At 36.5% G+C, this 144179-nt stretch overlaps 3 protein-coding genes and 2 long non-coding RNA genes across 8 annotated transcripts; 3 read left to right on the forward strand and 2 right to left on the reverse strand.

Moving 5' to 3' along the window:
• Positions 1-10325: 10325 nt before the first annotated feature.
• LOC131804895 (uncharacterized) lies at positions 10326-11207 on the forward strand. Its single transcript, XM_059128151.1, has one exon. It carries the CDS (start codon positions 10326-10328, stop codon positions 11205-11207), a length of 882 nt encoding a protein of 293 aa, XP_058984134.1.
• A 2973-nt stretch (positions 11208-14180) lies between these two features.
• LOC131804896 (uncharacterized) lies at positions 14181-15129 on the reverse strand. Its single transcript, XM_059128153.1, has 2 exons — positions 14254-15129; positions 14181-14204 (listed from the first exon to the last, which is right to left on the reverse strand). The coding sequence occupies exons 1-2, from the start codon at positions 15127-15129 to the stop codon at positions 14181-14183; spliced, it is 900 nt and encodes a 299-aa protein (XP_058984136.1).
• A 6943-nt stretch (positions 15130-22072) lies between these two features.
• LOC101898580 (guanine nucleotide-binding protein subunit alpha homolog) lies at positions 22073-59283 on the reverse strand. 3 transcript variants are annotated; one of them, XM_059128090.1, is made up of 8 exons: positions 59208-59283; positions 58993-59104; positions 58524-58906; positions 58327-58465; positions 58065-58270; positions 57873-58004; positions 22893-23032; positions 22073-22832 (listed from the first exon to the last, which is right to left on the reverse strand). In XM_059128090.1, the coding sequence occupies exons 3-8, from the start codon at positions 58809-58811 to the stop codon at positions 22475-22477; spliced, it is 1263 nt and encodes a 420-aa protein (XP_058984073.1). In that variant the 5' UTR covers positions 58812-58906; positions 58993-59104; positions 59208-59283; the 3' UTR covers positions 22073-22474. The 3 variants fall into 3 exon arrangements, with proteins under 3 accessions (XP_058984073.1, XP_058984074.1, XP_011290945.1); XM_059128091.1 differs by having other exon boundaries at positions 58993-59121; positions 59208-59225; XM_011292643.3 differs by lacking the exon at positions 58993-59104 and having other exon boundaries at positions 59208-59272.
• A 37596-nt stretch (positions 59284-96879) lies between these two features.
• On the forward strand, positions 96880-97704 carry LOC131805010 (uncharacterized). Of its 2 annotated transcripts, none has more exons than XR_009343463.1 (3): positions 96880-97099; positions 97162-97361; positions 97419-97704. It is a non-coding gene; the product is annotated as an uncharacterized LOC131805010 (long non-coding RNA). The 2 variants fall into 2 exon arrangements; XR_009343462.1 differs by having other exon boundaries at positions 96890-97099; positions 97202-97361.
• Positions 97705-134161: 36457 nt separating this feature from the next.
• LOC131804993 (uncharacterized) lies at positions 134162-135695 on the forward strand. Its single transcript, XR_009343451.1, has 2 exons — positions 134162-135090; positions 135193-135695. It is a non-coding gene; the product is annotated as an uncharacterized LOC131804993 (long non-coding RNA).
• The last annotated feature ends 8484 nt before the right edge of the window (positions 135696-144179 follow it).

A 144179-nucleotide genomic window follows, 5' to 3' on the forward strand; every position in this document is an offset into this window, starting at 1 on the left:
AAAAAAAAAAAGTCAAAATGGAAAAATCATGCAAAATAAAACATTACTATTGTACATTTCAAAAGTCAAAATGTAAATGTTAACATATCACATTTTTACGCGATTTTTTGGATATTATCCTTTTCGGATAAGAGACAATTCCGAATTTGTATGAATCATTAAAATCAGTTCAGCGGTTCTTAAGGTATAACCGTAGTAACTAACACAACTTTCATTTATATACTATATATATAGATGTATAGATAGATTAAAAAGTATGCGTGGTCAGTTCCTCAGCCCCCAAACAAATACTTAGGGTTGGAGGGAAGGTCAACAGTATCTCGTGTAATAATTTTTAAACCAATATCTTGTTTATTTGGGAAATATAAGGATTTTAGATAAATCGAAATAGTGGGCGTAAAAGGAGGCGTGGTCAATATTTTTTTCTTTAAAAACCTAACTCGGGGTATGACAAACGTTTGTACAAAAAATTATGCAAATCGGTCCAGCCGTTTTTTATATATATAGATAAGATATTATTATGAAAAAAATCGGAATTTTTCATAAATTGTTTTTAAGAGAAACTTGTGTCAATAATATTGCCCGCACTGTATATTATCATTTAATATGTATATTTCGGTATTAACATATTTTTATACACACATGTAGATATGGAGGAATATGTATGAAAATTTTACTGTAAGAAATGAAAATAAATTATAAATTTTAGTGAGTAAAGTACTCACAAAGAACTCCTGGTGTGGAATTTCAGACAATTCAATTGAAAAATGTGGCTAAAATCATCAAAATACCGAATATCGGGGGTACCGTTGTATGGGGGCTATTCGATATCGTGGACCTATATAGATAATTCTTTTTCAGGGGATAAAGTACTCACAAGGAACTCCTTGTGTGGATTTTCAGACAATTCCGTTGAAAAATGTGAGTAAAATCATCAAAATACCGAATATTGGGGGGTACCTTTGTATGGGGGCTATACGATATCGTGGACCGATATAGCCCATCTTCGAGCTTGACCTGCCTGCAGACAAAAGAGATATCTGTGCAAAATTTTAGCTTCCTATCTCAATTCGTTTAGACTATAGCGTGATTACAAAAGACGGACGGACGGACAGGGCTAAATCGTCTTAGAATTTTACGCTGATCAAGAATATATATACTTTGTTGGGTCTAAAATGATTATTTCGATGAGTTACAAACGGAATGACGAACTTAATATACCCTCCATACTATGTATGGTGGAGGGTATAACAAGTTAAAAAGCAGCAGTTGAATACCCTCCACCATTTGGAACGAATTTGGAAATTTTCAAAAATGAAATCCGTTAAAAATTCTGTTAAAATTTTAAAAATATCGAATAAAGCCGTTACATTGGGGTCTCTACGACGTGAACCTACATATGCTTTGTTTGCCATAAGCCATTACCATATTCAAATTTAAAACTTGAAATAAACGGTGAATAATGAACTTAAAGCATCAAAATATCCTATATAGAGAGGTACCGTTATAACGGAGCTATACGAAGACCTGGACCTGCATAGACAATTTTCTGTCACAGGCTGTAGCATCCATTACGAACTTCAAATACGACATCTCAAACAATTTCGGTGAGTATTGTACCTAAAATCGTCAAAATACCGAATATAGGGAGGTACTGAACGAAGACCTGGACCTGCATACACAATTTTCTGTCACAGACTGTAGTTCCCATTACGAACTATAAATACGTAATTTGAAACTACTCCGGTGAATAATGTCGAAAAAATCATCAAAATACAGAATATCCGGAGGTACCGTTATTTGGGGCTATATGAAAACGTGGACCTGCGCAGACAATTTTCTGTCACAGGCTGTAGTATCCATTACGAACTTCAAATACCAAATTTGAAATAATTCCGGGAGGTACCGTTATATGGGGGCTATATGAAGACTTGGACCTGCACAGACAATTTTCTGTGCTAGGCTGTAGTATTCATTTTGAACTTCGGATACCAAATTTGAAACACTTCCGGTTGTTATTGTTGTTGTAGTAGTAGTACATGCATGTGTTTGCGTTTTGCTAATCTGGCTCCAGCTCCAGGTTTAGAAATTCGGCTACTTTAATGGGCTGTAGCCAGAGATCTTCTGGAGTGAGTTGGGTAGGTTTGGCTGTGTATTTTATAATTGCTAATAACCTACGTACGGGAAGGACTTTCGCCTCCTCATGTAGATGGTCCACTGGTGTCATGAGAAGGCACCCTGCCGCATAGCTGACCACAGATCGACCTATCGCGTTATAAGAGATCAACAAAGAGGTTCAAGGTTCGAGATAGTGGTTCAGCCTTTCACATATGTCATCGACCACCGGGCCTGACGCTATGATCGTACAATCATCCGCATACGTTACGATCTCTATCCAGGTTTCGGGCACTATGTGGGTGGCTAGCGACAAATTGAGAACTTTCGTTAAGTACTCGACTCCCGGCGTATCCAGCTGCTTCAACATTACCATTGAGATTCCGTCCGGGCCCAACGCTTTGGATGACTTAGCGTTACGGATGACATTTGCAACATAACCCATCGTAAACTGTGGTGGTTCCTCCTCGGCGGGAAGAGATCCTTTAGCAATCTTGGACTGTTTGACGACCATTTTCTTAAGTTGAAGCCGTGCTTTTTCAAAATTATTATCAATTCCTTTTGTGTCTCCATCGCTATGTTTAAGCTATCAGAACCACCGAGACCATCGTCCATATAAAAGTTCTCTTTTAGCATTTCTGAACCAAGGGGATAGCGATCCAAGTTGTCGTCTGCGATTTTCTGTAGACACTTTGTGGCAAGGTACGGTGCTGCACGAGTTCCATATGTAACAGTATTGAGCTTGTAATAGCTAACTGGGTGCGATGGATCTTCCCTCCAAATGATCAGTTGATATTTCTGATCATCGGGGTGAATTAAGATTTGTCTATACATTTTTTCAATGTCAGTTGTGAAGACAAACTTTGGTAATCGGAACCGTAGCAGGATAGAGAACAGTTCACTTTGCACAGTTAGTCCTGTGTACATTATGTCATTTAACGAATGACCCGATGACGTTTTCGCGGATGCATCAAATACCACCCTTAATTTTGCCGTGGTACTATCTGGTTTAAGCACACAGTGATGCGGAATGAAATATTTAGGGTTCGACACTATATTCACGTCAATTTTCTGCATGTGTCCTAGCATTTCATATTCCTGCATGAACTTGATGTATTGCATGCGGATATCATCCTTCTGAAGAAGCCGACGTTCAAGACTCATGAACCGGTTATACGCCATCGCATGAGATTTTCCCAATGTTGTTGGAGATTCTTGGAAAGGAAGACTAACAATGAATCGACCGTTCTGATCCGTCTGGACATGCTGATTATAATGAGACTCGCACCGGGTTTCCAGCGGAGACATTACCCTTTCTGTTGATGCTCCTTCTTCGAGTTTCCATAACTTCTCAATTGCTTGTGTCAGTGAAGTTTCACTATCGAAAATTGCACATGTTAGCGCTGCTGATGTGACGTTCGTTGATGATTGTTCTATTAAGCCGCCTACAATCCAGCCAAGCGCAGTATTCTGCAGAATAGGTTGATTATTATTCAGTTTTATTGTACCCGGTTGCATTAGGCTGAAGTAAAACTCCTCCCCGAGTAGGATGTCAATTTTTCCTTGAATATTAAAATTTGCATCCGCCAATTTAATGTTCGTTGGAATCTGCCAGTTAGATATGTCCAAATCGTGATTCGGTTGTGCAGGTATAATCGTTGGTAAAACAAATGCTTTCAAATAAGATTAAAATCCAGAATTGTTAGACAACATTTGCATGTTCACACGGTGATAAGCCTTCTTCTGAATTTTTCCAACTCCGTCAATAGACAAAGAGGTCTCTGTTGTTGCAATTGATAACCTTTTAATCAGCCGTTCTGTAACAATATTTTCTTGTGAACCGGAATCAAGCACAACTCTGAACTCGCCTGACATACCATTTGCAGCTTTTATGGTGACTCTCGCAGTGGCAAGAATAACGTTCTTCTGATCTTCTGCTGATGCCGAAGAAATTACAGCAGTATTGACTGGTGTATGATTGCTACTTGTGGTTGACATTTGATTTAAGCCTGTTGATGATGATTGAGATCTCCTTGATAAATGTAACAACGTATTGTGTTTATTATTACATTTCTTGCAAATACCAGATGTGCAGTGTTTCGCTATATGATCAGCCTTAAAACAGTTCACGCACATTTTATGTTGTTGTACCCATTGGAGTCTTTAAGATTCCGACATCGCCAAGAATTGCTTACACTGATAAAGACGATGTTGACCATTTTTGCATAGTTTGCAATTACTGTGATTCGCCATTGATGTTATGGACGAAACAGCTTTGCTTGAACCTTTGTGAGCAGTTGCCACTTTCCCAATCGATTCCATTGACTCAAACTGCAATTCCAAAAATGCAAAGAGTTCTTTCATGGAAGGGACCTCCTTCGGTCTTTTTAACGATTGCATAAATCGTATGTACAACGCATGATCCAACTTATTCGTAATCAATTGGATCAATAGCGCGTCCCACGACGAAGTGTCAATATCCAGGTTGTTCAGGGCCAGCATACATTCCCTCGTCGTATCATGCAAAGCTTTGATAGAAGCGGTTGATGAGGTTCCTGTTGGCTGGTTCAGAATACGTTCTACCAATGTTGAAACAAGAACCCGTTTGTTATTGTACCGTTCTTGGAGCATCATCCATGCAGTTGCGTAGTTGTCCTCTGTCAAGGCTAAGTGGCTTATGAGTTTTCCAGCTTCGCCCGACAAATTTGTTTTTAAGTACCACATCTTTTGGATATTAGGAAGATGCTGCTTGTCCACCATCTCAAGAAAGAGTTCATAGAACTGACGCCACTTCAGACAATCCCCATTGAATTGAGGGAATGTTACCTTTGGTAGTGGAAGTGAGCTGTGTGCTACCAAGTCAGTTCCCAATTGAGGTGTGCTTGTTATATTGCCACCGCATTTCTCTTTCAGTATTGCCAGCCTTATCAAGTTGCTTTGAACCGCATCTTCTAGGCTATCGTAGTTGTCTTGATTCAGCCCGATTCTCGAAGGATCCTCGACCTGTTGCCAAATTTCATCGTACAGGCCTGTAATTTGACTCCACAGCCCTTTAATCGACTCTTCTTTTATCACATAGACTTGTTTTGACTGTCCCGTTTCTATATTTTCCATACTCTGCAGAAGGCGACCGAGGGCTGTCATTCTCGCCTTTACCCTTCGGGCCAGTCCCTCAACTTGAGCCAACGCAGGTTCCTTAACCTGGGCTGATGCTTGGGGTTCTGAATCATTTTCTGGCGATCTTGTCTTTGCGGGTTTATCTGGATTGACCTTGGCAGACTTCAGCTTCTCCAACTCCGCCTTTATATAGTCCACTGTTGCATTGAACTTTTCGCCTATGGCCTGGTGCAGATTCTCCGATATACGCATCATCCTCTGCCAATGATGGATCTTTGCGGATCTGGTTTTCTGCCGATTCAAACGTCTGCCAAAGCTGCTCTAGCTCCTTACGCTTGCCAATGTAGAATTCCTCAGTTCTTCTTTCAAGCGGTGCCTTCCTAATTGTCGCTATGAATTTTTCGAAATTACTGCCCCTTACTTCTTGTTGGACTATAAGGACTTGAAGCGATGCCATTGTTGATATTTAAATTTTTTCCAAAGAAATTTGTGTACAAGATGCGTGTGTATCACGTCTGACAAAACCGGATATATGTTGCCGAGTCCTTTACCACTTGTGGGGCAGAAGGCTGTGTTTAACGACACGTATCACGATCAACCTCTTTTACCACTTGTGGGGTAAAAGAATGTGTGTAAACGAACGCGTATTACGATTCAAATCCTTTACCACTTGTGGGGTAAAAGGAGGTGTGTTAACGAACGCGTATTACGATCAAAATCCTTTACCACTTGTGGGGCAAAAGGATGTGTGTAAACGATCACGTCGGGATCACCAAAAAACGTTAATATAAATCGGACCTAGTGGGCTTCAGTTCAAACACATAAATTTGAACTGACACTTACAGTCCTCAAAATTCTCCTTACAAGCACATAAACTTGAAGGAAAGACGATGATTATTAAATAAATCCAAATTGGTTATGGTCGCTTTACAAAAGACAACTGATTAACTCTTTATTATTTTCATTCTTTTATACAAATAATTTCTTAACATAATTGATTACTTGCATAAAGTAAAACTAGGTCAAATATTATTAATACAAAGTGAATAAATGAAATTTTTAAATATTGAACCTTAATAAACGTGAATAAATGGCTTACATGAAAATGCTGAATTAACAAACTAGAATAAAGCTGTAAATACGTCACAACTAAACTACAACTTAAATAAAAATAGGTATGTAGAAACGTATGTGTTAACACATAGTGTCACCCAGTTTGATAAATGACTGGACTTGGCAGCGCGTCATTTCTCTTCGCTCAGACCATCTCCCGATAATCGTCTCCAAAAGCAGGTCGCCCGAGTGAACGCTGCACTTTCCTTAACCATGGGAAAGCTCACTGGCCAGAGTTCAGAGATTTAACCAACCGCCGCTTCAGAGAACTGACCAACCCTTCTGATGTTCGGATAACAGAAAGGATTTTCCGAAATATCATCAAAGCTACAGTCGCTCGCTATATACCTGCTGGTCGAATACCCGAGATAAGACCAAACTTCCCAGCAGAGGCAGCGGGATCAGTAAACGAGCGTGATGATCTCCGTCGTACCAACCCTACTAATCCTAGAATCAGTGATTTGACAGTGGAAGTCAACCGGTTGGTACAGGAGCATAAGAGGAAAAAGTGGCTAGACCATCTGAAGTGTTGCAACATTGGAACCGATATGAGTAAGCTGTGGGTAATGGTTAAGTCGCTCTGGAACTTGGATGACAGGACCTGGAAAAAAGGATGATAGGACCTCAGTCACTTTTAACGACGTAACGGTGACTGATCTTTTTTCCAGGTCCTGTCATCCAAGTTCCAGAGCGACTTAACCATTACCCACAGCTTACTCATATCGGTTCCAATGTTGCAACACTTCAGATGGTCTAGCCACTTTTTCCTCTTATGCTCCTGTACCAACCGGTTGACTTCCACTGTCAAATCACTGATTCTAGGATTAGTAGGGTTGGTACGACGGAGATCATCACGCTCGTTTACTGATCCCGCTGCCTCTGCAGGGAAGTTTGGTCTTATCTCGGGTATTCGACCAGCAGGTATATAGCGAGCGACTGTAGCTTTGATGATATTTCGGAAAATCCTTTCTGTTATCCGAACATCAGAAGGGTTGGTCAGTTCTCTGAAGCGGCGGTTGGTTAAATCTCTGAACTCTGGCCAGTGAGCTTTCCCATGGTTAAGGAAAGTGCAGCGTTCACTCGGGCGACCTGCTTTTGGAGACGATTATCGGGAGATGGTCTGAGCGAAGAGAAATGACGGGCTGCCAAGTCCAGTCATTTATCAAACTGGGTGACACTATGTGTTAACACATACGTATCTACATACCTATTTTTATTTAAGTTGTAGTTTAGTTGTGACGTATTTACAGCTTTATTCTAGTTTGTTAATTCAGCATTTTCATGTAAGCCATTTATTCACGTTTATTTAGGTTAAATATTTAAAAATTTCATTTATTCACTTTGTATTAATAATATTTGACCTAGTTTTACTTTATGCAAGTAATCAATTATGTTAAGAAATTATTTGTATAAAAGAATGAAAATAATAAAGAGTTAATCAGTTGTCTTTTGTAAAGCGACCATAACCAATTTGGATTTATTTAATAATCATCGTCTTTCCTTCAAGTTTATGTGCTTGTAAGGAGAATTTTAAGGACTGTAAGTGTCAGTTCAAATTTATGTGTTTGAACTGAAGCCCACTAGGTCCGATTTATATTAACGTTTTTGGTGATCCCGACGTGATCGTTTACACACATCCTTTTGCCCCACAAGTGGTAAAGGATTTTGATCGTAATACGCGTTCGTTAACACACCTCCTTTCACCCCACAAGTGGTAAAGGATTTGAATCGTAATACGCGTTCGTTTACACACATTCTTTTACCCCACAAGTGGTAAAAGAGGTTGATCGTGATACGTGTCGTTAAACACAGCCTTCTGCCCCACAAGTGGTAAAGGACTCGGCAACATATATCCGGTTTTGTCAGACGTGATACACACGCATCTTGTACACAAATTTCTTTGGAAAAAATTTAAATATCAACAATGGCATCGCTTCAAGACCTTATAGTCCAACAAGAAGTAAGGGGCAGTAATTTCGAAAAATTCATAGCGACAATTAGGAAGGCACCGCTTGAAAGAAGAACTGAGGAATTCTACATTGGCAAGCGTAAGGAGCTAGAGCAGCTTTGGCAGACGTTTGAATCGGCAGAAAACCAGATCCGCAAAGATCCATCATTGGCAGAGGATGATGCGTATATCGGAGAATCTGCACCAGGCCATAGGCGAAAAGTTCAATGCAACAGTGGACTATATAAAGGCGGAGTTGGAGAAGCTGAAGTCTGCCAAGGTCAATCCAGATAAACCCGCAAAGACAAGATCGCCAGAAAATGATTCAGAACCCCAAGCATCAGCCCAGGTTAAGGAACCTGCGTTGGCTCAAGTTGAGGGACTGGCCCGAAGGGTAAAGGCGAGAATGACAGCCCTCGGTCGCCTTCTGCAGAGTATGGAAAATATAGAAACGGGACAGTCAAAACAAGTCTATGTGATAAAAGAAGAGTCGATTAAAGGGCTGTGGAGTCAAATTACAGGCCTGTACGATGAAATTTGGCAACAGGTCGAGGATCCTTCGAGAATCGGGCTGAATCAAGACAACTACGATAGCCTAGAAGATGCGGTTCAAAGCAACTTGATAAGGCTGGCAATACTGAAAGAGAAATGCGGTGGCAATATAACAAGCACACCTCAATTGGGAACTGACTTGGTAGCACACAGCTCACTTCCACTACCAAAGGTAACATTCCCTCAATTCAATGGGGATTGTCTGAAGTGGCGTCAGTTCTATGAACTCTTTCTTGAGATGGTGGACAAGCAGCATCTTCCTAATATCCAAAAGATGTGGTACTTAAAAACAAATTTGTCGGGCGAAGCTGGAAAACTCATAAGCCACTTAGCCTTGACAGAGGACAACTACGCAACTGCATGGATGATGCTCCAAGAACGGTACAATAACAAACGGGTTCTTGTTTCAACATTGGTAGAACGTATTCTGAACCAGCCAACAGGAACCTCATCAACCGCTTCTATCAAAGCTTTGCATGATACGACGAGGGAATGTATGCTGGCCCTGAACAACCTGGATATTGACACTTCGTCGTGGGACGCGCTATTGATCCAATTGATTACGAATAAGTTGGATCATGCGTTGTACATACGATTTATGCAATCGTTAAAAAGACCGAAGGAGGTCCCTTCCATGAAAGAACTCTTTGCATTTTTGGAATTGCAGTTTGAGTCAATGGAATCGATTGGGAAAGTGGCAACTGCTCACAAAGGTTCAAGCAAAGCTGTTTCGTCCATAACATCAATGGCGAATCACAGTAATTGCAAACTATGCAAAAATGGTCAACATCGTCTTTATCAGTGTAAGCAATTCTTGGCGATGTCGGAATCTTAAAGACTCCAATGGGTACAACAACATAAAATGTGCGTGAACTGTTTTAAGGCTGATCATATAGCGAAACACTGCACATCTGGTATTTGCAAGAAATGTAATAATAAACACAATACGTTGTTACATTTATCAAGGAGATCTCAATCATCATCAACAGGCTTAAATCAAATGTCAACCACAAGTAGCAATCATACACCAGTCAATACTGCTGTAATTTCTTCGGCATCAGCAGAAGATCAGAAGAACGTTATTCTTGCCACTGCGAGAGTCACCATAAAAGCTGCAAATGGTATGTCAGGCGAGTTCAGAGTTGTGCTTGATTCCGGTTCACAAGAAAATATTGTTACAGAACGGCTGATTAAAAGGTTATCAATTGCAACAACAGAGACCTCTTTGTCTATTGACGGAGTTGGAAAAATTCAGAAGAAGGCTTATCACCGTGTGAACATGCAAATGTTGTCTAACAATTCTGGATTTTAATCTTATTTGAAAGCATTTGTTTTACCAACGATTATACCTGCACAACCGAATCACGATTTGGACATATCTAACTGGCAGATTCCAACGAACATTAAATTGGCGGATGCAAATTTTAATATTCAAGGAAAAATTGACATCCTACTCGGGGAGGAGTTTTACTTCAGCCTAATGCAACCGGGTACAATAAAACTGAATAATAATCAACCTATTCTGCAGAATACTGCGCTTGGCTGGATTGTAGGCGGCTTAATAGAACAATCATCAACGAACGTCACATCAGCAGCGCTAACATGTGCAATTTTCGATAGTGAAACTTCACTGACACAAGCAATTGAGAAGTTATGGAAACTCGAAGAAGGAGGATCAACGGAAAGGGTAATATCTCCGCTGGAAACCCGGTGCGAGTCTCATTATAATCAGCATGTCCAGACGGATCAGAACGGTCGATTCATTGTTAGTCTTCCTTTCCAAGAATCTCCAACAACATTGGGAAAATCTCATGCGATGGCGTATAACCGGTTCATGAGTCTTGAACGTCGGCTTCTTCAGAAGGATGATATCCGCATGCAATACATCAAGTTCATGCAGGAATATGAAATGCTAGGACACATGCAGAAAATTGACGTGAATATAGTGTCGAACCCTAAATATTTCATTCCGCATCACTGTGTGCTTAAACCAGATAGTACCACGGCAAAATTAAGGGTGGTATTTGATGCATCCGCGAAAACGTCATCGGGTCATTCGTTAAATGACTTAATGTACACAGGACCAACTGTGCAAAGTGAACTGTTCTCTATCCTGCTACGGTTCCGATTACCAAAGTTTGTCTTCACAACTGACATTGAAAAAATGTATAGACAAATCTTAATTCACCCCGATGATCAGAAATATCAACTGATCATTTGGAGGGAAGATCCATCGCACCCAGTTAGCTATTACAAGCTCAATACTGTTACATACGTGCAGCACCGTACCTTGCCACAAAGTTTCTACAGAAAATCGCAGACGACAACTTGGATCGCTATCCCCTTGGTTCAGAAATGCTAAAAGAGAACTTTTATATGGACGATGGTCTCGGTGGTGGTAGCTTAAACATAGCGATGGAGACACAAAAGGAATTGATAATCATTTTGTAAAAGCACGGCTTCAACTTAAGAAAATGGTCGTCAAACAGTCCAAGATTGCTAAAGGATATACCTTATAGTGATAGGGAAATCAATCTAGATTTTGATGAAAGCAAAACGATAAAGACTTTGGGACTATTTTGGATGCCTCAGGCCGACCGTTTTTGCGTGAAGGCAAATATTGATCATTGTCAAGTAATAACGAAACGATCAGTTACGTCTGAGCTAGCGAAACTCTTTGATCCACTTGGTCTGCTTGCACCAATTGTTGTAAAAGCAAAGATGTTTATCCAGCAGCTGTGGCAACTTGCATTAGGATGGGATGAACCATTGCCCGAAAAACTTTGTGCTACCTGGAAAACATTTCGAAGCGAGTTGGAAGGTCTCAACAATGTCAAAATACCACGACATGTATTCGGTGGGCAGATTCCGGCAAAGGTGCAATTACGTGTGTTTGCCGATGCGTCGGAGAAGGCGTTTGGCGCTGCTGTATACATTCGCTTTGTTACAAAGGATGGTCTCGTAGCTGTACGCCTGATCTGCGCTAAATCCAGAATTGCTCCGTTGAAACAGCAAACACTTCCTCGACTAGAGCTTAGTGCCGCAGTGGTAGCAGCTGAACTGGGTAATAGAGTAAGGATTGACTTAAAGCTTCAAAGTCACCCCATGTTTCTATGGACCGACTCGGAAATTGTCCTTGCCTGGATAAAATCCCAGTCAACCTTATATAAGACATTTGTGGCAAATAGGGTGTCAGTCATTCAAACATTGTCATTACCAGAGCAATGGAAGCACGTTCCGTCAAAGGAGAATCCTGCCGACATGCTTTCTCGAGGCCTGCAACCAGTAGACCTATATAAGAGTCGATTATGGTTTCATGGTCCAGTTTTTCTTCACGGAAAAGAGGAGTTGTGGCCTGCAAAGGTCTCAGCGGCCCAGAAGTAAGGCCCTTAACCCTGAGGAGTTAGATGACTCACTTTGGTTAATTACTCATGCTATACAATCGGCAGAATTCGCAACTGAAATAAAAGAGTTGAAAGCTGAGAAGCAAATTAGCAAACACAGCTGTCTATGCAGCCTGTCGCCGTACTTGGATGAAGACGGCGTCCTTCGCGTAGGTGGAAGATTGGAACATTCTATGCTTCAACCGGAGGCAAAACATCCAATAATATTGCCATATAACGGTCCATTAGTAAAATTGTTGTTTACCACGAATCATGAAGAAAACAAACATTGTGGACCTCAAGCGCTGTTAAACACAATAAGACAACGATTTTGGCCAATCAGAGGGGAAATAACTGCCAGATCAACGATTCAAAAATGTATAAGGTGCACCAGAGCACGACCCCAGCTGTATCAACAAATAATGGGACAGCTGCCAGCAACAAGAGTAACTCCCGCAAGGCCATTTATAAACTCTGGAGTTGACTATTGTGGGCCATTTTGGATACATTACAAAGTGAGGGGTAAGCGACCAACCAAGGCTTATGTAGCTGTCTTCTGCTGCTTTGCGACAAAGGCAGTTCACCTAGAACTTGTGTCTGATTTATCCACAGAAGCTTTTATTGGCGCACTTAAACGTTTCATTGCGCGGCGTGGACACTGCCAAAACATATATTGCGACAATGCTACGAACTTCGTTGGAGCCAAGAATAATTTAGCGGAGCTATCTGAAAATATATATTCGGATAAAGCGCAAGAATCAATTATTTCAACCTCAAACGCTAAAGGCATTCACTTTCATTTCATCCCACCAAGAGCACCGCATTTCGGAGGTTTATGGGAAGCAGCAGTGAAGTCCGCGAAACGCCTCTTGGTACGTAGCGTGTCAACGGAAAACCTAACACATGAGGAATTGAAACGATCATAATCGAGATAGAAGCAATCCTAAATTCCCGGCCGCTCACGCCTTTGTCAAACGATCCTGATTGTCTTGAAGCATTGACACCAGAACACTTTTTAATCGGGGAGGCTTTAACTGCACAAGTAGACAGCAGAGCAGAATCTGTTAAGACATCCAGCACATCTCATTGGAAGCTGCTCTCACATATCAAGCAGCAGTTCTGGAGAAGATGGTCGGATGAATACCTCCACGAACTGCAACAACGGAACAAATGGAGGAGAAAGATGAACAATCTTCGGAAAGGTGATATGGACATCATCAAGGAAGATAATTTACCACCGATGAAGTGGCCATTGGGAAGAATTCTCAATGTGTTCGCTGGTGACGATGGAGCTGTACGAGTTGCTGATGTGAAAACTTCAACTGGAGTATACAAACGGGCCATTCAGAGGCTGGCTCCACTGTTTCCAGAGGAGCATAGTGAATTATCCACAGACCAGACAACGCAGGGTGACATCGGCTCTTCTAGGCAAGAGGATTATGGGAAAGATACCATCACGAGGAAAAGAATGAAGATCGCAAATTGCCCCATAATGCTATCAGTAATATTAGCCTTGCTTCTAATGCCTGTGGTCCTATGCGACATGCTGAAAATAACGCAATTTCACAATGATCCGGGATTATATTTTGAAGGCTTGGGAACAGTGAAACTTAAAACGGCAGAATGGAAAATGTTGGTGTATTGCGATTTAACGCCTTTTGCATCAGAAATAAAGTCGCTTTCAACCGGTTTACAATCGCTGCAGCAGATGTGTCCTGTAATTCAGCAACACAAGATGTGTGACATGTTCGTGAGCAATCTCAAACACATTAAAAATGAACTACTACAGGATGATAAGATTTGTCTCCGCACCGCATACGATAGAAGATTCAACATCGACAGTAGTAGCGAAGATCCATCTATTTTGATGATGCAATTGGGTCCAAACTGTAGATCCAATAATCTTGTTGAGATTGCAATTGGCAGTTGAATGATTATTAAAGATATTGACTTCACAGGGGTTGGCGACTGCGTTCCTTCGGAGTTTGGACCGGAGTTGGACCTTATTGTTGGAACGGGTACTACCTTGAATAATTCAAAAAACTGTTGATTGACTAAGGGTATCTTGACCTCGAAGATGACTTCATGCTTTGTCACTGCACCCTTGACGCTCATAAGTTTATAGAGCTCAATCAAGTTCTCATCGTCCGTTGGTAAAGCATGCGAAATTGGAAGATTAGCCTTGATTATGTTACTTTCTTCTCTCAATTGATGAGGAGACAGTAAAAGTGGACTTATTTTGCCATTATGTGTATCTGTAAGTACACTAATGATTTCCGACTCTACTCTGTGCAGGTTCATTGCGGAGAATACCAGGTACGTTGACAAGAGTCCGACAAGCTGCGAGTTTTTTAACTGGGAAGACTCTTTAGCCACATCATTATTTAATTTCTCAACCATTTCTGAGATCTCTTGTATCTTTTGTTGATTGCCGATCTCATCTTGTTTTATGACATTAATGGTAGAGTCAACTATTGAAGTTTGGGCTTTCAACGGACTTGTCATGTGCTCGTGCTCGATTCTTGCCTTGCTAATGGTTTTAGACATTTCTTCCGCATAATCAGCATCAAGGACACCAAAAAGTGAACGCGCAATATTGCCGACTATATTGAATGGAGATCTTTTAAACCGTCTGTTGGTAAATAACTCCTTTTTCTGTAGTAGTTCATTTTTAATGTGTTTGAGATTGCTCACGAACATGTCACACATCTTGTGTTGCTGAATTACAGGACACATCTGCTGCAGCGATTGTAAACCGGTTGAAAGCGACTTTATTTCTGATGCAAAAGGCGTTAAATCGCAATACACCAACATTTTCCATTCTGCCGTGTTAAGTTTCACTGTTCCCAAGCCTTCAAAATATAATCCCGGATCATTGTGAAATTGCGTTATTTTCAGCATGTCGCATAGGACCACAAGCATTAGAAGCAAGGCTAATATTACTTATAGCATTATGGGGCAATTTGCGATCTTCATTCTTTTCCTCGGGATGGTATCTTTCCCATCTTCCTCTTGCCTAGAAGAGCCGATGTCACCCTGCGTTGTCTGGTCTGTGGATAATTCACTATGCTCCTCTGGAAACAGTGGAGCCAGCCTCTGAATGGCCCGTTTGTATACTCCAGTTGAAGTTTTCACATCAGCAACTCGTACAGCTCCATCGTCACCAGCGAACACATTGAGAATTCTTCCCAATGGCCACTTCATCGGTGGTAAATTATCTTCCTTGATGATGACCATATCACCTTTCCGAAGATTGTTCATCTTTCTCCTCCATTTGTTCCGTTGTTGCAGTTCGTGGAGGTATTCATCCGACCATCTCCTCCAGAACTGCTGCTTGATATGTGAGAGCAGCTTCCAATGAGATGTGCTGGATGTCTTAACAGATTCTGCTCTGCTGTCTACTTGTGCAGTTAAAGCCTCCCCGATTAAAAAGTGTTCTGGTGTCAATGCTTCAAGACAATCAGGATCGTTTGACAAAGGCGTGAGCGGCCGGGAATTTAGGATTGCTTCTATCTCGATTATGATCGTTTCAATTCCTCATGTGTTAGGTTTTCCGTTGACACGCTACGTACCAAGAGGCGTTTCGCGGACTTCACTGCTGCTTCCCATAAACCTCCGAAATGCGGTGCTCTTGGTGGTATGAAATGAATGTGAATGCCTTTAGCGTTTGAGGTTGAAATAATTGATTCTTGCAATTTATCCGAATATATATTTTCAGATAGCTCCGCTAAATTATTCATTCACGTTTAAGTGCGCCAATAAAAGCTTCTGTGGATAAATCAGACACAAGTTCTAGGTGAACTGCCTTTGTCGCAAAGCAGCAGAAGACAGCTACATAAGCCTTGGTTGGTCGCTTACCCCTCACTTTGTAATGTATCCAAAATGGCCCACGATAGTCAACTCCAGAGTTTATAAATGGCCTTGCGGGAGTTACTCTTGTTGCTGGCAGCTGTCCCATTATTTGTTGATAAAGCTGGGGTCGTGCTCTGGTGCACCTTATACATTTTTGAATCGTTGATCTGGCAGTTATTTTCCTTCTGATTGGCCAAAATCGTTGTCTTATTGTGTTTAACAGCGCTTGAGGTCCACAATGTTTGTTTTCTTCATGAATCGTCGTAAACAACAATTTTACTAATGAACCGTCAGTTCAAATTTATGTGTTTGAACTGAAGCCCTCTAGGTCCGATTTATATTAACACTATGTCTGGTGAACTGTGACACTGGTGAACTGTGACACTCTCCTCTTATTCGGGTGGGGCATCCTCGTTAACCGTGCAGAATGTGGAGCAGTCAATCTGCTCTGCCAGCGCTGATCCCCTCTGGTCATTACCTAGGGCGGAATTCCACAAATCATGGTGGGCATTGAAATCCCCTAGTACCAGGCGGTTATTGCCTACCAACCATGGGATAAAATCTGGCAAATAACGCGGTTCAAAGCTATTAATCGGCGGGATATACACATAATTTTCGGGATATACACATAATGTAGGCTGCAATTTTCATTCAGCTTGGTTTCCTCCTTCACCGCTGCGAACTTAATATTCCTCCGACTCATAAATTCCACTGTCTCATCTATTTTACCTCGGAGTCCGTTGCAATTGAGCTGCAGGAATTAGTATTTCATTGCTAATTATATATATATATATATATATATATATATATATATATATATATATATATATATATATATATATATATATATATATATATATATATATATATATATATATATATATATATATATGTATATATATATATATATATATATATATATATATAAACATATATATTCAATTTTCATTCAACCCTCTCTTACCACAAGTTTGTACTTCTTGAACTCCTTTAGTACATTCTAAAATTGTCATCCTCGTCTACAACTAATTTGGAATAAAATGGAATGAAATACTAATAATTATCGTGTAGAATTTATTTCAAGAAAACAATTTAAAAAGTTATAAAATATATTTTTAAGAATAAAATCGGAATTTTTCATAAATTATTTTTAAGAGAAACTTGTGTCAATAATATTGCCCGCACTTTATATTATAATTTTATATGTATATTTCGGTATTAACACATATAAACACATGTAGCTATGGAGGAATATGTATGAAAATGTAACTGTAAGAAATGAAAATAAATTATAAATTTTATAAATAAAGTATATTTTTGCATACGTAAACAGCTTGACTGCATTCGTATTTACAAAATATATCGGTAGGTACCAAATTGACCTGAGTTTTCACATGGAGCTATTACAGATATTCTATATCACACAGGTTATTAACACTCAAATTAAAGCCCATGACTGAAAAATAAGATCAGGCTAATCAAAATATCTAAAACCGACGGTCTATTTAGAAATTACTATGGAGTCATTACTAATAATTAAAATTGTACCGCTTACATAATTCAGATCTGTGATTATTATAAAGTACGGGCCGCCAAGGCGGACCGGGCCAGCTTGTATCATTTATATCAGTCTTGTAGGCGAGTCTGTTAATACAATGTTAATAATGCTACAAAATATGGACAGTTTTCTTGTAGAGGAAAAACTATGGTCGGATCACCTGCCAATAGCAGTTACAATGGAATTAAGTTATAGTGGCTCATGTAGCTTACAATTTGATATCACATATCTCCTTCGTATTTCTTTAATTGCATCGGCACCTCTCATTTTAAAAGATTGGACATCGCGGATAGGTTTGAAAGATTAGCAATAATTTCTACTTACTATGTGTTCTCCAACATAGCTTCAACTAACTGTTTGTAGATATTGATTTTAAAACTGTTGGGGACTGGACAGAATCTAAACATTTTATTCGCTGTCTTGGTGCTATAGTTTTCCCTTCAAATATGGCTTTTCTTTTCGTTGTTCTACTCAAACACCCACACTTTTTCATTTTTATGGAGGGTATATTAACATTGTCATTCCGTTTGTAACTCCTCAAAATACTCATGTCAGACCCAACAAAGTATATATATTCTTGATCAGCGTAAAATTCTAAGTTGATTTAACGATGTCCGTCTGTCTGTCTGTTGTAATCATGCTATCTTTCGAACGAATTAAGATAGAAGACTAAAATTTTGCACACATTTTTATTTTTCCAGAAAACAGGTTAAGTTCGTAAATGGGCCATGTAGGTCCACGTTTTCATACAGCCCCCATATAACGGTACCTCCCGATATTCGGTATTTTGGTGATTTTACCCACGGCAACGGGTTCTACGATACCGGATTGACCCGAAACAACAAGATCCCTCTTTCAGCCAGCGGCTGCCAACCCAGTATGTACATGTTTGTATTTGTTTATTTTTCTGCATTGGGAGCAGCATATCCCGGAATGCTTGCTCCGGATTTTATTGGTCCATGCCGGGATTGAGGAATACCCCGGACCTTGGTTCTGCTCGGTTTGTCAGAACGTCATCCACAGATCTGTTTCGGTGCGATGTAATGGATGTAGAGAATGGGTGTACTTTAAGAACTGTTCCGGACTAAGGCGTTTGCGAGACTACAGCGAAAGGGGTTATGTTGCGACTTGATGCAGTAACGTAGTCCCCAGCGAGTCAACTTCTTCGTCGTCCTCATCAGAGACGTCGTCGGAGTATGGCACTCCACCGCAGTCTCCAGAACAGCAACCAACACCACAGCACCTAACGCCACATGTTGCTGTTCCAACTCAGGATTGTGCATCATTCTTGCAATTCAATTGCAACGGACTCCGAGGCAAAATAGATGAGATAGTGGAATTTATGAGTCGGAGGAATATTAAGTTCACAGCGGTGAAGATAACCAAGCTGAATGAAAATTGCAGCCTACAACGTTGTTATGGTTACAACGTAATAAGGAAGGATCGCACCAGAAATGGAGGTGGGGGATTAGTGTTCCTGTTACACCATTCTGTTCAGTACAGACCTATCTCGCTTGAGCTAGTCTCTAGTGACCCATACATGGAATGTATAGGGGTAGCAGTCAAGTGTGGAACTGTCGAGGTAGAGGTGCTTAATGTGTATATCCCGCCGATTAATAGCTGTGAACCGCGCTATTTGCCTGATATTAGTCCATGGTTGGTAGGCAATAACCGCCTGGTACTAGGGGATTTTAATGCCCACGATGATTTGTGGAATTCCGCCCTAGGTAATGACCAAAGGGTTCAGCGCTGGCAGAGCAGATTGACTGATCCACATTCTGCACAGTTAACGAGGATGCCCCACCCGAATAAGAGGAGAGTGTCATAGTTCACCAGACTTAACCATAGTGTCACCCAGTTTGATAAATGACTGGACTTGGCAGCTCGTCATTTCTCTTCGCTCAGACCATCTCCCGATAATCGTCTCCAAAAGCAGGTCGCCCGAGTGAACGCTGCACTTTCCTTAACCATGGGAAAGCTCACTGGCCAGAGTTCAGAGAATTAACCAACCGCCGCTTCAGAGAACTGCCCAACCCTTCTGATGTTCGGATAACAGAAAGGATTTTCCGAAACATCATCAAAGCTACAGTCGCTCGCTATATACCTGCTGGTCGAATACCCGAGATAAGACCAAACTTCCCAGCAGAGGCAGCGGGATCAGTAAACGAGCGTGATGATCTCCGTCGTACCAACCCTACTAATCCTAGAATCAGTGATTTGACAGTGGAAGTCAACCGGTTGGTACAGGAGCATAAGAGGAAAAAGTGGCTAGAACATCTGAAGTGTTGCAACATTGGAACCGTAGCATATATATACTTTTTTTTTTTCTTTTGTTTCCAATTTTCATTCAATTTTCATTCAACCCTCTCTTACCACAAGTTTGTACTTCTTGAACTCCTTAAATACATTCTAAAATTGTCATCCTTGTCTAAAACTAATTTGGAATAAAATAGAATGAAATACTAATAATTACCGTGAAGAATTTATTTCATATATATATATATATATATATATATATATCTCTTACCACAAATTTGTACTTCTTGGACTCCTTTTCTCATCAGTTGAAATAGAGTACAGGCTGATGTAATTGTTGGGGATATGTTCAGTTTTCTCTACAAATCTGCATAACAGCATTAATATTTTCAAGTCCTTTAAAAATTTATTTTTTACTCGTGACGCGTATTCCTGACAACGCAATTTAACATCATGATCTCGAATTTTGCTTTTAAGAATGTTTTTTTTCTTCTTTTTGCATTCGGTTTTCGGTTCTATGAAAAGAGATTTCGGCCGTAGCAACCGATATTTCATCCCTTACTTCTTCTATATCCTATTAGGTTGGGAGATTGAATGATTTTTTTTTCAGTATACCATTCATCGTTGATTTCATGATTTCCATCAAATCATTGACCTTCATATTTTCTACAGGATTCTTTGCCATGTTTTCCATCTATGAGAATGTTTTAAACAATTTCCTTTTCGTTTGTTGAAGACTGTTAGGCATGTGTTGCAAACCTTAAGGTATTAGTTGAGTGGAGACTGTTATTTACCAAAGAAACAAATTATTTCTAATTAATTTCACCCGGGTAATGTTCTGCAAACAATCGCCGACCTTCGCACGTTTATAAGATCAGAAAAATAACCACCTAAACTAAGGTCACAATGAATTTAAATGCAGTAGCTTATATATAGAAAATTAAAAAAAGAATAATTGTTGATATTTTTTTCCGTTAAAAAGATTGTATTTTTGTTATACTTGTATTTAATTTTAAAAATTTGGCACTGTCCAAATCGGACGTGTCAGGACTGTTGCACATGAGGAAATACATTTAATTTTTCTTCACTTTCAACTGTGGTGCAATAAATTATACAGTTGCAAATATGCTACTCACTAAACAAAAAATAACCCTATGTCGTTGAAAGTTTCCAAGTAAATACTTTTTTCACCAGAAATAAAAATGTCTTTCCTTAGTTAAGAAAAATGTTTTCTTTAGGAGCAAGCCCAAAAACGCCTACCGATATATTTTGTAAATACGAATGCAGTCAAGCTGTTTACGTATGTAAAAATATACTTTATTTATGTCGTAGAAAGTTTCCAAGTAAATACTTTTTTCACTAGAAATAAAAATGTCTTTCCTTAGTTAAGAAAAATGTTTGTCTTTAGGAGCAAGCCCAAAAACGCCTACTGATATATTTTGTAAATACGAATGCAGTCAAGCTGTTTACGTATGTAAAAATATACTTTATTTATAAACTTTATAACTTATTTTTATTTCTTACAGTAAAATGTTCATACATATTCCTCCAAAGGAGAATTATCATTTCAAATACGTAATTATAGCTACATGTGTGTATAAAAATATGTTAATACCAAAATATACATCGCAGTTATACAGTGCAGGCAATATTATTGACATAAGTTTCTCTTAAAAACAATTTATGAAAAATTCCGATTTTATTCATAATAATACATTTTATAACTTTTTAAATTGTTTTCTTGAAATAAATTCTACACGATAATTATTAGTATTTTAAAATGTTCATTCCAAATTAGTTTTAGACAAGGATGACAATTTTAGAATGTACTAAAATTTAAAGTTAATTATGTTATGTTCCCAAAAAATTATTTTGTTACATAGGTTACCTTTTCATTTCATTACGAATGATTATTTTACATCATTATTATTTCGAACTATGTTAAAAAATTCCAAGTTATCAATTTTATTAATACTATATCGTTATTTTCAAATTTCGATGTTTTAAGTGAATACGATAAACAAAACCTTTAGTGTTCTTAACATTTATAACTGCTAAAATTTTGTCAAAAGTAACTTGCCAATAATTTTGTCGAGCACTATATATATATATATATATATATATATATATATATATATATATATATATATATATATATATATATATATATATATATATATATATATATATTCGGTCATCACAATGATTAATTTGTGGCTTCTTATAATAAAGTTTCTTCTTGAAATGGTATACTACACTTTTTTACAAATTTAATACACACTTTACGTGTGTATGTATCAATCAAATATGTATATTTCATATGTATTCATCAGTGCTCCAAACGTATTGGAATTGTGTATTTTCTTTTTTATTTGCTTCTAATTCTCTTTGAGTTCATGTTATAAACCCACATTCTTCTATGTGATTCTATGTCATCAATGTATGTAGTTCATATAAAAAATATTGTTATATATTCATATGTATAAAGACTTTTTGGCACTGTTATCGCGTACTTTTAAAGAACATAAACAGACACAAAAAAGATAGCGCCTACCTAACACTAGGGTGAATACTTCTGTACTACTGCAACATTAGTGCATTTAAGTTTCTTTGTAGGATTGTATCTTTTACGGAATTAAAGACAACGTTAATATTACGTGTGTCTATGGCGGTGGTAAAATGATGATATGTACGACTTTGTTGAACTTTTCGTACGCTCATAAACATTTGCAGGATAAAGTTTTGAACATCTAAAAGAGAGTGCGGATTTCCATGGAATTGGGGGTAGAACCAACGTATATCAGTCTCTGGGTTTTTGACTTTAAGCTCCAGTAAATCCATTTTGTTTAAAAATAAAATAATCGAGATACCTTTAAACGTGTTATTATTTACAATAGTATCAAAAATATTTCTGGACTCTTCCAAGCGATTTGTCATTCTGCAAGATAGGAAAAATTCATTTTACGTACTATCGAATTTCAGTTTAAATGTGGCATACCTATCTTCTGCTAAAACTTGATCGAACTCGGACGTCGAAACTAAAAATATTATAGATGTAACTGACGAATCAAAACATCGTGTCCATTTCTGTCTTTGTGTTCGTTGTCCTCCCACATCTACAAACACAAAAGGTATGTTCTGTAAAATATATAGAAGAAAGATAAAAAGCATTATATTTTTTTATCTGCAGAATTGAAATATCGTGATATAGTCCAAGACCAACTTTTTAATCTACCATAAAATAAAAATGTAATGAATAAGAATAACACAGTTGTGTGGGTCAGTCAAAAAATCACAGAAAATATTCAATACTTAACTCATATCTATATTATTACGACGCGTTAACAGAGATGGTCTAAATTTTATATTCGACTTACTGTACAAAAAAATCACCTTTCTTACTACGATAACACGTTTGTTACCCAAACAAAATTTTTAATATAAATTTCAATTTCAAACATTTACCATTTTTTACCCAACGTTTTTAATTTCAACATACGAAAAATTACTTTGTGAAATTTAAACTAGATCAATTTACCGTGTTCAAAATTGTAGCTTGTCGTGATTGCTGCAGAATGGTAAAAAAGGTCTGGATATATTTTTGTTTCTGATAACACAATTAATATTTTATAAATTAAATGCTTGAATTTGTTGCATCCATGCACTTTAAGATGAGTTACGAACATTAACAAAATAGAGAAAAATAAGAGATTAGATATGAAATATAAAACAATGAACAATATATGAACTGTTAAAAATTAGCATCATTAATTTTCGATTTTAATTATTTTCAGAAAAGGAAGTTGGTGGTTACGTGACAACGTTCTGCAATAACGCCTTCGTTTTTATCGTCGTTTATCGAGTCGTCCTCAGAATATGGAATTCAACCGCAGTCTCCTAAACAGCATTATATACCGCATATCGTTTTTGTAACCCAATTTCAGGGCACTTCGAGATAAAACTAATGAGAGTGAAAATAAGTTCAATGAAAATTGCATCCTACAACAATGTAATACTTATCACATATTAAGGAAGAATCGCACAAGAAGAAGAAGTATGGAATTAGCGTTCCTGTTACGGCACCCGGACATAATCCCCATTGCAATTATGGGGATTGTGACCGAGTAAAAAACTGTCATAATCCCCATTATTGTAATGGGGATCATGACACGGCACCTCCTGTTACACCATTCTGTTCAATATATATCTATCTACGTAAAGATCATGGAATGTATTGACTGCTGGTTGTTGTTGTTGTAGCAGTAGTACATGTATGTGTTTGCGTTCTGCTAATCTGGTTCCAGCTCCAGGTTTAGAAATTCGGCTACTTTAACGGGCTGTAGCCAGAGATCTTCTGGAGTGAAGCGTATTGTGTGGGCCTGTATCGCACGCCGGACAGGCGTCACGCACATCTTCATCAATTCGTGCCCAATACGAATTGAGACGACTACACCATCCTGAACGTAATTGCGCCAAAACTACCCTGGTTTGTCTAGGCAGCTGACGTTCTTCGACTGCAATGGATGGGGGGGTGGACTCCGAGGACGGCATTCACTTTATAACTGCTAATAGCATCCGCGACTGCATCGGTGTGAATGCCACTCGGACCTGCCTGATAGGCTTCTTGATCTAGAGGCTCTCTCTTGTAGCGCTGGACCTCCCTCTCTAGATCATGTATGTCCTTCCTGACACGCCTGGGTGGGGGAGAGTTATCCACCATATGATGGTTAGGATGACTCTCACGGTAACACCCAAGCAGGTACTGCAACGAAAGCATATGATTATGCTGACGTAAGGGAAGGACTTTCGCCTCCTCATGTAGATGGTCCACTGGTGTCATGAGGAGGCACCCTGTAGCAGTTCTCAGGGCAGCGTTCTGGCAGGTCTGGATATGCTTCCACTGCGTAGCACTAGTATTCGCAGACCATACTGGAGCCGAATAGCTGACCACAGACCGACCTATCGCGTTATAAGATGCCAACAAGGTTTCTTTGTCCGCACCCCAAGAGCTGCCGGCTAGCGCCTTGAGGACCTTGTTCCTACTTTTCATCTTGTCGCAGATAGCTGTGGCTTGCGCGGAAGACTTGAACATGCTGTCGAACGTTACCCCAAGAATCTTGGGGTAGTTCGTGGTCGGTATTAGATTCCCCTCGACCTGAACATTCAGCTGTGTTCTCATCTCCGCAGACCATGTGGTAAAGAGTGTGGCCGTTGATTTCGTGGCGGATATTTTCATATTCCTTGCGTGGAAGTATCCGGCAAGCTCCGCGAGATAGGGGTTCAACCTTTCGCATATGTCATCGACCACTGGACCCGACGCCATGATCGTACAATCATCCGCATACGTTACGATCTCAATGCCGTCTGGAGGGCGAGGAATTCCGGAAAGGTAGAGGTTAAACAGTTCCGGAGATATCACCCCGCCTTGGGGAACTCCCTGTTTCACTCTACGGGCTTTGGACTTCTCGTTCCGGAATTCCACGTACGACTGGCGTCCACGCATATAGTTGATTATCCAACGTTTCAAACTTGGCCGGAGGGTAGTTCTCTGTACGTCCTCAAACAGTGTGGCATGATTGACCGTGTCAAATGCCTTTGATAGGTCAAGGATTGGCTGCTGGTCATGTGTGGAGCTGCCGAGGTAGAGGTGCTTATTGTTTATATTCCGCCAGTTAATAGATTTAAACCGCATTTTTTCCAAATATTATTCCGCTTTTGGAAGGCAATAACTGACTGGTACTAGGGGATTGTATTGCTCACCATGAGTGTTGACATCCCGTTCTAGGTAATGACAAGACAGAGCGAATAAGAGGAGAGTCAAATGTAACCAATGTGTTACCCACTCTGATAAATGGCTTGAATTGGCAGCCCGTCATTTCTCTTGTGTCGAGAGAGATAGGGTGAATACAAGGTAGGGTACAATTACACAATTTTTTACAATTAGTAGCCTCTTTTTTTTCTTTTAGTAGCCTCTTTTTTTCAGCCTGGTTTTTTTTTTTTTTTTTTGTAACTATATTTTTCCATTATTTGGGTTTTTGAAGCAAATACTTTTCATGTTTTGGCCGTTCATTGGCCGTTTGATACAGAATTATGCCAACATTGTATGTGTATGATCTATTTTAACACATCAACATTTTGCTAGCGCATCTTGCAAGTCATATTCTTCAAATGTTTTTTAGATATTTTTCAATTTTATTTTATTTTTTTTTAATGTTTTGAATTTATTGGTGTTGTCACAAACAGCACAACTCATAATGAAATTAAATCAAAAACATAACAATATAATGGTTACGAAAACACTGACATTTCAAAGTTTTTCGGCAATGGACATCAGGTTTCAAAATTTATATAAAAGCAAAAATAAAAACGAATACGTTTGAAGACAAACGATTCAAGTGAAAGCAACCTTAAAAAAAAAAGAAAAACAGACCGTTGGTATGTGTTGTTTTCATTAATAAAAAAACGTGGGCCTATGTAGACAATTGTAGACAATTGGTTGGTATCTATTGCGAAACAAATTTGAAACATTTCTGTGGAAAAATATGACTAAAAAAATATAAAAAATATGACTAAAATCATCATAACTCTAACACATAGGCTGCGGAGACAAGAATAAAGCTGAATGTGCAGATCAGGAGGAACATAATTCCGACCACAAAACACCACATGTTGAGGTCGTGCATATCACAGCTATCTGCGGTAACTCTCAATCTGTACCCAAAACTATAAATTATATTTTGTATCATAATTACCTCGTCTTTTTTTTAGGGAAGTAGTTCTCATTCTGTCATAAAGAGTCGAAGTTATTATATTTTTAATTATTGTCATTAACAGTCTTAAATGTAATCTTTCCTTTTTTAATTAACTTGTATATCTTTATAACTAGAGTAGTTCCTTACTGTAAAAAATTCTTTGTACACGTTTTGGAGTGCAATTAAAATAAATATTTCAAAATTATCAGTTTCCCATCCACCATAAAATATGACATGTGCAAACCAGTGGTCTTGTTGCGATGTTGCATACGATAATGTGTCAGATAATTAAGGTTATAACCCATACACATGATTTCATTGCGCTCAGTAGGTAGCCAAAACCACTTGAATAAAGGGGCAAGCAGTCCTGCAAATCTCTATTCAATATTAGAAAAAATAAGAATAGGTTAAGTTAGATTTGTTTTTGTAGTACTTAAGAAAAACATTTTTTAACAAGGACAAAAAAAGTTCCAACTAAAAACAAATATACGTATCTCATTTTGAAAAGAGGACATCCAATGGTCCTCCGACAAACAAGATGGCGGATATTTTCATATTCCTTGCGTGGAAGTATCCGGCAAGCTCCGCGAGATAGGGGTTCAACCTTTCGCATATGTCATCGACCACTGGACCCGACGCCATGATCGTACAATCATCCGCATACGTTACGATCTCAATGCCGTCTGGAGGGCGAGGAATTCCGGAAAGGTAGAGGTTAAACAGTTCCGGAGATATCACCCCGCCTTGGGGAACTCCCTGTTTCACTCTACGCGCTTTGGACTTCTCGTTCCGGAATTCCACGTACGACTGGCGTCCACGCATATAGTTGATTATCCAACGTTTCAAACTTGGCCGGAGGGTAGTTCTCTGTACGTCCTCAAACAGTGTGGCATGATTGACCGTGTCAAATGCCTTTGATAGGTCAAGGATTGGCTGCTGGTCATGTGTGGAGCTGCCGAGGTAGAGGTGCTTATTGTTTATATTCCGCCAGTTAATAGATTTAAACCGCATTTTTTCCAAATATTATTCCGCTTTTGGAAGGCAATAACTGACTGGTACTAGGGGATTGTATTGCTCACCATGAGTGTTGACATCCCGTTCTAGGTAATGACAAGACAGAGCGAATAAGAGGAGAGTCAAATGTAACCAATGTGTTACCCACTCTGATAAATGGCTTGAATTGGCAGCCCGTCATTTCTCTTGTGTCGAGAGAGATAGGGTGAATACAAGGTAGGGTACAATTACACAATTTTTTACAATTAGTAGCCTCTTTTTTTTTTTCTTTTAGTAGCCTCTTTTTTTCAGCCTGGTTTTTTTTTTTTGGTAACTATATTTTTCCATTATTTGGGTTTTTGAAGCAAATACTTTTCATGTTTTGGCCGTTCATTGGCCGTTTGATACAGAATTATGCCAACATTGTATGTGTATGATCTATTTTAACACATCAACATTTTGCTAGCGCATCTTGCAAGTCATATTCTTCAAATGTTTTTTAGATATTTTTCAATTTTATTTTATTTTTTTTAATGTTTTGAATTTATTGGTGTTGTCACAAACAGCACAACTCATAATGAAATTAAATCAAAAACATAACAATATAATGGTTACGAAAACACTGACATTTCAAAGTTTTTCGGCAATAGACATCAGGTTTCAAAATTTATATAAAAGCAAAAATAAAAACGAATACGTTTGAAGACAAACGATTCAAGTGAAAGCAACCTTAAAAAAAAAGAAAAACAGACCATTGGTATGTGTTGTTTTCATTAATAAAAAAACGTGGGCCTATGTAGACAATTGTAGACAATTGGTTGGTATCTATTGCGAAACAAATTTGAAACATTTCTGTGGAAAAATATGACTAAAAAAATATAAAAAATATGACTAAAATCATCATAACTCTAACACATAGGCTGCGGAGACAAGAATAAAGCTGAATGTGCAGATCAGGAGGAACATAATTCCGACAGCTATCTGCGGTAACTCTCAATCTGTACCCAAAACTATAAATTATATTTTGTATCATAATTACCTCGTCTATTTTTTAGGGAAGTAGTTCTCATTCTGTCATAAAGAGTCGAAGTTATTATATTTTTAATTATTGTCATTAACAGTCTTAAATTTAATCTTTCCTTTTTTAATTAACTTGTATATCTTTATAACTAGAGTAGTTCCTTACTGTAAAAAATTCTTTGTACACGTTTTGGAGTGCAATTAAAATAAATATTTCAAAATTATCAGTTTCCCATCCACCATAAAATATGACATGTGCACAATCACCATAAAATATGACATGTGCAAACCAGTGGTCTTGTTGCGATGTTGCATACGATAATGTGTCAGATAATTAAGGTTATAACCCATACACATGATTTCATTGCGCTCAGTAGGTAGCCAAAACCACTTGAATGAAGGGACAAGCAGTCCTGCAAATCTCTATTCAATATTAGAAAAAATAAGAATAGGTTAAGCTAGATTTGTTTTTGTAGTACTTAAGAAAAACATTTTTTAACAAGGACAAAAAAAGTTCCAACTAAAAACAAATATACGTATCTCATTTTGAAAAGAGGGCATCCAATGGTCCTCCGACAAACAAGATGGCGGATATTTTCATATTCCTTGCGTGGAAGTATACGGCAAGCTCCGCGAGATAAGGGTTCAACCTTTCGCATATGTCATCGACCACTGGACCCGACGCCATGATCGTACAATCATCCGCATACGTTACGATCTCAATGCCGTCTGGAGGGCGAGGAATTCCGGAAAGGTAGAGGTTAAACAGTTCCGGAGATATCACCCCGCCTTGGGGAACTCCCTGTTTCACTCTACGGGCTTTGGACTTCTCGTTCCGGAATTCCACGTACGACTGGCGTCCACGCATATAGTTGATTATCCAATGTTTCAAACTTGGAGGAGGGTAGTTCTCTGTACGTCCTCAAACAGTGTGGCATGATTGACCGTATCAAATGCCTTTGATAGGTCAAGGATTGGCTGCTGGTCATGTGTGGAGCTGCCGAGGTAGAGGTGCTTATTGTTTATATTCCGCCAGTTAATAGATTTAAACCGCATTTTTTCCAAATATTATTCCGCTTTTGGAAGGCAATAACTGACTGGTACTAGGGGATTGTATTGCTCACCATGAGTGTTGACATCCCGTTCTAGGTAATGACAAGACAGAGCGAATAAGAGGAGAGTCAAATGTAACCAATGTGTAACCCACTCTGATAAATGGCTTGAATTGGCAGCCCGTCATTTCTCTTGTGACGAGAGAGATAGGGTGAATACAAGGTAGGGTACAATTACACAATTTTTTACAATTAGTAGCCTCTTTTTTTTTCTTTTAGTAGCCTCTTTTTTTCAGCCTGGTTTTTTTTGTAACTATATTTTTCCATTATTTGGGTTTTTGAAGCAAATACTTTTCATGTTTTGGCCATTCATTGGCCGTTTGATACAGAATTATGCCAACATTGTATGTGTATGATCTATTTTAACACATCAACATTTTGCTAGCGCATCTTGCAAGTCATATTCTTCAAATGTTTTTTAGATATTTTTCAATTTTATTTTATTTTTTTTTAATGTTTTGAATTTATTGGTGTTGTCACAAACAGCACAACTCATAATGAAATTAAATCAAAAACATAAAAATATAATGGTTACGAAAACACTGACATTTCAAAGTTTTTCGGCAATGGACATCAGGTTTCAAAATTTATATAAAAGCAAAAATAAAAACGAATACGTTTGAAGACAAACGATTCAAGTGAAAGCAACCTTAAAAAAAAAGAAAAACAGACCGTTGGTATGTGTTGTTTTCATTAATAAAAAAACGTGGGCCTATGTAGACAATTGTAGACAATTGGTTGGTATCTATTGCGAAACAAATTTGAAACATTTCTGTGGAAAAATATGACTAAAAAATATAAAAAAATATGACTAAAATCATCATAACTCTAACACATAGGCTGCGGAGACAAGAATAAAGCTGAATGTGCAGATCAGGAGGAACATAATTCCGACCACAAAACACCACATGTTGAGGTCGTGCATATCACAGCTATCTGCGGTAACTCTCAATCTGTACCCAAAACTATAAATTATATTTTGTATCATAATTACCTCGTCTATTTTTTAGGGAAGTAGTTCTCATTCTGTCATAAAGAGTCGAAGTTATTATATTTTTAATTATTGTCATTAACAGTCTTAAATTTAATCTTTCCTTTTTTAATTAACTTGTATATCTTTATAACTAGAGTAGTTCCTTACTGTAAAAAATTCTTTGTACACGTTTTGGAGTGCAATTAAAATAAATATTTCAAAATTATCAGTTTCCCATCCACCATAAAATATGACATGTGCAAACCAGTGGTCTTGTTGCGATGTTGCATACGATAATGTGTCAGATAATTAAGGTTATAACCCATACACATGATTTCATTGCGCTCAGTAGGTAGCCAAAACCACTTGAATGAAGGGGCAAGCAGTCCTGCAAATCTCTATTCAATATTAGAAAAAATAAGAATAGGTTAAGTTAGATTTGTTTTTGTAGTACTTAAGAAAAACATTTTTTAACAAGGACAAAAAAAGTTCCAACTAAAAACAAATATACGTATCTCATTTTGAAAAGAGGACATCCAATGGTCCTCCGACAAACAAGATGGCGGATATTTTCATATTCCTTGCGTGGAAGTATCCGGCAAGCTCCGCGAGATAAGGGTTCAACCTTTCGCATATGTTATCGACCACTGGACCTGACGCCATGATCGTACAATCATCCGCATACGTTACGATCTCAATGCCGTCTGGAGGGCGAGGAATTCCGGAAAGGTAGAGGTTAAACAGTTCCGGAGATATCACCCCGCCTTGGGGAACTCCCTGTTTCACTCTACGGGCTTTGGACTTCTCGTTCCGGAATTCCACGTACGACTGGCGTCCACGCATATAGTTGATTATCCAACGTTTCAAACTTGGAGGAGGGTAGTTCTCTGTACGTCCTCAAACAGTGTGGCATGATTGACCGTGTCAAATGCCTTTGATAGGTCAAGGATTGGCTGCTGGTCATGTGTGGAGCTGCCGAGGTAGAGGTGCTTATTGTTTATATTCCGCCAGTTAATAGATTTAAACCGCATTTTTTCCAAATATTATTCCGCTTTTGGAAGGCAATAACTGACTGGTACTAGGGGATTGTATTGCTCACCATGAGTGTTGACATCCCGTTCTAGGTAATGACAAGACAGAGCGAATAAGAGGAGAGTCAAAATTTAACCAATGTGTAACCCACTCTGATAAATGGCTTGAATTGGCAGCCCGTCATTTCTCTTGTGTCGAGAGAGATAGGGTGAATACAAGGTAGGGTACAATTACACAATTTTTTACAATTAGTAGCCTCTTTTTTTTTTTCTTTTAGTAGCCTCTTTTTTTCAGCCTGGTTTTTTTTTTTTTGTAACTATATTTTTCCATTATTTGGGTTTTTGAAGCAAATACTTTTCATGTTTTGGCCGTTCATTGGCCGTTTGATACAGAATTATGCCAACATTGCATGTGTATGATCTATTTTAACACATCAACATTTTGCTAGCGCATCTTGCAAGTCATATTCTTCAAATGTTTTTTAGATATTTTTCAATTTTATTTTATTTTTTTTTAATGTTTTGAATTTATTGGTGTTGTCACAAACAGCACAATTCATAATGAAATTAAATCAAAAACATAACAATATAATGGTTACGAAAACACTGACATTTCAAAGTTTTTCGGCAATGGACATCAGGTTTCAAAATTTATATAAAAGCAAAAATAAAAACGAATACGTTTGAAGACAAACGATTCAAGTGAAAGCAACCTTAAAAAAAAAAAGAAAAACAGACCGTTGGTATGTGTTGTTTTCATTAATAAAAAACGTGGGCCTATGTAGACAATTGTAGACAATTGGTTGGTATCTATTGCGAAACAAATTTGAAACATTTCTGTGGAAAAATATGACTAAAAAAATATAAAAAATATGACTAAAATCATCATAACTCTAACACATAGGCTGCGGAGACAAGAATAAAGCTGAATGTGCAGATCAGGAGGAACATAATTCCGACCACAAAACACCACATGTTGAGGTCGTGCATATCACAGCTATCTGCGGTAACTCTCAATCTGTACCCAAAACTATAAATTATATTTTGTATCATAATTACCTCGTCTATTTTTTAGGGAAGTAGTTCTCATTCTGTCATAAAGAGTCGAAGTTATTATATTTTTAATTATTGTCATTAACAGTCTTAAATTTAATCTTTCCTTTTTTATTTAACTTGTATATCTTTATAACTAGAGTAGTTCCTTACTGTAAAAAATCTTTGTACACGTTTTGGAGTGCAATTAAAATAAATATTTCAAAATTATCAGTTTCCCATCCACCATAAAATATGACATGTGCACAATCACCATAAAATATGACATGTGCAAACCAGTGGCCTTGTTGCGATGTTGCATACGATAATGTGTCAGATAATTAAGGTTATAACCCATACACATGATTTCATTGCGCTCAGTAGGTAGCCAAAACCACTTGAATGAAGGGGCAAGCAGTCCTGCAAATCTCTATTCAATATTAGAAAAAATAAGAATAGGTTAAGTTAGATTTGTTTTTGTAGTACTTAAGAAAAACATTTTTTAACAAGGACAAAAAAAGTTCCAACTAAAAACAAATATACGTATCTCATTTTGAAAAGAGGACATCCAATGGTCCTCCGACAAACAAGATGGACCACGAAAAAAGCTTCTTGTTCTTGGCAGGTCATTTCTGTGCAACATTGGCATCGGCGAGCCAATTTAAAACTATTCAAAACGATAATAATTAAAAAGTTCTTGTTTAAGACAAGTATTAGTCCTACAAGAGTTAAAGCTTTAAAAAGAACGTTCCCCAGACAATCCAGAAAGTTCAGTAAATCGTATATGATCTGTGCGTTGTTGTGGTCGATAAAAAATTTGGGACATACATGTTCCTACTGACAAGTCCTTATTCAATGGAAAGAGGTAGAGCTACGAAAAGGCTAACATTGCATCTCAATTGGCCGAGTGTGCAGTCATAAAATGGAAAGGCATATACAAAAAGTGTGCTCGGACAATATGAATTTGGAAAGCCACAGGGAGCAGGGTCACCAATAAGCGAAGAAAGAAATCCTGTATATATTGACACTTTGCAGCAGCAGCTCGAGGAAGCAGGGGAAAAAATTAAAGCAGCCGTAAGGAAGATACTAGAAATTTTCAAAAAAAAAAAAAAACCGTTGAAATATACCACTTGAATGAAAACAGTTATTTGGGGGCTACACGAAGACGAGGACCTGCATAAGTAATTTCAAAAGATAGCGTGATTGCATCAGACCGACGGACATCTCCAATTCGACTAAGAATTTTATGCGGATCCAGAATATATACAATTGGTAGGGTCTACTATGAGTATTATGAGAAGTTACAAACGGAATGACAAAGTTAATATATCCTCCATAGAATGGTGGAGGGTATAAAAATGTATATAGCCTATGTTACTTTCAGGCGATGTTGTAGTATACTTAGAAATTTTCAGGAAAATCTGTTCATCGGTTTTCGAGTCCATAAATTACAAACAAACAAAAATACAATCATTTCACCAGAATTGTTCCAAATTTGGTATTTGAAGTTCGAAATGGATACTACAGCCCAAGACAGAAAATTATCTGTGCAGGTCCCCGTCTTCGTATAGCCCCCATATAACGGTACCTCCCATATTCGGTATTTTGATGATTTTAGCGACATTATTCACCGGAATTATTTCAAACTTGATATTTGAAGTTCGTAATGAGAACTACAGTCTGTGACAGAAAATTGTCTATGCAGGTCCAGGTCTTCGTGTAGGCCCCATATATCAGTACCTCTCTATATTCGTTATTTTGACGAGTTTAGGTGAAAAACCCACCGAAATTGTTTGAGATATCGTATTTGAAGTTCGTAATGGATGCTACAGCCTCTGACAGAAAATCGTCTATGCTGGTCCAGGTCTTCGCACAGCTCCGATATAACGATACCTCCCTATATACGATATTTTGATGATTTAAGCTACATTATTCACCGTTTATGAATATGGTAATGGTTTATGACAAACAATGTCTATGTAGATCCACGTCGTATAGACCCAAATATAACGTCTATATTCGGTATTTTTAAAATTTTAACAGAATTTTTTAGGGATTTTTTTTTTTGAAAATTTTCAAATTCGTTCCAAATGGTGGAGGGTATTCAAAGTTCAGCCCGGTCGAACTTACTGCTTTTTTTATCGTTCGTTTTTTACTTGTTGAAATTCCACTTTGGGGTACCTCCCAAAAATTTAGATTTTATATACAGATAAAGTCTCAGATTTGGATATAGCTCCTATATATATTTTCGACCGATTTCGTTTATTTGATGCACCAAACACGATATGTTTGTTCAATTCCAATGTAATTTGGAATGAGTGACAAAATTAAAATCGAACATACACCGAACCGAACAAATCGCATATATATATATATTCTCAGCCAATTTCACATTTTTGAGGCACCAAACACGGCATGAAATATGGAAGGTGTGACGGAATTTGGTGTAAAACTAAATGTTGTCAAATTATATTGAAATCGGTTCAGATTGGGATATGATCTTATTAAGAAGTATTGACCCACAACGGCTTTGCAATGGTATTAAGCTAACAGTAAAAAACTTCAAAAGATTGCAGATTAATAAATCCGAAGGAAAAGCCCTTCGTGTATGCGGACTAAATTTGGCATGTCCCTGCTTTTCTCATGGTCAGCTGTTCCTGACATGTTCAGGCATTGGTGGACCGAGCTATTTGTTTGTTTCCCATAAAAGTATTACAATAAATACGTTTTTTAAATTTTGAACAAATATTTGTATATACAATTTTGAATGCATATCAAATCAAATCAAATCGGTGCGCTTCGCTACCCCTGGTTCAGCTAGCAATAAATAAAACACATTAAACGTCTCCTTTCTAATCTCGGAAAATCAATTAGTTTTAGGCAATTTTCATATGGTGGAAGTGTGACATTATTATCCCACCTTAATTCTTTGAGTGCGAATAAAAGGAATTGGGTTTGCACTGATTCCAATTTAGTTGAACATGGTTTAAAAATAAAGGACTCCTCAATACGCTACCGTATTCTTTAGTTGGCCGAATCACATAAGGATTGTCAATTTTTTTAGACTATCGTTTTATAAAAACAAGCAATGACTATTTTCACATGAATCAATATGCAAAATAAAACAAAATCTGCCAAGATCGACGAATGAATCAATATTGTCTAATTTGCAAAAACCAATGAGGTAATCACTATTAAAAAGGTTGTGTACTACAGTTTTTTACATTTCTTGAGATTTAGCGTCATGCCATTAGCACTGAACCAATTTACAAGGGAGTAGATATCATGTTGCATGTAAAGGAAAAATGTGTGAGTCCATATACAAAAAAGTTTGACATCATCAGCAAACATTAGGATTTTAGAATAACGTATAACCGCTGGAAGATCATTAGATACAGTACAAAAATTAGTGGACCTAAATGCCTTCCCTGTGGTATACGTCCTTGCAAAGATGACCATATCCATGATAAGAATAATGTTGCGAAACCGATTTTTCAAGATTTAATAATGATAATGTATGATCTACTTTGTCAAAAGACTTACTGAAATCAGTATATATGATATTAGTTTGACATTTTATTTAAGAACTTGTTCACGTCTGAGACCTGCTAACACTAACAACTCTAACAGGGTGCCTCTTCCAGACTCCAGCGGACCATTTACACGGGCAGACGAATCATAACCATATGTTATAGTGTGAGTTCTTCAAACAATTAATGGTGGATAGACATGTCAGGGAGAACCTGATCTTCATTTCATTTATTTCACACAGTTTATTATTAAGAAGTAAGCAAAGGCTTAAGTCGTGCGAGACCGACCATGTGATACCCTACAACACTACAATATGTTAGAAGCCCCCTCATGTCTAAATTCATTTTGGAAGATTTCGTTTTTGAAATGATGTCACGGAGCACTGCCCAGATATTACCCTTAGCATTTTGACCAGGGACATTTGTCCAATATTTACGCACTCCGTCGTGCTGTTAGTTGTTGTGGTCCATTTTAGAGATAAATATAAGCCAATGGTTATCTAAAATGTTGGAATTTTTCCCTGTCCTTATCTCTCTTCTCAGACTTCAATTGTGTGATCAGAAAATTTTTTCTATTTTTGGTTCATTTGAACCCCTAAATATTTTGCGATCATCTCCAAAAGCAAGAGGCCTCTCTGTATCTCCAAATCTAGACTCATTTCGTCAACGAAAACAGCATAAAAAACCCAGAAGTTCGCCTTTTGTGTATTTCGGATATCGCTTGTGAGTAATGTTGGTATTTTTTCACATAGAAGTAGTAGTCCATTCTTCCCGCTGTCCTAAACTCTAACTTCATGCGAGATTTCGTGTCCTTTGGTTTCTATTTGTGACTTTTATAACGGCTGCAAAATCAGGAACATTTTTAGTTGTTTGTCCATTTCAACCCCTAAATACATTGCGGACTTCTTCGAAAACAATAGGTCTAGTCCTACTGAGCCTAACCCTACCCTTGTGAACATTTTCGTGAGGATCGGGCAATAATTGCAATCTGTATATAATAACCCCAACCTGTGTTGTAAGGTGAAAAAATATTACAAAATGTATACTTCAATATTTTAAGTCATATTGAAAAAATTGCATGCGATAAAAAATGTAACAAAATGCTACAAAATCTATATTATCATTATTATTGGCATCTTTTAATGCATTTTTTTAAGATTATATACTTTTATGCCAAGAGGTCATTCTGAATTGACAAAATTTTTTTTTGATTTGATTTTGATTTCTTTCTTTCTTTCTTTATTCAATTCATACTTAATACTAAAGCCAAGGCCAATTAATTGTATTAATAAGGTACTCAAAACCAAGTAGAAAAAATTCAAAATAACTTATAATTAACTATAACATTATTAAAAAACAAATTGTAAAAGGCTCCCCAGCCAAAACTACAAAAAATAAAAAACTAAAGTAAAAAAAAATGAGTCAATAGAGGCAAAATAACCAACAACAAGCAATTAAATTTTTTTAAAAAAGGTGAACAATAAAGGCGACGATAAAAATAATTTAAAAATTATTATAAAAAAGAAAATAAAAGCTCAAAACAACGAAAATAAAACTAATTGGGATATATACCGGGATGCAGGACATGATACAACACTTTCAAACGAAAGGCATTATTAGAATGGGAAAAAAATTCTAAGCTCAATAGGTAGATAATTCCACAAGCGTGCAATACGTACAAAAAAAGACTTTTCAAATGTTAAGTTATTTATTCTGGGTATTAATATCTGAGTACTCCTAGTTGACCTGGAAAAACTGACCATGTTAGCCAGAAACCTAGGAACACCACCTCTGATAGTTTTGTAAAAATAATGCAATAACTCAACAGATAAAAATTGCTCAAAAGAAACTCCCAGGAAATCTATAACAAAATTTGAGATATGATCACGTTTCTTCAAGCCATACACAAATCTTACGATAGCATTAACTACACGCTTAACTCTTAAACAAATACAATTTATTGTACCAGAAACCAGCTCGAGCCCATAATTGATATGAGGCATTAAAAGAGCATTCGCCAACCTCTTTTTAACCCACAATGGTAAAAATAAATTAGTACCATATAATCTACGAATAATAGCAAAAACTCGTCTCTGAACGGAATCGACATGAGTCTCAAAAGAAAGTTTCTCATCTACTAAAATACCCAGCATTCTGTGACAGCTTACAAAACTAATTAGATTACCATCGAGAGCAATATTTAGATTATATGCATTACTGCCAAACTTAATAGCCTTTGTCTTTGACGGATTCAATACCAGACAATGTTCAAAACACCACTGTCCAACATGAACAAGACAATTATTAATTTCACTTTCAAAAGCTATAGGATTAATATTAGAATAGGTAAAAACGAGAAACACATCATCCGCATATAAGAGAGGAGTGCAATTTACACCATTGCAACATTCAGAGAGGTTATTGACATATAAAATGAAAAACAAAGGACCTAATACGGAGCCCTGCGGAACACCACACGAAAGCAATGCCACATTTGAGGATCTGCCATTGTAATAAACAAATTGGGATCTACCAGACAAATATGATAAAATAAGATTACAAGCTGTCTCAGAAAAATCAAACTCATACATCAGTTTACTGAGTAATATTTGATGAGAAAGAGAATCAAATGCCCTTGTTAAATCCAATGAAACTATTACAATATCCTTTTTAAGGTTCGTGTTAGATCTCACTAACTCAGTTAAGTAAAGAAGCAAACTTGTGGTATTATGATTCCTACGGAAAGCAAATTGACCATTATATAACTTGCCTGCAATATGAGCAAGTATTTGGTCCTTCATAACATGCTCACACACCTTAGCCATCACAGGGAGAATTGATATAGGCCTGAGATCATCAGGGCCACGAACAACATTCCCCTTTGGAATTGGAACGACACGAGCTTGCTTCCACAAGCAAGGAAACACAGACGACATCAAAACAGAATTGACCAAATCCAAAATAATATCACTAACATATGGAAAGATTAATTTCAAAAAATCCACAGGTATTCCATCAACTCCGACAGATTTAGACTTTATTCGGTTTAGTGCATTAATAATTTCTTCCATACGAACACAACTAAAAGAAAATCCATCACTGCGTGCGTTAGACAATTGCACATCAATATTAGGCATATGTGAGTTCCTATATTGAAAACAATAGTTCAGATCATCAACATCAATGTCAAGAGACATATCATCATCACCAATACAACCCGAAGCCCTAAAAAACGCCAAATAGCAGTTGAACCCAACGTATTAAATTTCTTAGAGTAATACTTTCTACGCTCACGACGAATAACTAACTTCGCTCTATTACGATAACGACAAAAAATTTTCCAATTATCATTGCTTTTATTATCAAGGCAAGCCTTAAAAGCCAAATCACGAAGTGATCGAGCAAGTGTAATGCGATTTGAGCTAATCCAATTATCATCAGATCGCATTTTTCTATGCACCAAAGGAACATAATCAAACAACCCCAACAAAAGATTTGATATTTGAGAACATTTAGCGTCAACATCCACAACATTCATCATATCAATATTAAAGGCTGATAGATAAGAAAAAAAAAACCGGCCAGTCAACACAAGAGTAATCTCGATACTCAACAAAATCACAAAATGTATTAACACCAATATTTAACGATGCAAAAATAAGTGAATGGTCAGATATCGATGGACATATTGCCTGATCAGACAGATGTACCATAGCGCAATCATTTATCAGCATAAAATCAAGCAGAGAAGACGCACGATGTGTAACATCATAGTGAGTAGGTTTGGAATTATGAAAAACTGACAAGTTTAATCGGAAGCAGACTGAACGGACAGACATAGATTTATGCGGATCAAACATATTAGTATTAAAATCACCCACTATAACAATTTTTGAATACTCTAAAAATAAATCACTATGAATATCTTCAAAAACATTAATATCACCTGGAGGAGGAAGATACACAACATCAAACAGAACCTTTTCATCGCCAGACATAACCTCAATAAAAAGCGATTCGCATTTACCTACCACAGATGATCTGAAAACAACTTTATGAGAAATATCACTAGAAATATATATACCAACACCACCACCTCTAGAGTATCGACGGTCATTCCTCACAAATTTATAACCAGGTACATTTATTGCACTAGTTGGAATATCAGATTTCAGCCAAGTTTCAGATATACCAAGAAAATTCAAGCCTGATCCCGATAAAATATTTTTGAGTTCACAAAACTTCGTTGTATTCATAGATGGCCTAATACTGCGTGAGTTTATATGAGCCACATTAAACTTATTACTGCAAGAAACCAAAACATGTTTAATATAATCATTGTTGCTTATCACCGGCCTCAAATTAGTACTAAAAGACATCAAATACATAACACGTAGTTGTGGCGGGGAACCAATTATAAGAATTCAACAAAATTTCACTAATAAAATATAATTTCAATAAATTCATAATGAAAAATAAATACAATTTTAACGCAGCTGAATGCTATAAAATGAATTAAAAAAAAAATAGATAAATTGATCCAGCACAAAAACAGGATAAAAAAATGAATGGAATCGAAAGCAATTAAATTAATCAAAAATTAAAGCAATTAAGAAAAAAAATCAATAGAAATATTAATTAGAAAAAAAAATAAATATTGATATGCAAATTTAATTTCCACCGCCTTCCGCATCCGCAAGCAATGTCTCACATTGACTAACGTTGTAAGTATCCTCTCTACCATCAGAAAAAACCAGCCATGCCTTTACAATATCAGAATTCAAAATCTTACATTTTTTGACTACTTTAAGGCGACGCAGTTTTTTGCAAACAAAGTTTAAATGCGATGCAGCAGGCGAAAAATGATCATTAAGGTACACTCTGTTATTTAAAGTAACACCTTGGACACCAAGTAGATCACAGATTCGAAGATTGCGAGTTTTAAAATATTCTCTCATGATGCAATCTCGCTGGGACTAAAAATATTCGCGGATTATTGTAAAATTTGACTGTTATTTAACACAAATGTTATGGTCTATTTCGCCCACTAAATATTACCCGATGACCAAAATTGGAAGGCTTCTGCCCAGACCTAAGATCTAGCCACATGCTAACTTCCACTTCGATTGGTCTATGATTGCGACCTGTGGAGCAACTGCAAAATCAGGAAATTTTCAGGTTTTGGTCCATTTCAACCCCTAAATAAATAGATCATCTCCAAAAGAAATACGTTTCTATTCTGACCCTAGACCCACCTCCATTCTAAATTTCGTGAAGATCGAGTTATAAATGCGACCTGTAGAGTGATTACAAATTAAAATGGGGAAAACCAATATTTCGAGGTGTTACACAATTTTTGGCTCAATCAAACTTATAATACTCCAAATACATAGTGTTGTAGGATATAAAAAGACCAACACGGCCAATATATTGTATTAACGTGCAATACCGAAAAAGAACAAATGCCTCTTTAAAAATAAAATGGTTATATAATAATTGTAGTATCTACTGGATCTATGCGGAACATTATTTCTAATAGATGAGATTAGGAAATCTGAAGGTATATTACCATATTATATTTTTAGTACAAACATGAAGTTCAACAAAATACGTCTGCTTTTAAGTTTAGGCAATCTAATTAATTTTATCCTGCTAGCAATACAAAATTACTATTCTAATGTAAACCTCGCAAGGCAAATAGCAGAAATTGTTTTTGAACGGATTCTATTTTATCTGAGTATATTGCATATTGAGGATCCCATACAACAGAACCGTATTATAATATAGGTCTAACAAGAGGCGTTTTGTTATATATGGATCAGAAAATTAATCAGAAAATTAACAAAACCTAGAACACTATTTGCTTTACTTACCAATGTTATTACATGGCTACTAACATTTTAATTTTGGATACATCAAGATACCAAGATCGACAAACGAATCTACAGTTGATAATGAATGACCGTCAGTAATATCAGAGAAGAAGATCTGGAGAAGCACATATGCTTACATTTGCTTAAATTTAAATCCATAAAATTAAACTTGCACCATTGAAAAAGGCTATCTAAATAGTTTTTAAGTAAATTAGCTTGTTTATCACAATTATGGGAAATGTATAATTTAACATCATCTGCGTACATTAACAATTTCGAGTAACTTATAAATTTAAAATTAATACATAACAAAAATTAGCAATAGCAAATTTAGTTCAAAATAATTAGACCCTCAAAAAGGAGTCGAACCCTTCCACCTAGCTGAAACGGAAAAAAATAAAAGGATCGATACGTGATACTACTATTCATCACTCGCATTCAATTGAGCAAATGTCTACAAGCATAGAAACTAATAAATTCCTAAAAAAAGTAAATTTTTTCTATGAAAAACAATCATAAAAAATGTATTTAAAAATAAATATTAAACCAATCAGCAAATCAATGAACAGATAAATATTAAAAAAAACCTTATCCTGTAGATTTTGATGAAAAAAATGAAACTACACAGGGTCAAAAGTAGGTGACTCCACAATCTCACAAACTTACAAGAAACGTCCTCTCACTAACCAAAGAAAAAAATCTTGAGGATTCCGAGATAATCTACAGAACTCACACTTATTATGCAAGGGAAAATTAACATTCTTCATAATTTTGTAATAGCACAAAAGCAGGCAATATTCAGTCAATATTCATTCAAGTCCTCGCCGTAGTCGAAACGTTGGAGCGATTCCGAATTTATCTTCCTGGGAAAAGATTTCGTCTCATAACTGATTGCGTCGCCAAACGAAGACCAAAACGACAAAACAATTGGTATCAAGATTTGCACGTGGGCTTATGAGATTGGTGAAACATGATTGTGAATATATCACGAAGATTCCCGAATGACACACGTTGATGCCCTGAGCAGATCGCCAAACGAACCTCCGATGGAAAGGATACAGCAGGTCTCATCTAAAGACCCGAAATTAAGCAACATAATTAGTCTTTTGAATGGTATAAAGAAATCGGACCAAGCGCGTCAATCTGAAACCGAATATTGCTTACAAAATCATCGTTTGTATCGAAAAACCACGAATGGATTAAGATTTGTAATACCGAAGAATATACATTGGAGAATTTGTATAGCCTGTCATGATGACATTGGACACGTGGATCTTGGGAAAACCTTGGAAAGAATTGAACGGACATTTTGGAGTTTGCGTAAATGTGTACGATAATACATTGCCGCTTGCATGGAATGTTGTTATAACAAAACAAAAAGAGGTAAGCCTGAGGGAGAGTTGCATTGTGATGAAGTGAAGCCTCTTCCATTCCGAAAAACACACATTGTAAACACGTTTTGGCGAGATATCTAGTGGTAAAAGCAGTTAGAAGTACAAAGACAGCTCCAGTACTCAATGTTTTAAATTAATTATCAAGCTATTTTGGCCTTCCCCGATGTGTAGTAACGCACCATGGCACAGCCTTCAATTCCAAAAGTTTTGAGGAATATTGTGAGCGCAACTACATAAGGCACGATAAAACAGTTGTGTGTACACCAAGATCGAATGGACAAGTAGAACGAGCCAATCGTATCTCCGAACTGACGATAATGATACGAAGGACTGGGATTCAGATTCGAACAATCTACAATGGGCAGTGAATTTCCAACGAAGCTCAACATCTGAATTTAGTCCAAACGAATTAATATTTGATCGATTTAGTATGAAATCAAATCGCTGCCGCAATTCAATCTAAGAAAAAAGTATAGTTGCTAAAGCCAACATCGAAAGAGAAATATCGAAATGGAAAAAACGACTGGACGAAAATAATCGATCGCCAACCCCTTATCAGGGAGACTCAAAGAAACCGAGCCAAAGTATCGTGGCCCTTATATTATTTTTCGGGTGCTTGAGGATGACTGATATCTCGCCGAAGATATCCCTAGGATGCAGATCAGTGCACGCAAGTTTTGCTCTGATAAAATTAAACGCTAGTGTCGAGATGCTCCTGAGTTCAGGATGTTGAGGAAGCTGAGGACAGCTTTATCGCTGTGATGGTGCATGCAAATTTTTTTTTGACAGTCAGTAGTAGAGTCGAAACGAATCTGCAAGAACGTCGACAACGTATTTAGTAATGTACACATATTATTCTTATGAAATTAAAATAAAACAACTCTTCATATTGAAAAACAATTTGGAAATACACGTTTAATAATTTTGGTGACAGCTTTCATCAAACGGCCATAACCTTGGTAAATGCCTTAGACAATTCAAGGCGGACAAGTAAACCGTCAGTTTCTGGCCAGAAACACAAAAGGGCTTCGAAAAAGGCACCAACTAAGGGAATGCCTAGTCGCAAAGCAATAGTTTCTGTGGAGAAGACTATTCCACAACCGGTTTCAATTAATATCACTGATACAACTGAGACTGGACGTGAACAGTCGTATGCCAGTGTTGTTACACAGCCAGTTCCGGTAGTTAACAGCGGTGTAAGTAAAGGGGTAAATAATCCTGATGTTATGGGTATTGATAGTGAGGTTTCACAATCTACTCGTGACATACAGGAATTATCACTTACTTCACTTATCACTAGTGATCGTCCCGAGACTGCTACTGGCAAAACTCAACCTGTCCTAAGATCATTATCTATGGCTCCCGCCATGAAAATGATATTTGCAACAAAGTTTGCACCAGAAACAACGGCCGATGACATAAGCTATTATATAAAATCAAAAATTTGAGGGAGATTACTTTTTGAGATGTTATAAGCTCCGATCTGCATTTTCTGAAAGTAGATCTTCTTTCAAAATCGTTGTGCCTAAAAATATTTTTGTACAGTTGATTTTAAAAGAATTTTGGCCTGCTAGGGCTTTTATTAAAGAATTTCTGGAGAGATCCGATAGTTTAGTTCATTTGCCTCTTAGACCAGATTCGGTGCCAAAAAACTAAATGGCTTATTTTCTATTTGCTATCATCTTCACTTGACATTTATAATCAGCAACAATAAATTTAATCACTGAAAAAATGAAAGATTCCGATCGCATCCTGATTCTTGGTGATTTTAATATGCCTTCTATTAGCTGGCTTCCAATGCCAGATTCTGAAGCTTTGATTCCTTTGCCATCCGAAATGAACAGTACCAGGTATACATTTGATGTTATAAATAGTTTGAGTGACTTAAATCAAATAAACAGTGTGAAAAATTCCCACGGTAAAATTCTTGATTTGGCGTTTGTAAATATAGCACAGCATTTTGATATATTCAGAATACCTCCAATATGCACTCCTGAAGATATATACCATCCAACTTTATATATCTCCATGACTCTCAGTTATGAAATTGAAGAAAGTCAGTCCGACTCATTTAAAACTGTCCTTAATTACAAAAAAACTAATTTTCGAAAACTTAATACCCTCATTTCCACCGTAAATTGGGCTTCTGTGTGCCTGTGTAACAGCCATAAGGATCTAGAATATGTAATTGATAAATTTTATGATATTTTAAATAGATTTAAACTGGAATGTGTTCCAACCAATAGAGTTAAAAATTCGAATAAATATCCATGGATAACCCCTGAGTTATCAAGTTTAAAAAATTCTAAAAATAAGCTTTTTCGTAAATATAAAAAATCAGCCTTAACAATAGACTACACTAATTACTCTCTTGCTAGATCCAAATATACTTTAGAGTCTCGTAGATTGTAATATCTTTGCCTAGACAAGATTAAAAATAATTTTAAATCCAGTCCTAAATCTTATTATGATTTCGTTAATCTAAAACGAAAAGTTTCCTCAAAGCCCTCAGTATTGAAATATAACAATAAATAATTTGTCACAGGCACAGATATTGCTGAATGTTTCGCAGATTTTTTTGCCACAACCTATTCCAGTACATCTTGCCAAATTAATGAATCGTATCCGTAAAAGTTATCACAGGCTGATCAAATTTGTATGCCTTTTCTACAACGTCAGGAGGTGTCCAATAGTCTGCGTAGTTTATAATCGATTAAATGTCCAGAACCGGATGACATACCTAATATAATTCTTAAATATTGTTCAGAAACATTAGCACTTTCTTTAACTATAGTGTTTAATTATTCACTCACTTTCACTCTTCCTACTTTCTGGAAAAAAATCTTATTTATACCTTTACATAAGTTGGCAGTCTTACTAATGTGTCAAATTATAGAGGAATTGCAAAATTAAGTTCCATTCCAAAATTGTTCGAAAAATTAATTACTGCAGTAATTTCACTGAAAATTCAATCTATATTGAGTCCATATCAGCAGGGTTTTCGTAGTTGTCTTTCAACTACAACAAATCTTATACAATTTACGTCAAAAGTAATAAAAGGATTTGTTCAGCGTAAACGAACTGATACAATTTATACTGATTTTAGTAAAGCTTTTGATAGGTTTAACCATGAACTCCTAATATATAAATTAAATTATATGGGTTTCAACACAAACTTAATCAAATGAATAGATCACAGATAGATCACAACTAGTTTTGTTTGAAGGGTATCTATCCAAAACAATTAACGTTCCATCGGGTGTTCCGCAAGGAAGTCACCTTGGACCGATCCTCTTTCTTTTATTTATCAACGATTTACCTACTTCCATAAATTACTAGAAATTGTTAATGTACGCAGAGTATGTTAAATTATTCATTTCCCATAAATGTGATAAACAAGCTAGTTTACTTCACAACGATTTAGATAGCCTTTTTCAATGGTGCAGGTTAAATTGTATGGAGTTAAATTTAAGCGAATGTAAGCATATGTGCTTCTCCAGATCTTCTTCTCTGGTATTGCAATATAATATTGACGGCCATTCATTATCAACTGTAGATTCATTTGTCGATCTAGGTCTCTTGATGGATCCAAAATTAAATTTTTAATAGCCATGTAATAACAATCGTAAATAAAGCAAATGGTGTTTTAGGTTATTTATTTACAATTATTTACGTCTCTTTTTAGACCTATATTAGAATACGGTTCTGTTGTTTGGAATCCTCAATATGCAATATACTCAGATAAAATAGAATCCGTGCAAAAACAATGTCTGCTATTTGCCGTACGAGATTTACATTGGAATAGTATGCCTTTTCATTTGTATGCCTTTTCTACAACGTCAGGAGGTGTCCAATAGTCTGTGTAGTTTAAAATCGATTAAATGTCCAGAACCGGATGACATACCTAATATAATTCTTAAATATTGTTCAGAAACATTAGCACTTCCTTTAACTATATTGTTTAATTATTCACTTAAATTTGGTCACTTTCCTACTTTCTGGAAAAAAATCTTATTTAATACCTTTACATAAGTCTGGCAGTCTTACTAATGTGTCAAATTATAGAGGAATTGCAAAATTAAGTTCCATTCCAAAATTGTGCGAAAAATTAATTACTGCAGTAATTTCACTGAAAATTCAATCTATATTGAGTCCATATCAGCAGGGTTTTCATAGTGGTCTTTCAACTACAACATATCTTATACAATTTACGTCAACAGTAATAAAAGGATTTGTTCAGCGTAAACAAACTGATACAATTTATGCTGATTTTAGTAAAGCTTTTGATAGGGTTAACCATGAACTCCTAATATATAAATTAAATTATATGGGTTTCAACACAAACTTAATCAAATGAATAGATCACAGATAGATCACAACTAGTTTTGTTTGAAGGGTATCTATCCAAAACGATTAACGTTCCATCGGGTGTTCCGCAAGGAAGTCACCTTGGACCAGTCCTCTTTCTTTTATTTATCAACGATTTACCTACTTCCATAAATTACTCGAAATTGTTAATGTACGCAGATGATGTTAAATTATTCATTTCCCATAATTGTGATAAACAAGCTAGTTTACTTCAAAACGATTTAGATAGCCTTTTTCAATGGTGCAGGTTAAATTGTATGGAGTTAAATTTAAGCAAATGTAAGCATATGTGCTTCTCCAGATCGGTTCTGTTGTATGGAATCCTCAATATGCAATATACTCAGATAAAATAGAATCCGTGCAAAAACAATTTCTGCTATTTGCCTTACGAGGTTTACATTGGAATAATGATTTTGTTTTGCCTTCTTATGCTAGCAGGCTAAATTTTAATTAGATTGCATACACTTAAAAGCAGCCGTATTATGTTGAACTCCATGTTTGTACAAAAAATATTAAATGGTAATATACCTTCAGATTTCCTAATCTCATCTATTAGAATTAATGTTCCGTTTAGATCTAGCAGATACTACCAATTATTATATACTGATTTTCACCGCACGAATTATTCAATGGGCGAACCTCTTAGTAAAATGTGTGTTGACTTTAATTCTGTGTACTGTAATGTAGATTTTGGTATGAGTTTAGAAGTTATTAAATCTAGAATAATTTTATTCTTAAACAATTAAAATACATGTTTTATTATTTGACAAACTAGCTGATGAATTAGATTCTCTAGCTGGTTTTCAATTTCCTACTAAATTCCCATTATGATGCGGATCATGATGTGTACGCGATCCCTTCGAAAGGGAGGTCGCCCCCTCGGTCGGCAGGGGTGATAATGTGATAACATTCGAAAAAAAAAACAAAAAAAGAAGGTATATTATCATTTATTATTTTTAGTACCATCATTGAGTTCAATATAGTACGTCTGCTTTTCGTGTAGGTAATCTAACTTTTTTAATCTGCTAGTATAAGAAGCATTATTTTATCTGAGTATATTGCATATTGAACAGAACAACAGAACCATATTCTAATATAATCAAAGAGAATTGAATTTGCGCAATAATACTTTTTGCAAACATTTTTGGAATGAAACTTAATTTCGCTATTCCAAGACATTTGTAAGACTATCGGAAATGTGTAAAGCTGCTATATAAGACTTTTTCCAGAAAGTGGAATCGTGACCGAATGCTAATGTGTTGAGCAAAACTTGAGTGTTATGTTAAGCATATCATCCGGTACCGAACTTTTTATTGATTTTAAGCAACGTCAACTATTGGATATCTTTGCAATGTAAGAATTACATACAAATTTGATCAGTTTGTGTAAACTTGTAGGGATATGAATAGTTTATAGCAAAAAATTCTAATAAACATTCAGGAATATAAACGTTTGTAACAAATTCTTTATTGCAAAATTTTAATATTGGGGGCTTTGAAGAAATGATTCTTTTCAGATTAAAGTTTCCCGATTGAGGAGTGTCTACCCTCCGTGTGATACAGATCCACACAATACAGATTGAAGGATATTTGGTGCAGCCTATTGGAGTACCTGATTTCCTAAATCTGGATGTTGTAACGGAAACGAAAAGCAGAATATTAAGTATAAAAAAAATGTATTCGATATCATCACATTATACGCGTGCGAAGAAAAAGCAGCCCAAAACATTCAAAAATGTGACATTATATTTTTATGCCAGCCACCGCACTTGTTTATTTCGTTTCCCGCACCTTTTTATCGGTGCATGTGATATGGGTTGGTACCTCTTTTGGCGCTTGCACCCTTTTCTTTACAAGAGTGGCAGGCAAAAGATCCAAAAAGTTTCTGGATTCCACGCTCGAATTCCTTGCCTTCGGGATGCCATTTTCAATGAACCTTTGCATAACTTTTTAACGTAAACGTCGTCATTAGATAACAATTCGTTAAGATCAACATAGCCAATCATGAAGAAACTGAGAAGCTGCTAGTAAAAAGTAGTAAAAGAGAACGGATAAAAGCTATATAAAAGCCACGAACGCTAAACAAGCCACCAATAATATATGAACACAATTGGTAAAAAGGCCTAAATGCAGCTGGTCTACCAATGAGTGAGGTGGTTGGTTGGAAAAAATAAATAATACATAGTATATATCTAAATGTGTTGGTTTGGCCAGATCACAAAACACACTTTAAGTAAATTTTATTCAATCACCGCACGTTAAGAAAGCGTAAACAATTTACAGTATATGAAGGATTGTGGCCAAAGAGCAAGTGAATCCATTTTTATTTTATCACTTAAACAAAAAAACTTTTTGAGGCGTTGAAACTTAAATACTTCTTATTTACTTTGTTGTTTATGTTTTGATATTTTTGGCATTTTTCAAAGTTAATGCATATAACATTGAATAATTCACTCAAAAGTACTTTTACTCGAGCTGAAACTGTTACATAGTAAGAGTTTCAATTCGGATCTAATGTAACTTTCTACCAATTCGAACTTTCGAATAGAGTCCCACGGTAAAAGCTAAATATACAGGGTGCGATGAAAAAACTGCAACCAACTTCAGACTGCTGTCATTTCTAAGCCAATCAAAAATCATTTTGATGAGAATTTTCCAGAAAAAAAGTTATTCGTGGTTGAATCCAAGGGTGATAGTGTGATTTCTTTATATTTGGCTGGAAAACCACAAGTGGCTATCGTTATAGTACTCCAGCATTTAAATGTTAATAAATCTTTTGTATCTCATACCATCGCTCGTTACCGTGATACTGGTAGCGTAGCCCGACGTCAAGGAAGTGGACGGAAGAAAATAGCAACATCAGCAGAAATGGTTCGAAAAGTAAAGAAGCGACTTGATCAAAGCCCGTGTCGCAGTGGCCGAAAATAGCTCGAGAGCTGAACATATCGCAATATTCCATTCGGCAAATATTGAGAAATGAGCTCGGGGTAAAGTCATTGAAATTTCAAAAAGTGCAAGAACTTGCAACGCAACAAAAGAAAATAAACTCGAAAGAGCTAAAGAGTTCGCTTGGCCGAAAGTGGTGAACTGCCGAATTTGGTTTTCTCCGACGAGAAAACATTCGCTGTCCAGCAGTTTGTAAACAATCAAAATGATCGTGTTTACTTGTCAAAGAGCTGAAAATGTGCACCTTCCGTAGGCCACCAGAACTCAAGCGCCGGCCGTGGTGATGGTGTGGGCCGCCAAACAGTCGATGGTTGCTCTCCGCTCGAATAAATCGACCGTGGCATCAGAATCAATGCCGAATATTATCGCGAAAATATTCTGAAGGGTGTATTAAAGCCTTGCGAACGCAAACATTTGGACATTCCAACAGGACTCAACACCATCGCACTCAGAACGCGCAACCCAAGAATGGTTACAAAATGAGGTTTCTCGCTTCATTTCTTGCGCACAATGGCCACCAAAATCTCCGGAAACTAATCCGTTGGACTTTTGTGTCTGAAGTATTTTGGAAAGCAAGGTTGGCACTAAAAAATACCAAAATGTCGATCACCTCAAGCAAACGCTTCGTCCGAAATGGGCCAAAATAACGCAGAGCAATGTTCGGGCAGCGTGTGAGCGTGTGTGGTTTCATTGGCCGTAATTCGTGCCAAAGGTGACCAATTCAAACAAACTTATTCTCAAAATTTGATGCTATTTCCGATTTTTTTTTTCGCTTTCATTCAAAAAAATAAAAAAAAAAATAAAAAAAAAATTTAAAAATTACGGCGTTTGACTTTTTTGCAGTTTTTTAATTTAACCCTGGATTTACTGGTATATATGGTATTTCTTATGTTTATAAAGTATAAACAACTGTTTTAAATATTAGGCTGCCAAGATAAATATTTAAGGGAATATGGACAAAGTTTTGGAGTTTTTTCTAATTGTTGGGCCCATTATGAACCACAAATACCGAATTTTAAACAAATATACGATAAAAAATGTGGCCTAAACCGCAAAAATATTGAATATCTGGAGATACCGTTATATGGCGGCCATAACAAAACGCGAACCTATATCGAAAATTTTGTGCCACATGATGACTATCGGCAGTTACCGTATATAGGCGCTATAGAAGAACGTTTCTCCCAAATTTCAAAGATCAATGTCAAATAATGTGAGCTATATCGTGATTTTAATTGACAGACATCGTTAAGTCAACTTAGAATTTAATGCTGATCATGAATATATATACTTTATGGGTCTATGGCGAATATTTAGAGGTGTTACAAACGGAATGACTAATTTAATATACCTCCCCCCCCCCTCTTCTTGGTGGAGAGTATAATAAAATAAACTGTTATCCGCAATGTTCAAAACATCTCTTTTTATACATAAAGGTGAACTATGTAAAATTATACAAGGGGGACTAAACATTCTTCATAAACCTGTAATTACATTAAAACAGGTGATATTCAAGGAACCTGCCAATGGATATACCACTAACGATCCATTACAACCTCAACAACAGCAATCTTTATAATCTTTATCTGGAATCAGAACTATGGCCACTAGAAACCAAAAACTGAGAACGATCAGTCAGAAATGACCTAGACAACGAGTATGAGGAACTTAATCGATTGTAAATTTCTTTGAGAAGTAGATTTTATTACTGGATCAATGAAAGCTTTACTAAGTATAATATAATCAGTAAGATTTAGCACCAAGAAAGTTGTTCCATGATGCCTTTGGAAACCAGACGGACAAAAGCTTTGAAGTGAAGAAGAATTTAAATGTGAACATATTTGCTTGTTAAGTACAAGCTCAAATGTTTGTGATAAGCTAAGGACAGAAATGAGTCTAAAATCAGTGAAGTTCGATTAATTCCTTCCATTTCTGCAGCAGCAGAACAATGTATTCCTCCATTAAAATGCTTCATATGAAAGGATAAACAAGCTACAGATATCCGAATGATGTCAATTTTCTTAAACTGAGGTTTACTATTGCATTCATAACAAGGTGTACTAAAAGAAGACGAACAAGAATAACAACCATAGTAAAGAATAGTTCCATAAGCAAGATATCTAGTATAAATTTTAGTTTTCACTTCAGGAATAAACCAACTACAGAACTTAACATTATACAGAATGGTTTATAACAATTTTGGTAAAATAAGATAGTTGTGCTTCATAGTTGTAACTACAAATTATTAATTAGAAAATTCATGTTAATGTCATTGTAGTCTTTAAAAGTTACAATCGCAGTTTCGAAGCGGCACGGCACATAATTTTGTTTTAACAGTAATGCATGGTGAGAGTTTAACGCAGGGAAATTACCAACTGCATTTTAAGCTAAATTATATATTATTAAAGCGTAGTCAATGAGTGACGGGGAAGCATGGAATACATTGTAATATGTGGGTCTATTCATAGAAGGTTTCACCGTAAGCATAAATATCCAAAGAGAAGAATATGGTCGCACCTTGCACCAATGTCAACAATAGACTTTACAAAAATTATCAAATGCCATGTAGTAGATGCATTACGCCTAACAATAAAGAGATCAAGAGTTGCAAATATTAAAAAAATTGGTAAAAAACTTTTTATGTTAAAAGGTTTTATGTTAAAAATACATTGCAATGTTTAAGATAAATGTACTAAATACCAAAAAAAATAATAAATAAAAATAAATAATAGATACAGGAATTATAAACGTATGCATAGACTTGACTAAAATAAAACCGAGGGGCACGTCAATTCTCTACAATATGCATATTCAATTGAAGTGCCCCTCGGTTTTATTTTAGTCAAGTCCATGCATATGTTTATAATTCCCACGACTGTATCTATTTTTTATTATTTTTTGGTTTTTGGTACATTTATCTTAAACATTGCAATGTATGTTTAACATAAAACCTTTTAACCTTTCTAGTTTTTAGTTTTTATTTCGCATTCTGTTAAATTCATATTTTTATTTTTGAATTATTGAATTACTTGAATTACTAAATTTGACCCAAGAATAAATAATAAAACAAACGGGGTAAGCTAAATAAAACTTTTTAAAAATCAATTGTTGTTCGTTGGTAATGGAATCAGTTGAGAACGGCTGGACAGATTTTCATTTTTTTTTTTTTTTTTTGAACAAACGTTCGTCATACCCGATTTAGGGTTTTAAAGAAAAATATTGACCACGTCTACTTTTACGCCCATTATTTCGATTTATCTAAAATCCTTATATTTGCCAGAATAATGAAGATATGGGTTTGAAAATCATTACACGACATACTGTTGACTTTCCATCCAACCCTATGTATTTATTTAGAGCAGAGGAACTGACAACGACTAAAAATCAATTGTTGCTCGTTGGAAATCGAATCAGCTAAGAACGGCTGTACGGATTTGGATATTTTTTTTTTAAATGTTCGTCCTACCCCGTGTTTGGTTTTTATGCAAAGAAAAAGTGGCCACCCCTACTTTTATGCCCAATTTTTCGATTTACCTAAAATTCTAATATTTTAATATTTATTTTAAATTTTCTTTTGGCTATTTGTAATTATAGTGGAAACGTTTTCATGAATGACAATTTTAAGAAAAACCTCTAAGGAATTTTGTATAGAATTGTTTCATTGAAAATTCTTATTAAAAAAACGAGCAATTTTGCATATATTCTATACAATTTTGATTAAAAAATACTTCTCAAAGCATCAAAACATATAAAATCTCAACGTACTTTTAAATTGGGGCTATGCATAATGGGGAACAATAGTAAATTAAAACAGTAAACAGTTATTGCCGGTATTGATTTTACAATACTGAAAACTTTAAATGTCAAATTACAGTTAAGTCGGTAGAAATTATAACAAAAGCATACAAAAAGATGAATGTTTAGCGGTATCATTATACCTAAAGGGAACGTATATATTCTAACTTCCTAGGATTTTAACGAACGGCAACCTACACAGACGGATATAGATTAATCAACAAAAAACATGGTCTTCTAAAAGTTACGAATTCAAAATTCCTTTTGATTTGAAAATATTGTTAAGACTTTTATAATACTGACAATTGAGGTGTGAAAATTTATATAAAAACGATAATATAATGAATATAAAGAGGTACTGTAGAATAGGAAATAAATGATAAAGTGGACTTTTTCGTCATTTTTTAACAAATGATTTATAACCTCGAAAATGCTTTTGAGACCTTAAAAATACCTCAAATCGGCAGGTTATACGGGAAATCAGTATTAAAGGACTAGACTTAAGTGTACTGAAATCATAAAATGCCACATTAGAGCACATTTAGTCGACGAATATTAGGAGATAATATAATATGAGGGTTATTTCTAAATGAGAACCTTTTGTAACATTAATAATCCTAAGAATAAGATGTGCTAAGTTTAAAAGACGCATATTAAATTTTGTGACCTCTATCGTAAATTCAAATGGAGAACGGAGAAGCTCACGGCATAATTTAATCGTCAAAAATGTGTGGGGTCCAAAACTTTCATAAACCGATGACACCTTATTTATGATAGTTCAATTAAATTTAGAAATTATTATCGACTCTGACGACGAAAACACCAGAAAATTGAAAACATATATGCAAGTGTATATGCAACATTTCATTCATTCACCATAAATATCTATTGTGCACTCTAAATAAATAATGAAACGAATACAACAATAAGCCACAAAACAAGGAAAACAGCAATAAGCATGAACACCGTCAAATTTGTAGATTGGCGATAGTTGCAAGCCAACATTGTTTATCAAAGTTTACGCTTTTTAAAGAGGAAAAGCTAACCATTTACAACTTATATTAGATTATTAAAAATATGCATTACACGCTAATACTATGGGCCAGCAACGCGGTCCAGGTTAGCTAGTTTTAAATAAAATCTGAAATATTAAACAAAGCCACCTTGGCCAATTATTCACATTTCCATCTAACAGAGCCAACAACAAACTCAAAAAAAAGAACTATAGATATTGTATGAGTTATTTCAATCGTAGGCTACAATCAATCAAAAACTGTCGCTTCAAGTATTTTAATTTTTACCTTACAAATTAGAAATGTTGAACAAATATTCATTTTCTATACATGTATGGAGTATGTTAGCGCCGACCGAACTTTACACTTCTTTACTTTTTTGCATTTATTATTTGTGTGATAAGGAGGTTATTACAAGGAAGATGTGACTCCTCAAGTTTTCGGCTTAAGTTGAGTTTAGGGGCTATGCTTGGATTGACCTCAAATTTTTACCTGATTACGGCAATATAATTTTTTTGTGGGGGAAATACCCGGTTACCCGGTTATTCGACCCAAAAGTTCGGATACAACATCCGGTTTATATCCAGTTCTACGTAACCGATATCAATAAAATGGGTATATTTGAAAGCTTATGAAAATACCTATCCAACAAGTAGTCATATGACGGGGTTACTGAAACCGGTTTCGGAGAAATTTAGGAAAATTTGCATTTTTTGTATGAGTACTTTTTGAAAAACCCATAAAAACTCGAAAATGGACCCATTATAGGGTCTTAAAATCTATACACTATATTATAGCTAACACTATTGCCTTTCCAAAATGGTGTCATATGTGTTAATTCGGTGTTGTTAGAATATTATGGATCGCGTAGCCGGTGTTGGACATACACCAGAGGAGAAAATCTTAAGCCCCGGCCGAAGGCCGGCTACTAACAAAAATTACAATTTTTAGAAAAACTATGGATCGCGTAGCCGGTGTTGGACATACCCCAGAGGAGATAATCTTAAGACCCGGGCGAAGGCCGCCTACTTACAAAAATTACAATTTTTAGAAAAACTATGGATCGCGTAGCCAGTGTTGGACATACCCCAAAGGAGAAAATCTTAAGCCCCGGCCGAAGGCCGGCTACTTACAAAAATTACAATTTTTAGAAAAACTATGGATCGCGTAGCCGGTGTTGGACATATCCCAGAGGAGAAAATCTTAAGCCCCGGCCGAAGGCCGGCTACTTACAAAAATTACAATTTTTAGAAAAACTATGGATCGCGTAGCCAGTGTTGGACATACCCCAGAGGAGAAAATCTTAAGCCACGGCCGAAGGCCGGCTACTTACAAAAATTACAATTTTTAGAAAAACTATGGATCGCGTAGCCAGTGTTGGACATACCCCAGAGGAGAAAATCTTAAGCCCCGGCCGAAGGCCGGTTGCTTAAAAAAGCTATAAAGGTCAAAGTCAAATGCATCTAGACTAGAGAAAAATATAATTTAATGAATTCTATCTCTTATATCACAAAAGATATCAACACATATGACACCATTTTGGAAAGGCAATAGTGTTAGCTATAATATAGTGTATAGATTTTAAGACCCTATAATGGGTCCATTTTCGAGTTTTTATGGGTTTTTCAAAAAGTACTCATACAAAAATGCAAATTTTCCTAAATTTCTCCAAAACCGGTTCCAATAAGCTTTCAAATAATACCCATTTTATTGATATCGGTTACGTAGAACCAGATATAAACCGGATGTTGTATCCGAACTTTTGGGTCGAATAACCGGGTAACCGGGTATTTCCCCCACAAAAAAATTACATTGCCGTAATCAGGTTACAAATACCTACCTGCGGTAAAAATTTCAAAATAGTCCGAGCATAGCCCCTAAACTCAACTTGCTCCAAGTTTTCTAATACTACATGGACCACAATAGTTCAAAATACTCCATACTCTCCTCTCTTTAACCACGTCGACTACTCAGGACACGAAATAGAAAAGGAAACACACATGCACTAATTTTCGAAAGGACCTCCCAAGAATTTTTCGGACTTTTTCTTTAAGAAACCCCCTTTAAACGAGTAGGTTCTCTACTCTGTCCGCAGGAACTGTTACTGTTAATGGTTGCTTTTGATTATCGTTGTAAAGCAATCTTACCTGTATTTTAACAGAAAACTCGTAAACTCCCTTTGTAGCTTTGCGACAGTGCAGAATATCTTTTTGGGTAGGCACATAGTCGTATTTGGCCAGTCTATCAATTTCATCTAAGAAATAGTTTACTGAATCACTCTGAAATACATATTTAATTTTGTAATATTTTTACAAATTGTTATTAATAGAAGATCTTACTATTTGAAACTCTCTTCGGCGCTCGTAAGCTCGTCGAATACCACGATCTTGCCATAGACGTTTTATAGTCGTAGCATATTGAGCGAATTGTTCAGCCTCAATAGATATACATTCCATGCATTTTGTTTCCATTGCATCCTTGTCTCTATCGTTATTTCCCCAAGAAATTTCAAGTTTTTCTCTAGCGTCAATCAATACTTGCATTCCTAAAATTAAATATATCAACATTTGCAAAATAGATAATAACTGCCTCACAAAATACCTCTAATAACATTCTGATATATCACATGCTGGTACTCCTTTAAAAGTTCCGGTTCAAAGTTGACACCATGTATTATTCTCATTTGTTTCAAGAAAGTCGATTTTCCGGATTCTCCAGCTCCTAACAGTAATAGTTTGACCTATAAAACATATAAGATTTACAAAATCTACATAAAATACAAATAGGGATGTACGTACTTGGCGACGAAATGTTTGCTTTTCTTTTTCTAAAAATTTATCAATCTCTTTTGATTTGCATCGTTGTTCCAGTTCTTCAGGTGTGTTTCTCAGACGGATCAAATATTTAAGCAAATTTCCACAACAGCGTAAGCACGCGAATCTTGATGATTGAAAACGACTATATGGACCTCTATTAACGACATCACTCTGCGCACTGCGGTTGTGATGATCTTCCATGAGTTGTGTAGTGCCAGTGCAACCAGCACCCGATATTTCGCCATGGGCCATGTCACTGAAGCTGTTCATATTTTTCTATGCCAGAATTTGCTAAAAAATTGGCATCAGGTATTGTATAGCATGATAGGTGAACTTCTGCAATTATTTTGCAGTGAACACTTTTGCTAAAAAAAAATTTAGTTACAAACAACGAAATAAAATTAAAGTATTGCAAATCAAAACAAGCTGCAGTCGCTACTATTTTCACCACCTAAGAGTTCGTAGTCGCTTTGCAAATTGACGGAGTTGGTGTAGATATAATTTGACATCATCACAATAGATTTTATATCGATTACTTTAGATTGTGCCACAGGTAAGAATCACTAGATACAGGTAAATACTGAATTTATTTAAACTCGAAACAATAAGTATTATATTAAATTGTATGAAAAATTTTTAATAAGATTCTTTAAACGCTTTTGATACCTTAAATTGTACACGAATACAACGGAGAAATACGCCCAAACAATAACAGCTGAGCATTAAAATTGGCATTGCCAGGTATAAAGTCTGAAGTGCTGAAATGACAGCTCATGTTCTTTTCCCACAACAATGACGTTGGCCGAATGTCAATAAATGTGTACACACTATGAAGCACGTATTGTAGTAAAAATTCATAATTAACAGTTTTACATTGTTTTTAATAGAAACCCGTTTCTTTACAACATTTTAATAGAAGAAATAAAAAATTTCTCACAGGGTGAGTCTTACGTTTTTCCTCAAATGTCTACAAAAAATATATCTGGTTACATGGCCAAATTAACAACAAATTCTCATTTTCCAAATAATTTTTTATTCATATTTATTCATATATTTTTTCGTGTTAGTAATCTATTAAGGCTTATATTACGCGTTGTATGAATTAGTATTTTCCATTAAATTTAGTAAATCATCCCTGTAAAGTACTTTTAGTTAATTTCTTGTATTTATGCACAATTACGGAAGGTAGGGCAAAGCAACCCCCTGAAGTGTGGGGAAAGATGAATATGTTTATAAATGCGGTTGTAAGATTTAGAAGATTTTCCAAAGGAATTTTAGTTTTATGTAATTCTTTGGTTTTTCTTCTATTGAGCTTACAATCTCGTCGCTTGGGTAAATAAAGTTTTTTTGTCATAGAAGTTATTTTTAAAATAATTTCTGGGAAGAATATCCCAGACAAAAAATAAGGGAACTGATGAGGATTTGTGGCTCTTTCAGAAACTTAGGTATTCCCTGCCTTAGCCCCAGATAAACATTACCATCGTTCTCCACTAATAAACAAACGTTGTTTTTATAAAACAACAATAATGGGATTATGCCTGACCATTTTGCAACAACAAAATACGATGGTATCCCGAACAAACATGCCAACACTGTTCTATTAATAGACAAGGCACGGTCGACGAAAAGACAAAACCAACTTATATGGTTATGCTACTTCGTTCAGGTTGAACGAAAGCATAACAAGTGGAGAAAGATGTAAATGTTTATAAGTGCGGTTGTAAGATTTAGAAGACTTTTCAAAAGAATTTTAGTTTTATTTAATTCTTTTGTTCCTCTTCTATTGAGCTCACGATCTCGTCACTTGGGTAAAAAATGTTTTTTGTCATAGAAGTTATTTTTAAAATAACTTCTGGAGAGAATATCCCAGACAAGAAACAAGGAACTGATGAGGATTGGTGGCTCTTTCCGAAACCTAGATATTCCCTGCCTGGTAAACATTACCATCGTTCTCCACTAATAAACAAACGTTGTTTTTATAAAAAAAAATAAAAGGGATAAAGCCTGACCATTTTGCAACAACAAAATACAAAATACTCGACGAAGAGGTTTTTGTTGTAACAGACAAAACCAACTTACATGGTTATGCTACTTCGTTTATGTAAAACGAAAGCATAGCAAGTGGAGAAAGATGAAAATTTTTATAAGTGCGGTTGCAGGATTTAGAAGATTTTCCGAATGAATTTTAGTTTTATGTAAATCTTTGGTTCCTCTTCTATTGAGCTTACGATCTCGTCACTTGGGTATAAAACAAATTTTGTCATAGGGGAGAATATCCCAGACAAAAAACAAGGGAACTATTGAGAATTGGTGGCTCTTTCCTAAACCTAGGAATTCTCTGCCTTACCCCCGGTTAAACATTACCATCGTTCTCCACCAATAAACAAACGTTGTTTTTATAAAAACAACAATAAAAGGGATAAAGCCACCAACCACTTTACAACAACAAAATAATATGGTATCATGAAAAAACATGCCAGCACTAGGTGTGTCTGGTTACTTTTCCAGCAGGAATTGTCCAGCAACTTCTTTCTGAGAGAAAAGGTAGTTTTATTCTCTTTTGCAAGGAAAATGCGAAAAGTAAACAGACGGTATTCCTGCAGAAGCTTGCAACTAATCAGCTGATTTGTCAAAACAAACCAATTTGTCCCCCATAAGCAATACTAATTTTACAAGTTTTTTAAATAAAAATGTTGGAAATAGTCTTTTATTTTCTTATTACATATTAACATTTACGTTTTTCACATTTTGTAAAGTTGTTCTCCAAAAACTATTAGTCTTGCTAATTCCAAAAAAATATTTTCAAATTGAAAGCACAAAAATAAATAAACAAACAATAGAAATGATGATTGAATGTCGATGAATGAGAAGAAGAAGAGTTGCAAGTGATTGCAAGAAGAAATTTGTCCAGCAAGAATTTGCAAACTCTCACTGAAAGAACTGTCAAAATTTTTCTCTCCAACAGCTCTCTTTTGCAGAACTTTCGTGTTAACAGACGACTTCCAGTAACAATTTGTAACAATTGTTACAAATTTTAGGGTAACCAGACACACCTACTGTTCTACAATTGTTTTCTTTTGGTGATCCTATTATGTCAAAACATATAGACAGTTTTTATATATGTGTGTATTGTTTCGAAAAAAATAAAATAATTTGAAATTATTTCAAATTCAGTTACAGGAGAAATTCATATATTTGGTGTTAATAGGCAATAAATTGTACAATATTTGGACAAAACAGTATTGTCTAATTTTCTAATTTTGGGCAAAAACCCCAAAATATCTATTCATGTTTTGTGGTTTTCCTCGAATATAAGCATTTGGTTGAAAATTGTAAAATAAACAAAACCAATTGTTGCATATTTAAAAGTCTATTGTATTTTTCCTACTTTCTTGAAGTTGTATTTGAATTCTTCAATAAACGATTATCATTTCAATAAACAACCAGTTATGAACCCAGATACGCGGCAATTTTAAATTGTTTATAGCGAAGAAGAAATTGTTGTAGGAATATAAGCGAAAGTACCGTGTTGAACAGGCTGATACGGCGACAAGGCACAGATAAAAAGAAGTATATACCAAATTATTATTCTTGTGGTAAAACTGGTCACATGAAGATAAACTGTCCAAGTTTGAATTCACAGAAGGAGAGATAGAACGACGACAGAGTTTATGGTGATGAGCATGCTTGTTTTGACATAAGTGATATGAGACGGCTTCTAAATGTCATATGTGCTGCAAAGAGGGATATTTTGTCAAGTTCAACAAGAATATTAGAAACGAGTGGTACAGACGACTATGAGGTGTTTTGTGAAGGCAGAACAATAAGAAACTTTGTTTTTTGTCCATGAATTAGATGAAAGTTTGTGGTCAGTTCGCAAAATAAACTATTAAAGGTTTTGGTGTGGTATTTAAGTCCGACAACAAATTATAACCGGCTGGTAGCTCTACCTCTATTTGGGAGTCGAAGAAAGCTTGGTGGATAGTATCTATTATTTATCCCAAGAGCTTTATATAGAGATATTAAATAAAGAGTTTTATATGGAAAATGCTACCGGATATTTGAAAAATGGAAATGGAGTTTTATATGAAAATAAAAAAATAGGTAAAAAACTTTTTAAGTTAAAAAATGTTTAAGATAAATGTACTAAAAACCAAAACACAATAAAAAAATAGATACAGTCGTGGGAATTATAAACATATGCATATACTTGACTAAAATAAAACCGAGGTTCACTTCAATTGCATATGCATATTGTAGAGAATTGACGTGCCCCTCGGTTTTATTTTAGTCAAGTCTATGCTTTTAATGCTTTTAACTTAAAAAGTTTTTTACCTATTTTTTTATTTTCTAGTTTTTAGTTTTTATTTCGCATTCTGTTTAATTCATATTTTATATTTTGTACCATTTTGTTCCCACGAGTAATGGACATTTAAACGGTTGACAATTTTAGCCACCCTAACGCCACACAATCCTTAACACGCTACAAAATCTTGACTTGAGGGGTGGAATCAGGCTGGATTAATCAGATACCAGAATTACAGATGCAATTTCTAAATTTAAATCTTATTATTATACGCCATTTAGTGGCTGCGCCATCTTAAATATTGAACTTGTATAGTATAATGTATTCTTCTTGTCATGCCCCTTCATTTGATACCCATATTGATGGGATTGATAAAACCTACGTTATCCGCCAATCTGGTAGCGGCCGTTATCTTGGATTTCAATTTTTTATATTATGTTGTATTCTGCCTTTTGAGCCCTTTCATTTGATACCCATATTAATGGGTATCGGCGGCTTTTGGATTTATAATGAATAAACATAATTGTATTGTCGCCAAAATCCAAAGTGTATACAAAATTTCAGATTAATCGGTTGTCAAGCACATAGTGGAATTTGAATTACTAAATTTGACCCAAGAATAAATAATAAAACAAACGGGGTGAGCTAAATAAAACCTTTTAATTAATGATAACTTTTATCGAAAAAATTATTGGATAATTGCTTTATATTTCAAATAGCACTCTTCCTGATATTTTCTTGGTATCTATTTCTCCAGGAATTTATGTAGTGCTATGCATGTGGACTGGATAGAAGTTAAACGGATTCGACGAAACTTAAACGACACCAAAATATAAAAATGTTTGCAGGCTCTAAAAGTGATTTGATGCTAACAGTCTATGCGAATGCCGATTAGATGGAGAGGGACGTAAATCCAAAAAAATGTGCGGCTCCTGAGTTTAAACGTTATGGTTCCTCTCAATAAATTATATACAAAATGCTTTTGCTAGTCATTTTTTTCGTTGCATCGCTTTCTTTGTCGCTCCCTTAAAGACGCAAGTCGGGCCCCTGCTGTATACATAGACTAGTGCATGGTACAATGAAGAGAAGGTAGGTCAACTTTGAAAAAATTGCAAGTATAGAGGTCTACCTGTTTGGCTTGTAATGTCAGAATTAGTATCAAAACAATAAAAAATCAAACAACTTGTTGCATTTATTTTGAATAAATAATAGAAAACAGCGATAACTGAATGAAATGTCAACATTTCTTTTCAAAATCATTTACTATATATCTCTAAAGAATTATTTCGCTACAAAAACTCTAGATTTTGTCGATGCATACGTTGAAATAAACATTTTGAAAACACCCGAATTTGAATATTTTCTGAACAATTTTTGTGTTATTGAAAAGGAAACACATACATAAACAAATAAAGATGACATATTAAGCCAAGAAAATAAAAAAAATTAAAATCATATGGTATCATAGCCCTACCTTGATATCATTGTACCATGGACTAATGAATGTATAGACAACGGATAGTTAGTTTTGATTTTTTATGTAGGTGGCTCCCAGCATGAGTTGCATAGTTAATAGTTATTCCCAATCCACCTACTATTGTAATAAATTATACACACTTAAATCCTACGGTTACTCTAAATGAGACATTTAATTAATCGCATTCTAACCAGGAAAAATTACCGATCTATCTGATAACGATGTGAATGTAGTCAAATTTAATTTCTCTCAACCACGTGAAATTTCTTGGCTTAACTCCAGTTTAGTAAAAAAATTGTAAAAAATCGAAGAGTTTTTACTAAGCTAGAGTTGTTCCAATTTCTTCTTTTAAAATAAATATGCCTAAATCGTTTTGGCCCGATGGTCATGGTACAATGAAGAGAAGGTAGGTCAACTTTGAAAAAATTGCAAGTATAGAGGTCTACCTGTTTGGCTTGTACTGTCAGAATTAGTATCAAAACAATAAAAAATCAAACAACTTGTTGCATTTATTTTGAATAAATAATTGAAAAACGCGATAACTGAATGAAAAGTCAACACTGCTTTTCAAAATCATGTACTATATATCTCTAACCGATTATTTCGCTACAAAAACTCTAGATTTTGTCGATGCATACGTTGAAATAAACATTTTGAAAACACCCGAATTTGAATATTTTCTGAACAAACTTTTTGTTATTGAAAAGAAAACACATACATAAACAAATAAAGATGATATATTAAGCCAAGAAAATAAAAAAAATTAAAATCATATGGTATCATAGCCCTACCTTGATATCATTGTACCATGGACTAATGAATGTATAGACAACGGATAGTTAGTTTTGATTTTTTATGCAGGTGGCTCCCAGCATGAGTTGCATAGTTAATAGTTATTCCCAATCCACCTACTATTGTAGTAAATTATACACACTTAAATCCTACAGTTGCTCTAAATGAGACCTTTAATTAATCGCATTCTTATCAGGAAAAATAACCGATCTATCTGATAACGATATAAATGTAGTCAAATTTAATTTCTCTCAACCACGTGAAATTTCTTGGCTTAACTCCAGTTTAGTAAAAAAAATTGTAAAAAATCGAAGAGTTTTTACTTAACTAGAGTTGTTCCAATTACTTCTTTTAAAATAAATATGCCTAAATCGTTTTGGCCCGATGGTCATGGTACAATGAAGAGAAGGTAGGTTAACTTTGAAAAATTTGCAAGTATAGAGGTCTACCTGTTTGGCTTGTAATGTCAGAATTAGTATCAAAACAATAAAAAATCAAACAACTTGTTGCATTTATTTTGAATAAATAATTGAAAAACGCGATAACTGAATGAAAAGTCAACACTTCTTTTCAAAATCATTTACTATATATCTTTAAAGGATTATTTCGCTACAAAAACTCTAGATTTTGTCGATGCATACGTTGAAATAAACATTTTGAAATCACCCGAATTAGAATATTTTCTGAAAAAACTTTTTGTTATTGAAAAGAAAACACATACATAAACAAATAAAGATGACATATTAAGCCAAGAAAATAAAAAAAAAAAAATAAAATCATATGGTATCATAGCCCTACCTTGATATCATTGTACCATAGACTAATGAATGTATAGACAACGGATAGTTAGTTTTGATTTTTTATGCAAGTGGCTCCCAGCATGAATTGCATAGTTAATAGTTATTCCCAATCCACCTACTAGTGTAGTAAATTATACACACTTAAATCCTACAGTTGCTCTAAATGAGACCTTTAATCAATCGCATTCTAACCAGGAAAAATAACCGATCTATCTGATAATGATATAAATGTAGTCAAATTTAATTTCTCTCGACCACGTGAAATTTCTTGGCTTAACTCCAGTTTAGTAAAAAAATGGTAAAAAAAATCGAAGAGTTTTTACTAAACTAGAGTTGTTCCAATTTCTTCTTTTAAAATAAATATGGCTAAATCGTTTTGGCCCGATGGTCATGGTACAATGAAGAGAAGGTAGGTCAACTTTGAAAAAAAATGCAAGTATAGAGGTCTACCTGTTTGGCTTGTAATGTCAAAATCAGTATCAAAACAATAAAAAATCAAACAACTTGTTGCATTTATTTTCAATAAATAATTGAAAAACACGAGAACTGAATGAAAAGTCAACACTTCTTTTCAAAATCATGTACTATATATCTCTAACCGATTATTTCGCTACAAAAACTCTAGATTTTGTCGATGCATACGTTGAAATAAACATTTTGAAAACACCCGAATTTGAATATTTTCTGAACAAACTTTTTGTTATTGAAAAGAAAACATAAACAAATAAAAATGACATATTAAGCCAAGAAAATAAAAAAAATTAAAATCATATGGTATCATAGCCCTATATATATATATTATATTTATAATTATAAAATAATTATTTTTACTGAAACATGGCTCAAACCAGAAATTTTTGACACGGTGATATTTCCCTATAATTATCTACTTTTTAGAAAGGACACAATAAATAAAATTGCTGGTTGGGTCCTGATTGCAGTCTACCACTCCATTCCTTCGGAAGCTGTCGATATTTATGTCGACCCACATAACATTTGTTTGTGCAAAGTTAATGTTCCTTGGTAACACAATATTTATAACCTGCTCATATCTTACACCTAATTCGTTACTCACACGCAACTCTACTTTGATTTGCATGCGTGATTTTAATCTTCCTAATGTATTATATAATCTTCCCTATGTATTATATTATATTCGGGTGATAATAAAGTAGATTATGTACCCTCCACTTGCCCAGTTGTATTTGACGCTTTGGATAAGATTTATGAACTCCTAAATCTCCTATATTTAATTTTCTCATCTTCCTTAAATATTTCGCTTTGTAGACGCCCTCCATTTGTAATATCATACAAAGCTCCTGTTTAACCTTGACATTCTGTCCAACACTACCATTGTTAATACTTCATCTAGTAGGCGTAACTTTGCGAAAATTAACATATCCCATGGTGCATCAATGGCGACATTGATGATTGATCAAATTGTATGATCAGCTTAATTTCGCTCTCCGCTTCGCTCCGTAGCAACGCAAAACGATTGGCTGACCAAGGTCCTGCTTGGTTTACACCTGCATTAAGACGCTTTTACACAATCCCAAAATTTCTTCAAATTTGTAAACTCCAAAAAAAGAGCTCAGAAATTTTCCTCCAGCATAAAACTTGGTAGTAAATAGTATTCAGACAATCTTGAAATTGCAAATTTATTTGCAGAATTTTTTCAGTCTTCCTATACTCAGGGCACATCTATTGAACCTTGTGAAATTCATACTGCTACATTAAATCACTTCCCTTGGTTTCTTGAAAGGCAGATTTACTACCTCTAATCTTTTAGAATTTGTGTCCCATGTTCACAACGGACATGGCACTGACGCTATATATACAGACTTTAGTAAAGCTTTTGATACCGTAGTGCATAAGCTTTTGCTACATAAAATCGATGCTATGGGTTTTCCGACTGCTCTATTAGGCTGGATTTCACCATACTTCAATGATTCGTTTTTCCAAAAAATATTATTGTTTAAAAAAATATTATTGTTTTGTGTTTGTATCCTTTACTTTTTCTCTTGTATTCCGTATCACATTCGATTCTCTAAAGTACTAATGTATGCAGATGACGTGAAGCTTTATTGCATATAAATTCTCTAGACGATTCGATTTTCTACAGGATTCTGCTTTGAGCTCTTGGAGTGTGCAGACCGTCAGCGGATAGTGAAAAAGTGACTTGTGAAGTCGGATGCGGTCGGTAATACAGTACCACCCCAGCTGGCTACTGCGTTACCATTGGGCAAAGCCGTGCCCCTTGTCTGTGTGTCGGCTAATGGGAACACCACAGACGAAACCATGACGGGACCGCTGTTGAAAAGCAGCGGAAACGCAAGAAAAAACGTGGTTCCCAAGAGAGTGATTCACCATATGAATCACTCAAATTGGAGGCCAAGGTCCGGCAGTTGGAGGTTCTACTCTCCAAAATTATGGAGGACAACAAGGCCTTGTCAAATGAGTTGGCAGCTGTCAAGGCCAGACAAGATGAGACCGCTAGACAACTGAATGCCGAGTTCCAGCGCGTCAATAGCTGCAAACGAATCATTACAGCCTATGAAAAAAATTCTCAAAATTCACCGCCAGTGAGGCAGCCTGCGGCCACACTGCCAGTGGCGCAGTTACAGGTGGAAGCAAGCCGGGCTCCACTACAGGCAGTCAAGAAGCCCATCCTGCCTGGAAAGAAGGATGTCGAGGTCGCTGAAAAGCCGTCCAAAGCAGCCAGACGTAAAGTGAAGAAGGTGCAAATCGTCAACGGCACCAAAGATGAGCAAAAAGCAACAACATCAGCAGCAGCAGCGACAACATCAGCAGCCAAACCCATCAAGGATGCTACACAAGGCAAAGCGGGTAATTCGATACCACCTATTTCGACCTTCGACATTAATGTTAAGGGGGTGACGGACAATTAAATTGGATTGCTCGGGCACGATAGGTTTACTATTAGGTTAATTAATAGGAAAGTTAGCGCCTTTCACCTTATCTCGTTGAAAGACCACGAAAAGGTAAAGGCCTATTTTGTTAAGGAGGGTATTCATTTCTGTACCCACGCTCCCAAAGGCCAAACCCCGTACTCCGTAGTCTTGAAGGGCCTAGCGGACTCATATGACACCACACATGTTGAGGCAGGACTAAAGGCTCTGAACCTTAACCTTGACATAAAGCGTGTCACTGAGTAAGGGGGGGGGGGGGCAAAATTCCTGATTCACCTGGGCAAGGGATCAAATATTAAACGTATTTATAAAATACGCCGGCTCTTCACGAGCAATGTCCATATCAGGAAGGACAAGAAAAAAGGCCTGACACAATTGCCAACGACACTTTCATGTGTCGGCTAACTGTGGCATGCCGTATTGCTGCGTCAAATGCGCAGGGGACCATGGCCCAGGAAATTGCAAAATTCCCAAGGCCGTTAATAAACCAACCATGGTACCTGTGACTGACCCAGTCACTGGTAAGGTTACAATGCAACCGTACTATGTGTTCAAATGTATAAACCCGCCTAAAACTTTTGGCTAAAGCAGCCGAAGAACAGGCGATTAAAGCAGCTAAGTCTGCATCAAAGGGTTTCCCTATCAACAGTGGCAAGATACAACCTAATGTATTGTTTGCCACTGTTACATCGGCGCAAAACACAGCTGCTAACTTGCCTTTGGGCCAACAACCCAAAAACATCATACCTTTGGACCAACAACCCAAAGCCAATATTGCTACTGGCCAAAAACCCAAATCCAATATTTCTTTGGGCCAACAGCAGTCCTTAGGCCAAGCAGTCAGCGGGCTCTCTCTGTTTGACAAAATTTGCAATGAAATCTTTGGTAAAGATTTCTTGACTTCAGTCATGCAAGTTCGTCAATTCTCAGAGGAACTTAAAAGTCAGGACAAGGCAAGCCAGGCTAAAGCCATGGCCTCCTTAGTAGGTATGTTAGGTTTAAATGGTTAGGTCTTCTACATTTATATTTGCTAACGTCAACTCCGTCGTATCGAGGCAAAAGAGGCACTACCTCCGGTTATTCCTCGATGAGCATCGGCCGGAGGTCATGATGTTGGCTGAACAAAAACTATCTCAAATCCACAGATTTGAGATAAGTGGGTATGTTAGCTACTTACAGTATAGGAGAGGAGTTAGTGGTGGGGGTACCGCTATACTAGTAAGGGAAAACATAAAAAGTGAAAGAGTACCACTCGATATGGGACCCATCGAGTGTACTTGTGTTAAAATTAAAAGGGCTGGCGGGTCACCACTGTTCGCAGTGGAATTGTACTGTAGGCCTCAGGAAAATTTTGTGGAAATTATAATAGGGGCTGACCTGAATGCTAGACACACTAGCTGGGGGGTGACCAAATATGTTCAATAGGGAGGATAGTTTTGGATTTTTTAATCAGCTGTCCTGATATATATATATATATATATATATATATATATATATATATATATATATATATATATATATATATATATATATATATATATATATATATATATAATACCAACAGATGGACCTACCAGAGTTGCTCTTGGATCACAATCCTTTATTGACATCTGCTTAGCTTCATCTGGCATCCATGTGGATGATAATAGTGGGCTAGGAATTGCAACTTTAGATTGTAATTCTGACCACAGGGCTATAAAAATGAGTGTTTATGGGAACGAACCGGAATGTAGACCAAGACGGACGGATTTAACAGGATATTGGCAGAAAGGCTTCCCATCTGCCAACTTCCTATAGATCGGAATGTTACTCATTCGGAAATTGATGCCTGCATCGATGCCACGAGCGAGGTTTTCCGATCCGCCATTGAGTCTGCTATTCCTAAAATTTATTCTGGGAAAGAGGACCCCGTAGACTTTCGCCTGAAATACTAGACCTGTAAACTGGGATCAATTAAAAGACACAAAGCCTTCTCCGTTTGAGCGTTTGTAAGACACTAAATTTATTTATTAAAAACATTTCTTAAGAACTAGTTGTGATAATATGACTTAATCTAAATTATAATTAAGTGTAAATGAGAGAGAGAGATACCAACCGTACACATGCATATGCACTATGCCACCATAAACCTTAGGGGGAGGTCATACACACGCATAGCTATCTCACATGTGGCAAGCAAACATGCTGCACTTGCTTATCAGGCTGAGTAAAGATTACATCCCATAATCTAAATCCACCATAACACATGCAGCAATTGAAAATTCTGTATTATTTATTTCTAACTCGAAGGTCTGCTCACCACATTTTCTTATCTTATTTCATGTGGACTGTATTTAGAAGATCCCAGTTTAACAAATCCCTCTCATCTACACTAGGTAGCCCCGCTATTCTCTTTTATTATAAGAACTTGTTCACCTTTCCGTGAACATTCTTGGCAGGGGCAAAAATACATATAAAATATAAAAATTACAAATATGAACAATTAAACAGATCTTAGAGAATTGACATTTTAAGAGAAAAGAAGTTAAGTTATAGCACCCAAGTAACTCCTCCATCTTTCCAGCCTGTCTCTCTTAAAGGCTCCACCTCCCTTGTCTGCCGGCTTCAATTTCCAGGTTGAATCCATTTTATGTGTTGTTTTCTTTCTGTGACCAAAGTTCTCATCCTTTTCTGGCAGCGCCATCTTACCGACTTTGCACAGTTTATCGTTCCTGTGTTCAAAATTTTCTGTCACTCCGGCTTGTATTTTATTCGCTGCACCACTTCCACTAGACATCTTCATCACAACTTGACCGTCTTCCAGCATCTTATTATTCCAGCGACGCAGATTGCTTTTCTTCTTAGTTTTCATCTCGCTGGCAAACAGCTTATCTTCGACTTCTTCCAATCTCCCTGTGTCGAGTTTTCCTTTTCCAAAGTTGATTCTCTTTCGGCAATTGGGTCTTCCATAGAAACCTCTTTAACCATCATATCTTCGTTGATATTGACCACTAATTTTGCAGCCAATTCATCAGCCTCAATTTTGGATGCTTTCTGCGATATGAGCAACTCTTCCTTAAGTTGCAATATATCAGCCTCCAGCAGAAATATCCTTCTTTCTTTTTCTTCACCAGCTTCTAGATTTGCAGCCAACCCGTCACGTTCGGTTGCAGCTGCAAGTCGTTCTCTTTTTGTACAAGACAACTCATCACTAAGTTGTCTTATTACCGCCTTCAACGCCTTGCCCTCGCGTTCTGCCTCCTGGTTTGCCGCTCGTAATTTGTCCTTAGTATTCTCTGCTACACACACAGCATTTTCAATTTGAAGACAAGTTTGAGGGCATCTTCCTTTTCATCTTTCTGTGAAATCAAGGCAAACTCCATTTCCTTAATATCATCTTCCATTTTTCTCATTACGGCTAACGCTGCTTCGCGCCCCTCTCGCTCGCTGTCCAATTCGGATGTTATTTAGGCCACTTGTTTCTTCAAGCCAAGGACTTTCTCTTTGGTCTCCACATTAAGAGCCTGCGTGACTTTAAGGATGACCTTAACATCTTCCAAATACGGCTTCGCTGTCCCATTCGGCTGACTTGCTCTGATAGCAGCGGCTAGTTTGGACTTCTTTAGAAGCATCTCTAAAAACCGAATATGAACGCCTGGATACAATATTACGTCTCTTGCCGCGTCCATAATTTTTTCTTTGCCGAAGTCATATACGCCTTCTATGGCTTCTTCCGTCTTTAAGGTACTCATTATTTCCATAATTGTACCCATCATTTCGAGAAGAGTGGCAGCCTCTTCCTTTATTTTCATCATTGGCGGCGGTTTCACCGATTCGTCCTCCTGGGCATATGCATCACCCCTTCTGTTTGAAGATTTCAAATATGAAGCCCCCTCGGTGTGCACGGCCACCACAGTCTTCTGTGCTGAAGTCTCCATCTGACTCAGCATCCTTTTATTTGGCTTATAAATCTCTTCTGTATGGGAACAATTCCAGCTGTAGTTTTAGCCCGGTAATTTTCCACTATTGAAGACCAATTTTAGCCTGACAGAATTTCTTCGATGTTAAAGCAAAATCTTCAACATTTATCCTCTACCGATCCGGCTCGGTGGACCAATGTACGCCGGGATCAATTAAAAGACGCAGTCTTTTCCGTTTGAGCGTTTGTAAGACACTGAATTTATTTATTAAAAACATTTCTTAAGAACTAGTTGTGATAATATGACTTAACCTAAATTATAATTAAGTGTAAATGAGAGAGAGAGAGAGATACCAACCGTACACATGCATATGCACCATGCCACCATAAACCTAGGGGGAGGTCATACACACGCATAGCTATCTCACATGTGGCAAGCAAACATGCTGCACTTGCTTATCAGTCTGAGTAAAGATTACATCCCATAATCTAAATCCACCATAACACATGCAGCAATTGAAAATTCTGTATTATTTATTTCTAACTCGAAGGTCTGCTCACCACATTTTCTTATCTTATTTCATGTGGACTGTATTAAGAAGATCCCAGTTTAACAAATCCCTCTCATCTACACTAAGTAGCCCCGCTATTCTCTTTTATTATAAGAACATGTTCACTTATCCGTGAACAAGACCTAATCAGGCAAAAGAAAGTTCTACGGAGAAGATCGTACAGGAAACTCTGAAAGGTATTCAACTCTCAGGGCGGAAATCCGCAACGCCGATAGAATTATCCAAGGCGCGATTGCGGAATACGAGTCAGTTCAATGGGTACGATACCTCAGCGAAATCCAGGTGAACGATCGTATGTACGGTAGGGTTAAGGCTGCAGCGGGTATTAGCCGCAATGCCAAAATCCCAGACCTCATCGGCAACGATGGGGTTTCGGCAGTCGTGTCTAGCCAAAAGGCTGACATATTAGCGGACGTCGTCCAAGGACACTCTGATGCCGACGATACTTCTTCTTTCAGTAATACTGTTAGAAATGAAATATCGATGAATAATGATACGTACCCTTTAGTGACATTTGCAGATCACCTAACTGCAGATGGATCCATAATAAGTGAGGACAATACATGGCGCCAACACAAATTCCTCAAAGCAGCAAATATTGGGGCAGGGTTAAAAAGATCAAATCGCAAATCCGCGGGGCCGGATGGAATCCCTGACATCGTGTTAAGGAGGACCGATAGCGCTGCTTGGAAACATATTTCGGTTATCTTTAACCATTGCATAAACTTGGGCTATTTTCCGGTTTCATGGAAAAGGGCGATAACAATACCCATCCTGAAACCTGGTAAGGACCCAACAACACATTGCAATAATTATAGACCAATTAGCTTACTCCCAGCTTTTGGGAAGCTTTTTGAATATTTTATACTTTCTGAGAATAAAGAAATCCTGGAAGATAAAGAAGTTATACCTGACAGCCAATTTGGCTTCAGGGGAGGCCACTCAACATCACAAGCCCTCATGGTCTTAGGGGCCTTTGTGACTAAATCGCTAAATAACCGGCAGATCACAATCGCGGTTAGTTTAGATTTTGCCAAAGCATTTGATAATGTTTGGCAAAACGCCATCATATATAAAATGAGAAGGCTAGGTTTCAATTTTAATATATGTAGACTAGTGAGTGGCTTCCTAGCTAAACGTAGTTTTAGAGTTAAAGTTGATGAGGACCTTTCTTCAGAAAGGGCAGTAAACGCTGGGGTACCACATGGATCTCTCCTTAGCCCTGTCCTCTTCAACATTTTTACTAGTGATGTACCACATGCGCCCGAAGGGCATTTGCTCCTGGCATATGCAGATGATATCTTCATCGCTGCGGCCGGAGCACATGCGGGGAACACTAACTCACGTTTAAACGCATATTTGGAGCAACTCTCCGAATATTTCCATACTTGGAAAATGCGCTTAAACGTAGACAAATGTGAAGCAATTACCTTCAAGGGCAAGAAAAAATACTTATACCGCAGCGCCAGGCAGTATGAGCCACATCTTGCGATTGGAGGGCAACAAATTCGCAATTCGGACCAGAACAAATATCTGGGCGTTATCTTGCATAGCAACTTCGAGTTTATTAGGCACATTGACCACACTCTTAGAAAAGTCAAGGGTATATATTGGGCCTACCAGCGTACTATAAATTCTATTGGAGGGCTGACTGTTAAGCAGGCCATCCACAGGCGAATTTGTTCGACGAACATGTGTTGTTTACATCGTTGGTGTTAGTGAATTTTGTGTTCGTCGTTTTGTTCGCCAAAAATTAAAACGTTTCAATCTTCTCTGTGTTCGTACGAACATTTGACACAGTGGGTGGCAGTGTTCGCCGAACATCAGTTGAAAAATATTTTTTTAGAGTGAAGACGTACTTGAAATGTCACAACAAATTCTATCGGAATTTATTAATTGCCTGGAAAATGAACCAGCATTGTGGCAAACAATATATATATATATACGGCTTAAGCATTTTAATTATTACGCCACATGTTTCGAAAACTATGCGTCCAAGACTCTGGGGAGAAATTCCAGTTAAAAATTTTAAATCTTCGTAGTTTTGGCCACTTGCCAAAAAGCGCAAAGTCGCTGAAAGCCTTTCATTTGCACTTATTGCTTCTCTAATTGTAGTATCCTGTCGATGAATTTCTGGAGCTACCAAATTTAATAGAGCTGCATATGTTTCAGCGTCCATTCTAAGAAAATTCTTTAAATCCACGCGAGAACTTTCTTTCAGTTCTTTTAAGAGTTTTGTATGTGTGAACTTTTGGCACTTTGCATACCATTCTTTCATCCATATGCTGTGTTTTCTTTTTTTAACTTCCTCCTTATTTTTTTCCTCCAAACAAACATGTATTGCCATCAAGGCAATGACTGTGTCGCGGTCGCTGTCCGATGACATGTTTACTCGATGAAAATTGTTTACAAATGATGTTCGCGAGCATGTTCGCACTCGTTGGTGGGCAAATGAAATTTTTGTTCGACGAACTGTTCGTCGAACAGATTCGCCTGTGGATGGCCTGCTTTAAGGTTAGATTACTTATCTAAAAACAGATAATAAGGCCTCTGATTGCATATGCCTTTCCTATTTGGTTTGGAATATCTTCCAGCCAAATGGAAAGACTCCGCGTTTGGGAAAGGCGAATTTTAAGGTCCTGTTTAGGCTTAAGGCGAACCCAGGGTGAAGATGGAAATATATATATTTGAAATTCCACTAGGAACTGGAGATATAGCATCAGAATATCTTTTGATCGGTTAGATCGGTCTTATAGATATGCACACGCTATGCATATCCAATTTCAAAGAATTTGGTCTAACAATTAAAAAACTATATTATATTGAAATCTTTTCAGATTTGGGTTTAGCTCCCATACACATTTTCGTCCGATTTAATTTATTTGATGCACGTTATGCGTCTCCAATTTCAATGAAATTTGGAATGTGCAACGGAATTTGGTCTGCAATTAATTTTTCAAATTATGTTGAAATCGGGTCAGATTTGGATATAGTCCCTATATAAATTTTTCGGCCGGTTTGGCGTATTTGTTGCACCACGCTATGTATGTCAAATTTCAATGAAGTTTGGAATGTGTGACGAAAGTTGGTCTAAAATTTTAACAGTAAACAAGTTAAAAAGCAGTAAGTTCGGCCGGGCCGAACTTTGAATACCCTCCACCATTTGGAACGAATTAGAAAATTTTCAAAAAATAAAATCCAATAAAAATTCTTTTAAAATCTTTAAAATATCTAATATAGGAAGGTGCCGATATATGGGGGGATATACGATATTATGGACCTATAAAGACAAATCTATGTCTGCGTGTAAAGTACTCAAAAGGAACACCTTGTATGAAATTTCAGATAATTCCATTGGAAAAAGTGGCTAAAATCATGAAAATACGGAATATAGGGGAGTACCGTTATATGGGGGATATACGATATTGTGGACCTATATAGACAATTCCGTTTCAGGGTAAAGTGCTCACAAAGAACTCCGTGTGTGGATTTTAAGACAATACTATTGATAAATGTGGCTAAAATCATCAAAATACCGAATATCGCGGGGTACCGTTATATGGGAGCTATACGTTATCGTTAACCTATGTAGAGAATTCTCTGTCGGGGGATAAAGTGCTCACAAAGAACCTCTTGTGTACAAATAACTCCTTGTGACCATTCCGTTGAAAAATATGGCTAAAAACATCAAAATACCGTAATATGAGGGCTATACGATATCGTGGATCTATATAGATAATTCTCTGCCGAGGTATAAAGTACCCACAAGGAACTCCTTGTGTGGATTTTCAGACGATTCCGATGAAAAATGTGGGTCAAATCATAAAATACCGAATATCGGGAGGTACCGTTTTATGGGGGATACACGATATCGTGGACCTGTATAGACAATTCTCTCTCAGGGGGTGAAGTACTCACAAGGAACTACTTGTGTTGATTTTAAGACAATTCCATTGAAAAGCGTGGCTAACATCATCAAAATACCGAATATGGGGGGTTACAGTTATATGGGGGATATACGATATTGTGGACCTATATAGACTATTCTTTTCGAGGAGGTAAAATGCCCACAAGGGACTCCTTTTGTGGAATTTCAGACTATTCCATAGAAAACTGTGGGTAAAATCATCAAAATACCGAATATCGGGGGTACCGTTATATGGGGGCTATACGATATTGTGGACCTATATAGATAATTCTTCTTTAAGGAGGTAAAATGCCAACAAGGGACTCCTTTTGTGGAATTTCAGACAATTCCATTGAAAAATGTGGCAAAAATCATCAAAATACCGAATATGGGGGGGTTCCGTTGTATGGGGGCTATACGATATTGTGGACCTATATAGATAATTCTCTGCCGAGGTATAAAGTACCCACAAGGAACTTCTTATGTGGATTTTTACACTAGTCCGTTGAAAAATGTGGGTAAAATCATCAAAATACCGAATATCGGAGGGTACCGTTATATGGGGGATATAAGATATCGTGGACCTATATAGACAATTGTTTTTGAGGAGGTAAAATGCCCACAAGGGACTCCTTTTGTGGAATTTCAGACAATTCCATTGAAAAATGTGGGAAAAATCATCAAAATACCGAATATCGGGGGTACCGTTACATGGGGGCCATACGATATTTTGGACCTATATCGATAATTCTCTGCCGAGGTATAAAGTACCCACAAGGAACTCCTTGTGTGGATTTTCAGACAATTCCGTTGAAAAATGTGGGTAAAATCATCAAAATACCGAATATCGGGGGTACCGTTACATGGGGGCTATACGATATTGTGAACCTATATAGATAATTCTTTTTTAAGGAGGTAAAATGCCCACAAGGGACTCCTTGTGTGGATTTTCAGACAATTCCGATGAAAAATGTGGGTAAAATCATCAAAATACCGAATATCGGGGAGTACCGTTATATGGGGGATGTACGATATTGTGGACCTATATAGATAATTCTCTGTCGAGGTATAAAGTACCCACAAGGAACTACTTGTGTGGATTTTCAGACAATTCCATTGAAAAATGTGGCTAACATCATCAAAATACCGAATATCGGGGGTACCGTTATATGGGGGCTATACGATATCGTGGACCGATATAGCCCATCTTCGAACTTGACCTGCCTGCAGACAAAAGAGAGATCTGTGTAAAATTTTAGCTTCCTATCTTAATTCGTTTAGACTGTAGCGTGATTACAACAGACGGACAGACGGACGGACAGGGCTAAATCGTCTTAGAATTTTACGCTGATCAAGAATATATATACTTTGTTGGGTCTAAAATGATTATTTCGATGAGTTACAAACGGAATGACGAACTTAATATACCCTCCATACCTTTTTTGGTGGAGGGTATAAAAAGTACACTACAATTTAATTGCAACTACGATTATTAATAGGTTCATATGTATTGCTACCTCGAATCCGACTAATAGCATAAATAAGGTTCAAGTTTAAAGCATTGCAGTTTCCTGTACATTTGGCATTTCATATGACAATTAATAAATCCCAAGGACAAACTCTTCGGGTACACGGACTAAATTTTGCACGTTTTTATTTTTCGTTTTTATACCCTCCACCATAGAATGGTATATTTATCAATGTCCGTCTATCCGTCTGCGGAAATCACTCTAGCTTCCGTACGAAATGAATTACCTTGATAAAATTTTACTCAAATGTGTACTATGTCTGCAGGACTTCTGGAATTGAAAATGGGCCATGTAGGTCGACGTCTTAGTATAGCCCACATATAACGGTACCTCCCGATATGCGGTATTTTGATGATTCTAACGACATTTTTACCGGAATTGTTTCAAAATTGATATTTAAAGTTCGTAATAGATGCTACGGCTTAAAACGGAAAATGGGCCATGTAGGTCCACGTCTTCATATAGCCCCCATATAACGGTACCTCCCGATATTCGGTATTATGATGATCTTAGCGACATTATTTACCGGAACTATTTCAAATTTGGTATTTGAAGTTCGTAATGAATACTATAGCCTATGACATAAAATTGTCTGTGCAGGTCCATGCCTTCGTATAGCCCCCATATAACGGTACCTCCCGATATTTGGTATTTTGATAATTGTAGCGACATTATTTACCGGAACTATTTCAAATTTGGTATTTAAAGTTCGTAATGAATACTATAGCCTATGACATAAAATTGTCTGTGTAGGTCCACGCCTTCGTATAGCCCCCATATAACGGTACCTCCTGATATTTGGTATTTTGATGATTTTAGCGACATTATTTACCGAAACTATTTCAAATTTGGTATTTAAAGTTCGTAATGAATACTATAGCCTCTGACATAAAATTGTCTGTGCAGGCCCACGTCTTCGTATAGCCCCCATATAACGGTACCTCCCGATATTCGGTATTTTGATGATTTTAGCGACATTATTTACCGGAATTGTTTCAAATTTTGTATTTGAAGTTCATAATGGATGCTACAGCCTATGACAGAAAATTTTCTGTGCAGGCCCACGCCTTCGTATAGCCCCCATATAACGGTACCTCCCGATATTTGGGATTTTGATGATTGTAGCGACATTATTTACCGGAACTATTTCAAGTTTGGTATTTGAAGTTCGTAATGAATACTATAGCCTATGACATAAAATTGTCTGTGTAGGTCCACGCCTTCGTATAGCCCCCATATAACGGTACCTCCTGATATTTGGTATTTTGATGATTTTGGCGACATTATTTACCGGAACTATTTCAAATTTGGTATTTAAAGTTCGTAATGAATACTATAGGCTCTGACATAAAATTGTCTGTGCAGGCCCACGTCTTCGTATAGCCCCCATATAACGGTACCTCCCGATATTCGGTATTTTGATGATTTTAGCGACATTATTTACCGGAATTGTTTCAAATTTTGTATTTGAAGTTCGTAATGGATGCTACAGCCTATGACAAAAAATTTTCTGTGCAGGCCCACGCCTTCGTATAGCCCCCATATAACGGTACCTCCCGATATTTGGTATTTTGATGATTGTAGCGACATTATTTACCGGAACTATTTCAAGTTTGGTATTTGAAGTTCGTAATAAATACTATAGCCTATGACATAAAATTGTCTGTGTAGGTCCATGCCTTCGTATAGCCCCCATACAACGGTACCTCCCGATATTCGGTATTTTGATGATTTTAGCGACATTATTTACCGGAATTGTTTCAAATTGTGTATTTGAAGTTCGTAATGGATGCTACAGCCTATGACAGAAAATTTTCTGTGCAGGCCCACGCCTTCGTATAGCCCCCATATAACGGTACCCCCCGATATTCGGTATTTTCATGATTTTAGCGACATTATTTACCGGAACTGTTTCGAAATTCGCATTTGAAGTTCGTAATGGATATTACAGCCTATGACAGAAAATTTTCTGTGCAGATCCACGTTTTATAACCACTATGGTACCTCCCTATATTCGGTATTTTGCTGATGTTAGCTACATTATAAACAGATTTTTTTCAAGTTTCGCATTTGAATATTGTAATAGCTTGTGACAAAAGTTACCTATGCAGGTCGTCGTATAGTCTCTAATATACGGCTACATTAGGTATTTTCAAGATTTTAACAGAATTTTAAACGAATTTAAATTTTTTGGAAATTGTTAAATTTGTACCAAATGGTGGAGGGTATTCAAAGTTCGGCCCGGCCGAACTTACAGCTTTTTTACTAGTTTACATTACAATAAATACCTTTTTAAATTCTTGAAATTGTTTTTTAGAACCTCAAAATATTTGTATATTAAATGTATTTTGTGTATAGAATACAAAAAGATTGAATGCAAACGTCAATTTTGCTAATTTTAAGTGTTATATGCCAAAATATTTCGATTTAAAACAAATCTAAATTTTGAATTTTATAGTAAATGTAGGTATGTAAGACTGAACAAAGCTGTTATTTGAGGTATAAATAAGCCGGACTCAAACTTAAAAGAAGTAAATGTGTGGGCGGAAAGGAAGAAAAAACAGAATGCTCTTTGTTTATACTAGCATTTTAAAAGGTATGTTGATATATTTCCAATGTCACTGAGATATTATATTGTGAAGAAAGTAAAAGCCAGTTTTTGATAATATCGCAAGAATATACAAAAGCCACAAGGAAATATTCAGACCTTACTAAAGATCAAAGAAAAAATTCAGATTTGACAGAGAAATCAGGTTTATTAAGTTGAGTTGGAATAGTCTTACTGTGGGTCACAAGAGTAATAATATCTAAAATATTCCGTTTTCATATGTTAGACGTGCTGCATGAAGTACACCAGGGTATGTTAGCCATGAAAACCAATCCCACGGCAGCGGGTTCTACGATACCGGATTGACCCGAAACAACAAGATCCCAGTTTCAGCCAGCGGCTGCCAACCCAGTATGTACATGTTTGTATTTGTTTATTTTTCTGCATTGGGAGCAGCATATCCTGGAATGCTTGCTCCGGATTTTATTGGTCCATGCCGGGATTGAGGAATACCCCGGACCTTGGTTCTGCTCGGTTTGTCAGAACGTCATCCACCACAGATCTGTTTCGGTGCGATGTAATGGATGTAGAGAATGGGTGTACTTTAAGAACTGTTCCGGACTAAGGCGTTTGCGAGACTACAGCGAAAGGGGTTATGTTGCGACTTGATGCAGTAACGTAGTCCCCAGCGAGTCAACTTCTTCGTCGTCCTCATCAGAGACGTCGTCCGAGTATGGCACTCCACCGCAGTCTCCAGAACAGCAACCAACACCGCAGCACCTAACGCCACATGTTGCTGTTCCAACTCCGGATTGTGCATCATTCTTGCAATTCAATTGCAACGGACTCCGAGGCAAAATAGATGAGATAGTGGAATTTATGAGTCGGAGGAATATTAAGTTCGCAGCGGTGAAGGAAACCAAGAATGAAAATTGCAGCCTACAACGTTGTTATGGTTACAACGTAATAAGGAAGGATCGCACCAGAGGAAGGATTACACCATTCTGTTCAGTACAGACCTATCTCGCTTGAGCTAGTCTCTAGTGACCCATACATGGAATGTATAGGGGTAGCAGTCAAGTGTGGAACTGTCGAGGTAGAGGTGCTTAATGTGTATATCCCGCCGATTAATAGCTGTAAACCGCGTTATTTGCCTGATATTAGCCCATTATTGGTAGGCAATAACCGCCTGGTACTAGGGGATTTTAATGCCCACCATGAGTTGTGGCATTCCGTCCTAGGTAATGACTAGAGGGGATCAGCGCTGACAGAGCAGATTGACTGATCCACATTCTGCACGGTTAACAAGGATGCCCCACCCGAATAAGAGGAGAGTGTCATAGTTCACCAGACTTAACCATAGTGTCACCCAGTTTGATAAATGACTGGACTTGGCAGCTCGTCATTTCTCTTCGCTCAGACCATCTCCCGATAATCGTCTCCAAAAGCAGGTCGCCCGATTTCATAACCTCGGAACGCCGCACTTTCCTTAACCATGGGAAAGCTCACTGGCCAGAGTTCAGAGAATTCACCAACCGCCGCTTCAGAGAACTGCCCAACCCTTCTGATGTTCGGGTAGCAGAAAGGATTGTCCGAAACATCATTAAAGCTGCAGCCGCTCGCTATATACCTGCTGGTCGAATACCCGAGATAAGACCAAACTTCCCAGCAAAGGCAGCGTGATGATGTCCGTGGTACCAACCCTACTGATCCTAGAATCAGTGATTTGACAGTGGAAGTCAACCGGTTGGTACAGGAGCATAAGAGGAAAAAGTGGCTAGACCATCTGAAGTGCTGCAACATTGGAACCGATATGAGTAAGCTGTGGGTAACGGTTAAGTCGCTCTCGAACCCTGGAAAAAAGGATGATAGGACCTCAGTCACTTTTAGCGACGTAATGGTGACTGATCCGAAGAGGTGCGCGGAATATTTTAATCGACAATTTGTCGAGCACCCCGAGAGCGATAGGGCGAAGCGAAGAGTACTACGTCGTATCAGATCTCTTCCCGCCGAGGAGGAACCACCACAGTTTACGATGGGTGATGTTGCAAATGTCATCCGTAACGCTAAGTCATCCAAAGCGTTGGGCCCAGACGGAATCTCAATGGTAATGTTGAAGCAGCTGGATACGCCGGGAGTCGAGTACTTAACGAAAGTTCTCACTTTGTCGCTAGCCACCCACATAGTGCCCGAAACCTGAAAAATGGGCCGGGTGGTCCCGCTACTGAAGCCAGGCAAGGATGCCAGTAAAGGCGAATCGTACAGGCCGATTTCGCTTTTGTCGCCAGTAGCAAAGACTCTTGAGGCTTTACTCCTCCCCAGCATTAGAGGAAGCTATACAGTTGCCAACCACCAGCACGGATTCCGTCCACAACATAGTACCACAACAGCATTACACGCCATTTCCGCACATATTATTAGAGGATTGAACCAGAACAGGCCGTGTGACAGAACAGTGTTGGTAGCCCTTGACCTATCAAAGGCATTTTATGCGGTCAATCATGCCACACTGTTCGAGGACGTGCAGAGAACTACCATCCGGCCAAGTTTGAAACGTTGGATAATCAGCTATATGTGTGGACGCCAGTCGTACGTGGAATTCCGGAACAAGAAGTCCAAAGCACGTAGAGTGAAACAGGGAGTTCCCCAAGGTGGGGTGATATCTCCGGGCCCTCTAGGCGGCATTGAGATCGTAATGTATGCGGATGATTGTACGATCATGGCGTCGGGTCCAGTGGTCGATGACATATGCGAAAGGTTGAACCCCTATCTCACGGAGCTTGCCGCATACTTCCACGCGAGGAATATGAAAATATCCGCCACGAAATCAACGGCCACACTCTTCACCACATGGTCTGCGGAGATGAGAACACAGCTGAATGTTCAGGTCGAGGGGAATCTAATACCGACCACGAACTACCCCAAGATTCTTGGGGTCACGTTCGACAGCATGTTCAAGTCGTCCGCGCAAGCCACAGCTATTTGCGACAAGATGAAAAGTAGGAAAAAGGTCCTAAAGGCGCTAGCCGGCAGCTCTTGGGGTGCGGACAAAGAAACCTTGTTGACCTCTTATAACGCGAAAGGTCGGTCTGTGGTCAGCTATGCGGCTCCAGTGTGGTCTGCGAATACTAGTGCTACGCAGGGGAAGCATATCCAGACCTGCCAGAACGCTACCCTGAGAACTGCGACAGGGTGCCTCCTCATGACACCAGTGGACCATCTACATGAGGAGGCGAAAGTCCTTCCCTTACGTCAGGAAGGACATACATGATCTAGAGAGGGAGGTCCAGCGCTACAAGAGAGAACCTCTAGATCAAGAAGCCTATCAGGCAGGTCTGAGTGGCATTCACACCGATGCAGTCGCGGATGCTATTAGCAGTTTTAAAGTGAATGCCGTCCTCGGAGTCCACCCCCCATCCATTGCAGCTGAAGAACGTCAGCTGCCTAGAAAAACCAGGGTAGTTTTGGCGCAATTACGTTCAGGATGGTGTAGTCGTCTCAATTCGTATTGGGCACGAATTGATGAAGATGTGCGTGACGCCTGCCCGGCGTGCGATACAGGCCCGCACAATACGCTACACTCCAGAAGATCTCTGGCTACAGCCCCTTAAAGTAGCCGAATTTCTAAACCTGGAGCTGGAACCAGATTAGCAGAACGCAAACACATACATGTACTACTGCTACAACAACAACAGCCAGAAACTATTTTTGGCCAGGTATTGATAAGGCTAAAAAATTGTGACAAGACACATTGCCATTGCGTTAGAATAACAGGAGCCAGGAATTGTGAAATCGAAAGGTTGTATCCAATTCAGGCATCTGGTCTAATGTGACCTTGAATTGGTAGTCGTATAAGTATAACATGTGTAAAATATATTTTCCCCATAATATTTGTTGATCAAACTGTGGAGAAGTTTATCTGACCGAGAGAAATAGAGAGAGAGTGAAATAGAGACATAAAAAATGGAGTTTCGAGTACGATTTATTTTGGAGAAGGGAAATAAAAGGCTAGATGTTGTAAAAAGATGCGTATTGTAAAGCATGTATGATATATTAATATATGTATATATATATATAAATATATATATATATATATATATATATATATATATATATATATATATATATATATATATATATATATATATATATACATATATATATATATATATATATATATATATATATATATATATATATATATATATATATATATATATATATATATATATATATATATATATATATATATATATATATGTATAGTGTTAAGTGGATATATACATCCTCTGTAGTTTGCAGTATATATATATATATATATATATATATATATATATATATATATATATATATATATAGAAAATTATTTTGAAAATAAATCTTGCCCTACTATTCAGTTTGGTGTTCTTTGTTAATAAATTCAAAAATATCAAATAAACAAAGCCACTTAATGCATTTGTTTGTTCATTAAACATTCTGTTCTTAATAAATGTTCAAATAAATGTTTGACCAAAAAAAAAAAAAGAGGAAATTAATTGATCATATGTCTTCACATATAGAAACTATTCTTAAATTTTTGTTTCCTAGCATAGCAGAAGAATACAGGTAGTCGCATCGACACAGCTGCTGGGACAATGAACTGTCAACCCGATCTTGAAATTGAAAATTTTGAACGAAGAATTATTGAAATTTGTAAAAATATTTGAAAATATATTTCATAACAACCTCCCATTGGAGTCGTATAAGAAAACTTATAAAAATGTACTTAATTTGGATAAAAAAAAAAAAAAAAAAAAAAAACAAAAAAATTAAAATTTTGACAAATCAATGTACTAAAGCATTGATGCATCTTCCTGTATTCTTCTTCCGCGTTTCCTAGCAAATAATTTTTTCCCAAAAAATCGGCTGTTCTTGTGTTTGCCGGCAAAAAATATTAGGTGGTCAGATTGTGACAAAGAAATATTTGCTATTTTTAGTCAAATATTTGCCCAATTGACCTTACCTTAATAATGGTAGACGCATCGACACAGCACAGACACAATGATCTGCCGAACAGATTTTGGAATTAAAAATGTTGAATGATAAATTATTCACATTTGTAAAAATTGGAGAAAAACGCGAATTATAATAAAGTCCGATTTTTTTTATTGTTTAATTTATTGAATCTTTCATATATTTAATGAAAATAACAATAAGGTTTCATATCTTATATACTAATATTTTTATAGGGAGGTTGTCAATACATTCACCCCATATTTTTTTCATGCTTTAATTATTATTGTTTTTTTATGATATAGATGTGTGTTATTTTGTGGGCTTGTGGATACAGTTATATCCGTGAATTGATTGAGAAGGTAGTTAAGATTAGTTTAGATACAGATATATCTAAGTGAATCGCGGACTACAGAAATAGTCTTACGGATATAATGTTGCTTTGTTTAGATACAGTTATATCTAATCATCCCGCGGACTACAGTAATAGTCTTATCGATTTCTTCGCAGAAGCAGCTTCCAATTTAGCATACTAATACCTGTAGAAGTATAACAGTGGGCGACGTTCAATTGGCCAGACAAGAGCTGAAAATAATGAGAGAGTAAGACAAAAAAATAAATAAACTATATGATAGAAAGAGTGTCACGTCTGCGCAGTCTATCGTGTCCTCCGAATAGTAGGAGTTGGCGGGCCAAGCTATTTGGGTGCTCGGATAGTTTGTTTAAGTACTTACGGCAAAGCTTCTTTATTTCTTCTTTAACAGTAAGTATATTTAGGTCCTTGTGGATGTTTGCGTTCCTTATGTACCATGGTGCACCTGAAATAGATCGAAGAATATTCGACTGTCTTCTTTGTAGTTTACTTACGTGAGGCACTAGCTGTGCCCAATAGCTGTATGCCATACGTCCAAATTGGCTTTATTACAGTCTTATATAATAGGACTTTGTATTCTAATTTAATAGATGAACGTATACCAATTAACCTCTCAAGATTGGCCTTTTTTAGTTTAATTTGCGTGATTTTTGCATCGATGTGTTGCTTCCATGTAAGTCTTCGGTCCAGGTGCATTCCGAGATATTTTACGGTATCTTTCTGTGGAACTTGAGTATTAAAGATTTTTATCGTGGGGCAAAGTTCACGTCTTAGAGCAAAAGTAACATGTATGCACTTGCTTGCATTTACCGATATTCTCCATTTTGTCAGCCAATTTTCGAGAAGATATACATGGTATTGTAGTTTTTCCGACGCAATCAGAGGATCCTTGTGTATGCTAATGAAAGCAGTATCATCAGCAAACGTTGAGGTTAGAGTTTCATTGGTTGTGGGCATATCGGCAGTAAATAACACGTACAGAATTGGTCCTAAGATACTACCCTGTGGGACGCCAGCCAATATTTTTCTCGAATTTGAAAGTATGTCTTTCGATTTAACAACAAACGTACGATTTGACAAATAACTACAAAAAAGTTTATGGGTGTTTTTAGGTAGAGTTTCACAAATTTTGTATAGAATTCCAAGATGCCAGACTCTGTCAAACGCTTGGGAAATGTCTAAAAATAGCGCAGAGCAGTACTCCTTCCTTTCGAATGCCATTCTAATGTTTGTGACTATGCGGTGCACTTGCTCAATAGTACTGTGGTTCTTACGGAAGCCGAATTGGTGGTCGGGGATAATATTGCTGTTTGTAATATGGGGAGTTAACTTCCTTAGTAATGTTGTTTCGAACAGCTTTGAGAGTATAGATAGAAGACTGATGGGTCTATACGATTTTACCTGCGTTGGATCTTTTCCAGGTTTCGGAATCATTACTATTTCAGATTCTTTCCATACAGACGGGAAGTACCCTACTCGAAGAATGCTGTTAAATATAAATAACAATAGTTTAACGGCCGGTGTTGGTAATTTCTTGAGCATGTTTGGAGTAATTCTATCTTTACCCGGGGATTTTTTTAGTTTTATCGAGGCTATTGAACTTTCGATTTCTTTTAGAGAAAATCGTATTGGATTCGGAACAATGTCGTCAATTAAAGGTTGGACAACTGTCGATGGTCCGGGATTTGGGGTAAATACAGATTCAAGATGTTCGGCAAATGCGTTTACTTTTTCTTCTGTAGATCTTGCCCAAGTCCCATTTTCTAGGCGAATTGGAGATTCGTGGGCGATAGGTCTTCTCAAGTTTTTTGTGGCTTTCCATAAGCTGTAGTCACTTCTCTCTGTGGGATCCAGGTTATTTAGGAATATTTTTAGGTTTCGCTCTTCATTTAATCTGAGTGCTTATTGTAAGAGTTTTTCACATTCTTTTAATTTTTCCCGAAACCTAGGTGATCGGTGCTTCTGCCATTCTCTTCTGGCCTTCCTTTTATCAGACACGAGTTTTCGAATGGTCGATGGATTATAGGAATTATTTTCTAGTTTTGAAAATTTAGTGGGAGTGGCAACATTGACAGCGGTGTTGACTATCGAAGTAAATATTTTAACTGCATTATCAATTTCTTCTCCGGACTTTAGAGGAGTGTTAGAATTCACATGTGTACTGACATATTTTTTGTACTTCATCCAGTCTGTATATTTATTTGGTAGATAATCCGGAGAAGTTGCGAGTTGAACATCATTTAATGTTATTATAGTTGGGGAATGGTCTGACGACAAGTCAAACGAGGGTACCACGGACATTTGTTTCCTCTTAATATTCTTTGTTACCGCAAAGTCAATTAAGTCAGGACGTTTTTGCAGGTCTGAAGGCCAGTAAGTAGGCTGGCCAGTAGATAACACGTCCAGTTTGGCGGACGAAATGGAGTTTAAAAGCTGTCTACCTCTGGGTGTAATAAGTCTAGATCCCCAGAAGGTGTGTTTGGCATTATAATCTCCAGCTGCAATGAATCTACTACCAAGAGATGAGAAAAAGTGTGCGAATTCATCTTTGCTTATACTATGTCTCGGAGGACAATATATTGCAGATATAGCTGTATTCGTTGAAGATAGTGCAACTGTTGTAGCTTGTAGGTGGTCAAACTTATATTCTGGCATGGGGTAATGCTGAATTTTATTAGAAATTATCACCGCAGTGCCACCGCAAGCTCTCCCACTAGGATGTTTTGTGTCGTATGTACTGTAACCGTTTATTCTAAAACAGTTTCTAGAAGTGAAATGAGTTTCAGATACCAGTAAAATGTGTATGTTGAGTGAGTGAATAAAGTTTTCGACCTCGTGTTTATGTTGGCTTAAGCCGTTTGCGTTCCAAAAACAGATTCGAATTTTATCTATTTTTGTTTTAAAACTATTTGCATAATCATAGACTGATTTCTCACAATATCTTGCATCATGCTTTGCATACTTGTCATAAAAGAATTCATGGTGACGATTAGTTTTTCGATAGATGATTCTATATTTGAATTTTTATAGTTGGGTGAGTCATTTCTCAAAGTATCATAAGTATTGCATATTCTGTGAGGGGAGATTGTAATTAGGAGCGGTGGTTTCATTCCTCTTGTTTAGCTCAGGGAGCTCAGCTGTTTTGATATTAAATTGTGGATTTTCCCGTACCCGGTAGCTTGTAGGCTTTTTTGTGGCTAATCTAGATTTTGTTAAGTGGATATATACATCCTCTGTAGTTTGCAGTATGATTTCCACCGCAATTGCTGCACTTTTTGACGCTTGGGTCAGCTTTGGGATGTGGACATTCCGATGATTTATGGAGGTCACCACAAGTAACACAAACCGATAGCAATTTACAATACGTTTTGGTATGCCCATACTCTTGGCAGTTTGTACATTGAGGTTGGCCTTTTCTTTTTTGAGGTTCTCCAATTTTCACACCGCGATTACAAAGAAGCCTAAGGCTATAAATTGGATGAAATTGTCCCTTTATCTTTAGTTGCGAAGATTCGTATGTTAGTTCTACTTTAAACATAGGTTGCGGAATTTTATGTTTATTGAAAATGTTGATGATAGACTTTGTTTCAAATCCTTCTGCTGCGAGAGCATCTTTTATGTCCTCTATGGGTGTAGAACTATGAAGCCCTTTAATGACGACGACTAGTCCTTTTGAGCTCTTAATCTGATAGGTGTAATAATTCTTCTTCTCAGAATCCAGAGCACGAACTAGGTCCTTATAATGCGACTCAGTATAAGTTTGTATTTTCGTCTCTTGGAGATTTCCTCTCTTAAGAGATACCACGTGAAAATTAGGTTTACCCAATATTTGGGAGAGTTCACAAGATCGTTTGTAGTTTCTTCGCGAAGATATAGTGTGGGAGGTTTTTGGGATCTAACCGGTTGTATCATTTCATCAGTCTCGTTATTCGAGCCGAGAAATGAGAATCTGTTGTTGCGGTCATTGTTTATAGACTTTTGGGTTTTAGCTTTTGGTTCCTTGGTTGGAGTTCTAGAACTAGCCTTACGCTTTGTTACTAAGACATATTGGTCCATGCCTGGAGGAACTATGTTTTGCTTCTTGTTTTTTTCAAGAGACGCATGCTTACTTGAAGCGATAGTTTCTTGATGTACAATCGCACCTCTATATAGAATTTATTTTGGGCGTGTTTACATTGTTTTGTTTATATGACATTTCTGTTGTTTCGTTGGGAGTGGTCTCACCTGGCAAGTTTTTGTCATGAATAACTCTCAGCGATGCCGATTTAGAACGGCTTTGGGGTTAGCTGTAAGATACCAGCTTTCGTGGCGTTTTGGCGCGGTTGAGCTGAAATCTGTCGACGTCAACTTAAGGTATACGTTTTGCCCGTTCTCACTTACATTTCTCTCTTCCGTATGAGAGAGTGACATACACTTGTTGTTGTTAGCACTATAACAAACCGATTTATGTGCTTGGGGAAAAAGAGGATAAAGTAGAAAAAAAAAACTATTTTGCAAAAATTCTTAATAAAAAGGATTTTTTAGCAGGTTTTTTTTAGGTTATATTTCCTGAGATTATTTAATAGCGCACTGTTTGCTTTCATATTATTTATTTTGCTTTGCTTGTGAAAAAACATCTTTCATTAGCAACGAAAAATAAAACGCGTCCGTACTTAACGCCGGCTATTTAAGTCCGAATGACGTATATTAAGAAAACATATAAAATTCTACTTATATTTCAAAATAAATTTAAAATTCCCAAGCGTTGTTGCGTCTACCTGTAATCTTCTACCATGCTAATGAATATATAGACAACGGAGTGTTAGTTTTTTTTTTTTTTTTTTATACTTGTGGCACCAAGCCAGCTGATTGTGCCAGTCGATCTACTCGGCTTCGGGACATTTCATTGTTTTCCAGGAATTTCACTTGATTGTTCCCGCGGTATACATTTATGGCTTAACTCTAGTTTAGTAAAAACTCTTCAATTTTTTCCAGTGGTAGGTATTTTTATCCTGATCCCGGGAAACTATTTTTTTCTTGGGGGATGAACCTGGGACTCCAGATTTTTGACCCGGAAGTCCGGATTCAAGACCCCGATCCAATTACCCGATATAGGCAATAGAGATATCGTTGGAAAGCTTGGTTAGAATCGGGTTATGCGGACGGAAAACACAATATCTCTGGACCCGAAAAAGGTATTAGCACAAATTGTAGCATTTTGGAAACAATTTTGTTGACCCCCATAATGTGCCCTTTTTTGACTTTTTGGGGTTTTCATAAAAAATACGGGTCCAAACAATCGATATAACTATAACTTCCGAACCATGACAACATACCCCTTCATGTGACCACTTGTTGGATAGGTATTTCCATAAGCTTTCGATATCCATATTGTCTATATCGGGTAAGTGGATACGGGTCAAGGCGGAGTCTTGATGCCGGACTTTCGGGTCAAAAATCTGGGGACCCGGGTCCGTCCCCGGGATCAGGGTAAAAATACCTACCTCTGGAAAAAGTTTCGAAAAAATCGAAGAGTTTTTACTAAACTAGAGTTGATCCACATTTATATTTAATTATGGAAAAAATTCCCAGTCAAATTGTTGCGAAGTGCTGTAGGAGTAAAACTATTTTTTGAGTGGAGGGACCTTTGGTGGAGGCAATTTCTCCTACGGAGCGGCCACAAAGTTAGTGGTAGCTAATGCAGGCACCCCGAAGGGCAGACCGCAGCGATGTCTGTAATGGACTGCGGTACTCACAATAACAATAATTTTGCATCTAATAGCGAGTGGTACTTGCTGTGGATAACCAAATGAAAAGGTCTATTGCCAGCTATTTTGAATCGGTGGTGTTTCCACCAACAATACTTTTCCTCAACTGTTGACGATAAACCAATGCATTCCAATAGCAGCATCATTGACCTGAAATAGAAACAATATTATTTTTGGAAAATTTCAAAGAAAACATTAGAACGATCTAATAGTTGATTGAAAGTATTCTTTTGTCCTTTGTTTGTATTACACCATTCGTTCTTTGACAAGGAAAAAAGCCTGCGTTGCCAAGTATATTTCTATAAGGATTATGGTGTTATCGGACCATCGAGTGGTGTAGCCATACACTCATGGTAGAATCAAGGAGGTAAACTCATGCAATCATATTTTTAAAATTTTTTTCAAAAATTATTCATTTGACAACATCTAATTGTCAAAATTTTTATTTATAAATCCATTGTACATACACAAAAACAGAGATGGGAACCTGTTTTTTGAAGAGAAATGTGAGAAGGTAAATTGCAGAAAATGCAGAGATGGGTATGCTTTTTTGAAATGACTTTACCTTCTTAATTTTGCCAGGCATACCCTCTTACACTCCTACTAAAAATTATATATCCCAGCAGTCCGCTGGCCATTGCAATTTAATACCCCTCCAAATGTATGCTATTTTGTCAACAAGAAAAAATGAAATAACAGCCTTTAATAGCATGCAGCTTGCATCCGATTTAGATGAGTCGTATTGCTATTACATTGTGAAACAAAATCCATATTTAGAATTTAAGAACAAAACAAAATATAATAAAATGTGTCCATCGCACTTCAGCTGAATCGGATGTCTCCGAATTATTTTGTAAAGTTTTTTTGTTTGTTGTTGCAGCTGGTGTTGTACCGTTATTCATTGTTGATACTTCTTTATTTGTTAAAGCAAAATTTCATTCTGTGAAGTATTTTTGAAAGACAACTTGTGAATATAACAATAAATTAATAAAATAAGAGTATAGTAAGTGTTGTGTGTTAAATAAGTTTAAAAAAATGTCAGGATTCAGTAAGAGAAATTAAATAAATTGGAAGACGATAATTTAAAAAGAAATGCACAGTTGAGAACGGTCTGTTTGGAAAACAATAATATTGTATTTAATGAACAGATTCAATACAACGATCAGGACGATTTGTTTCAACAGTCAACTTGTGTGACCATTGCTGCAGAAAATACGGGGGGATTAACTTGCAAATTGTCGTCCTGTAATTAGAAACACCTACCAGGTAAAACATGTTGCTATGAACTTTTAGATATTTTAAGGTCGGAAGGCTTGGACGTTCCAGCATCAATAGTTTTGTGAAAACGAATAATATGCTTACAAGGACTGTTACACCGGGTACGTATCTGCATGTTGGTATTATATCAGAAAAAACTTACCATGCATGGTACAATGAAGAGAAGGTAGGTCAACTTTGAAAAAATTGCAAGTATAGAGGTCTACCTGTTTGGCTTGTAATGTCAGAATTAGTATCAAAACAATAAAAAATCAAACAACTTGTTGCATTTGTTTTGAATAAATAATTGAAAAACGCGATAACTGAATGAAAGGTCAAAACTTCTTTTCAAAATCATGTACTACATATCTCTATAGGATTATTTCGCTACAAAAACTCTAGATTTTGTAGATGCATACGTTGAAATAAACATTTTGAAAACACCCGAATTTGAATATTTTCTGGACAATTTTTTTATTATTGAAAAGAAAACACATACATAAACAAATAAAGATGACATATTAAGCCAAGAAAATAAAAAAATTGAAATCATATGGTAGTTCTGCCCTACCTTGAATTCATTGTACCATGTTACCATGTATTTAATGGATTTGGGCGTATGTAAAAAAATTTTAAATTGCTGGGTTAATAAAAATATTTGAATTTTATTTATTATTATTATCAACTTTTTTAGGCATAATTTTTTTATTTTAATAAGAATATTTTGTTTTTGAAAACACTTTTCTCTAATAAAAATATTTTTATAAAACACAGCTGAAATTTAAGTTCCACAACCTAATATAAATACAACCTTCGCTTACATCGTCGATAGATTTCCAACCCATCCAGCCTTCGCTTACAATGTCCGTAGATTTCAGACCCATCCAACATTCGCTTAAATTGTCGGTAGATTACGGACTCGCCTGACGGCCTAGACCATCGCTGTGTAAATGTAAGTAGAAATTGTAAACAGGTTTTGGATGTGGTCTCAGATGGAAGATTTATGTGCTGGGATGCTCTTAATATCGAGAGTGAACAATTTTTTTAGTAAAACTTTTATTCAAAAGGAACAAGTATTGTGAATTATTATTAAACCAATACTACAATGAACCTATCACAATATGTCGAATAGTTGAAATCTGTCATCTTCCTCTCCAGAACCTATAGAAGAGAGTGGTTTGTATGGAAAGAGAAGTAAGTTGCATTAACCCTTTAGTGAATTTATAAAAATATATTCATGAGTTGAATAGCACAGTTAAGCGCATTAATATTTAGATTGTGTATTGTTTATCAGTAAAGTTAGTAAAATGCTAGTGCAAAGAGTGAGAAAAAATGGTTAAGGTTGGTTTATTCTAATTACTTAGGTAACGATTACATAGTCTTCGAACTTTAAAAGGCATATGAAACCTAGTTCGTTGACGCTTAGCGTAACTAGTGGATATTATGTCACTGATGACTTTGTGAAAAATCCAATCTAAAGGAAATTTAATTACGAATACATATCAAAATAATCAGCCCGCTGCCATCTATGGGCGTAATCAATAATCCTACGAAGTTTACCACCCGTCAAACGCTCGGCACCAATATTTGCCCAAGACACCAACATTTTTGGGTTGGATAAATTAGCCTGATCAAGGGTATAACAGTTTGTATTCCCGGATAACAGTCAACTCTAACTAAATGCAACTGTTTGCTTTGCAAGAAAGATAAATATAATAAAAAATCATCATTTTTGGTCGAGAAGAAGTATTATTGGATTTTTTTGTTTTCATATATGTTTATGTGTGTTTTTTATTTGAAATGTTGTTTCTGTTTCTCTACTTTTCCCTATGATTTGATCCACGTTTTAATAGATTTGATATTATACGGTTTCAGATTAGAAACCACAATTGCACTGTCAAGTACTATATGGTGATGCCAGGCCATAGAATATTGTGGTTTCTAATAGACCCACCCCGCCTTCAAAATATTAAAAAAAATGTTATTTAGTTAAACTCTTCCGGCAAAAAAGAAAATACATTTCGATTTTTCTTTGTTTGATATTTATTTACCTTTCTTTCTGTTTGATATTTATTTTATTATTGACTAAGGTTGGGTGGCGGTTACGTTATCCTCTGAGGCAGGAAAAAGGGGGTGTTAATGGATTATGCTTTGATGTAAAGTTGTGTTGAAAAATTTAAAAATGTTCCAGAGTATTGCTTGCGTTCCTCAGCTAAGCTCATGGGGTCAGCCCTAAGAGAGTCAGCAGACTTAATTTTTAATCTTTAATTCATTACTGTTTATTAACTCCTAAAATAAAAGTTGTATCATAAACAAAACAGCAAACCTGGTACAGTAATTACAAGCTACAGGCCTGAAGCTAGAATCTCGTAACTTTAAATTTACCAATAAGAAATGCAACAAGTTGGTTTTTTTATTTGGCAATTTTCTCCCAATTATTTTTATATAAAGGAAATCGCGAAAACGGGCAATTTTTTCGTATAAGATAACATAAAAAAATCTACTTATATTTCAAAATAAATTTAAAATTCCCAAGCGTTGTTGCGTCTACCTGTAATCTTCTACCATGCTAATGAATATATAGACAACGGAGTGTTAGTTTTGTTTTTTTTTTTTATACATGTGGCACCAAGCCAGCTGATTGTGCCAGTCGATCTACTCGGCTTCGGGACATTTCATTGTTTTCCAGGAATTTCACTTAATTGTTCCCGCGGTATACATTTATATTTAATTATGGAAAAAATTCCCACTGTCAAATTGTTGCGAAGTGCTGTAGGAGTAAAACTAATTTTTGAGTGGAAGGACCTCTGGTGGAGGCAATTTCTCCTACGCAGCGGCCACAAAGTCAGCGGAAGCTAATGCAGGCACCCCGAAGGGCAGACAGCAGCGATGTCTGTAATGGACTGCGGTACTCACAATAACAATAATTTTGCATCAAATAGCGAGTGGTAATTGCAGTGGATAACCAAATGAAAAGGTCTATTGCCAGCTATTTTGAATCGGTGGTTTTTCCAACCAACAATACTTTTCCTCAACTGTTGACGATAAACTAATGCATTCCAATAGCAGCATTTTTTTTTTTTTTTTTTTTTTTGTACTTCTACGTCGTTAAGTATGTTGGTGGTTAGAACACTTTCGTGCCCATTCACCATGACCGGTTATTGGTTGCTTGAAAAGTATCAGTACTCTTTTATTTTCGTTTTCGTTTTGTTTACAGTATATGTGTGTTTACAGAATGTAGTGATATGAATGGAATACATAAGAAATCAAAACAAAACAAAAAAATCAAAACTAAAAGAAAAAAAAATAAAGAACTGTAAGCAAATATGATGATTATTTACAAATAAAAGTCAAACTTCAATTTTGCAAAGTGGAATAAATTTGATTAATTTATCTATATTTTGTTGGTTTTTGGACATCAGGATTTCCGGTAAGTTATTAAATTTCTTGAACAAATCAAAATCATTCCTATGATTTTGATGCTTTTTGCAGAAAAAAATTATGTGTTTTTCATCTTCAATTTCGTTGCAAGTTTCACAAAGATTTGAGTCAGCAATTCCAATCCTGTGGAAATATTTTTTGGTGTAAGTATGACCAGTGAGCAATCGATTAACAATCTTTATGTTTTCAGGTTTCATGTTTGATGAAAAGAACCAGGGCTGTTTAGCAGGCGCCGGGAGGAATTGGTAGAAGTAAGTTCCTTTAGTCCGTGAGATGTCCTTGTAATTTTCTATAAACTCATTCCACAGGAGTGACTCAATGCGTTTCGACGCATCTGTGACCGACAGACAGAAGTTGATTGGTGAACCAACATTTGCTGCATGCTTCGCAAAATAATCGGCTGTTTCATTGATTGGTATACCGACATGGGAAGGTGTCCAAACAAACGAGATTTTATTTAAATGCGAATTAACTATTTTGTTTAGAATATTGTACACAGTAAAATTGTGAGATGTGTTGTTTTTAAGCAGAAGACAAGCATTTTTGCTGTCTGTAAATAAAGCAGCTGTGCTGACACCGTCTTCGATCATCAAATCAACTGCCTTTTCAATTGCACATAGTTCACCAGTAAGAGAAGAAAGTTTTTCATTAATTTTGAAAACAAAATTTTGATTAGCAGATATATTGCAGACAGCGCAGCCTGTGTTGTTGTTAAAAACAGCAGCATCCGTCGCCCAAATAGAAACGCCTTCGGATCTGAAGTCGTTAATTAATTCGTAGTAGTGTGCTTTGAAATATTCTGTTGGTGTATTGTTTTTGGTAGTATTAAATATATCCAGCATGAAATCTACCTTGTTGGTCGGATGTTGATTGTAACCAATTTTGAGATTTTCAAAAATTGTGCGAAACTTTGTATAGACATATCCAAGACTAGTTTTTCTTGAGATATTTGAGGTGAAGTATTCATACAGAGAAGAGTTGTATATTTTAAGTCTTATCAATTCTTTAGCCGCCAAATGTTGAGCTCTTAAATCTGTTGGTAGCATACCAGCAAGAGCGTATTTGGAGTGGAAGGCACCAGTTTGGAGTGGAAGGCACCAGTCCCAAATTTTTTCTTAACAACTGATTTTGAAAGCTTGTTAGCTTCTTGTTTATATACATTGGTCTGTGAGCCATCGATGAGATTGCATATTCGGTCTTTGAAAAGATAAGTGATTTTGACAGGTTTATAGCTTTTGCGGGATGAATTCCACTTTTTGGACCCGTGACCATTTTTAAAGCATTAACAGTATTTTTGCAGGATATCATCACCTCTTCGTAGTGCTCCTTGAGTGATAGACTGTTTTTAATATGTCTCCCTAAAAATTTGATGGACTTAACAACATTTACTTGGACTCCATTTAGTAAAATGTTGGGATTTCTCCGACCTCCTTTAGCCACGTATATTACTGAAGTTTTCTCAACATTGACGTCAAGGTTTAGTTTTTTTAATAGGGATACGATGTTATTGGTTTTGATTTGTAAAATATTGTTGGCACTATCAAAGTCATGGCTTGCCACAAGTAAAATAAAATCATCCGCATATTGGAAAATGTTTGTGTTTTCATCAGCTAAACCATGGAGGCCTATTGTGTATAGGTTGAATAGTGTTGGGCTTAAACAACTGCCTTGAGGGATCAGAGAAAATTGATTATCCATAATCTTATTTGGAGTGGAATGTTTATTTCTATTAAAATCATCTTCAGGTAATTTATATCGACACACTCATAGGCTTTCGATACATCCATCGAGAGAACAATCACCTTGTCATTTTTTTCTTTGGAGGTGTTTATTGTGTGTAGTATGCCATTAATGCATGTTGAAGTTGACACATGTTTGCGGTATGCATAAGATCTAGGTGGAAGAATATTATGTTCATCTAGAAAATCATTGAGCCTTTGTTTGACCATGAGGTTTAAAATCTTTGCCAGTACAGATATTAAAGCAATTGGCCGAAAATTTGTGCAGATGTCTAAATTTTTTCCTTTTTTCGGTATGGGAACAATTTTTATTCTCCTCCATTCTTCAAAAAACTCACAGTTTTTCCATTGATTATTAAAAGAATTCAAAAGGTGCTGCTTACTATCTTGGAATAGTTTATTAACCATTTCATAAGTGATTCCATCCAGACCAGCTGCAGATGGTTTAGTTTTTTGCTGTAGAACATTGTCTAGTTCTTCCATGGAGAAATTTGCAGATTGATTGTTATAAATTTAAATGGATATAGTTTGTCTGTTGTTGGGAACCTGTTCACTCAAATGACGTAAGAAGGCTTCGTTGTTGTCAGTGTTCCATTTAGAAGCAAATTGGGGTTCGAAAACCGATTTACAGCTCTTTACATAACGGAAAAGCGATTTTGAATTAGATAATTGGCTTAAATCTGACAGTTTACGACGTTTGTCGCGATTTTTGACACATTTTACGGCTTTTTTGAATTTAGATATAGCGTTGATTGCACTTAGGGCATTTTCAGTGGTTTTGTATCTATCAAATTTCTGTTCTGCGGCCTCTTTTTGACGTAAGAGTATGGTAATGTCATTATTCCACCATGTTTGAAATTTTGTTTCAGCAGTAATGAGAAAAGTTGAATTCTTAATTGTTGATTTTAGCTCCGATTGAATATCATTCATATTGGAATCAATTTTTAGATTTGATAAGTTTTTGAAGAGATGTTTTTTTGCTAGGAAGTACTGTTGCTTTGATGTAAAATTATCTATGTTAATAAGGATTGGTCTGTGGTGGCTTCCTCCTATGCTTGTATTTTTTACATTCCAATTAAAGTTTGAAGACATATTTGTGAAGGTAAGATCTAACACAGAACCGAAAGAATTGTCAAATAGATTCTTTTTAAAGGTTGCTGAGCCATCATTAACACAACGAAATGCCGAACTGTCCATCAAGGTTTGCACAGTGGATCCTCGAACTGTGTCAAAAAAGCTTTACATCTTGCATTAAAATCCCCGCCAATAATGACATTTGGTTTTCCATTTAGAAAGATTAAAAGTTTTGATTCTTCAGTTTTTAAAACATTGACTTTTACAGAATGCGGAAAGTATACTGAGACAATCGTTAAATTTTGAGACAGGTTTGTAGTTTGACATATTAAGATGTCTAAATTCGATGCAAACGGTAATTTTTTCATTTTAATAGTTTTTTTGTGCAGGATGGCAACGCCACCATAATTGTCGATTCTTTTTTTGCAGAATAATTCATAATTGTTTACGTAAGATGATGATGCATTTTCATCTACATTAAAAATTTCGCTTAAGATGCATATATCGACAGAAAATTTTTTTAAGTAAAGTTCTAGATAATTTTTATTTTTATTCAAACTTTGTATGTTGTGCTGTAAGATTATCATGTTCGGTTTGGTTAGAACTGGAAGGTCCATCTATTGCTGGTGCTTTTAAGGCATTTGAAAAACTGTCTAAGATGTGTAATCCTTCTGTACACTTGGCATTGGTTAATGCGGCAGCCATTTGTTGAGTGAAAGTGGATAATATTTTTTCATACTCAGAAACTTTGAAAAAATTTGAGAATTCAAAGGATGGTTTAGAGGGTACAATCGTTTCCTGTTCAGCTGTAATATGTGCTCTACGAGGTATTGATGCTGCTACTTTATTGTAATTGACTTTAGTTCTCCTTCTGTTGAGTTCATCATTGAAGGAAGTAACTGGTCTTCTGCTTGTTTTAGAAATTTGGGGAAATTGATTTTCATAATTTGGTTCATCCAAGATTTCAAAGTAATTGTTTGAAACTTTAGGGATACATTCTTTCCTTGAAAGGTTGGTGATTGCCATAGCCTCCAGAATATTTTTTCATTACTGTATCTTTTGCATTTTTTGACATCCATGGCATTGTGATCTTCCATGTTGCATAGTATACATCTGGGTAGAGTACAGTATGTTTTGCATTTAATTGTCGACAAACATGTATCACATTTTGGCTCTGTGCAGTTTATGGGACATTCAATGTTTATCCCGCAAAGAAGGCATCTTTTTTTGGCTCTACATTTTACGGCTATATGACCTAAACGACCGCAATTTTTACATAAGCGTACAAGGGGAATATATAAATCCGTCTCCACTATAGAGTTGAACATTTTAAGTTCTTTTACAACGTAGTCCGCTACAATACCTACTTTAATGGTTTGCGACGGCACATACTGACCATTTTCATTTTTGTATTTGAAACGATATACTGATACAGCTTTGAAATCATTGTCGCTGCTGTTGATTTGATCATATATATTTTGCCAGTGAATTCTACTGGTACGGATTTAATAACATAAAATTTTTGTACAAATCTATCTGGGATAAAAGCATTCAAACCAATAGATTTTACATTTGGATCCAAAACAAAATTATTTGCCGAGTTATAATTGTTGAATCTCAGGCGGAAGGTTTTATATGCAATATTCTTTGATACAAAATGAGCATTTATGTTGGCACTGGCTAATTTGGCATACAAATGTAATTCTGAGTTCTTTCTTCTAGGGCAAATGGGCTCATCAGAAGTAAGAAGTACATAATATGGACCTGGATGGGCTGGGCTGTAAAGAATTGTTTGGTTTTCATAGTTATCATAGCTGTAAATATCTGTTTTGTTTGTATTTTTGGGTATATTGGATGGATTGGAGGGATTGTTATTGTTGGAGTGACAGTTGTTAGTTGTGTTGGTGGAGATGGACTTTGTATCATTAAAAAATTGATTTTCATATGGTGTGAGAGTGGTGTTTTCTTTAGCTGGTGTTGTTTTTGCAGAGCACTGCGGCATTTTATTTTGCATAGAAGGCTGATTATTTTTAAACTTCTTGCTTCCAGGGTTGCTAAAAAGCTCAGATCTTTTCCTCGGGTCTAAACGGGGAGGCGGCTCCTCATCACCCATTTTCGCAGAAAATTGTATACTCTGTTGAAATTAGGAATATTAAATTTCAGCAAAATCACCAAATAAAATAATGTTTGTGTTATTGGTTAGATGGAAGGAATGTGTGTATTTGTGTGTGTATTAGTGTTCAAAGCAAAACAAAACAAAACACATAAAAAAAGCGAAACGGCGCGCACGTAGTCTAAAGTCAACAAGAGTTGAGAGACGACTGTTGCAATAGCAGCATCATTGACCTGAAATAGAAACAATATTATTTTTGGCAAATTTCAAAGAAAACATTAGAACGATCTAATAGTTGATTGAAAGTATTCTTTTATCCTTTGTTTGTATTACTCAATTCGTTCTTTGACAAGGAAAAAAGCCTGCGTTGCCAAGTATATTTCTATAAGGATTATGGTGTTATCGGACCATCGAGTGGTGTAGCCATACACTCATGGTAGAATCAAGGAGGTAAACTCATGCAATCATATTTTGAAAAATTTTTTCAAACATTATTCATTTGACAACATCTAATTGTCAAAATTTTTATTTATAAATCCATTGTACATACACAAAACAGGGATGAGAACCTGTTTTTTGAAGAGAAATGTGAGAAGGTAAATTGCAGAAAATGCAGAGATGGGTATGCTTTTTTGAAATGACTTTACCTTCTTAATTTTGCCATGCATACCCTCTTACACTCCTACTAAAAATTATATATCCCAGCAGTCCGCTGGCCATTGCAATTTAATACCCCTCCAAATGTATGCTATTTTGTCAACAAGAAAAAATGAAATAACAGCCTTTAATAGCATGCAGCTAGCATCCGATTAAGATGAGTCGTATTGCTATTACATTGTGAAACAAAATCCATATTAGAATTTAAGAACAAAACAAAATATAATAAAATGTGTCCATCGCACTTTAGCTGAATCGGATGCCTTTGTATTATTTTGTAAAGTTTTTTTGTTTGTTGTTGCAGCTGGTTTTGTACTGTTATTCATTGTTGATTCTTCTTTATTTTTTAAAGCAAAATTTCATTCTGTGAAGTATTTTCGAAAGACAGCTTGTGAATATAAAACAATAAATTAATAAAATAAGAGTATAGTAAGTGTTGTGTGTTAAATAAGTTTAAAAAATGTCAGGATTCAGTAAGAGAAATTAAATAAAGTGGAAGCCGATAATTTAAAAAGAAATGCACAGTTGAGAACGGGCTGTTTGGAAAACAATAATATTGTATTTAATGAACAGATTCAATGCAACGATCAGGATGATTTGTTTCAACAGTCAACTTGTGTGACCATTGCTGCAGAAAATACGGGGGGATTAACTTGCAAATTGTCGTCCTGTAATTGGAAACACCTACCAGGTAAAACATGTTGCTATGAACTTTTAGATATTTTAAGGTCGGAAGGCTTGGACGTTCCAGCATCAATCAATAGTTTTGTGAAAACGAATGATATGCTTACTAGGACTGTTACACCGGGTACGTATCTGCATGTTGGTATTATATCAGAAAAAACGTACCATGTAGCATCCGATTTAGATGACTCGTATTGCTATTACATTGTGAAACAAAATCCATATTAGAATTTAAGAACAAAACAATATATAATAAAATGTGTCCATCGCACTTCAGCTGAATCGGATGCCTTTGTATTATTTTGTAATTATTAACTACCTCTGCGACTGCATTAGTATGAATGCTATTCAGACCCGCTTGATAGGCTTCATGATCTAGGGGCTCTCTCTTATATCACTGGACCTCTCTCTAGATCAGGCAGGTCCTTACTGACACGCCTGGGTGGGGGAGTTCTATCCACCATATTGTGGTTAGGGTGACTCCCACGATAACACTTAAGCAGGTACTGCAACGAAACATATGATTATGCTGACGTAAGGGAAGAACCTTCGTCTCCTCATGTAAATGGTCCACAGGAGTCATGAGGAGGCAACCTGTTGCAGTTCTCAGGGCGGCATTCTGGCAGGTCTGAAAATACCTATTCAACAAGTGGTCACATGATGGGGTAAGATCTTACGGTTCGGAAGTTATAGTCATCGATTTTTTGCACCCGGATTTTTTATTAAACCCACCAAGAAGTCAAAAAAGGGTCCATTATGGAGGACAACAAAATTGATGCCAAATTATAGCTGACACTCTTACCTTTCCAAAATGATATAATTTGTGCTAATACCTTTACTGAGTCCAGAGATATGGGTCTTTCCATCCGTATAACCCGATTCTAACCAGTTCATTACAACTATGTTTTCAATAAAAAAAGGTATATTTCGCGTAAGCATCAAATTCAGAAATGTTTTGTTTGCGTAACCGTTGTTGGACATACTCAGAGGAGAAAATCCCAAGCCTCGGCCGAAGGCCGGCTATGTACAAAATGTGTCAAATTTAGAAAACTTTGGTTCGCGTTAGCCGGTGTAGGACATACCCAGAGGAGAAAATCTCAAGCCCCGGCCGAAGGCCGGCTATTTACAAAAAGTGTCAAATTTAGAATACTTTGGTTCACGTTAGCCGGTGTAGGACATACCCAGAGGAGAAAATCTCAAGCCCCGGCCGAAGGCCGGCTATTTACAAAAAGTGCCGAATTTAGAAACTTTTGTACGCGTTAGCCGGTGTAGGATATACCCAGCGGAGAAAATCTCAAGCCCCGGCCGAAGGCCGCCTATTTACAAAAGGTATCCATCTTAGAAAACTTTGTTTCGCGTTAGCCGGTGTAGGACATACCCAGAGGAGAAAATCTCAAGCCCCGGCCGAAGGCCGGCTATTTACAAAAAGTGCCGAATTTAGAAACCTTTTGTTCGAGTTAGCTGGTGTCGAACATACCCAGAGGAGAAAATCTCAAAAAGTGCCAAATTTAGAAAACTTTTGTTATTCCGACGACTGCTACGCGAAATAAATCCTTTTTTTATTGAAAAAATCATTTTAATGAACTGGTTAGAATCGGGTTATGCGGATGGAAAGACCCATATCTCTGGACCCGAAAAAGGAATTAGCACAAATTGTAGCATTTTGGAAAGGTAAGAGTGTCAGCTATAATTTGAAAATAATTTAGTTGACCTATATTGACCTATAATGGACCCTTTTTTGACTTTTTGGGGGTTTCATAAAAAATCCGTGTCCAAAAAAAGATAATTTGACTATAACTTCCGAACCGTAACATCATGTGACCACTTGTTGGATATGTATTTTCATAAGCTTTCCAACGATATCTATATTGTCTATATCGGGATCCGGGTCTAGTCGGGGTCTTGAACCCGGATTTTCGGGTCAAAAATCTGGGGTCCCAGGTCCCCCCGGGATCAGGGTAAAAACACCTACCTCTGTAAAAAAAATCGAAACTAGAGGTGTTCCAGATTTTTATTTATAAATCCATTGTACATACACAAAAACAGAGATGGGAACCTGTTTGTTTGTAGAGAAATGTGAGAAGGCTTTTTTGAAATGACTTTACCTTCTTAATCTTGCCATGCATACCCTCTTACACTCCTACTAAAATTATATATCCCAGCAGTCCGCTGGCCATTACAATTTCATACCCATCCAAATGTATGCTATTTTGTCAACAAGAAACAATGAAATAACAGTCTTTAATAACATGCAGCTAGCATCCGATTTAGATGAGTCGTATTGCTATTACATTGTGAAACAAAATCCATATTAGAATTTAAGAACAAAACAAAATATAATAAAATGTGTCCATCGCACTTCATCTGAATCGGATGCCTTTGTATTATTTTGTAATTATTAACTACCTCTGCGACTGCATCAGTATGAATGCTATTCAGACCCGCTTGATAGGCTTCATGATCTAGGGGCTCTCTCTTATATCGCTGGACCTCTCTCTCTAGATCAGGCAGATCCTTACTGACACGCCTGGGTGGGGGAGTTCTATGGTGTTTAGGGTGACTCCCACGATAACACCCAAGCAGGTACTGCTACGAAACATATGATTATGCTGACGTAAGGGAAGAACCTTCGTCTCCTCATGTAAATGGTCCATAGGAGTCATGAGGAGGCAACCTGTTGCAGTTCTCAGGGCGGCATTCTGGGAGGTCTGAATACATTTCCACTGCGTTGCACTCGTATTCGCCGTTCACACTGTAGCCGCATAGCTAACCACAGACCGACCTATCGCTTTATAAGAGGTCAACAATGTATTTTTCATTTTATCGCAAATAGCTGTGGCTTGCGCGGAAGACTTGATCATGCTATCGAATGTGACCCCAAGGATTTTTGGGGTAGTTGGTGGTCGGAATTATGTGCCCCTCGACCTGCACATTCAGCTGTGTTCTCATCTCCGCAGCCCATGTGGTAAATAGTGTGGCCGTCGATTTAGTGGCGGATATTTTCATATTCCTCTCATGGAAGAAGGCGGCAAGCTCCACATGTTATGTAGTGGACGAAAACCGTGTTGATGGTTAGCAACTGAATAGCTTCCTCTGATATTGGGGAAGAGTAAGCCCTCGAGAGTCTTTGCTACTGGCGACAAAAGCGAAATTGGCTTGTATGATTCGCCTTTGCTGGCATCCTTGCCAGGCTTCAGTAGCGGGACCATCCTGCCCATTTTCCAGGCTTCGGGAACTTAGTGGGTGGCTAACGACAAGTTAAGGACTTTGGTAAGATACTCAACTCCCTGCGTATCCAGTTGCTTCAACATTACCATTGATATTCCGTCCGGACCCAATGATTTACATGACTTAGCGTTTCGGATGACATTCGCAACATCACCCATCGTAAACTGTGGAGGTACATCCACGGCGGGAAGAGCTCTTATACGACGTAGTACTCTTCGCCTCGCCCTATCACTCTCGGGGTGCTCGACAAATTGGTGGTTAAAACAGCCAGCGCACCTCTTCGGATCAGTCACAGTTACGTCGACGTGTGACTGCTGTCCTATCATCATTTTCCCAGGCTTCGAGAGATACTTTACCGTTATCCACAGTTTACTCAAATCGGTTCCAATGTTGCAACACTTCAGATGGTCTAGCCACTTTTCGCTTGTGCTCCTGTACCAACCTGTTGACTTCCACTGTCAGTTCATTGACTCTGGGATCAGTAGGGTTGGTACGTCGGACCTCATCACGCTCATTCGCTAATCCCGCTGCCTCTGCTTGGAAATTTGGTATTACTTCGGGTATTCGACCAACAGGTATATAGCGAGCGGCTGCAGCTTTGATGATGTCCCGGAAAATCCTTTCAGCTACCCGAACATCAGAAGGATTGGGCAGTTCTCTGAAGCGAAGGTTGGTGAACTCTCTGAACTCAGGCCAGTGGGCTTTCCCATTGTTAAGGAAAGTGCGGCATTCAGAGGTTATGAAATCGGGCGATCTGCTGATGGAGATGATTATCAGGAGATGGTCTGATCCAAGAGAAATTACGGGTTGCCAAGTCACGTCATTTATCAGACTGGGTGACACAATGTTTAAATCTGGCGAACTGGGACACTCCCCTCTTATTCGGGTGGGGGCATCCTCGTTAACCGTGCAAAATGTGGAGCAGTCAATCTGCTTTACCAACGCTGATCCCCTCTGGTCATTACCTAGGACGGAATGCCACAACTCATGATGAGCATTGAAGTCCCCTAGAAACAGGCGGTTATTGCCTTCCTAAAGTGGGCTTATATTAGGCATATAACGCGGTTCACAGCTATTAACCGGCGGGATATATACATTAAGCACCTCTACCTCGGCAGTTCCACACTTGACTGCTACCCTCATACACTCCATGTATGGGTCACTAGAGACTAGCTCAAGCGAGATAGGTCTGTATTGAACAGAATGGTGTAACAGGAACGCTAATCCCCCACCTTCACTTCTGGTGCGATATTTCCTTAATACGTTATAACCATTGCAACGTTGTAAGCTACAATTTTCATTGAGCTTGATTTCCTGCACCGTTGCGATCTTAATATTCCTCCGATTCATAAAATCCACTATCTCATCAATTTTACCTCGGAGTCCGTTGCAATTGAACTGCAAGAATGATGCATTGTCCCAAATTGGAACAGCAACATGTGGCGTTAGTTGCTGCGGTAAAGGTTGCTGTTCTGGAGACTGCGGGGGAGTTCCATACTCCGACGACGACTCGGAAGTTGACGACGAGGTCGTGGACTCACTGGGGACAACGTTGGTACAGCACGAAGCAACATAGTGCCTATCGCTATGGTCTCGTAACTGGGTTAAACCGGATCAATTCCTAAAATGCACCCATCCTCTGCATCCATTACATCGCACCGAGACTTATCTATGGTGAATGGTGTTTTGGCAAACCGTACAGAACCATGGTCCGGGGTTTTCTTCAAGCCCGGCACGGACCAAAAGAATCCGGAGTAAGCATTCCGGGATGTTCTGCTCCCAATACAGAAAAATAAACAAACACGAACATGTATACACTGGGTTGGCAGCCGCTGGCCAAAACTGGAGTGTTGTTGTTTCGGGTCAATCCGGTGTCGTAGAACCCGCTGCCGTGGGATTGCTTCCATGCAACGATCAGGACGATTCGTTTCAACAATCAACTTGTGTGACCATTGCTGCAGAAAATACGCGGGGATTAACTTTCAAATTGTCGTCCTGTAATAGGAAACACCTACCAGGTGAAACATGTTGCTATGAACTTTTAGATATTTTGAGGTCGGAAAGCTTGGACGTTCCAGCATCAATCAATAGTTTTGTGAAAACGAATAATATGTTTTCAATGACTGTTACACCGGGTACTTATCCGCATGTTGATATTATTACAAAAAAAATAGAAGAACTACTTTTGGACATTTTCATAATTGGTTTGCCCATTTTTAAACGTTCCAGTTCTACCTTGGAGCATTTTTATAATTTTCCAGATTCGGAAGTATTTTTTTTTGGGACATATTTTGGCGACAAAAAACTGCAAATGTGGGTACATACTTACACGACTTACCATGCATTTAATGGATTTGGTATGTAAAAAAATTTTCAATTGCTGGGTTAATAAAAATATTTGAATTTTATTTATTATTATTATTATCAGCTTTTTTATGCATATTTTTTTATTTTAATACGAATATTTTTTTTTAACACACTTTTCTCTAATAAGAATATTTTTATACAAAACAGCTGAAATTTAAGTTCCAAAATCTAATATAAATTAGTGATTTTAAAAAAATATATATTCATGAGTTGAATAACACAATTAAGCGCATTAATATTTAGATTGTGTATTGTTTATCAGTAAAGTTAGTAAAATGCTAGTGCAAAGAGTAAGAAAAAATGGTTAAGGTTGGTTTATCTTAATTACTTAGGCAACGATTACATACATAATTACATAGTCTTCGAACTTTAAAAGGCATATGAAACCTAGTTCCTTGACGTTTAGCGTAACTAGTGGATATTAGGTCACTGATGACTTTGTGAAAAATCCAATCTAAATGAAATTGAATTACGAAGACATATAATAATCAGCCCGCTGCCATCTATGGGCGTAATCAATAATCCTACGAAGTTTAACACCCGTCAAACGCTCGGCACCAAGATCCACCCATGTTGCTTTTCCAGATTTGTATCACCAATTGAGAATAAACTTCGGCTTCCTTTTTTCTTTTAGATTGACAACACAAGGCATTTGGCTTTATAAATTAAAATTTCTGCTGGCTTTATTTATACGGGTTATCAGCGGCGGTAAGTAAAGGCGTAAGGATTACAAGTTGGTTGTTTATTCACTAACAATGAAATAAAGGCACAATAAATAAAATTAACATTAAAATTAAAACAAATTATTGAAATTTTAAATAAAGCCACAAACAAGTTAAATTTAACTTACATATTTTTTACTTGATCATACAAATGAAAGGGAAAGCATATGTGCCAGATGGGCCTTTTGTATGGAAAAGTGTTAACAAATACATACATAAATACAAAAAAAAAGATACAATACAATAACCGCTTGGGAAATTTTGCGCCATGATTTTTCCTCAACATGACATTCGTTCTTGAGTTAGTTTTTGAGTCACAAATTGGCAGTAGCAGGGTTGCCATCATCAGCAGGGTTGCCCTCAGCAACATCCCCACCCCCGTTAACTGACCCAGTGGGGGAGGATTCACCAACACTTGTGTCAAAATCAAGTACGGCTAGTTTGGCTATTGGTCTTCGATATATTCCGGTGCTGGTTCGTACCCCGGCTGATCGGGCCACTCCATCTTTACCCACATACAGCTGGATTATTCTGCGTCTCTTCCATTGACTTCTTGGCAGATCCGGATCACACACAGAAACTAGGCAGCCGACTGTGACTGGTTGCAAAGGCAGGCACCACTTCGTGCGACAAGTCAGCTCTGGCAAGTACTCTCGCAACCATTGGTTCCAAAAACCATTCATCATGTTTTGCAGAACACGCCACTGCTTCCTCAAACACATCAACCTTGGTTCAAATGGTGCAGGCGTGTGAATGGAATTGGAGCATCCAAGCAGGAAATGATTCGGCGTAAACGGATCGGATTTTTCTGGCGAAACTGGAAGATGGGTCAACGGCCTGGAATTGACGGCTTCTATAAGGAAGGAACGAACGGTAATTTAGGCGCCTGCTCCTTCATCATGGCATACAATGCTTTCTTCACGGATTAGACCAGGCGCTCCCAGACACCACCTCCACTAGGATTGCTTGGAGTGTTGAACATCCACTTTATCCCAAGAGCAGTCACCTTCGAGTTAAAAGAATCATTATTGTCAATAAAATTTTCAGTACCTTGAAGTTCCTTGGCGATGCCGACGAAATTTGTCCCATTGTCGCTTCTAATGGTCACTGGGACACCTCTTCGATTAATGAAGTTTCGAATACACAGCAGCCAGGCATCGCTTGAGAGGTCGGTGGTAAATTCAAGGTGAACGGCTCTTAATGTCAGGCAAGTAAAAAGTGCTACCTATCTTTTTTCTTTTTGACGCCGAATGGTAATATTAATAGGGCCAAAATAGTCCAAGCCAGTATAAGTAAACGCTCTGACATAAGGCGTCACACGCTCCACAGGTAATGACGCCATTTGTGGCTGACGAGGTTTGGCCCAAAGTAATATTTGTCAATACACACAGCTCGCTTGAATTCTTTTAAGTAGTTGACGACGTGCAGAAACCCAAAAAGTGTAACGTACCTCACACATGACTGTGTTGAAATTCATATGGCGGAGACGTACGTAGTTCCATTCCACAACAAGATATGTAAACGGATGATTTTTCGGCAAAATTATGGGTCTTCTAGCCTTTATTGAAAGGAATGTAGCATTTTCAATTCTTCCACACATGCGCAATATTCCGTCTTCGCCAAGAACAGGATTCAACGTCTTTAGCTCACTGTTGTCAGACAATTTGGCGTTTATGGTAAGCGCCGACAAATCATCCGCAAATGCCTTCATTTACTTCATCAACAGACAGATCACCAGTCATCTTTTCTTGTCCTCTAGCTTTCCGTAGACAGTTCCATCTATCATCAACGGGCATCTGTAAGAAAAACTGACAATTTTTATGTTAGAACACTCATCCAGACAAACCAAACGTTGGTGACTTTGTGCAACACCAACGCAAGCGACTTGATGAGGGAGCAGTAGGCTGGCGGCGATTGGAGGTTATGGGCTGAGTGTCATGAACTATGTTGGCTAAACGACGAAGAGTCGTCGGCAAAATCAACAATAGTAACAGGTTACTCCAGACTTATGCACTTTTCTGCCCACTGCATTTGTCTATTTGTCGATAATTTGGATACCAATTCATTGAGAAGCGATGGGTTCGAAAGATGGTGGTCACCTTTGACATTCTGCAAAAATGTCGCCTGGAGTAAATTCAAAATGGCGTCGACATAGGCAGCATTACCAAACAGAGACTCTACGGTTTCTTTGGCAGAACCTTTCAGTGCATCCCTCAATCTCATTATGTTGTGCAGGTTGGAGTAACCAAACTCCATAGTTGTGGTTTCAAAAGACTCATGAAACTTGAGCCATTCTTCTGGCAATCCCGTAAAGGTAGGCAATGGGTATATCTTTTTGTGTGGAATGGACGTTGAATTGTTGGGTGTGGAATTAAATGTGATTGCATTTGAGTGGCGGTTTCTAATAATTGTCTCTGCATTTGCGTGGCTAATGTTGACTGCATTTGTGTGGCTGTTTCTAAAAATTGTGACTGCATTTGCGTGGCTAGTTGTGATTGCATTTGCTTTGAGTTATCAAGAAATTGTGTTCGCATTGACTGCATTTGTTTTTGCATCGCTGTCATTTGCATCTTCATTTGATTTTTTAAATCGCAGATTTCGTATGTGGATTTGGAGGTTGTGGCAGGTGAATTTGTGGTAGTTTTTTGTGGCAGTAGTTGAGCAGGCAGCTGATTAGTGTTATATGTGGAAGACATACTGACCAAAGCTGTATTTTCAGGTTCGTTTTGGTGGCTGCGAGACGGCGTATTAGATTATGGCGAATGAGCGACGGACATTTCGTAAGTATCTGGATCAAAACGAGCTGGTGGAACTCCGTTGGTGCTTCGGCAGCTTGTTCTTCTTGACTCTTGGTGATCTGACATGAAAGAAAAACACTGGCAATATCACAAGGTAAGGAATATGAATTTAAAAAGTGACGATATCTTAGTGCAAATATTGATTTAATACAATTGTTGGCAATAAAATGACACGAATGTCTGTCCGTCCAACTAATATTTTTTTAAAAGAAAAACACACACACGAACATAAATTCACATAAACATTCGACAGATATGGGTTTGACGTTCAATGAGCTTTTAGATCATTGAATAAATTTGTTGCTTTTCCAGATTTGTATCACCAATTGAGAAAAAAAGTCGGCATCCTTTTTCCTTTTAGATTGACAACACAAGGCATTTGGCTTTATAAATTAAAATTTCTGCTGGCTTTATTTATACGGGTTATCAGCGGCGGTAAGTAAAGGCGTAAGGATTACAAGTTGGTTGTTTATTCACTAACAATGAAATAAAGACACAATAAATAAAATGAACATTAAAATTTAAATAAAATGGCAAAATATTAAAATTTTAAATAAAGGCACAAACAAGTTAAATTTAATTTACATGTTTTTAACTTGATGATACAAATGAAAAGGAAAGTATATGTGCCTGATGGGCCTTTTGTATGGAAAAATGTTAACAAATACATAAATACAAAAATAGATACAATACAATAACGGCTTGGAAAATTTTACGCCATGATTTTTCCTCAACATGACGTTCGTTCTTGAATTAGTTTTTGGGTCACAAATTGGCAGTAGCAGGGTTGCCATCATCAGCAGGGTTGCCGTCAGCAACAACCCAAGACACCAACATTTTTGGGTTGGATAAAATTAGCCTGATCAAGGGTATAACAGTTTGTATTCCCGGATAACAGTCAACTCTAACTAAATACAACTGTTTATTTTGCAAGAAATATAAATGCAAGATAAATATAATGAAAAACCATAATTTTTGGTCGAGAAGAAGTATAATTGGATATTTTTGTTTTCATATATGTTTATGTGTGTTTTTTATTTGAAATGTTGTTTCTGTTTCTTTATTTTTCCCTATGATTTGATCCATGTTTTAATAGATTTGATTCAGATTAGAAAGCACAATTGCGCTGTCAAGTACTATATGGTGATACCAGGCCTTAGATTACTGTGGTTTCTAATAGACCCACCCGCCTTCAATGTAAAAAAAAAGTAATTAGTTAAACTCTTCCGTCAAAAAAAAAAAAAAAAAAAAATATATATATATATATATATATTTTCTTGTTGTTTGATATTTGTTTTATTATTGACTAAGGTTGGGTGGCGGCTACGTTATCCTCTAAGCTCATGGGCCTGCCCTAAGAGTCAGGAGACTTAATTTTTTAGTTTTTAATTCATTACTGTTTATTATTAAATTAACTTCGAAAATAAAAATTTTGTCATAAACAAAACAGCTAACCTATGAGGTTTTTAATGAATGATCTTCTTGTGGTCCCAGAGTATCCACATTAGTCAGGGTAAGATCAATGACCTCCTCCCTATCTTTGTTCTGGAAATTAGCCTCATTTCCCCTTTTACATATTTTGAGATTATGTCTAAGAATAAAATAAAAAATGGACTCACCTCTGGCAATGGTATCCTTACTGACCCATTCAAAGTGATGTGCATTGGTATTGTATTCAGCTGTACAAAATAATTTGTACATATTTTTGAATGCGGCTGAGGCGCTGGGAAAATCTAGCAATAAATAATAAATATTCAAAAATTACATATTTCCCAGCCGCCATATAACAACACATGTGTACAATCTCTTGTGCGCTGACGCATACGATAATGTATAAGATAATAAAGGTTATGACCCACACGCACAGATATCGATGCGGTCAGTAGATGTGCAAGATCACTTAGTGAAATGTCAAGCAGCCATGCAATGTTCTCCATTCAATATTAGAATAGAAACGAATAATTGTGTGCCTGCGATTAGGTTAAGTTATATTAGTTTCAGTAGTACTTAAGGAACGTATTTTTAAATAAAAACTAGAATTGAATCAACACCCTAAAGAAGCGGTCGTGTTTCTCTTCTCGCTTAAATACCAGCGATGAGACTGCCTTTGCTTCCCACCTCGGCGAACAGCTTTTTTACTATTTGGCCCTTTGGGTCGAGGTACTCGTAAGGCAAGTACTTCCTTTGTGGCTACGTAGGTAATGTACCGTTCGTTCCCCAGGCCAGTCACCTTATTTTTGTATATAAGGTTCCATGATGCTAAGTAGTCGCTACCTCCCTCCTGCAGGACCCAGAACCGAAGGTAATCCTGGCCAGCGGCATCAATTGACATCAAGGTAGACTCCAGCCTTATTACTCCGACTAAACGCCAGTTGTCTGTACGAAGGTTGGGATTCTGTTTTCCCGGATTTTTAATGCCCCAGAAGCGTATATTTTATGATTATTTTTATGAAAAATCATCTTCTTGGTAGTGATTAAGCGTATGTTAGATGCTATTGGTGACCAGCAGCTAACAGCAGATGCACCATCTGGACTTTGTACTGAAACATCTTCAAAACCTGTACCAAAATACGCTGTAAGAGGTTAATGTTTAGAACATAGAACAGTGTTGGCTTGTTTGTTCGGAATACCACAGTATTTTATTGTTGCAAAATGGCCGGGTTATTATAAAAACAACGTTTGTTTATTAATGGAGAACGATGGTAATGTTTACCAGGGGGTAAGGCAGGGAATACCTAGGTTTCGGAAAGAGCCACCAATCCTCATCACTTCCGAATTTTCTGTTCAGTTTTCGAATTTTCGAAAATTTTCATGGTAGAATCAAGAAGGTAAAGTCAGGCTTCATATGTTTACATTTTTTTCAAATTTCCCGTTTTTCGCGATTTTCTTTATACAAAAATATTTAGGAGAAAATTGCCAAATAGAAAACCACCTTTGTGTATTTCTTATTGGTAAATTTAAAGTTACAAGACTCTAGCTTCAGGGTTGTACCTTGTAATTATTGTACCAGGTTTGCTGTTTTTTTTTCGTTCGTTTCCACGCTTCTCACACCAGCCTCTGCCGACCGAGGGAGCCACCTCCCTATACGTAGAGATCGCGTACACACCACAGTTCGGACTAAAGCGGGTTAGCAATGGTTTCACACCGGCTACAGAAACTACATCAGCCAGTGAATTAAATAATAAAAATAAAAGACACACACAGATTAGTAAACATAAGTTAACAAGGAACAGATTTTTAAAATCGCTGCTCATTGGCTGTGTCTACTGTACCGCAAAGGGAAATGTAGATCAAGTGCCAGATGATCAAGCAGCTTAGTAATTTATAACAGAATTTCAATCTACTGTTTACAACTATTACTCAAAGGCGAGTTCTACTAGTTCCGCTTGGGGAGATGTAGATAAGATGCCGTAAAATGAGTTTGGAGAATTAAGAACGAAAACATGAAACAATTAACGAATACTCATTAAACAAATATAAAATTACATATGTAGAATACAGTACTTTATTGTATGTAATGTATTACTAAAGCAAATAGTGTTAAATAAACTGTTATAAATAACACAAAGTGACCTCATAGGGTTGTTAAACTCATAGTTAGTTCTCGCAAATGATAATTTTAAGGGTTCGAAATTACGAGTTCTGCGAGAATGATCATTATGGTATATTTCACCTATAAGAAATGGAGAATCAATGAGACCGCGTAGTAGTTTAATGATAAATAATGCTCTTAACATAAAACGTCTTATTTCAAGTGATGGAAGGTCAATTAACAATAACCGACTCTCATAAGGAGGAAGAGGTTCGAAAACGTTCCAGTTTAAACCTTGTAAAGCGAAAATTAAAAACTGAATTTGTACTGATTCAATTTTATCAGAGTAAAATTTATAAAATGGACTCCACAATATACAGCCATATTCTAATACTGGACGCACCAAGCTAACAAATAATCTTTTAGTTACGTAAGGATCATCAAACTCTTTAGACCAGCGCTTGATGAATCCTAGTAAAGATTTGGGAGAAAATTGCCAAATAGAAAACCAACTTTTTGCATTTCTTATTGGTAAATTTAAAGTTACAAGACTCTAGCTTCAGGGTTGTACCCATGGTACAATGATATCAAGGTAGGGCTATGATACCATATGATTTTAATTTTTTTATTTTCTTGGCTTAATATGTCATCTTTATTTGTTTATGTATGTGTTTTCTTTTCAATAACAAAAAGTTTGTCAGAAAATATTCAAATTCGGGTGTTTTCAAAATGTTTATTTCAACGTATGCATCGACAAAATCTAGAGTTTTTGTAGCGAAATAATCGGTTAGAGATATATAGTACATGATTTTGAAAAGAAGTGTTGACTTTTCATTCAGTTATCCCGTTTTTCAATTATTTATTCAAAGTAAATGCAGCAAGTTGTTTGATTTTTTATTGTTTTGATACTAATTCTGACATTACAAGCCAAACAGGTAGACATCTATACTTGCAATTTTTTCAAAGTTGAACTACCTTCTCTTCATTGTACCATGGTTGTACCTTGTAATTATTGACCCAGGTTAGCTGTTTTGTTTATGACAAAATTTTTATTTTCGAAGTTAATTTAATAATAAACAGTAATGAATTAAAAACTAAAAAATTAAGTCTCCTGACTCTTAGGGCAGGCCCATGAGCTTAGAGGATAACGTAGCCGCTCAGAGCTCAGAGGATATCGTAGCCGCCACCCAACCTTAGTCAGTAATAAAACAAATATCAAACAACAAGAAAATCAATATATATATATATATATATATATATATATATATATATATATATATATATATATACATACATATATATATATATATATATATATATATATATATATATATATATATATATATATATATATATATATATATATATATTTATTTATTTTCGAAGTTAATTTAATAATAAACAGTAATGAATTAAAAACTAAAAAATTAAGTCTCCTGACTCTTAGGGCAGGCCCATGAGGATATCGTAGCCGGCGAGTATATATATATATACATATATATATATATATATAAGCTCATGGGCCTGCCCTAAGAGTCAGGAGACTTAATTTTTTAGTTTTTAATTCATTACTGTTTATTATTAAATTAACTTGGAAAATAAAAATTTTGTCATAAACAAAACAGCTAACCTGGGACAATAATTACAAGGTACAACCATGGTACAATGAAGAGAAGGTAGTTCAACTTTGAAAAAATTGCAAGTATAGATGTCTACCTGTTTGGCTTGTGATGTCAGAATTAGTATCAAAACAATAAAAAATCAAACAACTTGCTGCATTTACTTTGAATAAATAATTGAAAAACGGGATAACTGAATGAAAAGTCAACACTTCTTTTCAAAATCATGTACTATATATCTCTAACCGATTATTTCGCTACAAAAACTATAGATTTTGTCGATGCATACGTTGAAATAAACATTTTGAAAACACCCGAATTTGAATATTTTCTGACAAACTTTTTGTTATTGAAAAGAAAACACATACATAAACAAATAAAGATGACATATTAAGCCAAGAAAATAAAAAAATTAAAATCATATGGTATCATAGCCCTACCTTGATATCATTGTACCATGGGTACAACCCTGAAGCTAGAGTCTTGTAACTTTAAATTTACCAATAAGAAATGCAAAAAGTTGGTTTTCTATTTGGCAATTTTCTCCCAAATCTTTACTAGGATTCATCAAGCGCTGGTCTAAAGAGTTTGATGATCCTTACGTAACTAAAAGATTATTTGTTAGCTTGGTGCGTCCAGTATTAGAATATGGCTGTATATTGTGGAGTCCATTTTATAAATTTTACTCTGATAAAATTGAATCAGTACAAATTCAGTTTTTAATTTTCGCTTTACAAGGTTTAAAATGGAACGTTTTCGAACCTCTTCCTCCTTATGAGAGTCGGTTATTGTTAATTGACCTTCCATCACTTGAAATAAGACGTTTTATGTTAAGAGCATTATTTATCATTAAACTACTACGCGGTCTCATTGATTCTCCATTTCTTATAGGTGAAATATACCATAATGATTATTCTCGCAGAACTCGTAATTTCGAACCCTTAAAATTATCATTTGCGAGAACTAACTATGAGTTTAACAACCCTATGAGGTCACTTTGTGTTATTTATAACAGTTTATTTAACACTATTTGCTTTAGTAATCCATTACAAACAATAAAGAACTGTATTCTACATATATAATTTTATATTTGTTTAATGAGTATTCGTTAATTGTTTCATGTTTTCGTTCTTAATTCTCCAAACTCATTTTACGGAATCTTATCTACATCTCCCCAAGCGGAACTAGTAGAACTCGCCTTTGAGTAATAGTTGTAAACAGTAGATTGAAATCCTGTTATAAATTACTAAGCTGCTTGATCATCTGGCACTTGATCTACATTTCCCTTTGCGGTACAGTAGACACAGCCAATGAGCAGCGATTTTAAAAATCTGTACCTTGTTAACTTATGTTTACTAATCTGTGTGTGTCTTTTATTTTTATTATTTAATTCACTGGCTGATGTAGTTTCTGTAGCCGGTGTGAAACCATTGCTAACCCGCTTTAGTCCGAACTTTGGTGTGCACGCGATCTCTACGTATAGGGAGGTGGCTCCCTCGGTCGGCAGAGGCTGGTGTGAGAAGCGTGGGAACGAACGAAAAAAAAAAACAGCAAACCTGGTACAATAATTACAAGGTACAACCCTGAAGCTAGAGTCTTGTATCTTTAAATTTACCAATAAGAAATGCACAAAGGTGGTTTTCTATTTGGCAATTTTCTCCTAAATATTTTTATATAAAGGAAATCGCGAAAAACGGGAAATTTGAAAAAAATGTAAACATATGAAGCCTGACTTTACCTTCTTGATTCTACCATGAAAATTTTCGAAAATTCGAAAACAACAACAATAAAATACTGTGGTATTCCGAACAAACAAGCCAACACTGTTCTATGTTCTAAACATTAACCTCTTACAGCGTATTTTGGTACAGGATTTGAAGATGTTTCAGTACAAAGTCCAGATGGTGCATCTGCTGTTAGCTGCTGGTCGCCAATAGCATCTAACATACGCTTAATCACTACCAAGAAGATGCTTTTTCATAAAAATAATCATAAAATATACGCTTCTGGGGCATTAAAAATCCGGGAAAACAGAATCCCAACCTTCGTACAGACAACTGGCGTTTAGTCGGAGTAATGAGGCTGGAGTCTACCTTGACGTCAATTGATGCCGCTGGCCAGGATTACCTTCGGTTCTGGGTCCTGCAGGAGGGTGGTAGCGACTACTTAGCATCATGGAACCTTATATACAAAAATAAGGTGACTGGCCTGGGGAACGAACGGTACATTACCTACGTAGCCACAAACGAAGATAAGCTGAGAACGTGGTAGCGACTACTTAGCATCATGGAACCTTATATACAAAAATAAGGTGACTGGCCTGGGGAACGAACGGTACATTACCTACGTAGCCACAAACGAAGTACTTGCCTTACGAGTACCTCGACCCAAAGGGCCAAATAGTAGAAAAGCTGTTCGCCGAGGTGGGAAGCAAAGGCAGTCTCATCGCTGGTATTTAAGCGAGAAGAGAAACACGACCGCTTCTTTAGGGTGTTGATTCAATTCTAGTTTTTATTTAAAAATACGTTCCTTAAGTACTACTGAAACTAATATAACTTAACCTAATCGCAGGCACACAATTATTCGTTTCTATTCTAATATTGAATGGAGAACATTGCATGGCTGCTTGACATTTCACTAAGTGATCTTGCACATCTACTGACCGCATCGATATTTGTGCGTGTGGGTCATAACCTTTATTATCTTATACATTATCGTATGCGTCAGCGCACAAGAGATTGTACACATGTGTTGTTATATGGCGGCTGGGAAATATGTAATTTTAGAATATTTATTATTTATTGCTAGATTTTCCCAGCGCCTCAGCCGCATTCAAAAATATGTACAAATTATGAATGGGTCAGTAAGGATACCATTGCCAGAGGTGAGTCCATTTTTTATTTTATTCTTAGACATAATCTCAAAATATATAAAAGGGGAAATGAGGCTAATTTCCAGAACAAAGATAGGGAGGAGGTCATTGATCTTACCCTGACTAATGTGGATACTCTGGGACCACAAGAAGATCATTCATTAAAAACCTCATATAAATCCAAGGAAGGCCCGTTGAGAAAAATTTGAAGAGTATGTTACATTGAGACTGAGATCCACAGGTAATATACAGTTGACTGAGCCTCGAGCGTAGACGACTCTGTGAATTTCATAACAAAAGTCTTGCTTGAATGCTATGAAAAAAACTAACCGGTTTGGTTGTTTAAGCACCTAGCAGACATTAGGAAAGTAAGTAGGCGCTTGTATAACAGGGCCAACAAGACCAAACGTAGTACAGAGTGGGAAGCATATAAGTCGGCTTTCAATAAGTACCCAGTGTACTTTAGATTAAGAATGAAATCTTAACGGAAATTTTGTGTCTGCTTTACCGAGTCCGTAGAAGATGTCAATAAAGCTTCCAGGGTTCGCAAGGTCCTTTCAAAGGATCCTAAATCCATTAGATGCATAAAGCGGATCGACGGTACATGGACCGACTTTGCTCTAGAGACTCCCAATCTTTTGGCCAGCACTCGCTTTTCGAATAGCACAGAAACGACAAGTGATCAACAGTCAGATCGACTTCATCAGCACTGTGCAATCCCAAAATCATGTGGGCCATCGACACCTTCATACCTTTCAAATCACCGGGAACGGACGGTGTTATCCCCGCCATGCTATATCACCCATCGGTGGTCTTAGTACCGACTCCGGAAGTGATGTATAAGGCTTGTTTGCGTCTATCGCCCATTCCATCACTGTGGAAGGAGGTCACAGTCACTTATGTTTCCAAGGCAGGGAAACCAAGTCATGCTCTTCCAAAGACTACAGGCTTATCAGTCTTTCATATTTTCTATTGAAATCCCTAGAAAGACTTATGGATATAGATATTGGAAATGTACTTCCTATAACCTCGAAAAGCAATGCACAACACGCCAACACGAAAAGCAAATCTATTTAAACAGCACAACACGAAGTTGTGGGTTATATCGAGAAGAACCTGAATAGTTCATGTTTCACGTTGGTAGCCTCCGTCGACATCGAGGGGGCCTTTCATAATGTCACACTTGAAGCTATTCATAATTCTCTCATAGGCCTTGGTATACCGCTACTCCTCATTGAATGGATTGATGCAAGCAGTAGAATCATCAACTCAAAAATTTAGGTGGGCTCCGTCAAAAAATCGCCAATACTATGGCTGTTAATAGATCTGGAACAAAACGGAACTAAAGTCGAGGCTACCCTGAGAACTGCGACAGGGTGCCTCCACATGACACCAGTGGACCATCTACATGAGGAGGCGAAAGTCCTTCCCTTACGTCAGGAAGGACATACATGATCTAGAGAGGGAGGTCCAGCGCTACAAGAGAGAACCTCTAGATCAAGAAGCCTATCAGGCAGGTCTGAGTGGCATTCACACCGATGCAGTCGCGGATGCTATTAGCAGTTTTAAAGTGAATGCCGTCCTCGGAGTCCACCCCCCATCCATTGCAGCTGAAGAACGTCAGCTGCCTAGAAAAACCAGGGTAGTTTTGGCGCAATTACGTTCAGGATGGTGTAGTCGTCTCAATTCGTATTGGGCACGAATTGATGAAGATGTGCGTGACGCCTGCCCGGCGTGCGATACAGGCCCGCACAATACGCTACACTCCAGAAGATCTCTGGCTACAGCCCCTTAAAGTAGCCGAATTTCTAAACCTGGAGCTGGAACCAGATTAGCAGAACGCAAACACATACATGTACTACTGCTACAACAACAACAGCCAGAAACTATTTTTGGCCAGGTATTGATAAGGCTAAAAAATTGTGACAAGACACATTGCCATTGCGTTAGAATAACAGGAGCCAGGAATTGTGAAATCGAAAGGTTGTATCCAATTCAGGCATCTGGTCTAATGTGACCTTGAATTGGTAGTCGTATAAGTATAACATGTGTAAAATATATTTTCCCCATAATATTTGTTGATCAAACTGTGGAGAAGTTTATCTGACCGAGAGAAATAGAGAGAGAGTGAAATAGAGACATAAAAAATGGAGTTTCGAGTACGATTTATTTTGGAGAAGGGAAATAAAAGGCTAGATGTTGTAAAAAGATGCGTATTGTAAAGCATGTATGATATATTAATATATGTATATATATATATATATATATATATATATATATATATATATATATATATATATATATATACATATATATGTATAAATATATATATATATATATATATATATATATATATATATATATACATATATATATATATATATATATATATATATATATATATATCGAAGTAAATATTTTTGAGTCATTTCTCAAAGTATCATAAGTATTGCATATTCTGTGAGGGGAGATTGTAATTAGGAGCGGTGGTTTCATTCCTCTTCTTTAGCTCAGGGAGCTCAGCTGTTTTGATATTAAATTGTGGATTTTCCCGTACCCGGTAGCTTGTAGGCTTTTTTGTGGCTAATCTAGATTTTGTTAAGTGGATATATACATCCTCTGTAGTTTGCAGTATATATATATATATATATATATATATATATATATATATATATATATATATATATATATATATATTTATTTATTTATATATATATATATATATATATATATATATATATATATATATATATATATATATATATATATATATATATATATATATATATATATATATATATATATATATATATATATATATAGAAAATTATTTTGAAAATAAATCTTGCCCTACTATTCAGTTTGGTGTTCTTTGTTAATAAATTCAAAAATATCAAATAAACAAAGCCACTTAATGCATTTGTTTGTTCATTAAACATTCTGTTCTTAATAAATGTTCAAATAAATGTTTGACCAAAAAAAAAAAAAGAGGAAAATAATTGATCATATGTCTTCACATATAGAAACTATTCTTAAATTTTTGTTTCCTAGCATAGCAGAAGAATACAGGTAGTCGCATCGACACAGCTGCTGGGACAATGAACTGTCAACCCGATCTTGAAATTGAAAATTTTGAACGAAGAATTATTGAAATTTGTAAAAATATTTGAAAATATATTTCATAACAACCTCCCATTGGAGTCGTATAAGAAAACTTATAAAAATGTACTTAATTTGGATAAAAAAAAAAAAAAAAAAAAAAACAAAAAAATTAAAATTTTGACAAATCAATGTACTAAAGCATTGATGCATCTTCCTGTATTCTTCTTCCGCGTTTCCTAGCAAATAATTTTTTCCCAAAAAATCGGCTGTTCTTGTGTTTGCCGGCAAAAAATATTAGGTGGTCAGATTGTGACAAAGAAATATTTGCTATTTTTAGTCAAATATTTGCCCAATTGACCTTACCTTAATAATGGTAGACGCATCGACACAGCACAGACACAATGATCTGCCGAACAGATTTTGGAATTAAAAATGTTGAATGATAAATTATTTACATTTGTAAAAATTGGAGAAAAACGCGAATTATAATAAAGTCCGATTTTTTTTATTGTTTAATTTATTGAATCTTTCATATATTTAATGAAAATAACAATAAGGTTTCATATCTTATATACTAATATTTTTATAGGGAGGTTGTCAATACATTCACCCCATATTTTTTTCATGCTTTAATTATTATTGTTTTTTTATGATATAGATGTGTGTTATTTTGTGGGCTTGTGGATACAGTTATATCCGTGAATTGATTGAGAAGGTAGTTAAGATTAGTTTAGATACAGATATATCTAAGTGAATCGCGGACTACAGAAATAGTCTTTCGGATATAATGTTGCTTTGTTTAGATACAGTTATATCTAATCATCCCGCGGACTACAGTAATAGTCTTATCGATTTCTTCGCAGAAGCAGCTTCCAATTTAGCATACTAATACCTGTAGAAGTATAACAGTGGGCGACGTTCAATTGGCCAGACAAGAGCTGAAAATAATGAGAAATTAAGACAAAAAAATAAATAAACTATATGATAGAAAGAGTGTCACGTCTGCGCAGTCTATCGTGTCCTCCGAATAGTAGGAGTTGGCGGGCCAAGCTATTTGGGTGCTCGGATAGTTTGTTTAAGTACTTACGGCAAAGCTTCTTTATTTCTTCTTTAACAGTAAGTATATTTAGGTCCTTGTGGATGTTTGCGTTCCTTATGTACCATGGTGCACCTGAAATAGATCGAAGAATATTCGACTGTCTTCTTTGTAGTTTACTTACGTTAGAGGCACTAGCTGTGCCCAATAGCTGTATGCCATACGTCCAAATTGGCTTTATTACAGTCTTATATAATAGGACTTTGTATTCTAATTTAATAGATGAACGTATACCAATTAACCTCTCAAGATTGGCCTTTTTTAGTTTAATTTGCGTGATTTTTGCATCGATGTGTTGCTTCCATGTAAGTCTTCGGTCCAGGTGCATTCCGAGATATTTTACGGTATCTTTCTGTGGAACTTGAGTATTAAAGATTTTTATCGTGGGGCAAAGTTCACGTCTTAGAGCAAAAGTAACATGTATGCACTTGCTTGCATTTACCGATATTCTCCATTTTGTCAGCCAATTTTCGAGAAGATATACATGGTATTGTAGTTTTTCCGACGCAATCAGAGGATCCTTGTGTATGCTAATGAAAGCAGTATCATCAGCAAACGTTGAGGTTAGAGTTTCATTGGTTGTGGGCATATCGGCAGTAAATAACACGTACAGAATTGGTCCTAAGATACTACCCTGTGGGACGCCAGCCAATATTTTTCTCGAATTTGAAAGTATGTCTTTCGATTTAACAACAAACGTACGATTTGACAAATAACTACAAAAAAGTTTATGGGTGTTTTTAGGTAGAGTTTCACAAATTTTGTATAGAATTCCAAGATGCCAGACTCTGTCAAACGCTTGGGAAATGTCTAAAAATAGCGCAGAGCAGTACTCCTTCCTTTCGAATGCCATTCTAATGTTTGTGACTATGCGGTGCACTTGCTCAATAGTACTGTGGTTCTTACGGAAGCCGAATTGGTGGTCGGGGATAATATTGCTATTTGTAATATGGGGAGTTAACTTCCTTAGTAATGTTGTTTCGATAGATAGAAGACTGATGGGTCTATACGATTTTACCTGCGTTGGATCTTTTCCAGGTTTCGGAATCATTACTATTTCAGATTCTTTCCATACAGACGGGAAGTACCCTACTCGAAGAATGCTGTTGGGGTAAATACAGATTCAAGATGTTCGGCAAATGCGTTTACTTTTTCTTCTGTAGATCTTGCCCAAGTCCCATTTTCTAGGCGAATTGGAGATTCGTGGGCGATAGGTCTTCTCAAGTTTTTTGTGGCTTTCCATAAGCTGTAGTCAGTTCTCTCTGTGGGATCCAGGTTATTTAGGAATATTTTTAATCTGAGTTCTTATTGTAAGAGTTTTTCACATTCTTTTAGTTTTTCCCGAAACCTAGGTGATCGGTGCTTCTGCCATTCTCTTCTGGCCTTCCTTTTATCAGACACGAGTTTTCGAATGGTCGATGGATTATAGGAATTATTTTCTAGTTTTGAAAATTTAGTGGGAGTGGCAACATTGACAGCGGTGTTGACTATCGAAGTAAATATTTTAACTGCATTGTCAATTTCTTCTCCGGACTTTAGAGGAGTGTTAGAATTCACATGTGTACTGACATATTTTTTGTACTTCATCCAGTCTGTATATTTATTTGGTAGATAATCCGGGGAAGTTGCGAGTTGAACATCATTTAATGTTATTATAGTTGGGGAATGGTCTGACGACAAGTCAAACGAGGGTACCACGGACATTTGTTTCCTCTTAATATTCTTTGTTACCGCAAAGTCAATTAAGTCAGGACGTTTTTGCAGGTCTGAAGGCCAGTAAGTAGGCTGGCCAGTAGATAACACGTCCAGTTTAGCGGACGAAATGGAGTTTAAAAGCTGTCTACCTCTGGGTGTAATAAGTCTAGATCCCCAGAAGGTGTGTTTGGCATTATAATCTCCAGCTGCAATGAATCTACTACCAAGAGATGAGAAAAAGTGTGCGAATTCATCTTTGCTTATACTATGTCTCGGAGGACAATATATTGCAGATATAGCTGTATTCGTTGAAGATAGTGCAACTGTTGTAGCTTGTAGGTGGTCAAACTTATATTCTGGCATGGGGTAATGCTGAATTTTATTAGAAAATATCACCGCAGTGCCACCGCAAGCTCTCCCACTAGGATGTTTTGTGTCGTATGTACTGTAACCGTTTATTCTAAAACAGTTTCTAGAAGTGAAATGAGTTTCAGATACCAGTAAAATGTGTATGTTGAGTGAGTGAATAAAGTTTTCGACCTCGTGTTTATGTTGGCTTAAGCCGTTTGCGTTCCAAAAACAGATTCGAATTTTATCTATTTTTGTTTTAAAACTATTTGCATAATCATAGACTGATTTCTCACAATATCTTGCATCATGCTTTGCATACTTGTCATAAAAGAATTCATGGTGACGATTAGTTTTTCGATAGATGATTCTATATTTGAATTTTTATAGTTGGGTGAGTCATTTCTCAAAGTATCATAAGTATTGCATATTCTGTGAGGGGAGATTGTAATTAGGAGCGGTGGTTTCATTCCTCTTGTTTAGCTCAGGGAGCTCAGCTGTTTTGATATTAAATTGTGGATTTTCCCGTACCCGGTAGCTTGTAGGCTTTTTTGTGGCTAATCTAGATTTTGTTAAGTGGATATATACATCCTCTGTAGTTTGCAGTATGATTTCCACCGCAATTGCTGCACTTTTTGACGCTTGGGTCAGCTTTGGGATGTGGACATTCCGATGATTTATGGAGGTCACCACAAGTAACACAAACCGATAGCAATTTACAATACGTTTTGGTATGCCCATACTCTTGGCAGTTTGTACATTGAGGTTGGCCTTTTCTTTTTTGAGGTTCTCCAATTTTCACACCGCGATTACAAAGAAGCCTAAGGCTATAAATTGGATGAAATTGTCCCTTTTTCTTTAGTTGCGAAGATTCGTATGTTAGTTCTACTTTAAACATAGGTTGCGGAATTTTATGTTTATTGAAAATGTTGATGATAGACTTTGTTTCAAATCCTTCTGCTGCGAGAGCATCTTTTATGTCCTCTATGGGTGTAGAACTATGAAGCCCTTTAATGACGACGACTAGTCCTTTTGAGCTCTTAATCTGATAGGTGTAATAATTCTTCTTCTCAGAATCCAGAGCACGAACTAGGTCCTTATAATGCGACTCAGTATAAGTTTGTATTTTCGTCTCTTGGAGATTTCCTCTCTTAAGAGATACCACGTGAAAATTAGGTTTACCCAATATTTGGGAGAGTTCACAAGATCGTTTGTAGTTTCTTCGCGAAGATATAGTGTGGGAGGTTTTTGGGATCTAACCGGTTGTATCATTTCATCAGTCTCGTTATTCGAGCCGAGAAATAAGAATCTTTTGTTGCGGTCATTGTTTATAGACTTTTGGGTTTTAGCTTTTGGTTCCTTGGTTGGAGTTCTAGAACTAGCCTTACGCTTTGTTACTAAGACATATTGGTCCATGCCTGGAGGAACTATGTTTTGCTTCTTGTTTTTTTCAAGAGACGCATGCTTACTTGAAGCGATAGTTTCTTGATGTACAATCGCACCTTTATAGAATTTATTTTGGGCGTGTTTACATTGTTTTGTTTATATGACATTTCTGTTGTTTCGTTGGGAGTGGTCTCACCTGGCAAGTTTTTGTCATGAATAACTCTCAGCGATGCCGATTTAGAACGGCTTTGGGGTTAGCTGTAAGATACCAGCTTTCGTGGCGTTTTGGCGCGGTTGAGCTGAAATCTGTCGACGTCAACTTAAGGTATACGTTTTGCCCGTTCTCACTTACATTTCTCTCTTCCGTATGAGAGAGTGACATACACTTGTTGTTGTTAGCACTATAACAAACCGATTTATGTGCTTGGGGAAAAAGAGGATAAAGTAGAAAAAAAACTATTTTGCAAAAATTCTTAATAAAAAGGATTTTTTAGCAGGTTTTTTTTAGGTTATATTTCCTGAGATTATTTAATAGCGCACTGTTTGCTTTCATATTATTTATTTTGCTTTGCTTGTGAAAAAACATCTTTCATTAGCAACGAAAAATAAAACGCGTCCGTACTTAACGCCGGCTATTTAAGTCCGAATGACGTATATTAAGAAAACATATAAAATTCTACTTATATTTCAAAATAAATTTAAAATTCCCAAGCGTTGTTGCGTCTACCTGTAATCTTCTACCATGCTAATGAATATATAGACAACGGAGTGTTAGTTTTTTTTTTTTTTTTTTTATACTTGTGGCACCAAGCCAGCTGATTGTGCCAGTCGATCTACTCGGCTTCGGGACATTTCATTGTTTTCCAGGAATTTCACTTGATTGTTCCCGCGGTATACATTTATGGCTTAACTCTAGTTTAGTAAAAACTCTTCAATTTTTTCCAGTGGTAGGTATTTTTATCCTGATCCCGGGAAACTATTTTTTTCTTGGGGGATGAACCTGGGACTCCAGATTTTTGACCCGGAAGTCCGGATTCAAGACCCCGATCCAATTACCCGATATAGGCAATAGAGATATCGTTGGAAAGCTTGGTTAGAATCGGGTTATGCGGACGGAAAACACAATATCTCTGGACCCGAAAAAGGTATTAGCACAAATTGTAGCATTTTGGAAACAATTTTGTTGACCCCCATAATGTGCCCTTTTTTGACTTTTTGGGGTTTTCATAAAAAATACGGGTCCAAACAATCGATATAACTATAACTTCCGAACCATGACAACTTACCCCTTCATGTGACCACTTGTTGGATAGGTATTTCCATAAGCTTTCGATATCCATATTGTCTATATCGGGTAAGTGGATACGGGTCAAGGCGGAGTCTTGATGCCGGACTTTCGGGTCAAAAATCTGGGGACCCGGGTCCGTCCCCGGGATCAGGGTAAAAATACCTACCTCTGGAAAAAGTTTCGAAAAAATCGAAGAGTTTTTACTAAACTAGAGTTGATCCACATTTATATTTAATTATGGAAAAAATTCCCAGTCAAATTGTTGCGAAGTGCTGTAGGAGTAAAACTATTTTTTGAGTGGAGGGACCTTTGGTGGAGGCAATTTCTCCTACGGAGCGGCCACAAAGGTCTATTGCCAGCTATTTCGAATAGGTGGTGTTTCCACCAACAATACTTTTCCTCAACTGTTGACGATAAACCAATGCATTCCAATAGCAGCATCATTGACCTGAAATAGAAACAATATTATTTTTGGAAAATTTCAAAGAAAACATTAGAACGATCTAATAGTTGATTGAAAGTATTCTTTTGTCCTTTGTTTGTATTACACCATTCGTTCTTTGACAAGGAAAAAAGCCTGCGTTGCCAAGTATATTTCTATAAGGATTATGGTGTTATCGGACCATCGAGTGGTGTAGCCATACACTCATGGTAGAATCAAGGAGGTAAACTCATGCAATCATATTTTTAAAATTTTTTTCAAAAATTATTCATTTGACAACATCTAATTGTCAAAATTTTTATTTATAAATCCATTGTACATACACAAAAACAGAGATGGGAACCTGTTTTTTGAAGAGAAATGTGAGAAGGTAAATTGCAGAAAATGCAGAGATGGGTATGCTTTTTTGAAATGACTTTACCTTCTTAATTTTGCCAGGCATACCCTCTTACACTCCTACTAAAAATTATATATCCCAGCAGTCCGCTGGCCATTGCAATTTAATACCCCTCCAAATGTATGCTATTTTGTCAACAAGAAAAAATGAAATAACAGCCTTTAATAGCATGCAGCTTGCATCCGATTAAGATGAGTCGTATTGCTATTACATTGTGAAACAAAATCCATATTAGAATTTAAGAACAAAACAAAATATAATAAAATGTGTCCATCGCACTTCAGCTGAATCGGATGTCTCCGTATTATTTTGTAAAGTTTTTTTGTTTGTTGTTGCAGCTGGTGTTGTACCGTTATTCATTGTTGATACTTCTTTATTTGTTAAAGCAAAATTTCATTCTGTGAAGTATTTTTGAAAGGCAACTTGTGAATATAAAACAATAAATTAATAAAATAAGAGTATAGTAAGTGTTGTGTGTTAAATAAGTTTAAAAAAATGTCAGGATTCAGTAAGAGAAATTAAATAAATTGGAAGACGATAATTTAAAAAGAAATGCACAGTTGAGAACGGTCTGTTTGGAAAACAATAATATTGTATTTAATGAACAGATTCAATACAACGATCAGGACGATTTGTTTCAACAGTCAACTTGTGTGACCATTGCTGCAGAAAATACGGGGGGATTAACTTGCAAATTGTCGTCCTGTAATTAGAAACACCTACCAGGTAAAACATGTTGCTATGAACTTTTAGATATTTTAAGGTCGGAAGGCTTGGACGTTCCAGCATCAATAGTTTTGTGAAAACGAATAATATGCTTACAAGGACTGTTACACCGGGTACGTATCTGCATGTTGGTATTATATCAGAAAAAACTTACCATGCATGGTACAATGAAGAGAAGGTAGGTCAACTTTGAAAAAATTGCAAGTATAGAGGTCTACCTGTTTGGCTTGTAATGTCAGAATTAGTATCAAAACAATAAAAAATCAAACAACTTGTTGCATTTGTTTTGAATAAATAATTGAAAAACGCGATAACTGAATGAAAGGACAAAACTTCTTTTCAAAATCATGTACTACATATCTCTATAGGATTATTTCGCTACAAAAACTCTAGATTTTGTAGATGCATAAGTTGAAATAAACATTTTGAAAACACCCGAATTTGAATATTTTCTGAACAATTTTTTTATTATTGAAAAGAAAACACATACATAAACAAATAAAGATGACATATTAAGCCAAGAAAATAAAAAAATTTAAATCATATGGTAGTTCTGCCCTACCTTGAATTCATTGTACCATGTTACCATGTATTTAATGGATTTGGGCGTATGTAAAAAAAATTTAAATTGCTGGGTTAATAAAAATATTTGAATTTTATTTATTTATTATTATCAACTTTTTTAGGCATAATTTTTTTATTTTAATAAGAATATTTTGTTTTTGAAAACACTTTTCTCTAATAAAAATATTTTTATAAAACACAGCTGAAATTTAAGTTCCACAACCTAATGTAAATACAACCTTCGCTTACATCGTCGATAGATTTCCAACCCATCCAGCCTTCGCTTACAATGTCCGTAGATTTCAGACCCATCCAACATTCGCTTAAATTGTCGGTAGATTACGGACTCGCCTGACGGCCTAGACCATCACTGTGTAAATGTAAGTAGAAATTGTAAACAGGTTTTGGATGTGGTCTCAGATGGAAGATTTATGTGCTGGGATGCTCTTAATATCGAGAGTGAACAATTTTTTTAGTAAAACTTTTATTCAAAAGGAACAAGTATTGTGAATTATTATTAAACCAATACTACAATGAACCTATCACAATATGTCGAATAGTTGAAATCTGTCATCTTCCTCTCCAGAACCTATAGAAGAGAGTGGTTTGTATGGAAAGAGAAGTAAGTTGCATTAACCCTTTAGTGAATTTATAAAAATATATTCATGAGTTGAATAGCACAGTTAAGCGCATTAATATTTAGATTGTGTATTGTTTATCAGTAAAGTTAGTAAAATGCTAGTGCAAAGAGTGAGAAAAAATGGTTAAGGTTGGTTTATTCTAATTACTTAGGTAACGATTACATAATTACATAGTCTTCGAACTTTAAAAGGCATATGAAACCTAGTTCGTTGACGCTTAGCGTAACTAGTGGATATTATGTCACTGATGACTTTGTGAAAAATCCAATCTAAAGGAAATTTAATTACGAATACATATCATAATAATCAGCCCGCTGCCATCTATGGGCGTAATCAATAATCCTACGAAGTTTACCACCCGTCAAACGCTCGGCACCAATATTTGCCCAAGACACCAACATTTTTGGGTTGGATAAATTAGCCTGATCAAGGGTATAACAGTTTGTATTCCCGGATAACAGTCAACTCTAACTAAATGCAACTGTTTGCTTTGCAAGAAAGATAAATATAATAAAAAATCATCATTTTTGGTCGAGAAGAAGTATTATTGGATTTTTTTGTTTTCATATATGTTTATGTGTGTTTTTTATTTGAAATGTTGTTTCTGTTTCTCTACTTTTCCCTATGATTTGATCCACGTTTTAATAGATTTGATATTATACGGTTTCAGATTAGAAACCACAATTGCACTGTCAAGTACTATATGGTGATGCCAGGCCATAGAATATTGTGGTTTCTAATAGACCCACCCCGCCTTCAAAATATTAAAAAAAATGTTATTTAGTTAAACTCTTCCGGCAAAAAAGAAAATACATTTCGATTTTTCTTTGTTTGATATTTATTTACCTTTCTTTCTGTTTGATATTTATTTTATTATTGACTAAGGTTGGGTGGCGGTTACGTTATCCTCTGAGGCAGGAAAAAGGGGGTGTTAATGGATTATGCTTTGATGTAAAGTTGTGTTGAAAAATTTAAAAATGTTCCAGAGTATTGCTTGCGTTCCTCAGCTAAGCTCATGGGGTCAGCCCTAAGAGAGTCAGCAGACTTAATTTTTAATCTTTAATTCATTACTGTTTATTAACTCCTAAAATAAAAGTTGTATCATAAACAAAACAGCAAACCTGGTACAGTAATTACAAGCTACAGGCCTGAAGCTAGAATCTCGTAACTTTAAATTTACCAATAAGAAATGCAACAAGTTGGTTTTTTTATTTGGCAATTTTCTCCCAATTATTTTTATATAAAGGAAATCGCGAAAACGGGCAATTTTTTCGTATAAGATAACGGCCCTTGTAAGCCATCATCCACACCAAATATGCCTGATGAGCCGCTTAACCAACGGCGAAACGCGTCGCATAGTGGTGAGTGTGTGATAGTGTCTATCTGGCTTTCCTTTTCACTGCAAATTTCAGATCATTAAGCTCGTCTCGAAAGAGAAAACAAACAATAAATCATAAAACATATGATCTTCGCCTTAACAAGGCAAAACTCAAAAATTCAGCCGAGCCTGGCTGTGGGATTTGAACCGCGGACCTCGGTGTGCAGCCAACTAGAAGTTGCCGTCTCTACGTTCAGAGCCATTAACCCGTCTTCCTAAAGCAGCACTAAAACAAGTGTATGCATTGGAAGCAATGTAGTTGTTGTGGACAAAAAATCCATCACTACAAAAACAAAACTTTGCTGTGAAAAAAGATCTGCCAATAGAACTTGAGTCGAACCTGGAGAGTTTCTAGTGTATAATTCGCATATGCTAATTTGCAATAAGTTCGAAATATATACTACTTTCCAGAGAACGGCCCTTGTAAGCCATCATCCACACCAAATATGCCTGATGAGCCGCTTAACCAACGGCGAAACGCGTCGCATAGTGGTGAGTGTGTGATAGTGTCTATCTGGCTTTCCTTTTCACTGCAAATTTCAGATCATTAAGCTCGTCTCGAAAGAGAAAACAAACAATAAAAAAATCTACTTATATTTCAAAATAAATTTAAAATTCCCAAGCGTTGTTGCGTCTACCTGTAATCTTCTACCATGCTAATGAATATATAGACAACGGAGTGTTAGTTTTGTTTTTTTTTTTTTTTTATACATGTGGCACCAAGCCAGCTGATTGTGCCAGTCGATCTACTCGGCTTCGGGACATTTCATTGTTTTCCAGGAATTTCACTTAATTGTTCCCGCGGTATACATTTATATTTAATTATGGAAAAAATTCCCACTGTCAAATTGTTGCGAAGTGCTGTAGGAGTAAAACTAATTTTTGAGTGGAAGGACCTCTGGTGGAGGCAATTTCTCCTACGCAGCGGCCACAAAGTCAGCGGAAGCTAATGCAGGCACCCCGAAGGGCAGACAGCAGCGATGTCTGTAATGGACTGCGGTACTCACAATAACAATAATTTTGCATCAAATAGCGAGTGGTAATTGCAGTGGATAACCAAATGAAAAGGTCTATTGCCAGCTATTTTGAATCGGTGGTTTTTCCAACCAACAATACTTTTCCTCAACTGTTGACGATAAACTAATGCATTCCAATAGCAGCATTTTTTTTTTTTTTTTGTACTTCTACGTCGTTAAGTATGTTGGTGGTTAGAACACTTTCGTGCCCATTCACCATGACCGGTTATTGGTTGCTTGAAAAGTATCAGTACTCTTTTATTTTCGTTTTCGTTTTGTTTACAGTATATGTGTGTTTACAGAATGTAGTGATATGAATGGAATACATAAGAAATCAAAACAAAACAAAAAAATCAAAACTAAAAGAAAAAAATAAAGAACTGTAAGCAAATATGATGATTATTTACAAATAAAAGTCAAACTTAAATTTTGCAAAGTGCAATAAATTTGATTAATTTATCTATATTTTGTTGGTTTTTGGACATCAGGATTTCCGGTAAGTTATTAAATTTCTTGAACAAATCAAAATCATTCCTATGATTTTGATGCTTTTTGCAGAAAAAAATTATGTGTTTTTCATCTTCAATTTCGTTGCAAGTTTCACAAAGATTTGAGTCAGCAATTCCAATCCTGTGGAAATATTTTTTGGTGTAAGTATGACCAGTGAGCAATCGATTAACAATCTTTATGTTTTCAGGTTTCATGTTTGATGAAAAGAACCAGGGCTGTTTAGCAGGCGCCGGGAGGAATTGTTAGAAGTAAGTTCCTTTAGTCCGTGAGATGTCCTTGTAATTTTCTATAAACTCATTCCACAGGAGTGACTCAATGCGTTTCGACGCATCTGTGACCGACAGACAGAAGTTGATTGGTGTACCAACATTTGCTGCATGCTTCGCAAAATAATCGGCTGTTTCATTGATTGGTATACCGACATGGGAAGGTGTCCAAACAAACGAGATTTTATTTAAATGCGAATTAACTATTTTGTTTAGAATATTGTACACAGTAAAATTGTGAGATGTGTTGTTTTTAAGCAGAAGACAAGCATTTTTGCTGTCTGTAAATAAAGCAGCTGTGCTGACACCGTCTTCGATCATCAAATCAACTGCCTTTTCAATTGCACATAGTTCACCAGTAAGAGAAGAAAGTTTTTCATTAATTTTGAAAACAAAATTTTGATTAGCAGATATATTGCAGACAGCGCAGCCTGTGTTGTTGTTAAAAACAGCAGCATCCGTCGCCCAAATAGAAACGCCTTCGGATCTGAAGGCGTTAATTAATTCGTAGTAGTGTGCTTTGAAATATTCTGTTGGTGTATTGTTTTTGGTAGTATTAAATATATCCAGCATGAAATCTACCTTGTTGGTCGGATGTTGATTGTAACCAATTTTGAGATTTTCAAAAATTGTGCGAAACTTTGTATAGACATATCCAAGACTAGTTTTTCTTGAGATATTTGAGGTGAAGTATTCATACAGAGAAGAGTTGTATATTTTAAGTCTTATCAATTCTTTAGCCGCCAAATGTTGAGCTCTTAAATCTGTTGGTAGCATACCAGCAAGAGCGTATTTGGAGTGGAAGGCACCAGTTTGGAGTGGAAGGCACCAGTCCCAATTTTTTTCTTAACAACTGATTTTGAAAGCTTGTTAGCTTCTTGTTTATATACATTGGTCTGTGAGCCATCGATGAGATTGCATATTCGGTCTTTGAAAAGATAAGTGATTTTGACAGGTTTATAGCTTTTGCGGGATGAATTCCACTTTTTGGACCCGTGACCATTTTTAAAGCATTAACAGTATTTTTGCAGGATATCATCACCTCTTCGTAGTGCTCCTTGAGAGATAGACTGTTTTTAATATGTCTCCCTAAAAATTTGATGGACTTAACAACATTTACTTGGACTCCATTTAGTAAAATGTTGGGATTTCTCCGACCTCCTTTAGCCACGTATATTACTGAAGTTTTCTCAACATTGACGTCAAGGTTTAGTTTTTTTAATAGGGATACCATGTTATTGGTTTTGATTTGTAAAATATTGTTGGCACTATCAAAGTCATGGCTTGCCACAAGTAAAATAAAATCATCCGCATATTGGAAAATGTTTGTGTTTTCATCAGCTAAACCATGGAGGCCTATTGTGTATAGGTTGAATAGTGTTGGGCTTAAACAACTGCCTTGAGGGATCAGAGAAAATTGATTATCCATAATCTTATTTGGAGTGGAATGTTTATTTCTATTAAAATCATCTTCAGGTAATTTATATCGACACACTCATAGGCTTTCGATACATCCATCGAGAGAACAATCACCTTGTCATTTTTTTCTTTGGAGGTGTTTATTGTGTGTAGTATGTCATTAATGCATGTTGAAGTTGACACATGTTTGCGGTATGCATAAGATCTAGGTGGAAGAATATTATGTTCATCTAGAAAATCATTGAGCCTTTGTTTGACCATGAGGTTTAAAATCTTTGCCAGTACAGATATTAAAGCAATTGGCCGAAAATTTGTGCAGATGTCTAAATTTTTTCCTTTTTTCGGTATGGAAACAATTTTTATTCTCCTCCATTCTTCAAAAAACTCACAGTTTTTCCATTGATTATTAAAAGAATTCAAAAGGTGCTGCTTACTATCTTGGGATAGTTTATTAACCATTTCATAAGTGATTCCATCCAGACCAGCTGCAGATGGTTTAGTTTTTTGCTGTAGAACATTGTCTAGTTCTTCCATGGAGAAATTTGCAGGTTGATTGTTATAAATTTAAATGGATATAGTTTGTCTGTTGTTGGGAACCTGTTCACTCAAATGACGTAAGAAGGCTTCGTTGTTGTCAGTGTTCCATTTAGAAGCAAATTGGGGTTCGAAAACCGATTTACAGCTCTTTACATAACGGAAAAGCGATTTTGAATTAGATAATTGGCTTAAATCTGACAGTTTACGACGTTTGTCGCGATTTTTGACACATTTTACGGCTTTTTTGAATTTAGATATAGCGTTGATTGCACTTAGGGCATTTTCAGTGGTTTTGTATCTATCAAATTTCTGTTCTGCGGCCTCTTTTTGACGTAAGAGTATGGTAATGTCATTATTCCACCATGTTTGAAATTTTGTTTCAGCAGTAATGAGAAAAGTTGAATTCTTTATTGTTGATTTTAGCTCCGATTGAATATCATTCATATTGGAATCAATTTTTAGATTTGATAAGTTTTTGAAGAGATGTTTTTTTGCTAGGAAGTACTGTTGCTTTGATGTAAAATTATCTATGTTAATAAGGATTGGTCTGTGGTGGCTTCCTCCTATGCTTGTATTTTTTACATTCCAATTAAAGTTTGAAGACATATTTGTGAAGGTAAGATCTAACACAGAACCGAAAGAATTGTCAAATAGATTCTTTTTAAAGGTTGCTGAGCCATCATTAACACAACGAAATGCCGAACTGTCCATCAAGGTTTGCACAGTGGATCCTCGAACTGTGTCAAAAAAGCTTTACATCTTGCATTAAAATCCCCGCCAATAATGACATTTGGTTTTCCATTTAGAAAGATTAAAAGTTTTGATTCTTCAGTTTTTAAAACATTGACTTTTACAGAATGCGGAAAGTATACTGAGACAATCGTTAAATTTTGAGACAGGTTTGTAGTTTGACATATTAAGATGTCTAAATTCGATGCAAACGGTAATTTTTTCATTTTAATAGTTTTTTTGTGCAGGATGGCAACGCCACCATAATTGTCGATTCTTTTTTTGCAGAATAATTCATAATTGTTTACGTAAGATGATGATGCATTTTCATCTACATTAAAAATTTCGCTTAAGATGCATATATCGACAGAAAATTTTTTTAAGTAAAGTTCTAGATAATTTTTATTTTTATTCAAACTTTGTATGTTGTGCTGTAAGATTATCATGTTCGGTTTGGTTAGAACTGGAAGGTCCATCTATTGCTGGTGCTTTTAAGGCATTTGAAAAACTGTCTAAGATCTGTAATCCTTCTGTACACTTGGCATTGGTTAATGCGGCAGCCATTTGTTGAGTGAAAGTGGATAATATTTTTTCATACTCAGAAACTTTGAAAAAATTTGAGAATTCAAAGGATGGTTTAGAGGGTACAATCGTTTCCTGTTCAGCTGTAATATGTGCTCTACGAGGTATTGATGCTGCTACTTTATTGTAATTGACTTTAGTTCTCCTTCTGTTGAGTTCATCATTGAAGGAAGTAACTGGTCTTCTGCTTGTTTTAGAAATTTGGGGAAATTGATTTTCATAATTTGGTTCATCCAAGATTTCAAAGTAATTGTTGAAACTTTAGGGATACATTCTTTCCTTGAAAGGTTGGTGATTGCCATAGCCTCCAGAATATTTTTTTCATTACTGTATCTTTTGCATTTTTTGACATCCATGGCATTGTGATCTTCCATGTTGCATAGTATACATCTGGGTAGAGTACAGTATGTTTTGCATTTAATTGTCGACAAACATGTATCACATTTTGGCTCTGTGCAGTTTATGGGACATTCAATGTTTATCCCGCAAAGAAGGCATCTTTTTTTGGCTCTACATTTTACGGCTATATGACCTAAACGACCGCAATTTTTACATAAGCGTACAAGTGGAATATATAAATCCGTCTCCACTATAGAGTTGAACATTTTAAGTTCTTTTACAACGTAGTCCGCTACAATACCTACTTTAATGGTTTGCGACGGCACATACTGACCATTTTCATTTTTGTATTTGAAACGATATACTGATACAGCTTTGAAATCATTGTCGCTGCTGTTGATTTGATCATATATATTTTGCCAGTGAATTCTACTGGTACGGATTTAATAACATAAAATTTTTGTACAAATCTATCTGGGATAAAAGCATTCAAACCAATAGATTTTACATTTGGATCCAAAACAAAATTATTTGCCGAGTTATAATTGTTGAAGCTCAGGCGGAAGGTTTTATATGCAATATTCTTTGATACAAAATGAGCATTTATGTTGGCACTGGCTAATTTGGCATACAAATGTAATTCTGAGTTCTTTCTTCTAGGGCAAATGGGCTCATCAGAAGTAAGAAGTACATAATATGGACCTGGATGGGCTGGGCTGTAAAGAATTGTTTGGTTTTCATAGTTATCATAGCTGTAAATATCTGTTTTGTTTGTATTTTTGGGTATATTGGATGGATTGGAGGGATTGTTATTGTTGGAGTGACAGTTGTTAGTTGTGTTGGTGGAGATGGACTTTGTATCATTAAAAAATTGATTTTCATATGGTGTGAGAGTGGTGTTTTCTTTAGCTGGTGTTGTTTTTGCAGAGCACTGCGGCATTTTATTTTGCATAGAAGGCTGATTATTTTTAAACTTCTTGCTTCCAGGGTTGCTAAAAAGCTCAGATCTTTTCCTCGGGTCTAAACGGGGAGGCGGCTCCTCATCACCCATTTTCGCAGAAAATTGTATATTCTGTTGAAATTAGGAATATTAAATTTCAGCAAAATCACCAAATAAAATAATGTTTGTGTTATTGGTTAGATGGAAGGAATGTGTGTATTTGTGTGTGTATTAGTGTTCAAAGCAAAACAAAACAAAACACATAAAAAAAGCGAAACGGCGCGCACGTAGTCTAAAGTCAACAAGAGTTGAGAGACGACTGTTGCAATAGCAGCATCATTGACCTGAAATAGAAACAATATTATTTTTGGCAAATTTCAAAGAAAACATTAGAACGATCTAATAGTTGATTGAAAGTATTCTTTTATCCTTTGTTTGTATTACTCAATTCGTTCTTTGACAAGGAAAAAAGCCTGCGTTGCCAAGTATATTTCTATAAGGATTATGGTGTTATCGGACCATCGAGTGGTGTAGCCATACACTCATGGTAGAATCAAGGAGGTAAACTCATGCAATCATATTTTGAAAAATTTTTTCAAACATTATTCATTTGACAACATCTAATTGTCAAAATTTTTATTTATAAATCCATTGTACATACACAAAACAGGGATGAGAACCTGTTTTTTGAAGAGAAATGTGAGAAGGTAAATTGCAGAAAATGCAGAGATGGGTATGCTTTTTTGAAATGACTTTACCTTCTTAATTTTGCCATGCATACCCTCTTACACTCCTACTAAAAATTATATATCCCAGCAGTCCGCTGGCCATTACAATTTAATACCCATCCAAATGTATGCTATTTTGTCAACAAGAAAAAATGAAATAACAGTCCTTATAGCATGCAGCTAGCATCCGATTAAGATGAGTCGTATTGCTATTACATTGTGAAACAAAATCCATATTAGAATTTAAGAACAAAACAAAATATAATAAAATGTGTCCATCGCACTTTAGCTGAATCGGATGCCTTTGTATTATTTTGTAAAGTTTTTTTGTTTGTTGTTGCAGCTGGTTCTGTACCGTTATTCATTGTTGATTCTTCTTTATTTTTTAAATCAAAATTTCATTCTGTGAAGTATTTTCGAAAGACAGCTTGTGAATATAAAACAATAAATTAATAAAATAAGAGTATAGTAAGTGTTGTGTGTTAAATAAGTTTAAAAAATGTCAGGATTCAGTAAGAGAAATTAAATAAAGTGGAAGCCGATAATTTAAAAAGAAATGCACAGTTGAGAACGGGCTGTTTGGAAAACAATAATATTGTATTTAATGAACAGATTCAATGCAACGATCAGGATGATTTGTTTCAACAGTCAACTTGTGTGACCATTGCTGCAGAAAATACGGGGGGATTAACTTGCAAATTGTCGTCCTGTAATTGGAAACACCTACCAGGTAAAACATGTTGCTATGAACTTTTAGATATTTTAAGGTCGGAAGGCTTGGACGTTCCAGCATCAATCAATAGTTTTGTGAAAACGAATAATATGCTTACTAGGACTGTTACACCGGGTACGTATCTGCATGTTGGTATTATATCAGAAAAAACGTACCATGTAGCATCCGATTTAGATGACTCGTATTGCTATTACATTGTGAAACAAAATCCATATTAGAATTTAAGAACAAAGCAATATATAATAAAATGTGTCCATCGCACTTCAGCTGAATCGGATGCCTTTGTATTATTTTGTAATTATTAACTACCTCTGCGACTGCATTAGTATGAATGCTATTCAGACCCGCCTATGAAGCCTATCAACTTCATGATCTAGGGGCTCTCTCTTATATCACTGGACCTCTCTCTAGATCAGACAGGTCCTTACTGACACGCCTGGGTGGGGGAGTTCTATCCACCATATTGTGGTTAGGGTGACTCCCACGATAACACTTAAGCAGGTACTGCAACGAAACATATGATTATGCTGACGTAAGGGAAGAACCTTCGTCTCCTCATGTAAATGGTCCACAGGAGTCATGAGGAGGCAACCTGTTGCAGTTCTCAGGGCGGCATTCTGGCAGGTCTGAAAATACCTATTCAACAAGTGGTCACATGATGGGGTAAGATCTTACGGTTCGGAAGTTATAGTCATCGATTTTTTGCACCCGGATTTTTTATTAAACCCCCCAAGAAGTCAAAAAAGGGTCCATTATGGAGGACAACAAAATTGATGCCAAATTATAGCTGACACTCTTACATTTCCAAAATGATATAATTTGTGCTAATACCTTTACTGAGTCCAGAGATATGGGTCTTTCCATCCGTATAACCCGATTCTAACCAGTTCATTACAACTATGTTTTCAATAAAAAAAGGTATATTTCGCGTAAGCATCAAATTCAGAAATGTTTTGTTTGCGTAACCGTTGTTGGACATACTCAGAGGAGAAAATCCCAAGCCTCGGCCGAAGGCCGACTATGTACAAAATGTGTCAAATTTAGAAAACTTTGGTTCGCGTTAGCCGGTGTAGGACATACCCAGAGGAGAAAATCTCAAGCCCCGGCCGAAGGCCGGCTATTTACAAAAAGTGTCAAATTTAGAATACTTTGGTTCACGTTAGCCGGTGTAGGACATACCCAGAGGAGAAAATCTCAAGCCCCGGCCGAAGGCCGCCTATTTACAAAAGGTATCCATCTTAGAAAACTTTGTTTCGCGTTAGCCGGTGTAGGACATACCCAGAGGAGAAAATCTCAAGCCCCGGCCGAAGGCCGGCTATTTACAAAAAGTGCCGAATTTAGAAACCTTTTGTTCGAGTTAGCTGGTGTCGAACATACCCAGAGGAGAAAATATCAAAAAGTCCCAAATTTAGAAAACTTTTGTTATTCCGACGACTGCTACGCGAAATAAATCCTTTTTTTATTGAAAAAATCATTTTAATGAACTGGTTAGAATCGGGTTATGCGGATGGAAAGACCCATATCTCTGGACCCGAAAAAGGAATTAGCACAAATTGTAGCATTTTGGAAAGGTAAGAGTGTCAGCTATAATTTGAAAATAATTTTGTTGACCTATATTGACCTATAATGGACCCTTTTTTGACTTTTTGGGGGTTTCATAAAAAATCCGTGTCCAAAAAAAGATAATTTGACTATAACTTCCGAACCGTAACATCATGTGACCACTTGTTGGATATGTATTTTCATAAGCTTTCCAACGATATCTATATTGTCTATATCGGGATCCGGGTCTAGTCGGGGTCTTGAACCCGGATTTTCGGGTCAAAAATCTGGGGTCCCAGGTCCCCCCGGGATCAGGGTAAAAACACCTACCTCTGGAAAAAAAATCGAAACTAGAGGTGTTCCAGATTTTTATTTATAAATCCATTGTACATACACAAAAACAGAGATGGGAACCTGTTTGTTTGTAGAGAAATGTGAGAAGGCTTTTTTGAAATGACTTTACCTTCTTAATCTTGCCATGCATACCCTCTTACACTCCTACTAAAATTATATATCCCAGCAGTCCGCTGGCCATTACAATTTCATACCCATCCAAATGTATGCTATTTTGTCAACAAGAAACAATGAAATAACAGTCTTTAATAACATGCAGCTAGCATCCGATTTAGATGAGTCGTATTGCTATTACATTGTGAAACAAAATCCATATTAGAATTTAAGAACAAAACAAAATATAATAAAATGTGTCCATCGCACTTTAGCTGAATCGGATGCCTTTGTATTATTTTGTAATTATTAACTACCTCTGCGACTGCATCAGTATGAATGCTATTCAGACCCGCTTGATAGGCTTCATGATCTAGGGGCTCTCTCTTATATCGCTGGACCTCTCTCTCTAAATCAGGCAGATCCTTACTGACACGACTGGGTGGGGGAGTTCTATGGTGTTTAGGGTGACTCCCACGATAACACCCAAGCAGGTACTGCAACGAAACATATGATTATGCTGACGTAAGGGAAGAACCTTCGTCTCCTCATGTAAATGGTCCATAGGAGTCATGAGGAGGCAACCTGTTACAGTTCTCAGGGCGGCATTCTGGGAGGTCTGAATACATTTCCACTGCGTTGCACTCGTATTCGCCGTTCACACTGTAGCCGCATAGCTAACCACAGACCGACCTATCGCTTTATAAGAGGTCAACAATGTATTTTTCATTTTATCGCAAATAGCTGTGGCTTGCGCGGAAGACTTGATCATGCTATCGAATGTGACCCCAAGGATTTTGGGGTAGTTGGTGG

Source organism: Musca domestica, unplaced genomic scaffold, assembly GCF_030504385.1.
Source record: "Musca domestica strain aabys unplaced genomic scaffold, Musca_domestica.polishedcontigs.V.1.1 5, whole genome shotgun sequence".
Taxonomy (NCBI): Eukaryota; Metazoa; Arthropoda; class Insecta; order Diptera; family Muscidae; genus Musca; species Musca domestica.

Coding starts and splice junctions, on each gene's coding strand:
- LOC101898580 (XM_059128090.1), bottom strand. CDS start 58,811: ATGAACAGCTTCAGTGACATGGCCCATGGCGAAATATCGGGTGCTGGT. Junction 58,271..58,326: donor ATATCAGAATGTTATTAGAG/GTATTTTGTGAG, acceptor ATTTAATTTTAG/GAATGCAAGTATTGATTGAC. Junction 23,033..57,872: donor AGTTTTCTGTTAAAATACAG/GTAAGATTGCTT, acceptor TATATTTTACAG/AACATACCTTTTGTGTTTGT.
- LOC131804896 (XM_059128153.1), bottom strand. CDS start 15,129: ATGCTGAAAATAACGCAATTTCACAATGATCCGGGATTATATTTTGAA. Junction 14,205..14,253: donor AGTTTTTTGAATTATTCAAG/GTAGTACCCGTT, acceptor CAAACTCCGAAG/GAACGCAGTCGCCAACCCCT.
- LOC131804895 (XM_059128151.1), top strand. CDS start 10,326: ATGCAACCGGGTACAATAAAACTGAATAATAATCAACCTATTCTGCAG.